This window comes from Aplidium turbinatum, chromosome 16 (assembly GCF_918807975.1).
Source record: "Aplidium turbinatum chromosome 16, kaAplTurb1.1, whole genome shotgun sequence".
Classification (NCBI taxonomy): Eukaryota; Metazoa; Chordata; class Ascidiacea; order Aplousobranchia; family Polyclinidae; genus Aplidium; species Aplidium turbinatum.
In genome coordinates, this window is record NC_137487.1 from 4,767,512 (window position 1) to 4,911,690 (window position 144,179).

A 144,179-nucleotide genomic window follows, 5' to 3' on the forward strand; every position below is an offset into this window, starting at 1 on the left:
TCTTAGTTTTCTTTTTTTCGAAATAAATGGACATAAGATGTTATGAAAGCAACACTCAATTAACAGGTAAGGAAGAAAAAAATATTGAAAACTTTTTTTGAACATGTCTTCAAATACATCCCAGCAAGGCCACGGCTTGATTAAAATCTTTTAACTTTGATGCGTGTCATATTTTAATGCGGAAAGACTTAACCATGGCCTACTAGAACACGGCCAAATATGTTGCTATTTGAGGAAATTTCTAAGAGTCTGAATTGTTACAATCATAGCTATGACAAACCTATCATCTTCCCATTTCCAAAAGTAAGTAAAATGAGCAATATTTGCATCTAGACATATTTTTGGCTTGTTTTTCCGGAGATTAGATATGTATGTTAAGCACAACTTATGCAATAATAATGTAAAATATGTAAAAATTTTCCAGCTACATTCTGGAGGTAGTCTCATCATACAGTCGTTAGGTTTTTTGTCTTGCAGGATTTTTTGCCAATAGCCACATTTTACTTGCAAAATTAAACTTGGTGGAAAACAAAACGAACTAAAATTTAAATTAGCACATCAAATGAAGCGCTTACAACATAGAATTCACAAAAAATCCTTGATATTTTAAATGGAACAAGCAATTTCACTATAAGCGACACACCAAACGATACTACCTCCAGGTTGCAGTTGGAAAATCTTACATAATTTACATTGTTATTGCATAAGTTGTGCTTAACATACATACCTAATCTCCGGTTAAACAAGCCAAACATATGTCTAGGTACAAATATTGCTTATTTTACTTACTTCTGGAAATGGTAAGATGACAGGTTTGTCATAACTATAATTGTAACAATTCAGACTCTTAGAAATTTCCTCAAATAGCAACATATTTGGCCGTGTTCTAGTAGGCCGTGACTTAACAATGAATTAACATTATCATCGACCGTGCATCGACATACAATCTCATCATCAATTTCTTAATCAAATAAATATTTGAATTTGTTTAACAATGGTCAATGTGGGCGCCGGCACAAGCAAATCAATTGTTAAAGTTTATTGTGGTTTTCGTGATTTGACATCAATCGAGTCTCCAACGCTGTTAATCGTCGCTAATTTGATGAATATTTTTCTCTATTTTATTGGTAGTGACTTGAGAAGCAACAAATTTGAGAGAAACTCTTCCTCACCATCGTTTCGTAAGATTTCAATGTTTCCTGAATGGACAAAGGTTTACCCTTTTCAGCAATCGATTTTAAATTTTCGTTGAGTTAACGAAGTTGTAGGCTATGAAGCCTGCCCTGCACCACTGCATTATTGTACCCTCACGCACAGTGGCGTAGCCAAGGGGGGGGTTTTGGGGGTTACAACCCCCCCCTTTGGCACGCATGTGACGTCACGATATTGAGAATGATGCTTTCAGTCTAAAAAAAAATTGCCTAATTTTAAACAAAACTGCATTAAAAGAGCGAGTTTTGCCAATACCGAACATTCAAACATCTCAGGCAGGAATTAGCAACAAGAAAACATAGAGACTTAGCTTTATTTCTGAAAAATGCCGAAGAAAACATGATCTTATCCTCTTGCTATGCCACCGTACAGCACCATTTTACAGGAATATTCATACCCACATTTTTGTTGAAAATGCTCTCAGAATGCACCAAATTCAAAGTAATTTTTCAAAATTTTCTGGGGGAGGCCCCCCAGACCCCCCGCCGCTGGGTCGTCAAACCCCCCCCCCTTTCAAAATTCCTGGCTACGCTACTGCTCACGCAAGGACCTTGCAGTGACCGTTACACACAGCACTGTGCTTAGTTCGTAGCTTCACAAACATCACAAACCTGGCCTGCGGTAGTCTACCTTAGCCTCTAGGCTCAATTTCAATGATAAATGACTTTACGTTTGAACTACAGTAACAAGGCGGAATGATGAAAACACGTTGATTGTCAACACGATCTATGAATATGTTGCATCACAATTAGCTCTTTTAGCCTTTTTTCGATTAAATAAATTGATTTTTGACTGGTATTAATGCAATTTCGGTCTTCAAAGATCGCTTTTTTCTGTCATGGGAACCTCATCAAAATTTTACCACAATGCTGTCAGAAAGCAACGTCGAGAGAATAAAACGATTGCTTGCATTCTGCATCAGCAATCATGCGCATCAACGTAGGTTGCCACTTAGACTCAACTGGAGCTGTGAGAATCAAGGTCAAGGTTTTATCATCGCTCAAATTCGCTCTTTTTTCGTGATTCACTTCTGCCAACTCGCGCTAGCTCTGTCGTTAGCTAATTTGACAATTCTCTCAAGCTTAAAAATAGATCTTTTTTCAAATGAAACAGATTGTTCAAATTTCGGCAAGTAGACTTATGTAGTGGTAATGGAAACAGGGGCGCAGGAACGATTTTTTACTGGGGGCAGGATTATGAAAAAAAGCACTTTTATTGCTTAAAAGCCAGTTTTTTTCAAGTTTTAAGATATAGCGATATCGCTATCTATATCTATCAGCTGTATATCTATCGATATCTATCAGCTCATTATCGAGTAATGATACAAGTGTCCATTGTCCAGTGTACAAAGTACAATGGCACGGAAGGCAGCATGGAGGAACCATGGCGTAGCAGCCACTTGGCGGTTCTGGCTCTGCGCCAGGGGCGGCAGGCTGCAAGGGGGCGGAAAAATGAGGCTGCACAGTGCACACAGCACGAGAAATGAAGTAATGCAAAAATACATAAAAAGTAAAACAAGAAAATTATTTACAAAGAGACAGCTAGCACACCTCAAAATGATAAAGTTGTATTTACGTTCTACCATGAATGATGATCGGCTATCAGCTCTATCGATTCTTTCTATAGAAAGAGACTACGTTCAAAAAATTGATTTTGAAGATATTATCGCTGATTTTGCTTCGGCGAAAGCTCGAAAAGTTCAATTTTGAGGCGGCTATTGATTTTTTATTTGCCTTATACATTTGTTGTCCATTTTTTGTCTTTTATTTTTGGCCTTAACCTGAAACAGTGAGGCTTCTTTGTTTTGTTTGTTTGTTTTTTCATATCTTTATCCTGCATTGCGGGAAAGCGGACTTGAGCGCTATGCATCGGTGTACGCCTTCCGACGTACACCTGACCCACGCTGCAGCCGACGGCAATGTCTGTTTCCGGTTGTCTACTCAACTTATGACTTAAATTTGGTACTACCCATTACTCGAAATCGATCACTGGGTAGAGGCAATTATCGTAAAGTTTCTTGCCCAGAGAAACAACAGCAAGTGCAGGTGGAATTATTTTTATTGAAAAGATTGCTTGAACATGAAACTATTTCAAAATTTGCTGCAGTCTACTTAGGGCGGCATTTTCAACGAAAGCCAGGGGTGGTAGCATATGCTCCTACGCCACTGGGAGGAACCACGTCGGCCTAGGCTCACCTACTTTATTTTCTGTGTGGGCCTGGCCCACTCACTTTTGAAGGCCAAATTTCTTTGAAAAGGTAGCGAAAACGGCAAATCAGAGAGAGAGTTTCAAAAAAAGGTCTTCATTTATTTGATACACACTAGTTTGATTATCTGTGATAGCTCAATGACGAAATCCAATCTTCAAACTTTTCTGTGGAGCCCACAATTGATGGGCAGCACGCATTAGCATATTTAGGGAGGAGGATAAAGGGCGATAGCCTTACCCTAATGATCTAATTTTACCCAAGTATAAAAAATTTGAACCAATTAACAGCCATTTTCACTAAATTTGAGCTTTCTGTGTACTACCGTTGAGACTACCCCGTGTGTATCCTACTATCCCCAGACCCCCATTGGCCTCCAGCCGCAGAGTCAGCCGCTACACGGCTGACTGACACAATGTCTTGTCCCCCCCCTAACAAACTTTCTAAATACGCCACTGCAGGGGCTCTATCCACTTTTAGAATTTGGGGGGGTGGGGGTGATTTTTGGACAGTGGGCTAAAAACGCAATAGTCAATTCAACTTCTGGGGGACTACACCCCCCAGACCCCTCATCGTAGCATCAGCGTCATTGATCATCCACGTGCATAGGGTTTCCAATTCGTTTCAGAAAGTATGTTTTGGAAGGCAGTGGTGCCGAAGTTGGAGGGAGGGGGATATACCCCCCAATGTTTTGGCAGCATCCCCTCCCAATAATTCATAAAAAATTATTTGCTATGAAGTTGTAGGCTAGCCTACTTGATACTTCGATCTAGTTGTTTGCAAGCATCTCGAATTGCTGTTGTTTTTCTTTTATTGATGTTTGATCACAGTTCTAAATTGTCTTAGATTTGACGCTAGACAATGAAGGACCTTCGTTGAAGGTATTAGGCTAAGGACGAGTTGGACCAGGCCACTGGCCACGGCACTGCAGTAATGACTAATGAAGAAACTGCACAAACATATTTGGAACTTGTGCTGATTTTGAAGCCTTTGGCACTTGTACAGCAATTTAGTATCACGTTGCAAGAAAAGCTTGACATTGACTCTTGTGAAGAGCTGTTTCAAACCCTGAAAATCACTCGAGAGAAATATCGTGATTTGGAGTTTGAGAACAATAACAAAAATGCAGTTTCACTTCCGGAAAAATTTGCTGCTTATTTTATCACGCCTTTGCAAGCACCACGGCAAAGAAGAGTCCCAGAAAGATTGGGTGGAGGCTCGGTGGCAACTACTGCAGACACTCAAATGCATTATAAAATACTTTACAATCAGTTCATGGACAGAGGTATCTCTGAACTGACCGAACGGTTTGAACGTAGCCTGAATTCCGATTCGGAAAAGTATAAAGAACTTGCACAAATTTTTATGAACGGCCTAGTTCCTGAAATGGTCAAAAATTATCCAGAGCTGAATAGACAATCGATGAGATATCAAATTGATTCATTCAGTAAGGCTACAGGAGCAAAATCTCTGTACGATGCTAAAAGAGCTTACCAGGCATTGCCCGAGTTGGAAAAATTTCTCTATAGCCTACTCAACTACTCCAGCTGATTAAGATCTTCTTAGTTTGCCTGTAAGCTCTGCTGCTTGTGAGAGGTCGTTTTCTAATCTTCATAGATTGGAAACCTGGCTGAGAAATACTTTGGGACAGGAAAGGTTGAATGCTAGCATTGTTTGCAACATTCACCAAAATATTCTTTGACATCAGCATAAATGACAGTGCTAATGAGTTTTCAATGCTTACTACCGAAAGACGCAATATGTTCGGTTGTAACAAGTTCTTGTGATGTGTTGGAAAGTTATTATTTTTGTCATAAATTTGCAGATGTTCTTCTGTAGCTTCGATTGTTTTCAGTCTCTTGACTATAGTGACTTTGTCCTATAGTGCACTAGAGAGAGAGAAACTTTTCATTTTGTCTGCGGCGAAAAATATTATACGGTACAAATATATTCAACAACAGACAGGAAGTAGCGAAAGACTATATTAGTCATCGAGTCAGCTGCTTCACTAAGTGTAGTGATTCTAGTGTTGTTTTCTAGTAGTGATTCTAGTTTTTTCACAAAAAAAAGTATAACTTCTGTTTTTTTGGAAAAACTAAGTATTCATTGGAAGGCCATAGGTTCGAATCCCGCTGGAGGTAACAATTTTTCTTTGCTTGTTTTTTAATCTTGCAGCAGTCATTCACAAGGGCACTGGTAGCGCTTTTATCTCTATGATTTCTTGTCTGTATATTATGCTGTTAGCAGCTAATTTACCGAGGTCCAGTGATTGTTTAATAAATTTAATAGTAAATACTAGTAGTCTACCACCAAAATTGTGTATAAAAGTATGCATCCCCCCCAATGTTCAAAATCGTCTAAAATTTGATAAAATTGTGATTTATCCCCTCCCCCCCCAATTCTCAACTAACTTCGGCATCACTGTCGAAGAGCATTTTTGGGTAAGCAAACTAAGTTAAAACTCCACAGTGTAAACCCCTGGCTCGTTGTTCAGGGTTGTCAAATCAAAAATTCAAAAAAGTGGTAACAGCCGAAATATTTTTTTCAAAATTCGATCAATAAAATATCACAATCCTTTTCAAAGCCAAATGAGTAACAACAGCCGAATAGTAACAGCCAAAATATATATTTTTTAAATTCGATTATTAAAATATCACACAACCTTTTTAAAGTCAAATGAGTGTGGGGGGGGGGGGGTGATTTTGCATTGCTCACCCCCAGTGGCGTATATTCAGGGTGTTCAAGGTGTGCACTGCACACCCTAAGAAATCCAGAAAAAAAGAAAATTTCCATCGGTTGTCGATGTTCTTTACTTTCATGATATTTTAACATCTTGCTGCATGCTGATTGCTTTCTTTTCAATTGCAAAACTCGTCCCCTTCTAATTTTAATACTCCAACGTTTGAGGTCATTGCCTTTAATTTTTTTCGGTCATTACCTTTAAGCTGGGTGTGCACTGACAGCTTGGCGAGTGCTATTTAAACTAGACAATTAGGAAAAATGACGTCACAAGGCAGCGATAACAGTAATGGTTTTAGGTCAGCCTGGCTGTGCACTCGCTGATCTGCACACCTTGGCGCGTCATTGGGGAATCCCAGGCAATAGCAAGTTTTAGCTTGTTGGATTAGAGTTTGAGGTGATCAGCGCTGGAAACAACTTTTGCTAGAACTGAAGCAAAAGCAAGCTTTCTACGACGATGTAATTCAAAAATTTATTGCACAAACAAGAATCGAATTATGCTATAGATCAGGGGTCGGCAAACTTTCTGTACTACTGGGCCAAATCTACAAACTTCCGGTAACGCGCGGGCCGCATAAATTTCAACCTATAAACAATCGCCACATTATCCTTAAAATCATGGCGCACCTGCAACTCCTATTCCTGTGTCTATTGCACAATGAGACGTGTTTGTTGCCGTTTCATATTTATTGTCAAACACGTATTAAAACGCAATGCATTGTTTTTATTTAGTTATCATTTATCAATGTGAAGGATGATGTTGTTTCTGTGTCATGGCCAAGGTGTTTAAATCAACTGGCAATGATATTTGCAATGCAATATTTGTTGATGATATTTGCAATACGTAATTCAAATGACGATCTGACAGGCGAGTGCGAAGTTTATTCTTTGCGTAATTCATTTTTGAAAAAAGCTGCTCACAGCAATATGTGCTTCCAAACATGCACATTACAGGTTTTGTATTGTCATACAGATGAGGATAGGTGGATTTCTGGACATATTCTTTAAAAAAGTTGGCAATTGGAACTGAATCGTATTTGGCCTTCAATATGTTGGATGATTGAAGTTCAATGTTCAACCAAAGACTGGCTGCTCTCTAGTAGCCTTCCACTGTAGTCCGGGAACATCGTGAATCTGGGGTGGTAAAAAGATAGACCCTTGGCCCCAGAGGCTCACACGACGACGAAGACGATTGAAGTTCAATTATTTCCATTTGCATCTCATGTGGCATAGTATTGACATCCATTGAAAATGGAAGGCAAATAAATCGAATCTGTTTTTTTGATTTTTTAAATCGCAAAATCGAGATTCAAAGTTAGTTTTAGTGGAAACGATAAGTGATATGTAGGCTACTTATCAGGGTTGGAAGGTTTACAAAGGCCAAAATTGGGAAAATAAGCAAAGTTGGAATTGATTAATTGAGTTTCCCAAAGACGTAGCTTGTTTACGAAGGCATTAATATGATCATACATCTGATTAATAAATTGCTCCTTTCCTTGTAGTTGTAAATTTAGCTTGTTCATATGAGAAGTGAAATCAGTGAGAAAGGCTAAATCTGTTAACCAATCAGGATCACTCAGTTCATCAATGCCCAAACCTGCATTCTTTTGTTTCAAGAAAGTCCCTATTTCGTTTCGCAAATCATAAAACCGTTGTAACATAGCACTGCGACTTAGCCATCTAACCTCGCAAAATACACCAGATCTTGATGCACAGCATTCATCACTCCAAGTAAACTTTTGAATTGGCTGTGGTTAAGGCCTCTTGCCAAAACAAAGTTGATTATTTTAACAACAGTAGACATTGTTATGATATAAAATGACTTCATGCGTACATAATGATGAAACTTTAGTGTATGCACTAAAAGTAAGATCGTTCGAGAGCCGCAAAAAGTTTGTCCGCGGGCCGCAGTTTGCCGACCCCTGCTATAGATGAATTTTCCTTCTGTAGTCGAGGTGTTAAACATTTTCGTTTTTACTAAGTAGTAGGCCACGGCGGATAAAAGTACAGCCGACCAACATAGCAATCGACTTTCTTTTCTTGTTTATTATCGAGTTGCTTTGCTATTGTTTTAACTTTCACCTGTTTGTTTTTAATTCTCTTGTACATTTCTCAAGGTGTTGCGACCGTGTCTTATCCTTGCATGAAGTAAATCATTTCCATCTCGAGCACGCTTTAACTTTTGCGTTTTTTCAGACTCCTGCTGTGTTATGGCAAGTAATATTGTTCGTTTTGATGGTCGGAAATAAAAAGTGAACTGAAGTATGTGACTTTAAAAATGCAACTTAATGTTTGATATTATTAAGTCTTTCATTCAATGCGCTGTCAAATAAATATCTATTTTGTATTCTTCTCCATTCCGACAACATTATTTTTGTCAGTTCTGTTCATGTTCAGAATTTGTGCTGAAAATGCTCTCTGAACGCACCAAATTCAATGTTAATTTTAAAAATTTTCTGGGGGAGGCCCCCCGCTGTTGCTTTGCCGTCACTGAACACCCTGTCAAAGTGGTCACGGTACGCCACTGCTCACCCTCCCTTGGATAGAGCCCATGCGCCACTGGCAGCACGTGTGGGTGTGGTTGCGTGTGATTGGTGGAGCAATCTATCAATCAATATAATTATTCTCAATGGTTAAAACAGTGATATCATTACATATGCACGTACCTGTATAATGCTGCAGATTATTACTGTCAGGTGGTATTATAACTGTGTGTGTATTGTTGCCTTTTTATTTGTGTGGACATCGCCACATTTTGTACGGCGCTATAAAACAATTTAACAGTTTTGTAATTTTTTTGGCCAAATCAGTCCAAAAATGGAACATCTGCGCTTGTTGGCACGAAAAGAAATTATAAAAACACGATATACAAGCGATTTGAAGTATTAGGAATGCACCAATGTTATGGGGGGGGGGGGTCAGGATTGACTTTAACTACTGCGCCCACCTACTTTTCAAATGGTTCTTCTGTGCCTGGGCATCATGCTATGTTATAATGATGTAGGCCTAACCTACTGAGATGCAGAATTTTGTGTTGTAAATATTATTGTGAGGCAAAAATAAAAGATTATAATTAGGCTAAAAGCGATTAGCAAAAATTGTTATATTGCAAAATGTGCAGCAGCTTACATGACCTTAAAATGGCACCATTGCCCTCATCCACAGAAAAATTGAGGGCAAGCCCCCCTGCTCCTGAAAAACGACACAAAGAGCTTTACATTGTTAAGTTTTTGTTTTCGTAGTAGGTCTATGGGCATACGCGACTACCGGCCGGCCTAATGTGATTGGCCAGAAAGCATTCTGAACAATAACGCTTGGTTTTACCTAAATCTTTTAGTTTAGGACTAGGTGAACGAGAATAACTCGAAAATTGGAGGCGGATGGTTCAAGCGTGTTTTATAGCCGTTTAAGAGATCGTCTTGGGGTTAAGGAAGTTGTCATTGCGATAACGATAAAGCTATTGCCCATTGCCACGAGATCATCCAACCGGCGGAAACAGATTTTTTTTTTTTTATTTATTTTATTTTTTTTTTCTTACACAACAATAACAACACAGATAACAAACACAAAAATATTGTACTCATCAGCACATCAGCAAGATGCATGCAAGTTGTAGTTCACAATCTATCTATGTCATGTGGTTCCATTTCAATTGGTGTTTTTTCAAATTCTTAGACTTTACGGCGATCACTCGCTCTGATTGCTGAGTTTCTTTCACCGTTTGAATAAACTGGGAAATTGTCGGGTAAGCTTCGGCATATTTGCATCGATAAACAACATAACGTGCGCATAAAAGTAAACAATTCAACAAATTAGAATTCACAGTTCCAAACAGAATCAACTGGTCATTAGCTATGACAGGGTATCTCAGTTTTGCTGATATCCAAGAAAAAACATCTTCCCAATAATTCTTTACAACATGACATTCGCAAAACAAATGAAAGGTATTCTCCGTAGCAATTTTGCAAAATGTACAGAGGTTGCTCTCCTTCAGACCAAACGCAAACAACGCGTCATTGGTCACAATTGCTCTGAGGTTCAACTTTATTTGGAATGCTCGTAGTTTGCTCTCTAGCGTGCAGTAGTGTACAGATTTGTAAATGTTTTCCCACCGCGTCAGGTTCCAATTCATTCCAGCAATGTGCTGCCATCTGTTTTGTTGCTTTGTAGGAATTAATTTGACTTTGTCAAGGTAAAAGTGATATGCAGTTTTTGTTGACTCGCATATTGTGTTTAGGTTGGATGTGAGTGTGGTAATGTTGGTGGTGTAGTTTGGGCGATTTAAATTGCCGTTGTCTCCATCCCAGGAAGGAGGTAATGATGAGATGAGTTCGATAAATTTAATAAATGTTTCGTTGCTGGGTGTCAAGTTGTAAGCTGAGCAATAGGGTGATGACTAAAAAAAAAATTTTTTGCCTGCTATGGGAATCGATGAACTTTTTTATGTGTACCAAGAATGTGAAATTTTTTTTTGAAAATTTTTCAAAAACCTCCCCCACCAATTGATATTTCTGACGTCACCTAGGTACATTTTTCTCCTTTTTTATTCCTCATACATTGTTTAAACCTGTCACAGACTCCTTACCACACTAAAAAGGCGGCCCACAGTATGGTGAAGATTTTGAAAAAAAAATTGTCGAAATAAGTCAAGGTTCGCAACAGCGCCTCTAGCGGAAAATTTTTATTTAGTGCAACTTCAAGAATTCTTAAGAGATTTCGGTAAATTTTTTTGTCAATAAGCTCATTTTGAATGCTGAGGAGGTTTATTGTTACTTTATTTTGATATCTTTTTGTCACTAGAGGGCACTAGTGCTTTATATCTGAACTGATACCCTATAAAGCTAGACCAGACAAGAGTTTTTAATAGCATTGAAAGTTGCTAATAATTTAAAAGAATAATTGAAATCATTTGATCTATTAATTATTAGCAGCTTGTTGTACTGTACATAAAATTTTGAAAGTGTAACCTAGTCTATTTAATGGGCCTATATCATGCAATTTATCGTGCAATTGAATTCAAGTTCGCCTAGTTATGGGTTTAGTTTTTTAGTTACCGAGTTGGGGGGTGCTTAACTGGTTGTTTTGGATTGCATATCATGAGTCCAGCAAAGGTGGCGATTCCAAAAGTGACAGGGCCTCTAGTTATTTCGAGAGCACAATATCAGAAGAAGAAGATAGGTTTGAAAAGAAGATGAGATTTCTGCCACTTCTTTTTCATTTGTGCGGTAGCTCATTCTTTATGTACTTTGATGGTAATAAACATGGTGAACCAATGTTTCGTTAATCCTTGTCCATGCAACTGTTACGAAATTGAATAATGGGCCTATAGATTGTTAATTAGCTGTAAATGTGGTCCAGAGCAGTTAATATCGTAATTATATGGCATAAAGATTATCATTTTTAGTTTTGTTAGGAATTACCTGTCTGTAACCTATACCATACTTTTAAAAATATTTTTGAAATCGAATACTGCTGTATCCAAGAACAAAGGAATTTGGGCTGCAAATCTACCTTCCTCCAGCTACACCAAACGACGAGACCTGCCAAGAATGGAGAATTTGAATATCTGTGTTCGGCTGCCATCAAATCACCAGGTTTTAGGTCGATATCATGTGCTGCTGGAAGCTGAAAAGCTAAAAAAAGTAAGAATGGCAACAATGCAAGAAGAACTGACCCAGTTGAGGCAAACATTTAGTTTTCCAGTTCTCAGGAAACACGCAATCATTGCTCGTTTAGACAAGTTGGTTTCACAATACCAAAAATCTAAACAAAGGCCAAACGAAAAATTTAAAGAAGACTTATCTGTCATTTTTGATATTACTAAGAGTGATGGAAAGTGGCTGTCTAACGGAGATAAAGAGCTTTACAGAAAGCAAATTGAGTCACGTGGAAGAGTTGGCTACACCACTCTGAAACCTTCCCCACTCTCTGCAATACACCCTTCAAAAAGGCTAAAGTTACAAATTCTTCCTGCTTCAACAATAGCTGAATTGTCCAGCAAAGATGGCGATTCTGAAAGTGACAGGGCCTCCAGTTATTCCGAGAGTACAATATCAGAAGAAGAAGATGGGTTTGAAAAGAAAATGAGATCGTCAACATTGTCAGCAACAAAAATGGTGGTTCGCCATTCTTTGTCCACGCACAAAGCATCGGGTGTGTGCTCCACTCTGAATGAAGAAGGGGTTACTCTCCCTACTCCATTGCAGTGTGGCGTAGTGTTATAAGAGCTGGAAACAACGAAAAGGTTGTTGTTGCTGTCATTGATGAGTCTTCTAACTGCCGAAACCGTACAGGGTTCGTCCTTGGCGCTTCAGCGCGTAAACGACATCGAGGGCGGTGACGGTCTTTCGTTTTGCGTGCTCGGTGTAGGTGACGGCGTCGCAGATCATGTTCTCAAGGAAGACCTTCAACACGCCTCGGGTTTCTTCGTAAATTAAGCCGGAAATGCGCTTGACACCGCCTCGACGAGCGAGTCGCCTGATAGCAGGCTTGGTGATTCCATGGATATTGTCACGCAAGACTTTTCTGTGGCGCTTAGCGCCTCCCTTTCACAAACCTTTTCCTCCTTTTTCGTAAAATGGATGACATTTTCGTAAGATGGATGCAAATAGCCTACAACAAGTTCAACACAAAATGAAATTAACTTGCAAGTGTTGTTTTACTGATTATATTGAAACATTGCAAAAGAACATGGAAATATACGATAAATTTGGGTCTCATGCAGTCGATTTGAGGATTTTGCAAGTTTTACACTAAAAAAAACAAATTACTGCCATCTAGTGGTAAAAATGTAACAACTAACAAACTACCAAGTCACCCAGTATCAAAAATAAACCATCTGACAAAAAAATTGGTCGAAATCGCTTAAGAATTCTTGAAGTTACACTAATTAAAAATTTTCCGCTAGAGGCGCTGTTGCAAAAAATAATGACAAAAAGAGTAAAATCTCAGAACCCCCTTGATTTTTTTCGACAATTTTTTTTTTTGAAAATCTGCACCATACTGTGGGCCACCTTTTTAGTATGGTAAGGAGTCTGTAACAAGTTGAAACAATGTATGAGGAGTAAAAAAGGAGAAAAATGTACCCAAGTGACGTCAGAAATATCAATTGGTGGGGGAGGTTTTTGAAAAATTTTCAAAAAAAAATTTCACATTCTTGGTACACATAAAAAAGTTCATCGTTTCCCATAGCAGGCGTTTTCGATTTCCTCAAAAAAAATTTAGTCATCACCCTACTGAGCATATGTCATCGTAAGACTGGTACTGTCCGTTATGGTCTAGCAATTGGCCAAAAAAGAGAATTTGCGCCTCAGCTAATTCTTTATTATACAGAGATTTCCCATTGAGTTTTATTGACTTATTTAACCATAGGGGCTGATGCAAAGTCTCGGCGTGTGATGCGTTGTGGTGACAGTATAATATTTGCAGAGACTTCATGCAAGCAGAGGTTGACTGGAAAGGTATAATATTTTTGATTTTTTTGTTTATTGAAGTAAAGGTGCTGGTTGCTAGACACATGACCATGGTTGGGGATACCAAAGCTTGTTCAACAATTTTCCAAGGAGCAGAATAATCTTCATCGAGCAGTTTGCTTATCCATCGAGATTGGAACGCATAGATGTAAGACTGCATGTCTGGCATTCCTATGCCTCCTTCATGTATATCACAGCAAAGAGTCATGCGACTTACTCGTTCCCAAGACGAACCCCACAGAAATTGGAAAAGTTTTCTGTTGATGTTAGACAAAAGTTTTTTAGGCATCGAAACAGGAAGAGCGTTAAGTTTATACATCAACGTGGACGTCAACAAACTTTTAATGATTGTTTTTTTCCCCAATAATGTTAAGCCTCGCGAAGACCATATGTTTATCAAAGTTGAAATTTTCTGTAGACAAGGGTCAAAATTTAGAGTGCCAATAGTTGTCGGTGATGCCTGTCTGACTGGGACAATAATGCCAAGGTAAGTAAAATTGTTTTCTGCCCAAATTAGGTTCGGGCAAGCTAAAGGCTTGCTATTTCCAAAGTTTGTACCAATGTGAAAACCTGTAGATTTTGTTTGGTTTATTTTACACCCAGAAAGTGAGCCTAACTTGTCAAACAATGTTAACGCATTACTTATCGTTTCTTCGTTACCATCAGTGTACAATAAAGTGTCATCAGCCAGTAAAGAGATTTTTATCTCATTGTCTAGCACTTTAATCCCCTTTATATCGTCATTGGATCGCACCGCTATTGCAAGCATCTCTATGCATAGGGCAAAAATTGTCGGCGATAAAGGATCGCCTTGTCTCACGCCTCGCTGAACATCAAACTTTTCTGAGAAAAAACCATTGTTGGTAATTACGCATGTAGGATTTTTATAAAAGATTTTGACCCACTCTATAACTTCGTTTTCAAATCCAAACGCTTTCAAGCATTCGAATATGAAATCCCATTCTAAGGTATCAAATGCCTTATAAAAATCTATTGAGAGTATTGTTCCGGGTATGCGTTTGTGTTCAGCGTAATCCATTATGTTAAACAATAAACGAATATTGTCTCCAATATATCGACCAGGAATGAAGCCTGATTGGTCACGAGCGACAAGCGCATTTAGATGCCGTTTTACTCTGTTATTGATTACTTTGCTAAGAATTTTGTAATCAGCATTCAAGAGGGTAATAGGTCTGTAACTATCTGGCAATAGTGGGTCTTTGTTTGGTTTGAGCAAAAGTGTTATAACTCCTTCGGACTGGGTAGGCGTTAATTGAGAATGCTGTTTTGTGAAACAGACAGATTTCATAAACACTTGCTTTATTTCAGGCCAAAACACCTTGTAGAACTCGATAGAAAAACCGTCTAAACCAGGAGATTTATTCTTTGCCATTTTTTTAATAGCACAAAAGCATTCATCTTCTGTGATTTCATTAAACAACAATTCAATCTGTCGATCTTTGCAACCGGGCATGCGTCAGCGGTTCAAAGCCTTTACAAATATGCGAAACTGCCAGGATTAAGCTCTAAAATAAACTTTCACAGTCAGAGGATAAAGTTCCAATTGCTTAAGTTGGTCGATAAAAACTCCAAATAAAATCAAAATGTACTTTCACATTTCAAGCAAAACTGGTGAAGGTGCCAGCAAGTTATCCCTTTCCTGCTATAAAATAACCCGTTCTCTTTACATTGATTCAATGTGAAAAAGACAGGTTTTGCGAGCTGGGTTCAAGCTTTATCAAATCTACCTTTTGTGATACCACCTTGCAAAAATGAAGATCATGTAAACGTATGCTTTGTATTACGGTATATAGGTTGTAAGTTCACAGAATGCCCGGTTTTGGAAGAATGTCTGATAATAATTTGTGAGGTGTATAAAAACTCAATTTATATAATTATAAGACAAAACTACCCTTTCAAGAATGGGTTACCATTTGGAGTAAAATTGTGCACAGAATATTGTGCAAAACTGAAAACTTTTTACATCGATTCAACGTCTGTAGACGACGAATTAACAATAAAGGGTTGCTGTGATAAAAACAAGGCATAAAAACGAAGCAACCACATTCAATCGTCATTACTACAATTCAACGACTAAAGACGTTGTTTCTCAGTTAAAAGCAACAATTTTGCAATCAGAGTTGACCACAGTATTTGCCTTGACAGCAAATTAACCGTTTTTTACATAGATTCAACGTTTGCAGACGTTGAATCAAAGTAAAAAACGGTTGATTTGCTGTCTGGGTGGTCATTGCAATATTTCGGAAAGTTTTTTCAACGTTGAAACTATTTGTACAAACCTCTGGTTGCAAAATCATCAGTTAAAAGTTAATTAAATGTAATTTCATTGTACTGAGAGAACACATGCTACCCATGTAATAAAACATGTTGTTTTTTGCAATGATTTAACGTCTATAAACGTTGAATCAATGCAAAAACGGCGGGTTTTGTCACGTGGGTCATCATGGTCAATTTGTCCAACAAGACAACATTGAACCAACGTTGTACAACGCTAAAATACGAACACAATAAAGAAACATACTTAAAACGGGAGATGTGGGCTGCTGAACAATTCACTCTTCAATCTTTTGCACACACAGGTTGCACACAGCAGACAAGTTGTTGCGAATTGCAGCTCACTTTGTTGATTCGTTTCACCAGGCGACCAATACATGTCCACATTGTCCAGTCAGCAAATCAGTTCTTTTTACATTGATTTAACGTCTGCAGACGTTGTTTCAATGTAAAAAATAACTGATTTGACGGATGGCTTGGCGTGTGCCTCTGTAGTTACCATTGCTTGGTTTTGTAACCGAACATAAGGGCCAGAACATACAAAGCTAATGACAAAGCACATTTGACAGGTAAAGTACGAAAACTGGAATTTAGTTTCAACAATCTCCAAAAACTAAATGTGTGCAGATGGATGTCAATGCTGATGACGCGGATATGGAAAGGGTTTACAAAAATTACTAACCATCCAACGACCATTTTTTACAACAATTTGATGCAAACAATAAGTAAACGCTGCATTGTGTTTATCGGACAGGTTGGACAAAACAGAGCAGAGTTGCATGTTATTGTAAACTTTGTAATTTAAATCTAACATACCCATTTCATCAGTGAGCCACTTTCAAAGTCATTTTCGCCATTTTGTCCAATCTCATTAAAGTTAAACTTTGTCACGTCAGAACGACGTCATTCATTGACAAAATCATCCGACAAACCTCCACGGAGGCTGAATCATCGTTTTCAGGTTGTAGAAAAAGTCGTCATATTTAAACCAATTTTTAAAAGAAATGTTTTGCTTTTACTGTTCGCTGAGTCTAGAATAGAGAACGTTCAACATGCGCGCACAGCAGTAGTGGTCCAACAAATCAAAATTAAGAGCGTAAAACCACGAGCAACCGAGCAAGCTTGCAGGGCACTGACAGAAGTTTACTGTACAAGTTGACAAGGTATCAGAATTGTTGTTTCGAATGTCAAACATAAATTTGTTTCGAACAAAACTGCAAATGTATTCAGTCTACCCAAACAAAACGTCTAATGATGTTAACAAAGCATAGAATGAAATTGTCTTTCAAAATTGGGACTGATCGATACCAGATAGTGACCAAATACATTGCGGATCAATACACTGAACAACGTATAAAAATTCGGCATTTTTCTGTAGATTAAAAATCAACAGACGTTTTGCAGCAATGTCAAGACGACTGGTCTGCCTAAGAGAGTGTCGATTTTCTTTATTCGATAGTACAGTGCTTTATTAGGTCGTACGTTAAACAAAAATTCTGGAAAAAAAAAATAACGTAATAGCGACATCCATTCGTGGTTTTGCGATCAAAGAACGTAACGCAACGTAAAAAAACTGAGACATCGTTGCTTCTGATCAAAAGCGGCATACATACAAAAAAAACAAGACAAATTTCCTAAGTCATGCATTTATCTAATCATGCAGATGTGTAAACTACGTCCATGTGACATTGTTTTATCATAATCTTCTATAGACGTGAGGCATACTTGGATAGTCAGTTCAAAATTTTGGAAATGCAGGCTTCGCCAAGAAATATGGATTACATTCTAGTCAGCAAACCAGTCCTTTTTCCAAAAAAGACTGCTTTTATGGTTAAACTTTCAGCTTACTGAGGCATTCAGGATAATCAATTGAAGCGTCTCTTCAGTGTTGTCCCACATACTTGTAAAATCAATTAAAAAAAATTGCGGTATACTTTAGCTACGTAGATACGAATAAACATATAAGTTAAATGCCAAGGTATATTGGTAAGTCTATAACTTTGCTACAAAATGGGTTCTTCTCCAAACAGCATCAACCATCAACTTCGCAATATAGTTCGCACATGTTCAAAATATTGCGTCAGTTAGAAAACATGTCGTTTGTGTGCATTGGTTTTCAACGTCCATTGGGTTCATGTTTGGAGTACATGAGGTTGCACACAGCAGACACTGAAGCGGTGCATCTGATATGGCAAAACAAACAAAAATGGAGATATTTGTCTGAACGAAAGCCTCAACAGCAAATTGAACTTCCAACACGTTTAAGAAAAATTCTGCAACTGCGACATTAAAATAACATTGGATTAAAATAAGTTGATCGTTTCCGAAGAGCCGTATTTCATGATCAATCTTTGTGAAAAATGTGTCATCTCACAAAGTCTCGGCGTCAATAGACAAAGTTCCTACCCAGACAGCAAAATTCGTTACTTTTACATTGATTCAACGTCTGCAGACGTTGAACCAGAGTTTTGCTGTCTGGGTACGTAAAACATCGAAAACTCGCTTTAAAAGCGACGAGAGTGCTGCTTTCGGGATCCCCCCATGGTGCGTATGACATGTGACAGAGTTTCCCTATTTTTTTCTGGACATTCCACCGCGGGCCACGTCATCCTGTATGGTGGAGGGATTCACTCCGGTCTGCCCGTGAGTGCTGCTCTGTAAATATAAGGATTTTAATTATACAACGAAAGCTTTTAAATACAGTTGCAAGTTTGCAACACTTAAATATATTCATCATCATGAAATTAAATTATGTGATTAAAGTGGAAATGAGTAAAAACAGTGGTATAATCACTCCGTGATCGGCATTGCCAACCCATTTGACACAAGTTGCGGAAGCCTTTTTTTCTTTTAACAGCAAAATAAACTTAAGATTCTGTAGATTTCAAAATAAAATACAATTCAGCTTCTAAGGGCACCGCGTGATAAAACTTGGCTGAGTGTAATCAATAGGCCTACAACAAATGACGCAATTATGTTGGGCCCGATAACAATGCATCATGACCCGTAGCTATGGGCACTCCTTTAAGCTTCATCTCAAACGAGGCACCCGCCCTTCTAAACACCAAATAATGTGGAAATAATTGGTTGTCTCTGCATTAATCACGTCAATTAAGTGTTTGTTGACATCGGCTATCGCGTCGCGCAAACGAAGCTATGAACTATAAAAACAAACCAATTATTGCAACTAATTTAACGTCACAACGGCAGACGACACATGAGCCACGTGACTTCATATGGAACATGATAGCCGTGTTTGGTTATTCTACCAGCCGCACTACCTGTCCCGCTCTAGATGGCAAGAAGTCCTGCTGTGGGTTGGCGGCCGATCCGCGGTGCAATCTCGCACTCACACGTCGTTCCCTCTCAGCGCGGGAGAGAGGCCGGGAAGCATCTGGAAGAAAATGAATTGTATCGTGATAGTTGGAAAATGCTCTGAGACTTTAGATGCACTGGGTCTCTGTCAAGGCTGGACCGGTTGGTATGATCAGATGAAATGATATAATTCATGTGAGATAAATTGATCGAGTTATTGAAACTCAACAACTGTTGTGTTGTATTGTTGTGGATACGTGCTGTGTAAGTAGACTTGGATTACCACTAAGTCCAAAGCAATATGTGAATCTACTTCTTACATATTTTCCTATAAAACAAAATCTTCAAGGAAGTTTAAGAATGAAAACAGACTATGGTGGGTTTGTGGAGAAAAAAAAACGTACAAAGTAGCACAGTGTTTTTGTTTCTGAAAATAACAAAACTTTTGAATCATTGAAACCAAACATAATCTTGTCAACCACTCACGTTGTGCGTTCTGTGTGCTGCTCTGACGCACTCCAGCACCAGCCACAGCATGTGATGAGCGGTGTTCCTTCTGTGCGTATTCATCCGCGTTGTTCCGACTGCCCTGTAATGGCAACACATGATATGAGCATTAAGCAGGTTTTAAAGTTTTGAAAAAAATTGTTCTTTCTGGAACTAAAACCGCAGAATGAAATCCAAATAGTCTTCCCAAGGTCGCAGGTTCGACAACCACAAGAAGTAAAATCTTTTTAAAGCATTTCCAAGGAAACTACAGCGTGAAGAAGCACATTGAATGAGCAACACCACTTGACTTTGAAACGGGCCATTTCCTCGTATTTTCTTAACACTCTATCCCCTTCTACGGGATAACCAAATGTGATAACTACACGCGAAGCGGTAATGGTTATGCCAGATAGGCCACAATTTAAGTCCCGTACAATTGTGACTGTGTAAATCAAAATGGCAATGTATTTATATTACCACAGCGGTCAGCAATAGGTATCTAAACGTATGCCTGCAGTAGATTACTTGAAATGGAGTGTACACTAGGGTGATGACTAAATTTTTTTTTGAGGAAATCGAAAACGCCTGCTATTGGAAACGATGAACTTTTTTATGTGTACCAAGAATGTGAAATTTTTTTTTTTAAATTTTTCAAAAACCTCCCCCACCAATTGATATTTCTGACGTCACCTAGGTACATTTTTCTCCTTTTTTACTCCTCATACATTGTTTCAACTTGTTACAGACTCCTTACCATACTAAAAAGGTGGCCCACAGTATGGTGCAGATTTTCAAAAAAAAAAATTGTCGAAAAAAATCAAGGGGGTTCTGAGATTTTACTCTTTTTGTCATTATTTTTTGCAACAGCGCCTCTAGCGGAAAAATTTTAATTAGTGTAACTTCAAGAATTCTTAAGCGATTTCGACCAATTTTTTTGTCAGATGGTTTATTTTTGATACTGGGTGACTTGGTAGTTTGTTAGTTGTTACATTTTTACCACTAGATGGCAGTAATTTGTTTTTTTTAGTGTAAAACTTGCAAAATCCTCAAATCGACTGCATGATTTTCAAATTTATCGTATATTTCCATGTTCTTTTGCAATGTTTCAATATAATCAGTAAAAATTACTCTACTTATTTTCCTAGTGTACTACACATGAGTCACAATCAGTTACTTAGTAATATGAATGGCAAATTGTATTATTGTGACAAAATCATTTAGATGCAGTACAGGTGCACAAAGTATTAATACACACAATACTTTGTCCTTGACAGCTTCACAATTTGTTGCATGCAACAAATTTCACACTCAAATATTTTTCTTTGGTGCACTTCTTATGGAGTTCTTCCATCAGCTTAACAGCTCTTTCAGCAAGCATATTCGAGCGAGGGATGTCGAGAACAGAGCAATCCTGGTTCCAATGTGTTTCAAGCATTTCAGTGCACCGTCACACTTAACATAAAACATATTTGTTAAAGCCTAATTTACTGTTGGTATTGGTAGTCCGGTATAACCTTGAACTATTTCATAAACATTGTTTTGGCTATTCAAGAGTACAAATTTGATGAGGATGATGCTTTCATGATATAAATAGCACCGGTACCATAAAGTTACTTCAAAATATCACGGTTCACTATGGTTAAACACTAGTTTTACTTACTTTGATTCCTTCAACAGCCAATCACAATTTTGGGTATGCCTCCTCTGAGTATCTTTGGTCAGAAAACCATTGCTCTTGCCATCCATTAGCAATAAAGTGACATGGGATTTCTAATTTTCCTTTCCATTGCGGGATTAAGAAGTATGCGATTAAAGTATAAATTGCTCGTGAATTCCATCTAGCATTGTGCAAAGAAGGTAGTTTTCTCCATTTTATTTGAAGAAAAACATGATGCAACTGTAAAATTATGAATTTTAAATTGATTTATTAAAAGATGTACCTTTAGTAACCTTACAGCACAGCATGTTCAAATTTTAGCTCACCTTATAAAATTGAAAAGAACGACACAGCTCATATAAGAATTTGAAGTCATCTCTCCAACCAGGATTTTCATTGATGTTGACACAAACTTCTCCACTGTAATATCTCTGCAATTCTTCATATCTTTCGGAGATATCATCAATAAACTTGTAACTCAGAGTTGGTTTGGTGGAATGTTTGCTGACAAAGAAATCCAAGACATGCTTCAGAATTCTGTCCAGTATATGGTGTTGACAACCAATACATTGTGGTCGATCCAGTCCCACCTCAACCATTTTTGTTTGTAATTTCACCACTATACCATTTAGTCGACCAGTATTCACAGCGGTTGTGTCACAAATAATCATTTTGATACTGGACCAGGCTTCATATTCATTCAAAATTCGTTCCAATTCATTATGAATATCTTGAGCAGATCCACTTTTGCACTTTAGTATTCCAAGTTTAACCTCATTTGTTTCTCTTTGGAGGCAAACCACCTGAAACTCCTCCCCTGACAACCTTTTTCCATCAAAATGGAGACAGTAATATTTTCCTTCTTTCAACAGCAACTTTATTGTATGCTTTTCGTTGTTTCCAGCTCTTATAACACTACGCCACACGCCAGACTGTGATGGAGTAGGGAGAGTAACCCCTTCTTCATTCAGAGTGGAGCACACACCCGATGCTTTGTACGTGGACAAAGAATGGCGAACCACCATTTTTGTTGCTGACAATGTTGACGATCTCATCTTCTTTTCAAACCCATCTTCTTCTGATATTGTGCTCTCGGAATAACTGGAGGCCCTGTCACTTTCAGAATCGCCATCTTTGCTGGACTCATGATATGCAATCCAAAACAACAAGTTAAGCACCCCCAACTCCAAAACCCAATACCGGTAACTAAAAAACTAACCCGATAACTAGGCTAACTTGAATTCAATTGCATGATAAATTGCATGATATAGGCCCATTAAATAGACTAGGCTACACTTTCAAGATTTTATGTACAGTACAACAAGCTGCTAATAATTAATAGATAAAATGATTTCAATTATTCTTTTAAATTATTAGCAACTTCCAATGCTATTAAAAACTCTTGTCTGGTCTAGCTTTATAGACTATCAGTTCAGATATAAAGCACTAGTGCCCTCTAGTGACAAAAATATATCAAAATAAAGTAACAATAAACCTCCTCAACATTCAAAATAAGCTTATTGACAAAAAAATTTACCGAAATCGCTTAAGAATTCTTGAAGTTGCACTAATTAAAAATTTTCCGCTAGAGGCGCTGTTGCGAAAAATAATGACAAAAAGGGTAAAATCTCAGAACCCCCTTGACTTTTTTCGACAATTTTTTTTTGAAAATCTGCACCATACTGTGGGCCACCTTTTTAGTATGGTAAGGAGTCTGTAACAAGTTTAAACAATGTATGAGGAGTAAAAAAGGAGAAAAATGTACTTAGGTGACGTCAGAAATATCAATTGGTGGGGGAGGTTTTTGAAAAATTTTCAAAAAAAAATTTCACATTCTTGGTACACATAAAAAAGTTCATCGTTTCCCATAGCAGGCAAAAAAAATTTTTTTTAGTCATCACCCTAGTGTACACTGTACAGTGTTCCATCTAGTCGAGACACACACAATTGAACAACACTTGCTGGTGGATGTAGTTGATGTAGTTCAAGTAAGAAAAAATCGTTGTTCCACTTTAATGAAAAATTTAATGAGAATAAACTGACGAAACGTTGTTAAGACTAATTAGACCACAGAAAATCTACCTTTAAACATAAACAACTACATTTTTTCGAAGCACGACAAACTTTGAACATCAAAGGTTCAGAGCAATCATCGACAATGAGGTGGCACTTACAAACTTCAACATATTCCAGTCAAAGACGTAGTCATACGTGAATCCTTGCCGGTGGAAAAGGTTGCGAAAGAGTTGGCGAAGGTAGGAATAGTCTGGCTTGTCGTCGAATCTCAGAGAGCGACAGTAATTCAAATAAGTTGCAAATTCAGCTGGAAAAAAAAGACTTGTGAGAAAAGACTCATAATGACTACGATTGTGCTTTTATGTCGAATCTACGTTTCGTGATGCAAAGTCAGTTAACACCATGCAGTGAGTCATTTCTTTTCCAAGAGAAAAAAAAAATTCGGACTAGCCTATGAACCCGCTATTTGAACGTGTAAAGTAATACATTAAGTTAAAAGACGACTTTATCCCTAGTTGGAACAATTAAATTTGAAAGTGTATGCGTCATGTATTGCCAGCCAGAAAACCAATCCCTTTTTAGATGGATTCAATATTTGCAGAAGTTAAAATTATACGTTTTGTGCACGCAAAGGCACATAAGCGCTTTGATCAGCTGTGTTTGATGACATGTATTATACTGGAGCAAACTCAAAACGTGAGTGCTCCTCCGACGTGAAGCCACACAAACATGAAACTTTATTACATAAGTTAAACTGGCAGTTTACCGGATAAAGTCTGGTTTGTAAAATTTGAACAATACACAAGTAGTCTATTTTACGTGATGGCACCACCAGTCCACCACGCATGCACTAATCGAAACAATATTGCACTAGCAAAACTGCACAAATAAAACTATTCCCTTCCCCATTCCAGCAAGTCCATCTTTGATTTCGATAAAGTCATTTCTGGTTAACCGTCGGATCGATAAACTACTGGGTCATGAGGCAAGTGGTTCGCCATTTCAAAGGGGCTATGAAAAAGCGAAAAGTTCAAAAAACCTTGACTTAGCTTCAGTAGGCAAGTTTCAGTTAAGTAGTTCCACAGGGTCTATCTCAAATCTACAATGAAAAGAATAAGCAAAAAGCAACGCGAAGTTCCGGTGGTAGAAAATCTGCACTGATTTCCGGAGGACAAAAAACAAAAGATAACCATGACGCAGGCAGCTGGTCGCACACACAGCAATGATGCCTTTGGTGGTTTCTTAACACAACGTTAAATAGATGTGGTTGGTCGTGCAATGAAACTATTTTTTGGTGAGAGTCGTTTCAGAGTTTCCTTATCTTCTTGTTGCTAATTCCGCCATAACATTTGCCAGTTTATCATCTAGAACTGAATTTCACGACTACAACACATCTTCTTGTATGTCAAAGTTGCCGTTTTTACACCTTGTGTCTACTGGGTCAGTCGCATGCCCACGAGCCATGTTATATCAACCGAAGGTGAATGAATCATGGTTGCTACACAAAGGTCATTTTTCTACAGCTTATTAAACCAGTTTAAGAATATCTCCAGTAGACCTGTCCACCACAGATCGTACAAGAAACATTAGGAATTAGGATTGCATGTACTGTAATAGTCATAAATCTTAAACAAAGTCAATGTACTTTGTGCGACAATGTACAAGACTAATACAAATCGAAAAACATGCACTTGAAGGAAGTAATGATAGGTGTGTGCTCAACTGCACACTGGACATAGCACCTTTCACATAGTTCACAGTATATACACACTGGAGTACTGGACAGTGGACATGTTTAGAAACAAAAAATGTCCAATTGTTTTAAATTTATCCAAACCAATGGAAACTCAATTAATCAATTTAAAAATGGTTGAGTTGGCGCAAATGCTAAGATAATATTTTAACAGAGACAGTTTATCGCAAAAGCATACAAACATGATACGATTTTCCAATCAGGCCAATAGTTGTGTAGTCAGAAACAAGAGAGACGGTTGCTCAATAAACAAAAGCTAAACAAAATAGATAATAAAAAACATTTATTCAGTGCTCTGTACCTCTTACAAGAAACCATGAAATGGACACTTTTTTAAATTCTACCAACAGATGTGGACGATGTTTGAGACTAAACTACAAAGTATGCGGACAGCACAATTAACACAAGGATCAAAGCAAGAAATTCAGTCGTTTAATTGCATTAACTCAATGTTTGAACACGTTAAATTAATGTAAAATAGCAAATGATTTGCTGGATGGGATGAGGAGAGTTCCTCATCAATAATAAAAAGGAATCACAAAGAACAGAATTGCCGTCAAAGCAGAACTTACAAGGGTGCCCTTTGCAAAGGACTTCAATCTGGGTGGACATCTTCTTCTCGCTGATGCGTTCATATTTTTGCCGCTTGGTGGCAGCCTTGAGTCCTTGCCAGGGCAACGTGCCCAGGTTAAAGTACATGAGGATATATCCAAGTGATTCCAGGTCGTCGCGTCGGCTTTGTTCTGAAAGGCGAGAATATGAATTTTTTCACTTCAAAAGCACTACTGTACAAGCTCATACTTAAAGATACTGCTCTATGACAGTACGCTTATTTATTTCAACGCTAATCTAACGATACCTCATGTCAATTGCAAGCAAAAAAACCCTGTGGGTTAGAAATCGGGACACGGGTTTCTTGTAACCACAAGCCACCCAGCAGGCATAGAAAGAATATAACCTGTCACCACCCAGCGTGTCGACGTTTGTCCCAGACCACATTGGGAGGCAACCAGGGAACAGCCAATCTTTGGTCTCAACAACCAGGAAGCGCAGACTTTCTAAATCTAGATTCTAGAGCATAAGAAATGCGTTTTAGTGAAAAAACATACCAATTCCTAAATGCGTATTGACAGATGCATATCTTGCTGTTCCCGTTAGATTTTTATTTTCTCTGTATGGGATGTGCTGGTGGGTTCTTGCATCCCGGTATTTCTTTGCCAGTCCAAAGTCTATGATGTACACAAGGTTTCCTTTCTTCCCCAGTCCCATCAAGAAGTTGTCGGGCTTGATATCACGATGAATAAAGTTTTTACTGTGGATGTACTCGATGCGACTAATCTGTAACAACAACAAAAATGGTGATTTGTTGGATTGGTCATGTCATGATGCAGCACTAGAACAGTTGCGTGTATAACTGTATATGCGGCACCAAGCCTCAAACAGCGGACCATCTTCTTGTGTGCCCCCAGCTTACCACCCAGTGCAGTAAGTGGAACCTTTCAGTATACAACTCCATCGCAAAAGAATGTGTCAATCTGTGATGTTATCAATTAAAGTCAGAAGACTCGATAGAAGAAATAATTGCAAATAGAATCCATATTTTGAGGGCACCAAGTTAGAGGTGACAAAAAGTACGGTAACTATTTTAAATCGTAAACACATAACTAAGCAACAACACTACATTTAACATTATAAAAACAAAAAACAACAAGCGAACGTTTTCGGCTAGTCATATAGCCCTTTTCAAGCCTATAAGAAAAATACATTATTGAAAGAAATGCTAAAGAATCATATAGTATCACAGCAAAAATATGGTCAAATCTAAACATTTGAGAAACTGCCTCGCTCACACAAAATGATAACTGAAAATTACACAGCGCAACGGGTCAAGTATTTCAGAGGTAAAAATAATTGATTGTTCAGACAAGGACTCAGGCAGATTACGCAAGAAAGACAGAAGCACAAGAGATAGTGGCACAAAACAAAGTAATGCGAAAAGCACAAGACGTGATAATTTAATCAAAAAACTGTTAAAAGGTAAGAAGCTCCGCAAGCAAATAATTGCCTGTTGAGCCCTGGGTTTAAAGATTTGATGATCAATGCCTCATGAATTTTGGTTTCGAATTCGGACAAACACTTACGTACAATTTTGAAAGACTGCAATGACGGTTTATTATTTGAGCACGATTGGCAGTTTCTAATATGGTCTTTAATTGCACTGTTTTTATTAAAATTAGCCAAATGACTAGCCGAAAACGTTCGCTTGTTGTTTTTTGTTTTTATAATGTTAAATGTAGTGTTGTTGCTTAGTTATGTCTGTTTATGGTTTAAAAGAGTTACCTCTCTACCCAAATTGTAATATTTTAGATCGAATTTACTACTTCAGAAAAAAATGAACACTGCCGAGATAAGGCATCATGCAAGAAACCAACAACATGTCCTAACAGAGGAGCCACTTGGCCAGGAAACTGTATAGCAGCAAACGTAAAAGTAATAAGAAACATTTTTTTTAGCATCAAAGAACTTTTATTATACATATGTAATTAAACGGTTCTGGCAGCAAAGTCCGTCATTTTTACATTGATTTAACGTATGCAGACGTTGAATCAATCTAAAAATGACGGATTTTGCTGTCAGGAAAGAGATATCTTCAAATATTGTTTCTATCAGGGCAACAGTTTTTCTCTTTAAAATTGATTGTCTCACGTGAAAATGTCAGTTAGCACAAAAACTGTGCGCATGTGACAAAAGCACAGAAAAAGCACAAATAAGGTTGGGCGATATAGCCTACTCATGGTAGCCATACGAAGCATTGGATGAGGAATAATTGGCTATGAGTTCAAAGCTTTATGGGGTCATTTTATTGTTTATTTACATGAACTTACACTGAAAATGCACATCACAAACAAAACAACACAATAAGTTGCTTCAGCAATGCAGAACGTCTTAAGAGCCGAAAAAAGGTTCTGATCTGTTCAAACCAAAATGAATAAAGTTGCGGCTTTTCGTTTGATGTACATTGTACAAGTACAGCCAGTGGCGCCGGCAGGGGGGGGGCAGGCGGGGCAGCTGCCCCCCCAATGTTTTGGGCAACATTTTTTTTTTATTTTTTTTTTATTAATACATATTAATTTTTTTTTAATATTTGGATCCCAACCTAAGTAAGTAAGTAAGTCAACTCAAGTTGCAAGGGGGGGGGGGGGGGGGGGGGGGGAGAGGTAAAAGCTCTCTTTTTAAAAAAAAGTATGGAAAACCTTGATGACTAAATTGTACAGTAGATAAAAAGATTTTCTACAGAAGCAAAGATATAGACTTTTTAAAGTTTTAACTAACGTCACATTGATGTAGAAAAATAACAACCTGTTAAAATTTTGACACCTCACACTCCCATGACTTCTTTCGCGCGCATTTTGGCATTGGTTGCTTGCAGTGATTCTTTCACTTAAATAAAACGTTTTGTTTCAGCAGTTTTGAGTTGTTCGATTCTTAAGTTGTAAAGGAGACTCAATTTCTCCAATATTTATCATTTATGTTTCTTCTTTAATCTCAGCAGAGTATAAAACTTGTAAAAGTTTTTCATCCATACGACGTCATGAATGAAATTATATCTCAAATCAGCCTAATGACGTGACATCATCTAAACATTTTACCGAATAATAAATTAACAAATTCGATCGTCAAAAGTGGTTTGGTGGTGGTAAATATTACGTAATGAAAAAAATGTGATAAGGTTGAAAGACATTACGTCATGTATTTTCAATACAAATATGAAGTTTAAAATTTATTCTTTTGTTCATAGTCGTAATCCACCTTCAAAGCGGTACTACAAAGAACAATTTTCGATAAGGGGGGCATCAAGAATATGTCGACATGACTTTTAAGGTTTACGTCAGCTCCGGAGATCAGTAAAATATAAGGTTCTCATTATCGTGATTGTAAGCCGCGGGAAATTTTTTCTCTAAAAAACAGATTCCCGGGAAGCTAAACATTTTTTCCAGCCCTGGTAGAAAACAAGAGAAATTAAATAATATACCACTGTCTTGCATGCCTTGCACCAGTGGCGTAGCCAAGGGAGGGGGTTCGGGGGTTTCAACCTTTCAAATTGAATTTACGGATGTTAATACATTGTTTACAAGAAAAGTTGTAGCCTATGATGTAGTTTCTCGTCAAACTGTGCAAGGATGCAAGCCATCTGCAACTGCTGAGATCGCTTGTTCGATCTAGATTAACATCTAAACAGCTATTCGTTATACAAAACTTGAATATATCAGAAATAGCATAAAGTAACTTCATTGTCTCAAAGCTTTTTGTTTGACACTCATCAAGATGTATGACCTCTATGACGTTACATTTTCTAAACTTTGGGTTGACTTCAGAGCATAAAAGTTAGTGACTTACCGGAATAAGATCGTTTTTTGAATCAACCAAGAAGAAAATTGATAAATAATAAAACTGTAATAATCTCGCAAAAAAAAGCAATCAACCTATGTCTCTAAAACAAAGTTTGCCTAATTTTAAACGAAACTGCATTAAAAGAGCGAGTTTTGCCAATACCAAACATTCAAATATCTCAGTCTGGAATTAGCAGCAAGAAAACATAGAGACTTAGCTTTATTTTCGAAAAATGCCGAAGAAAACATGATCTTATCCTTTTGCTATGCCACCAGACAGCACCATTTTACAGAAATATTCATACCCACAATTTTGTTGAAAATGCTCTCAGAATGCACCAAACTGAAAGTAATTTTTCAAAATTTTCTGGGGGAGGACCCCCAGACCCCCCGCCGCTAGGTGTCGCCTTCGGCGAACACGCCATCGGGCTTCGCCCGCCGGCTGTCAACACCACCCCTATTCAAAATTTTTGACTATGCTACTGTCTTGCACTGTCAATATTTTGCCCCCCCAATGTTGAAGGTCTGGCGGCGCCACTGAGTACAGCTATCAGCGACAACAAGAAACCGTAAGAAACGCCATCATCGAAAATTTGCATAGCACCAAGCTCCCGGAGGCAAACATCAACAAGAGGCTAAATTAAAATTTTGACTATGCTCATATGCAAATGAAAGTGATATTTAAATCATAAAAAACACACTTGCTTCGTAAAGACAACTCAACCTTTACTAATGATGACATAAACTGGTAAAGAAAATCAAGAAATTGTACGTAGGGCCGGCAGACTGTGACATTACACAAACGTCCGGTAATAATCAAAATAAAGCACAACCATTCTTGTGGCTGCACGATTTCAATAAACTGCCAATGCAACCAACCACGTAATCATACAACGATTTAGTAATTGATGACACTTTACTCATCAGGGTAGTAACGTTGCTCTGACGATGTTGTTACGATGGAGCTTCTTACAATAAAGTCAACAATGACGATTGACGAACCTAACCCTTGATTGATATTCTGCACAATGAAACAAACCTTAGTTGTCGAGACAACTATCCAGCTAGCAAAATCTGCCCCCTTTACATTGACTCAACGCTTACAGACGTTGAATCAATGCAAAAAGAACATATACTGCTGGCTGTGATAGATTCTTTATATTTTGAATTTTGATGGCATGGTCTACCCAAGTGGGAAAAGTGAAAACCCATCTGGTCAACAAACTTGCAGTACGTGGAAAGTCGGCTTGTCAAAATTTTCCAGATCTTCAAAAGTTTACGTCATAAATTATGCAGTGCGTGACCGAAACTATTTTTTCATAAGAGGTAGCTGTGGAAATTTCAATAAAAATCAATAACAGAGCAGCTTCCGCTTCAAATAAGCAACTCTCTACCACAACAAATGCCACACAATCATGCCATTGAAAAAACAAGCCGTTAACCAATGGTCAATTATTTGTATTGTATGGTCATTGGACATGGTAGCTTGTATGTGAATTCTTTTGATGTTTCGAAAAGAGTTTCTGGTACATAGGATACCTCATATCTATTTGAAGTCGATTTGTTGGCAATGATTTAAAAAATTAAAACCCAGTAATTTCTAACCTTACGCTTGGTGTGTAGTTGCTGGAAGTCTTTCTACATAAAATATACCTGTTGTGGCGCGTTTTTACCTCTTTGAAGACATGTTTAATGAAAAACGTGAAGATACATCCAGACAGAAAATTAGTCCATTTTTCATTGATTCAATGTCTGCAGACGTTTAATCAATGTAAAGGGGGCTGAATTGTAAGCTGGGGCGTAGTGGGTTCGTTCGTGCACAATATGTGATGTGATGGTGACATTCAAGCTATCACTGCAGGGAATATGCAGCTACCACATCATACCATTCCATGTACCGTATAATATATTTTATACCGTAGTTTGAAAGTAATTTTATATCCGAGCTTCATACAATGACAAGGCGTCTGTACAAGAGCGTCGAGTTTCGTAATGAATTGTTACAAGACAGACGATACGCAAATCGGAGTCTTCACATGGTGATGAACACAGTCTGGGCTTATGACTGAGAACAAAAGAACAAAGAGAAGCCTTTGGGTCTACTAAGACTAATAAAATCCTGGCTGTTTGTGACGGAAAATAGAGTATTAGGAAGTATGATCGGCTCAAACAGACGTTCTTAATCTTATAAAGGAAATGAAAGTGACTTCCTTTAAATGCGTGAACTTCAAATAAATTGCACTTTTTAAAAAATCGTATTTTGACCGAATGGAGTAGCATGTTGACATAATTTGCTTGTGTGTTTGTTTGTTTTTTTTTTTGGGAAAAAAATATAAAATTATCGAATGGCCAGCATAAAAGTTAGCTGATCTGTTCAAAAAATCCATCAAGCACTTTTGTTGCAAGCTTGTCTACAACTCTACGTACCTATATTTCATTTATGCCACATGTATTAAACATATGTAGGCGTGTCTCATAAGTGGATAATTGTACGTAACTCTATACAGCTTATCCTCTACGTAATCGTGACAATGTAATACCATCGACTGGGCACATCGCATCCTAATCAAATCAACCAATCAACCAAAAAACAACCACAACAACACTGCAAAACACCCCAAAGATCAATATCAGTCCACCTGGCTGAAAGCGTAGCTTCCCTGTAATAACAGCTGGTACGTTCACTAGGCTAAGCCAAGATTTTCACTGAAGGTGTTGAAAACATTGGATTAAAACTTAAAGCAAGCTAGCCTAGAGTGGTGTGTACATTTATGTAACTACGCGTTATTTTATCACAGTATTGGGTGCGAGTAAACACCATGGTTGTGAAGAGCAAATGACAAACTTAATTGGCATCTGATACAAAATAAGATACATAAGGGAAACCAAAGATGTCTGGTTCAGAACAGAATTACAAGTCGATGTTTCAAAACGAGCAATTAAAAAGAAACTGCTGCTTTTTTCAACAATCACACAAGACCGGTTTCATGCAGTCATTTTAAACCTTCTCAGAAGTGTTGAATAACTTTCTAGAGAATCAAAAGATTGATTTCTTCACTGCAGAACATCAGCCCATTTACTAATATCCAAAAATTGAAACATTTCTCAAAGCACACACCTACAATCTAACGAGTAACACTTTCTGAATATTGACTATGAATCAGCAAACTAAACAACACTTACCCTGGCAGCATAATCCGTCATTTTTACATTGATTCAACGTCTGCAGACTCTGCAGGTTGATTCAGCGTCTTACAGTTTACGTCTTACGTTCATTGATTCAACGTCTGCAGACGTTGAATCAATGTAAAAATGACGGATTGTGCTGCCTGAGTTAGCGTTGGACTTTGGTTCATTAAGATTGTTTAATAATCGTTCCAACAATGTTAAACTACAAACAAAATCATGCAAAAAAGATTTGCTCAATGAAAGCCACAACTACAAAGCAATAGATACGGTACTTTGTAAAATCACCCCTGCTGTACACATAACTAAGCGTACGATGAGATTAACAAATTCAGTCATGTGGTATTGTAGTAAGTGCTTGATTTTGCAACAGAGTAAAAGGTCTGATGTTCGTCACGCACTGTTGCGCATGCTTTCATGGAAAAATTTGAATAAGATTTTTAACAATTTTGAGAAAACTTTCTATGCGAGGAAAGGTGGTGTATTTTGGTAATTTTCGACGTCGTGTTGCAGTATGGTGCTGTGTTTAAATCATAATTTGTAACATTACCTTAAAGTGCCAGCCACTGTCTTCCTCAAGCTATTCAGTGGAACATTTAATCAACTTTCTATGCAAAATCAGGAAAGGGTACGTTGCATTACGCAAACCGGGACACCAGTTCATCTCAGAGGCCCCAGGTTGCAAGCAAAATGCTGCTGTTCCAGGCAAATGGTAACTTAATTTTGAGTCTTAAGAGTCTTTGCAAAAGCAATGTGACAAAAAGCTGACTCTATCTAGCCAAAAACTGTGCCAGAGTTTATAACCTGTGTTTGTGCAACATAAAACCTAAATAATTAGCATGTGTTACATGCACAAAGCAACAAGGAGGGCTTAATTATGACGTACTAGCTGGTCGGCAAGTAGAAGAACCGTCTTCAAGCTGAACTTTCTTGAACAAAAATTAAATAAATCCTCGAGGCTTGGTCCAAGCAGCTCCATGACAAGAACATTATAATCTCCTTCAGCACCGCACCACTTGACGGAAGGAATGCCGACTGGGAGGAAATATAAAGAAAATTATATAATCATTTCGTTTCAACATCATACGGTACAAATAAGAAAACACAATCATTCACTGAAAATCACTATGAGAAAAAAACAGAAAGTTTCTACTGCAGAAGTTTTATGAGTCCAATTGTAACTTAGAAACATTTACTAATATCTTCGTAAACAATCAAATATAGTCATCCATATTTTAAAAGTGGTGCTTGATAGTTTATATCAAAAAGTTTTACACCATGTCGTCATATCAGCATTCAGCAAGCGTTCAGACGTTAGTACAAGGTACAGGTTGACCAAAATAATTAGCGTTACAATAGAGCAGCTGACAAAGAAGCAAATATTGCCTTCTAAATTTAACAACAAAAATGTTTTCAACAATATCTACTTTACATTATTAACGTGGGAATAAAAACGTAAGATTAGTCGCCGCAAGGCCCCTTGTAGAAAGATGAGTCTAACATTTTTTTTTATTTTGTTGGATATGAAATGCTACTACATAATATGCTGAAATTTAACCAACTTTTTGGATACTTCTTGTTACAACAAACAACAACCAACATATGTGAACAGGCCTTTGAAAAATGAGGTAAGCTATTAATTGCCTTGGCTTAAGACAACGAAGAAACTGGTAACCAAACATAGTCAGCGTTGAGATTAAATCTCAGACTGCTGTGACAGGTGACATATATGGCAAATGACATGTCCCTAATTAACTGTTTTAAAAATTCTTCATTGAACAAATACAACGCCAGCGTTGTTCAAACATTAGATCAGTTCAACAAATACAAGAGGCTGTACAATGCAATGCATCATTTGTCTTGTAAAACTTATATATGTGTGGAAATGTAAAAGATTGTTTGTTTTACGTTGGGCTGTGGGATAGCAAAATATTTAGTGCATATTATACATTGGTTCAATACAAATCATAAAACCAGTAAATGATATTATAACTTAAGTTTAACAAGGTAATTATCAGTAAAATATTAAATAATTTGATAAGCATTTCCCACGAGTAACTCGGTTGATAACTGATATTCAAAGTTACCAAATTACTGTATGTTGAGTATGAAACAAATTTTTCAATTAATTGCAATGAAAATTTATCTATACACATTACACAGTATATAATTTAAGACAATACAATTCCTAAACCTGAAAAGATAGACAAACTTTCAGTGGAAAGCAAGAAAACGCAAAATAACTCATCAATACGTGGCTACTGGCTATTGCCAAAAGGCATCATAAAACTATTAAAAAAGCCTGACAAAAGTCTTTAACAGACACAAAACATATTTCTTTACTTTCAGTTCCTGTAGACCATATCACATAATCACTGTACAGTGTAGGCTACAGCTTGTTTTGGCAGCACCCACCTCCACCCTGCATCATCTTGTAAAACTTGCTCTCGATATGAAGTTGGGGGTGCTTGGTTTTCACACATTCAAGCTTAATAGCAACTTCTTCACCAGTTGATATATTTGTTCCTGGCAATAACAAATAGTTTAATCACTTACTTGGAGTTGGAAAAAATGACTGACAATTTTAATAAAAAGGTGTTGTTCGAAATTAAAACGTAACAGTGTAAAAAGTTTAGCAACCACAAAAACGAGATGCATTGCAAATGTATCACAAGGCAACAAAGGTGATTTCAAGTTTGTTTAAATTTATACGATTACAAGATCGTGCTTTTCAAATATTTTCACTCCAGCCAGTTTATTAATATTTTCCTGGCAATCGGCTTTGATACACAAGATCAATTTCAGTCCAGCTAAAAGCAAATATGATAATTACAATATAAAACAGAATGGAGGAACATAGATGTTGACATGGTAAATCAGTGATTTATTGAAGAAATATACATGAACACTGATTGAACAGTCTATATTATATCACTCTCTGTCATAAGTAATGAGAACAAAAAGCAATTAAAGGCTTATTAAAATATTTTACAATCTTAAGGCTTATATTATATATATACCAGGTATTACCAACAAGAAAGATTATATAATTAATATTCGAGTAATTCATCATCATCAACTTTCAGTTTTGTGACAAATAAAAGTTAGCCGTTTTATTTTCCTGCAGTGATTGTTTTACTCCTTTTCAAAATTTTATTTTGCCATTGCATCTTCCTCTTTCAGTCCAACTTTGGCTACCGGTACCGGTACCTCATCCTTCAACTGTTCTTCCCATGTTTTTCTTGGATGTCCATATTTCTTGTTCTGTTCACCTTCAAACCAAACAACTTTCTCAAAAAATTTACTTCTTTACCACATTTCCATTCCATCTTACTACTACCAGTACTTGCATTTGCCTTCCCATGTTGGATTGGTCATTTTGGTCAATATACTAATATCCCTCACCTCTGGCATATCCACCAATTTATTCATGTTTTTCTCCCTCCTTGTTTTTACACCATTACTCTCACCATTGCCTTTTCTGTTCTTTTCAGGATTATTAATTTGTTTTCACTTGTATCCATGTCTCGCTACTGCAAAATACCGCAGGATACACACAACTCTGAAAAGACCTTTTTCGATATTTGATGATCTTTATCCAGTCAAATTTTGTGGGAAAAGTACATTCGAATATAGGTAATTGAATAATACCATGCAACAAAATATTAGTTGTGCTGACTTTTTGGTGTTTTTTGAAAGATATTGCTCTTCTAGGAATTTTTTTTTCACCACTGTTGTTTAAAAAATATTTATTTAAGTTTTTCTTTAACTTTCAGCACCCTTAGACAGATAAAACCAAGCAACCACACGGCATTTAACATAATACATTAAAGTGAACATAAACTATAAACTACAAATGTTTTCGGCCATATACAATTACTAGGGTGCATCAAGCCCCCCTCATGAAAAAATTTTCTCATGGCAGTATATTAAAGTTGTGCTACCTCTAGAAAAAATCAATTGTGTAAAATATTACCAAATTTGGATGAACTCTACCAGGTCCACATCGAGCTTGAAAAAACGAGAAATAGGGTCATTTCACATGAAAACAGGCAATATAAAGATATCTCAAATATGATACCTCTCAGATTTGGTAAAAAGTTGTCATAATATGCCTTAGACTATCAAATGAAAGAATCCCAAGTTTTAGATCAATATCTCAAAGAGTTTGTCCATGGCAGTCATTTAAATTCCGAGAACCACCCTCGTTTTTGACTTGTGGGGGTAGCGTATAGCAAATTTTGCTGTTTTCAGTGCACCACAACTTCTATTGCAAAACGTAATTTGGAAAACTAATGATGCTATGCTAGGTCATTATAGACTATAGGCTACTATACAATTCAACAATAAAAAACAACATTTCTGAATGCATGGGTAGGCCTATTAGGTGGGTCACTAAAATCCTAATATTTTGCCCCGTAAAGGTGTTTTTTTCAATTTTTGAATGCTTCTGACATCCTAACCAATCAGAATATTTTTATAAAACATGATTATTTGTAATACTTGGAAACTTTGTTTCTGTCAAATCAAGTTTGAGGGTTGTGGTGCCATTAACAGAGATCTTTTGAGGATCTGAAAACCCTATCAGGCAGAAATGGCCCTTTTTAGAGCTCTAAATAACCATGTGGGCATTTTATAGTCATATGGTCGTCCAACTGCCTGTTGTAGAGTAACACAAAACTAAAGTATTTTATTCACTGCTGGACGATCATGGACACTTTCATCCTTGCCACCCAACATTACAAGGAGCACATCTACATGATGAGCAAGATATGCATTTCTTTGAAGATCCTTAACCTAATAGCAACCTCCCGAACATTATTTCTTGAAAACCACTTCACTCGTTCAACACAGGGCTGCGATTTTTGCCTTTTTCGGTGGCGAGGTCACTCGACACGCGCCATCACTATTCGACAAACGCCGTGCCTTACGGAAAAAAAAAAAAAACGAAAATAAAAAGGAAAAAAAAAACTGAGAGGACTAAACGTCGTCAGGTAGAGGAACAATCGGGGGGGGGGGGGGGCATCACGTGATGCAATCATAAAAGTGCTGACTTACGTAAACTTTCTTGCGCCAGGTACTTCAAAGCAAGGTCTAAAAGCGACGCTTCACACGAGAAACTCCCAAGGCGTCAGCGCCGCCATTTTGAACACTGCGGAAGAATGCTTTGATCGAAGTTCCAACGCCTGGCATCAAACATTTCGCAACACACGTTTCGTGCTATTCGACACAACGGGTTTCTTTTATAGATAAAATAACCGAACTAGGCTACTTTTAGTTGTCAACGTGTTTGCAACTTTGTATTTATGTCTGACTTATGCACTTGTTGTTCCAAGATTGCAGAAATGTTTTGCAATGTGAATAAAGAATAGCAGACAGATAAACACGGTTGCAACTCGACTTCCTTCCACTAAAAGAGTTTCTGTGATTACGTAATGAGCGATTTTGGTACATTCACAAAAGCACACAACCCAGCTAGCAAAACCCGTCGTTTTTACATTGATTCAACGTCTGCAGACGTTGAATCACAATGCATGACATGTATAAACAAGTTTGCTGGCTGGGAAGTCTGGACATCTGCAGGAAATTTGTCTCGCACCAGGCGAAAAGCCAACCTTTGAAAGATTTAACAATGATGAATTTATGTAGCCAGTGCATGATGACAAAAACAAATTTAGGATTTCCTTTCCGTTATATAACTTAAAGCAGGTGATTGATACAGGAGAAAATAATCGCAGAAGCACACAATAAAAGAACACAATAAAGCCTACTTATTACGCAAGTTTTTTTACATCAAGAAAATAGCCTAGTTTCCGACCAGATGTTCAGAATCAGAAACACAGATAAGAAAGGTCGCTATATATAAGAGTTCGCTTCTAGAAGAATAGTAGGTAGTCACTGGGAGTGGACAAGGCAAGGTAATAGGCAAGTTGTAAGAACAGCATAGCTTTGCCCAACTACAGATAGGATAGTGTTCAGTTAGTCAGTATCCTATAATGACTAAAAAACAAAAGAATCCTCCGACAACACGGATGGCAAAAGCTTCGGTCGGTCTTAGCGAGAAGCGGTTAAAGTTCAGCAAACAGCGAGTGAAGTGCGGGATCTGTTCGAAGGAGTTATCGAGAGAAGCATTGCCACGTCACTTTGGAACTTATCATCGAGGTAAACTTCCGGCTAATAGCGTTTAGTAGCCTAACGTCGCAAAGCATTCTCAATTTTCAACATGTTTAATTTAATAGTGGTAAGCAAAAGCATGCGTAATAAAATGCGCCTACTACGTTTTCACTTTTCAACAATAAAATTTTATAGATAAGCCCGTTCAAGTGCATAAGAAACAACGCATCGATACATTCGTTTCTCGGCGAGACAGTGATAACGTTTCTGAGTTTGCCGACGCACAACCAACAAGCAGTTCAAGTTCGGTCGGTGAGCTTCCATCTGCAAATATAAGGTCAGGCCCTGGCGATAGCACGGCTTCACTAGATGTTCAAGCTCATCAGGAATCAGAAACCACCATATTGCAACACGGCCTTCGGTGGACAGGACATGTCATGCAAATGGACCCAACGAGGCTTCCTCGAATAATGCTTTATGGTGAACAAGAACAAGAGACAGGAAAAAGACCCTCTGGAAGACCAAAAATGAGATGCAAAGATCAGCTGAAAGTCTCCCTCAGCCATGCAAACATTGATCTGGATTCATGGGAACAACTTGCTAGTGACAGATTACTCCGGAGAAAAATAACTAGGGAAGGCACGGAAATTTTCGAAAAAAACAAGATACAAAAAGCCCAAGAAAAATGAAACACTACAAAAGAAAAGCTAAAACTACCACGTCCCCCACCCTCTATACAATATGACTTTTGCCCACGTCTTTTCCATCATAGACTGGGCTTCCAAAGCCACATACCATCCGAAGCCAAATTCGATTTGAAGACGAAACCAATGCTCGGACACGAGCTGGAGCCGACGACGATAGCCAAAGGGCTTTTTTCTTTAACGATCCTCAGTTTTGCGTTTACAACAGTTCTCTTCCCGGAGCAAAACAATAATATACACGTCCGGTAGGTACACAACTTAGCGCTTGATACTCCTTTGCAATCACTCAATCAGCGTGCGATTAAAAACTTAAGTAAGTGACTCTGACATACATCCACACAACTTGTGCGGTAATTCGCGGCAAACGCTTCATCTGACTCTTGTGACGTTATATTACTATTCGACAAACAAACGCAGAATTTTTGGTCGTTCGACAAGAAAGAAAAAATCGCAGCCCTGGTTCAACAATATTAAAAAGTTCGTTGAATCATCAATAGACCTAATCTTGTTTGATTTGAAACCAGCTGGAAAACAAACTTTATTCCATATTGTGCTAGTGAGTAGTGTAGGCAACTCAAAGCAAATGTTTCTTGTGACGTATAAAAACAGATTAGCCTATTTGGCACCCAAGCGTCAACCACTGTAAATGGTTTAATCCGCCCCGATAGCTCAGTTGGTTAGCGCGTAACTTCGTGAACGAAGAAGCTTCAAGATCAAGCGGTGCTGGTTCGACTTTCGAGGTGTGCGCTTGAGCAACACATTCTAATAACTGCTCTCCATTCAGCGGCACCAGTACCGGAATTATTTCTCGGCAACAACACTTCAATAATCGGAAACTTCACTTTGTCAATCTCGGTAACCGGCTCTGCGTCAAAAGCCTCTACAAGTATGTGAAACTACCAGGAATAACCTATCAGGGCTTTGTTAGTTCGAGGATAAAGATTCAAAACCAACCACCAACCTAGCCTTGGGCTACTTTGTTTTTATACGTCACAAAAAAGCCCATCATTTGCTTTGAATTGCTTACGTTAGCAGAATATGCAAAACCGCCGCCCTCCAGCACATAAAGCCAGGTAAAGCCCCGGGCCCTGACCACCTATGCCCGGAGTTGTTACTCCATGCTGCTGCCTCCTTAAAGTCCTGGTTAAAAGACTTCCTTTCCTGCTGTTTGCGCCACCTGAGAATTCCCAGAATCTGGAGAAGAGCCATTGTGGTTGCAGTCCCTAAGCCGAAGAAGCCCCCAGGGGACCCGAAGAGTTACCGTCCAATCTCACTGCTCTGCATCCCCTTCAAGATCCTCGAGAGATTCATCTACGCCCGTGTCGAACCAATAATAGATCCGCAGCTCTCCCGTGAACAAGCTGGTTTCCGACACGGACGATCAACTGTAGATCAGGTCACACTTATGACCCAAGACATTGAGGACAGCTTCTCGGCTGAGAAGAAGGCTGGCGCCGTGTTTGTTGATCTCACGGCTGCCTATGACACCGTATGGCATAGCGGCCTTACCTGCAAGTTACTCCGTCTGCTCCCTGACAGACACATGGTCCATATGATGATGGAACTTGTGCAAAACCGCAGTTTTACCCTCACAACCGGTAGCGGTCGTCGAAGCAGACTACGCCGACTTAAAAACGGCGTCCCACAGGGCTCAGTCTTGGCTCCTCTCCTGTTCAACATATACACCTACGACTTGCCCCCCACCACCTCCAGGAAGTATGCTTACGCAGACGACCTGGCACTCCTGCACTCAGCAGGAAACTGGCAGTCAGTGGAGAGGAACCTCAGCCAAGACATGCAAACACTATCAGCATACCTCCAGAAATGGAAGCTACAGCTCAGCAAGCCAAAGACAGTGTCGGCGGCCTTCCACCTTAACAACCGGGAGGCACAGCGTGAGATAAACATCAAGATTGATGGGGAACGCCTGCCCTACTGTGCCGAACCTACATACCTCGGCATAACCCTGGACAGGTCACTCACGTACCGCCGGCACTTGAAGTCACTGCGCAAAAAACAATCTACACGCGTCGCACTTTTGAGGCGATTGGCGGGTTCCGGCTGGGGAGCTGGTGCTAAAACTCTTCGTACAGCTACCCTAGCCCTTGTTCATTCCACCGCTGAGTACTGCGCGCCGGTCTGGTGTCGTAGTTCTCACACCCACCAGATTGATACCGCCATTAACGACGCACTGCGTACTGTGACTGGATGCCTGCGTCACACTCCAACGGACTGCCTACCCATCCTAGCAGGCATCCAACCCGCTGAGCTACGCCGTAAAGGAGCCACGATTTCTCTCGCTCGCCGCGCTTTGGACCCCGACCATCTCCTCCATGCAACACTCAAGAGACCACCACCTATAAAGCAGCGCTTGAAATCAAGACGCCCCTTTGTGCCTGCCGCACAACAACTCCTTAAGAACGCAGAAGAACTTAGTTTAAGTGCGGCACACTGGACGAACCACATGTAAAACACGGAGTGGCAAAATCACACCTCCACGCTCCGTGACTTCATACCCAACGCCGATCCCCGTCCACCAGGGATGTCCCTCGCAAGGCTTGCGTGGGTCAGGCTTAACCGCCTGCGAACTGGCGTCGGCCGCTTTCGTTCGGACATGCACAAATGGGGCCTGGCTCCTTCATCAGAATGCGAGTGTGGTGCCACGAAACAGACCGCAGACCATGTCATCCACCACTGCCTAACCCACCGGCCTCCACACGGTGCGCATGGTCTGAGAATCCTGGACGACGAGACTGCCGAGTGGCTGAAGATTTCCTGCCCTCCAATCTAGCCTGGAAAGATCGCTGATACGCCATCATCATCATCATGTTTTATAAAAATATTCTGATTGGTTTGGATGTCAGAAGCATTCAAAAATTGAAAAAAAACACCTTTACGGGCCAAAATATTAGGATTTTAGTGACCCACCTAATAGGCCTACCCATGCATTCAGAAATGTTGTTTTTTATTGTTGAATTGTATGGGTCTGCTACTATTCGGTGAGTCCGATTCGTCGAGTCCGATTCGTCGAGTCCGATTCGGTGAGTCTGATTCGGTGAGTTCCTAACCTCTAACCCTAACCCCTAACCCTAAAACGGCAATGATAATTAGGCTACGATACCCAATAATTTAAAAAAAAAATTGAAAAAATCCCCCGTTAAGGGATCGGACTCACCGAATCGGACTCACCGAATCGGACTCACCGAAACGGGCCATTCCGGAATAGTATAGTAGCCTATAGTCTATATGACCTAGCATAGCATTATTAGTTTTCCAAATTACGTTTTGCAGTAGAAGTTGTGATGCACTGAAAATAGCAAAATTTGCTATACGCTACCCCCACAAGTCAAAAATGAGGGTGGTTCTCGAAATTTAAATGACCGCCATGGACAAACCCTTTGAGATATTGATCTAAAACTTGGGATTCTTTCATTTGGTAGTCTAAGGCATATTATGACAACTTTTCACCAAATCTGAGAGGTATCATATTTGAGATATCTTTAAATCGCCTGTTTTCATGTGAAATGACCCTATTTCTCGTTTTTTCAGGTTCGATGTGGACCCGGTAGAGTTCATCCAAATTTGGTAATATTTTACACAATTGATTTTTTCCAGAGGTAGCACAACTTTAATATACTGCCATGAGGAAATTTTTTCATGAGGGGGGCTTGATGCACTCTAACAATTACACATATTAGCCCTTTTTAGGTAATAAAAAATAACTGATTTACATTTTACGATTATTGATTTACGATTACATCTACATTGAAAATAAATAACTGATCTACACAATGAACTGAAATACGAAATGCATAGGCCTAATTAGTTATTTTCATTACCGATACTTGAAAAGGGCTAACATGTGTATGGCCGAAAACGTTCGTAGTTTATGTTCAGTTCAATGTATTATGCATACGCGCCGACTTCCGGGGGGCCGCGCCCCCCGTAAATTTATGGTTGAGGGGCAACAAAAATGGCTATTGCAGGTGTTGTTTCAAAGATAAAATACTTTGCGAAAAAGATTTAGATCATTTAAATGGACTTCAAGAATGCCGAAAGCGAAAAACAGCCTACGTTGCTCTTGCCCGTAAAACAGCAGCTGATCGCATGGCTTTCCCTGGAACGTGAATTACTACTGAGATGCGCACGGCACGCTCACAGTCACACACTGTTTATCTTCCCACGCGTGAGGAGCAGCTTTAAAGTCAAAACGCGTGGTAGCGAAAAAGCGAATGCGAGGTTGAATGTTTATTCTCGTTTCAGGAGCTATCCAAACGTCCGTTAGATTTTTTGTGACTTCAAACACGAAATCGATTTTAGCAAACTTTATCGAGTTGAAACTACGACACAACGAACAATTACGTGAAAACAGCATAAAAATGGATTTTTCAAAACTGTCATCCGTGTTTTGCTTCAATAAGCACTGTATTGATGTATATATTGTGAAATTATATACATCTCTCATACACTCATCAATATACACTCCTGCACGACGGTATTTGATAAAAGACTATAAAGACTTTCGATAAAAAACAGAAGAGAAAACACTTCGCCGTTGTTAACGCTTTGAAGAGTAAGTAATTAGCAAAACGAGGTTAACAAAACTGAGTGATAGCGGGTTTCCACTCTGCCTGAGATCATGATTTTTTGCGCTTTTATTTCGGTAACTTCACTGTCTTGAATTGATCGTTGTTATTCACTCGCAAGAAGAAGGAAATGAATCGGCTTGTTTTCCAACTGTTCCAATTATGAGCTAACAATATCGAAATTTATACGACTGCATGCGTAAAACTAATCGTTTCAAGCAGCGGTTCTAATAAATTCGGTTTGCGACCTAGGTGTCAATGCAAACAAGACAGTAAGCTTAATCAAAGACTTAATTGAGTAAAATAACGTTATGGTTATGACGTCAGCACCTTTCTCGCCCCCCAAGGTTTTTTGAAAAGTTGGCGCCTATGGTATTATGTTAAATGCCGTGTGCTTTAGAGTGGTTCAAAAAACACAAATTTCTCAGAATCTTCCTCCACAACGCTTAAAATGTGCCATTTGCCCATAAAAGTGCCCTTGCAAAAAATTAGACTGATTGGAGGTCGTTTGAAGGTCAATCAGATTTTCACTTTTTTACCACATGATGCATTAAACACCTTATTTTTCAATATTTTTCTGTTCAAAGATATTCAAAGGCAAAACTTGTAATGCACAGTGCAAGGTTGATGGCAAAGGCCACCTCCCTAAAGATAATTTTGTTCCGGGACCAGTTCAAACTTACCATTAAAGAGATCACTGGTTTATCCCAGTTTTGTCTCTTTGTGGCTCTTGTTAATGCAAGGTACTGGCACGAGGCTCCATTAGCTACAAGAGCTCCCAACAACGACTTGAAAGTTCTCGACCTCTTTCACCACTACCCAATAATATGTCATATCAAAAAACAGCTCTGAAGGCCTTCCATCGTCACTTGTGGTATTTTTCTGAGCATCTTGCGCTGTTTGATGATTGTGTTGATGATAACCAAAACAGCAATGGTGACAAACTTGGCACAACCACCACATCCAAAAATTCTGAAGCGGTTGGATGGGACAGGATTCGACCATCAATCTCCAATAGAGTCATTTATAACAACTCGGTGACTAAAGCTTTTTGATCTGCTGTGCACAAATGGTAACAAAGAAGCAGGAGCATTGCCAATTCCCCCATGCTCATACCTCTGGGCATCAGGCCAGCATACCATAAATTTAAAGCCGGTGTCAGTCTCCTGAAAGTGGTTAATGACACAGCCGAGCGAGGAATTGCACTAATTCAGTCCTACAATTCAGCTCTAACCAAAGATGAGACTCTGAACAGTACCTACTGCAATTGGTAGGCTAAGCACCCACAGAAAAAGGTTTCTGATGCCAACCAAAGCAACCCTCAATCTCAACAAAGCCTGAAATGAGACTGTGATGAAAACAATGGCCGAATGTCATATCTGATTTAACATCACAGTCCTTGATGCTAACATTGTATTTTAATTCATTTATCGTGATATTGATGGATGTCTCTTTGTGATAAGTAAAAAAATTGTATTATGTTTAAACTTATTTAACCTATGAAAATAATTGGTGATGATTGATGAGACTACTGCCGGTTTCGAGTGAACATTTTTCAATAATAATGGTAGTTGCCGATAGTATGGTATGGAAATAAGACTTTTGCTTGGTTGGGTGTTAAGTTAATAAATGCTGTTTATATACATACTAAGTTTAATTCTGCATCATATTTAAGTCTAGCTCATTCTCTGCTCTGGTTTTCGAGATAATAGGAGGCATTCCTCCTTCTGTAAGTCTTGCACACAATGTCGGCCTGTGTGTGATAGGGTTTAACATAGGCAGAATGTGGTAAAAAAGTGAAAATCTGATTGACCTTCAAATGATCTCCAATCTAATTTTTTGCAAGGGCACTTCTGTTGGGAAATGGCACATTTTAAGCCTTGTGGAGGAAGATTCCGAGAAACTTGTATTTTTTTTTGAACCACTCTAGACTGTGGTTACTTGGTTTTATCTGTCTATGGTTGAAGTCACCTCTTTACCAAAACTGCATTTCAGCACCCTGTTTCTCAACCTCTTATTCTAAAAAGGTCGATAAAGTGTGAAGTCATAGTAGCTATCACTTCAGCATCATAATTGTAGTTTGTGTCATAACAATGATCTTTGTTCTATCATAGCCTCAAAGTAGAGCAAGTACAGAAATTTCAAATATTTTTTAACTCAAATCATTCCAACCATTCATTATTTTTTGCTGTGTTCTGTAAAAAACTCTAGCCTAAGTTGCAGATAAGTTGGAGAATGAATCATCACGAGAATGCAAACTTTCTGCTGATTGGTTTGAAAGTTTTTACTATGTCTGTGGTCTACATATCAGATTAAAACAAGTAAAATGTACACTTGTGCAGTGAAAAAAAGTTAGAAGCAAAGCTTTTATACTTATGACATGTATTTTGGCATGAAAGTTAAAAGCTGTGTACCTCATGTTATCTGCAGAACAGGTCAATCCAATTAAATGGCTGACTAAAGGGGAAAAAACATTTGATATTATTTGCTAAATTCCAAGAGTTTGGTGAGAACCCGAAACCATAGAGCACATATCATTATTTCTGAATGGTTGACAGTTAAAGGTTTAAAAAAACAAGCAACTGTCATGACATTGCATATTTTATCATATCATGTTCTACTGCACCTGTTTCACATAGCACTCAGCAGTGAGCTGCTTAAACCATTGAGCAAAAAAGTCGCAAAAGACTCAGTAGTGACTCAAGATTTAGAAAAAGTCTCTGATGATGAATTCAACATACTACCGTAATACAGACATAAATTCAGCATTTTAGTAATAGGCTAAATGAAGCAATAATTATCAACTTTTGGAACCAATGTGATGAAAGAATATGAAAAATGGTGTGTTACATGCACTGGCGTAGAGTAAGGGGGTGCAGGGGTGCGGCGCACCCCCTGCTCTTATCGGTATTGACATACGTTGAGGAAATTTCAAACTAGAGCGTAGAGTAACTTAATCCAAACGCGCTATTTTCAACGAGGTCTTCCCGCTGTGAAATCAAGTATGATTTAACAGAACGCATTGTTTTGTTATCAGAGGCACAAGAATCGAAATCCTCTCATTAAAGGGCGGGGAAACCCAAATTAATTTTGCGAGTTTTTTGTTTCAGCGTGATGTCATTGTGTACAACATGCGTTTTAGCAATAAAAAATCCAAATTTTGTTGCCCTCGTCTCGCTAAGGCCGCTTTTGTTTGATACCCGTTTGCGAGGTCTCGTTGCGCATCAAGCTGTGATGCTGTTCGCTGTGACGTCACAAGGTATATATAGTTGTGGCCAAATGTTTAAGACCAGACTTGATTTATGACGATTTTTGCATTACTTCAAAATACTGCATCAGATATAAGATGATGCATAAAGATGATGCAACTGAAACAATATATGATGCAGTATTTTGAAGTAATGCAAAAATGGTCATAAATCAAGTCTGGTCTTAAACTTTTGGCCACAACTATATGTACCTTGTGACGTCACAGCGAACAGCATCACAGCTTGATGCGCGCGAGACCTCGCAAACGGGTATCAAACAAAAGCGGCCTTAGCGAGACAAGGGCAACAAAATTTGGATTTTTTTTTTGCTAAAACGCATGTTGTACACAATGACATCACGCTGAAACAAAAAACTCGCAAGAAGTTAATTTGGGTTTCCCCGCCCTTTAACACATGAACATTCAACACTGGCAGATCAGTGAATCAATGTAAAAATGAGCTAATGTCCGCTAGTGCCAGCAATTATTTGTCTCGGGCGAAAAAGATTCACTAGTCAAACTAGTGCAAAGGAAAAACTGTTACTTCTGACTTGAGTGGTTGCCCAGACAGCAAAATCCACCAATTTTACATTGATTCAACGTCTGCAGACGGATTTTGTTGTCAGGGTGAACTCAAACAAAACTAGGCCAGCAAAATGTGCTATTATGACTCCCCACGATGTTCTTGAAGCAAAGATAGTTTGCAATGTGTGAGAATTAAATCGAAAACCGATAAAAGAAAAGGTGTTTAATGGTCTTGGTCGCAGATATTGCTTGCATTAACGACGTCTCTTACCGCCATTATCACCTACCACCTAGCCAACCTAACGCCATTGTTTTATGCAGCCGCTAAGGTTTGACATCAACTTCAATCATTCAATGATCATGGAATGTTACGTAATAAGAACGATTATATCCTGCACGCAAAGATAAAAAATTGATCGGTTAACAAGTGTATAAAGTGTAACAGGTGTATAAAATTTACAATTGACAAGAAATCATTAAGTTTGAATCACTGCAAATAAACGTATTCAAAACTTTTACTTCGGCCGACGCCATTTCACAATCCGTAATTTACGTCGGCAAGCATTTTGCCGCAGCAAAAATGCCTTAATTTTGAAAGCTGCCGAGCCGGAGACAACAGCTTGTCTCGTGTATAAGTCAAACCTGTTTTTTTAAGGTGAAAATCACTTGCGAAAATCTCGACCTATATTCGAGTATATACCATAGCTTTGGTAGAGAGGTACTTTTTAAAAACCATAGACAGACAATCGATAACAACTTAATAACATTGAATTGCATAATTCTGTATTAATTTTGAATTATGCAATTCAATGTTATTAAGTTGTTATCGATTGTCTGTCTACGAGTATATACCGCATTTGATGTTTATGCATGTGATATTCTGACATAACTGCACCCCCGGTAGTTTCTAAAACTCTACGCCTATGGTTACATGTCCATGAAAATGCATTTCCTGCACTCCCATCTTGATTGTATTAATCCTCGTATGGGTGATGAGTGAAAGCGAAGAACATGACAATTGGCAAAAGGTTTCATCAGGACATTTCTTATATATGATATACGGAAAGAAAATACCAAGGGTGGTGGGCTTGCAACATGAAGGAGGAGTGAAGACACATGATGGTCAGTAAGACAAGAAGATTTCTCAGTTTATAGGTACGCAAGTCACACAAATGTAACAACTTTTGAAAATTAAAGTATTTTCATCTTTGCATGATGCATATATGGATTATATATATATATTTCTATATTATTCCTTTGCGTTTGCATGCTTACATGTTTAATACAAAACTATGCTGGATAACACAAAAAAATTTTGATTAAAACCAACTATCAGAAAAAGTGACATTTTATCAAAAGTAGGGACGCTTCAAAGATTTTTTTGCTATTTTGGTGATTAGTTTGAAGTAGCAAAACATATATAATTCATAAAAATTTTCATGTACGAAAACATTTGTAAAAATTTGTTACATGGTGTAATGAAACTAAACCATAAAGCAGGGGTCGGCAACCTACGGCCCGTGGGCTGGATTCGGCCCGCAGCCACTTTAAAAATTATAGTATTATATAGCCCACCCTATGATATATTATTTTATAATCAAACCCTTAAATTTTAGTCAATGTGATTGCAACATAGGCTATGCCTCATTTTCTCCGCTTCTTAGGTGACTTTTATACCGTTCATGATGTGAATCGTCACAACATCCAACAAACCTTTGAACATAAACGTGCATTCTTTGCTAAGAATGGATGGGAGTACCTACTTCTACACTAATCAGCGCAATTTAGTTTAAGTCTTATGTCACAATGTCTGGCTTTGATCTCCGAGTAATATTGATAAGGCAAGATTGGTTACAAAATTAGATTATACAAGTAGGTTAAGTTTTGGTATTACAGTAAGAAAAGGCTCAGGGAAAACTCTATAAGTGAGAATGAATACGATGAACCTACTTGCTCTTCATCACTTTCGCTCACATGACACGCAAAAACAAATCTAAGGAAAAAAGCCTAGTGAAACGTTTGACTCTTCGAGCAAAGGACGTTGGTCTGATGAAAGCCTGTCAGAGTGACTTTGTTGAAATTTAAAAAGTCTTCTAAACCATAGATATAGTTCAAGATAAAGCAATTAAGCATGACGATCGACGTTAAAACTGATGTGTCCACCAAGATAGCTGCTCAGACCAGACACGTTTGTCCGTTGTCAACAAAATCGAATTTCGAGGCCTGCAACCTATTTCGTCCCCTGAAAAGATCAAAAATTGTTTTTAAATGTTTGCAGCAACTCCGATCAGCAACTTTGGCTCTGTTGTATTTTTTTCTTGATCTTTTCAGGGTACGAAATGGAGGTACAAAGTGTTCAGAGGACGAAATAGGTTGCACCCAATCAATGTTGTACTATCAATAAATGTATATAATATGCTGTGCTTCTGTTAACAAAATCAGGACTTAATCTGATTAAATTCTAAGGCTATATTTGAAAGTTATAACATTATAAAAAAAAACAAATTTGTTAATCGAAAATCTGTGGGCTACGCCCGCCAAAACTTTGCAAATTTTGCTTTTGGCTTGCGGTTAGAAAAGGTTGCCGACCCCTGCCATAAAGCATCTGTCCATGCAAAAGCAATATTGAAATAAATCTCAATTTAGCAGAGAACTCATCATAGAAACCAGACAACTGTGTACCAAAAGTAGCATCTGAAATAGTATTAATTAAATAGTATACCGTAGTATAAAATAATAGTATTAAATAGTATTAACTTCTCATGTATAGCATTTGAAAATATAAATGACCGAAACAATGTCAAAAATGCTGTTCTGCCTTCAACATACACCACAACCTCACTCAAAAAATATGCAGCACATGTCAATGAAGCAATTAAAATAGAAAATCCAAAGTCCAAACCATCTGTTTATCAATAAATAAATAAAATATCAGTACCGCAACCTCTCAAGTACATGTAGCTGCACACAAAATCAAATGATTGAATATATTTTGAGAAACCTTACCCAAGTAGATATCACCAAAAGATCCACTTCCAATCTTCCTCCCTAACCTGTACTTGTTGCCTACTCTCAACTCCATGATCGCAATTGATCAGGATTTCCACCACAGAATAAACCGCAATCACCACTAATGTATGCGATTAATGTGAACAAGTTAGTTGGCCAAATCTAAAAGTAATTAAAGTTTAAAATTATGGCAATCATTGGCTCACCATAAACGTCCCGCTTTAGGCTAGCAATCAGGATCATGACTCATGAGCCAGGGTTGCCAGATCCAAAATAGCTTTGCCTGCCAAATGTTTTGTAAAAACCGCCAAAAAACTGCCAAACTTTTCAGGGTTTCAAAAAAACTGCCAAAAAAAAACTGCCAAACTGTTAGTGCGGCTTGTCCTGTTAACCAGCAAGGCCATACACCATTATATATGGTGCAAAATGTAGCTCTGATGGTATATTGTCTTAATTTAACTTGATAGACCACTTAGTATGAATAATGAAACACAAACTGCATGTATCAAGCTAAATTAAAACAAACTTTCAAAGGTTGTAGGAGGCAGCCACATAGTTGGAGCTATCAAGTATCAACGAAGCGCAATTAGAAGAAGGTGATAAAGACCAATTGGCCTGGGGGGAATCTATGGGGGAGGGCTGCTTTTCTAGCAGGTTTTACAAGTTTAGCCTGCATGCAATAGCATTCCTCATTATCAGAATCACTGGTACCGGTAGTGGTATGTTAGTTCAAGTTTGTTTTCCTTGCTTGGCGACACAAACATTCTGTCCCACAATCTACTTTTTACAGTAGGCCATTCATTTAATGCATGCTTTATAACCAATCTAGCCAAAGTCTGAAAAACAAAAAACTCAGTGTTAAACTTCAACATGTGAAAAGAGGACAATGCCAAGAAACACCATTGGTAAATATCACAAACACTTTTAAGGTTTAAGGATTTTCACAATGTTAATGGCATGAAGGAAATACACCTACACCTGATAACTTTACATGTCAAGAGGCTACAGTTATTAGCACAAATACATGGCATCTGCATTGACGCCCTCAACTTCTTGGACGATTGGTGTAGAAAACACAAAATACAGATAATTTTTGCGACCCATTACAAACGTGTTTTATATCTGGCATCAGGTCTTGATTGTCACTTACTAACTAAGGAACTTCCGGTACCAATTCAGGTTCCGGTTCAAATTTCTACAAGGTCTCTGGCCTACGCTATGCTTTCAACTCAAACGGTGTGACATCGCATCATTAACCATAACGTGTTAACACTTACTAGTCCATTGGCAAGAAAATAAATGTCAAAACGCATCCCTCCAACTGTCCAGTCCAACTCCAACTTTGGTTGGTGACTGGCCAGCCGCCAGTGGCCTCTGGAGCTTACATTTGATTAAATTAGGAATTCAGAGTTTCCAGACCATAAATTAAACTTTTTTGATGGACTTTCATTGATAAAAGTATTTGAAAAACTTTAGTGGTGAGTTGTACAGGTAATAATTACAAAAAAACGCCAAAAGATGCCAAAAAAACACTAAAGTAAAAACTGCCAAAAAAATGCCAAACTGCCAAACGTAATTTTCTCCTGCCAAACGCTTTCAAAAAACGCCAAATTTGTGGAATTTGGCAGGAAAAACGCCAATATGGCAACCCTGTCATGAGCTAGGACAATTTAGTTTTTTAAGGCTTTGTCCCAGTGAGCCTTAGTGTTGCCAGATGTGAAATTTTTTCTCACTGTTAAGCCGTTTTAGATCCAAAATTTTAAATTTGGAAAATAGGCAACTATACGGAATGCTAGACTAATCGTATAATTCGAATCCAAAAATGGAATTTAGTTTATATATCTTATTGAATTTTAACTTATTTTTTTCATGTCATTTTCACGTTATTTATCACTGATGCGCACAAGCAGCGCAACAAACATGTGAAACAAGCACACACGATTGGCATCGCAGTTGCCAGTTTTGGAGTTTTCTACGCAACACCATGATTAGCTTGTTTAGAAGCTGCAAGTATTTAGAATTTTAGATGATTTTGACGTCACATGACCTAGTTTTGAATGCAGTGGTGCCGAAGTAGGGGGGGATATATCCCCCCAATATTTTGGTAGCATCCCCCCCAATAAATTAAAAAAAAATATTTGCTATGAAATTGTACTTGGATTTAGATGTTTGCAAGCATCTCGAATTGCTGTTGTTTTTTCTTTTATTGATGTTTGATCACAGTTCTAAATTCAGTAAATTGTCTTGGATTTGACCATTTGACGCTAGACTAATGTCTCTATAGAAATCACACGAGAAAAATATCATGATTTGGAGTCTGAGAACAATTACAGAAATGCAGTTCACCTCTGGCAAAATTTGCTGCTAATTTCATCACGCCTTTGCAAGCACCAAGGCAAAGAAGACTCCCTGAAAGATTGGGTGGATGCTCGATGGCAGCTACTGCAGACACTCAAATGCATAATGAAATACTTTACAATCAGTTCATGGACAGAGGTATCTCTGAACTGACCGAACGGTTTGAAAGTAGCCTGAATTCCGATTCAGCAAAGTATAAAGAACTTGTACGAATTTTCAAGACCGGCTTAGTTCTTGAAATGGTCAAAAATTATCCACAGCTGAATAGACAATCGATGAGTTATCAAATTGATTCATTCAGAAAGGCAACAGGAACAAAATCTCTGTACGATGCTAAAAGTGCTTACCACCAGGCATTGTCCGAGTTGGAAAAACCTCTCTATTCTCAAAACTACAGATGAATAAGATCCCTCTTGTGAGAGATCGTTTTCAAATCTTCGTACATTGAAAACCTGGCTGAGAAATACTTTGGGGCAGGAAAGATTGAATGCTAGCATTGTTTGCAACAATCAGCAAAATATTCTTAATGACATCAGCAGGCCCGCAACCAGCAAATATTTTCGGGGGGGCATTTAATTTTTATCAAAGAACAAACATTAAAATGATGCATTGTGACATTTTTATGTTAATGTCCACGCCCATTGATAGAGTGTGTGGCACTACCATGCTACGGTTCAGTGGTCATAACTTATGTCAATCACGTTTTTGTTTAGTACAGCATTAAAGGAAACTAGCCTTTGTAACCTTTTCTCATTTAGCTATGACTACCCAAGGAAGAAAATTACGATATCACAGTAATGTGTTCAGTCGGTTACAAATAAAATACAACATCTGTAGGCTACGAACTGCATTGGCACGACTGGAGTCATAAATTAATCAATAACATATATTTACATCAACATAAACAAACAGATACATATGAATAAACTCAACACGGTAATTACAAATTACAATCCTGAAACATTTTGTTGGCTCAACAAGTTTTTATGTTTGTAGGCCCAAAGAAGTGGACTTTGCAAATGCAAAATGACATTTTAATTTAGAGCATAATGTCTAACTTTCTACTTGATTTGGCAAGTTCGTTTAACACCAATTCCGCGCTTGGAATTTGAGTACGATGGATTTGCATGAGAGCTAGTCCAGAAAGCCTGTCCTGCCCCATAGTGCTTTCAAGGTAACTTTTCAAGCGTCGTAAACAGCTAAATGTTCTTTTTGCAGAAGCAATTGTGACTGGAAGTGTAGCCAAAATTATCAAGAGTTTGTAAATATTTGGATAAAACTCTTTTTGGGATTCTATTGCTGACACCGCATCAATCGCACTTGCTGGCCTTTCACTTTCAAGAATTCATTAAAAATCAGATTTACAAACGCCTAAGCCCAACTGAGTAGCTTATTCACCACGCTATCGCAGCTGCTTTTGATCTCGAATTATTTAGTTGTTTTTAAACGCTTTTTATGGTGATGATGGATGCTGACATTATGTATACGCTAACGAAACAGATAATGAGGATGCCAGCCTAATTTATCGATCAAAATTGTTAGCATAGCTTCCAACCAGCGTAGCCTACTTTCGGTTTCGATAGTCTACACTCTACAGCACGTGCACGGACATTTTGCCGAAAGGACATCTTGCCGAAAGACATTTTGCCGAAAGACATTTTGCCGAAAGGACATTTTGCCGAAACTCATTTTGCCGACAGGACTAATTACCGAATTCTATAATTTCGCCAATTTGTCTAATTGGCATTTAGTCCTTTCGGCAATTAGTCTTTCGGCAAAATGAGTTTCGAAAAAATGTCTATTCGGCAAAATGTCGTTCGGCAAAATGTCCTTTCGACAAAATGTCAGGGTACCCTACAGTATGGCTGTACGTGTACGACGTATAGTAGGGCCTACATTTCATACTGCATAAAACGCTTAAAAAATTTTCAAAAAATTTCGGGGGGCAAATGCCCCCAATGCCCCCCCCTGGTTGCGGGCTTGGCTCACATCAGCATAAATGACATTGCTAATGAGTTTTCAATGCGCACTGCCGTAACACGCGATATGTTCGTTTGCAGATGTTGTTCTGTAGCTTCGATTGTTTTCAGTCTCCTGACTAGTGACTTTGTCCTATAGTGCACTAAGTGTAGTGATTCTAGTGAAGGAGTAGCCTATAACTTCTGTTTTTCTGGAAAAACTAAGTATTCATTGGAAAGTCATAGGTTCGAATACCGCTGGAGGTACCAATTTTTTTGTGGTTGTTTCTTAATCTTGCAGCAGTCATTTACAAAAGCACTGGTAGCACTTTTATCTCCATGATTTTTTATCTGTAGCCTATATTATGCTGTTAGCAGCTAATTTACCGAGGTCCGGTGATTGTTTAATAAACTTAATACGTCCAGTAGGCCTAACACTAAAATTGTGTATAAAAATATGCATCCCCCCAATGTTCAAAATCGTCTAAAATTTGATAAAATGTGGATTTATCCCCCCCAATCCTCAACTAACTTCGGCACCACTGTTTGAATGCCGAATCCCCAACTAATAATTAATAAATTTCTCTAGAACCCAAAATAAAACATATACAAATAGAATGTCAGCGCTTTTTGTGTTCAAAAATTATTATCTGCGCTCTAAGCAAACAACATAACAACAACAAGTTGTTGCGACTTTAAAACCAAGTTGGCATTTTACATCTAAATTGGATGCTGTTTGGAAGTAGTTGAAATGAGCTTTAAGGGAAAACTATGTTTACTTTTAAAAGCGTTGAAGCAGAACTTTTGCGAGAACGATAAGAAAGACAAATAACTTTAGCCAATGCTTTGCCACGTAAAATTCACGACGGGAGAATGTCGCTTTTCTGGCACCAGTCGCATCAAACTAAATTGATTAGAGTTATTCAGAATAAGTAGGCTGCTTTTCAATTTCCCAAATATGAGTTTATACTTTTGACCAAACAATAAATACGGTACATTTAACTTGTTTAATTTTTGTAGGCAATCATTCCTTGCCTAGACAGAAAGCCTAAGCCCTAAACCAGTGGTTCCCAACTTTTTTGTTGTCACGGACCCCTTTAAACAAATTATTAATTCTGCAAACCCAGGGATATCTAGAGAAGGGGATATGAAGGCTTTTATTACGTCTGACAATAGAAGGGCTTCTATTTATCTTAAATAATCTCTGTTTATGGTAAAATGACAATTGACACTTATAGTAATTTAATAAACTTTGTTATGACAACCTGCATTGCACTATTACGACCAGGTATGGATATTCAATGAATGGTTATAATCACTTGTTAATTCAACTACCCATATACTTGCTTTAGGCTACACAATACACATATCCAAATGTAAAGGTTTTGTCAAAAAACAGCTAACTTGTAACCTTTCAACTGTCTTTTCAAACAAGTATTCTTTAAATATGTTCTACATAACACTTGCTAACTGTCTTGTGTAGCTGAGTGTACCAGCTGCACTACAAAACTTTCTGCAATTTTAAAAAGAAGCGCATGTTTAACGTGATACCAACTACCGCCCTTTTAGTGTCATGAGAATCAGCAATCGCTCTGAGCATTCGTATCTCCTTCTTTAGATATCCCTGTGCGGACCCCTACCTAAATTTTGCCTGAAACTCAATTAACGTACTATTGACTATTGCAAAGAAATTTATGTTCACACGAGTCAATTCAATCACAGTAGCCCTACTATTGATTATTTGTAATAATTATGCTACTCTACTGCTGTAGGCTACGGTGTCATATTGCATTGCTGCTGTGACTTCTGCGGCAAATATCAGGTTAAACAGTTGCTCAAATAAGAAAATGAATGGATTGTTCAAGAGATGTCAGCAGTATTTGAATATTAAGGTGACCCAAAGTGCCATGCCGAAACTTTTTCAACGTAAGCAAATTTAATGAGATGGTAGTTTGTTGCCTTTCCTGAAATAAACGACTGAACTGCGGTTGAGTTTTTGACAATGCAACACGCATGTCATCTTCAACGTCCACTGTCCAGGCGATTTCGATGTTGTTTTTATTGTAACAAGAGCTGAGAATCCTGTCTCGCAAAGGTTAAGTGGTTATGAATGGTAACAAAACAAAAATCGCTTGCGTTGCCAAGAATGGGTAGGTCTGCAGTTGTGAGCAACAAAATTCTTCCACAGTTTTTGAATGAAACTCAATGCTTTGATCTCAAATCAATTAGGTCACCTTTACTGAGATCGTCATCGCTAATGTTGTTCAAGTCAAAAGGAAAATGTTGTTATAGAGATAAAAAGAGTCCATTCTCTTTGAGTTTCTAGTGTCTCAGTTGACTTCTTCCAATGATCACTTCGTGATTGTTTTGTTTGAGGTAGCCTACACTTCTTCTTCCGTCTCAGCTAGAGGTAGCGATTTACTGTGGTTCCTAACCTCTTCTGTTTCTTTAGCAGAGGACATTTTTACGAACTTCAAAATGGCTCCTTCATTCTTTTTTAGTTCCTCTTCTCTAGCTTTCTTTTTCTTTCTAAAAAAAGCTCCACCTTATTTTACTTTTTTCATGCAAAAATTACTTTAAAAAAATTTGCTACCGTAGGCTACTTAAATTTTGTTCTGGAATCTGCAGCACAATAGTTAAAAAAACAATTCTTGCTGAGTTAAGCTAAGTGATCTATTTCAAACCTGAAACTTTAAATCTTTCACAAACCTAACTCATCTTCACACATGAAGAATGATAATGATGATGGCGTATGAGCGATCTTTCCAGGCTAGATTGGAGGGCAGGAAATCTTCAGCCACTCAGCAGTCTCGTCGTCCAGGATCCTCAGACCATGCGCACCGTGAGGAAGCCGGTGGGTTAGGCAGTGGTGGATGACATGGTCTGCGGTCTGTTCCGTGGCACCACACTCGCATTCTGATGAAGGAGCCAGGCCCCACTTGTGCATGTCCGAACGAAAGCGGCCGACGCCAGACACACATGAAGATAGAGGAATCCCATCTAACCACAAACAGATGATAAAATGGTAAATCCAAACTTAATTACCAAAGCTAAATTGACTTAACAATGCTAATAGCTTACAAGTTACAACCGACATTTTATCATGACTTCAACAGCATGAGTGTCATTATACCGCCACAAATACCACATAGTCAGTCACAATCCAAAAAAGTTATCAATTAGTTTACTGTAGAGGCATAACTTGAGTAATTTTTTTTGGCTTCATTTTGATCAGTGTTAACTTAGGTCGTTTAAGTCTGAGTCAGTTTGAGAGTAAACTAATGTGACTGTCTTTGTTCGTTTAAAACGTTATCATATTTTGCCGCCCTCCAGCAACGTGCCGCCCCTGGATTTATCCACAAGATCCAATGGGTAGTTACGCCACTGGTCTGGGGGGCGAAGCCCCCCAGAATTTGGATTGACTTTGACTGCTGCGCCTCTGGGCCCACCTACTTTTAAAATGGTTCCTCCATCCCTGCGCTGATGTTGTTATCGTCCGTAAGGTCCTGCAAGAATATGAAACCTATGGTCAAGCAGGCTAACTGTGATGGCTGATTAGCCTACGGTGGCGTAGTCAAGGGGGGGGATTAGGGGTTTCAACCCCCTTTGGCACACGTGTGACGTCACGATATTGAGAATGATGCTTTCAGTTTCTTTATGTCTCTAAAACAAAGTTTGCCTAATTTCAAACGAAACTGCATTAAAAGAGCGAGTTTTGCCATTAGGCTACCAAACATTCAAATATCTCAGCCAGGAATTAGCAACAAGAAAACATAGAGACTTGGCTTTATTTCCGAAAAATCATGATCTTATCCTATGCTACCGCTACCAGACAGCATCATTTTATAAGAATATTTATACCCACATTTTTGTTGAAATTGCTCTCAGAATGCACCAAAATCAAAGTAAATTTTCTGGGGGAGGCACCCCCAGACCCCCGTCATTGGGTGTCGTCTTAAGTGAATACGCCGTCGGGCTTCGCCTGCAGGCTGTCAAAACCCTCCCCCCCTTTCAAAATTCCTGGCTACGCCACTGCCTGACGATCAGTGTTGTAAGTTGTAACCTAAAGTCACCCCAGTATCGGGGTGACTTGTTACACAGATGGGGTGAAATGTTACAATTTTAAATAGGCTGTTCTATTAGCCTAACTAATTTTTCTTATTAAAATACTTAAAACTGATGGAATACGTTGACACAGCATTTTTGAATTTATTGAACATCCAAATTTAATAGAAAAAGTCATGAACAAACAAATAACATCATTATTGACAATGCCTTAATTGTCACCAGGATTGCAAACACATGATCTCCATTCAACCATTTATGGTATTTGGCCTCAATATTATGCCCCTTTATTAGTTTTTGGCATGTTTAGGTACAGATACAGCAACAACAGATATTAGTAGAACCTAAAAATGTAATCAACTATTCTAAATAATACAAAATTTGTTATTTGAGTACCAAATTAAGTACTTTTTCCAGTTGGGATGAGCAAGCATTACACTGTGTAACAACTCACCCCGATAGTAGTTGGCTGAATAAGATCAACATATGTCAAACATGTGACACTCGATCAGCTTTAAAATATTAAAAATGAATCAAAGGTATTGCACTTCAAGTCTGATTTAACTTTGAAGCCAGTTAAATATCACTCATAGTTTTGTAGCAATAACATTTTCTTTGAAAAAGCAAAAATTTACTTTTCATACCCTAAAACAGTTTTTCATCAATAATTATCTACTGCAGCCTTCAAAAGGGCTGAAGCTTTGTTTGCACATGGAAACTAAAAACCTGAAAAAACAACTTAATTCCAGCGGTTGATGTGAACTAATTTAAAGTTAAAAGGACTGTAACAACCCTCCCTTGTAACAAATCTCCCCGGTCTCCCCTAACAACTGTTGCGTGATTAGCTGATTGCTCGTCTTTTATTACGTAGACTGTACAGTCGCACGCTTTGCTGCTCAGGCCCATTCTGGTTTTGAAAGCTCTGACAAAGGTACGCGCGGAATGCTGATCAGACCGCAATGGGGCAAAATTTTATTGAAAATCGTTTTATGGTAGCAAGTTGAACACAAACAACGTGGAAAATCGCCAAGTCAGGTTTTTCCTTTAGTATCCCTTTAATGTACGATAAATTAGTATTGTCTTTAGCAATGTTGAGTGAGACTAAAAGTTCAGATTTTAGGCTGGGAGCAAAAAAATTATCGGTCACGTGGTGCGTGACCTGTGAACCTCCCTGTTGGAGCGACCTGCAAGCCACCTTGCTCTGGGTCAACAACACAATCCAAAGAAATTAATTGATACCTGTTGACTTCTCTGTGTACAATTTTGAATAAACAAGTTTGTGGTGATGAAGTGCAGTCATGTTTGTCCAATTTGGGAACTGCGAATTAAACTTGGTGCACGGACTATTTTGTGCTGATAGTAAGATCATCTGTGAGACCAGGGAGATCAATCAGAGAGATTTTCCGATGAGCGCATACATTCAATGTTTCCCATTTGACATTTCTTGTAGCAGCATGACAACAGCACAATATAAAACTGTTAAATAAATGGAAAATACTGCATGTTTTTTTCAAGCGGCTTAGAGGACCCTCCATATATGGTCGTAGGACCCTCACTTGTGGGTCCTATGAACCACTTTGGAGGACGCTACATTTTTCGCTCTAGGGACTTCCGCTTCCACCGGAACATGCTTAAAATCCATGAAAGTATGGGGACTGTAGGTAAGAAGATATACGTAAACTTTGAGACAAATCTTAGACACAGAACAAAAAATATATGAGATTTTGTAAAAATCGGCTCGTAGGTCCCGCCCTTTCCCTACGGCCCGCGGTACCCATTTAGCCTACGTGGCCCGCACATTCTTCATAAAGTAGCCCATTATTTTTAAATACTTTTCACTAAAAGTAATTTGCGTTCTTCTGGTGACTATTTACTAGGTTACCTCCTGATGTTAAAGATGATAACTAGCTTTTGTATTTCCGACGTTTCGTCAGTCAGCACGACTGACTTTATCAAGGTGGCTAAAACAGGTTAACACAACCTGTTCAGCAACGATGGCACAACACAAAAACATACTGAGGTAGGTAACCTAGTAAATAGTCACCAGAAGAACGCAAATTACTTTTATTATCAAATGCCTGGTGAACAGTCTCTCTCTGTTTTTAATACTTTTCACTGTTAGATCGGAGGATGTTGTTATTTGTAACGTCATCATTAGCATTATTGACTTTTAGCATTATTGTTGCGTCATCAGTAAGCGTTGTAGAAAACCGCCTTGTTCTTCTGGCAATGATTCAGTAACATAAATCTTACGTTATGGGTGCAGTGTGGTGAATATATTAATATTTATTCTACAAAAAGCTTAGCATAGTAAAAATGTCTACAAGTAAGAAAAGGAAGGATGTTGTTTGCCTGATTTGTCAAAACACTATAGCAGGAATGAAAGAGTACATTATCAAGCGACACTAGGCTACTGTGCAAAACACTCTGCTAATTATGATAGCATTGTGGGTCAATTACGGGTTGACAAAATGCAGCAGTTGAAAAGGTCTTTGAGCAAACAGCAAGAGGTATTTCACGGTTACAAGAAAGACATTGAGCTTGTTACAAAACTGAGCTTCAAGATATCTGAAACTCAATGTGTAACTTGATTGTGTGTACTTTTCCATTAAATAAATTGTTCATATAAATTCATGTGTTATTCGATAGACTGGCCCTCAGCATCAATATAATTGTACGTTGTGGCCCATTGCGATAAACATAAATCTTTTAACGAGGTCCGCTGCAACAAAATCGCTTTTTTCAGGGGCATAGAGCTCTTGAAATAAAATATCTTCAACCTTAGCGATGATATTCATTGATTTTTCGCTTTCTCTCTTTGATCCCTCGTTCGCGATAGGCTACTGCTCACGATATGAGTGATCACTATTTGGCGAACTTTTTCCGCTTGCATTCCAGGTAGCCATTCCAACCAACGTGAAAGCCGGTAATTGGGTTGAGTCGCGCTGGCCAAAATAGGCCTACATTGTGAAACTCTCATTGCGAAACGAGATAAAAAAAAATGACGCATGGCGCTTGACGCTTAAAATCGGCAAAATAGTTGACAGCGTTATCACTTCCGTCAATTAAAAAAAATGACGGCGCTAGCCTCAGCGTCAACAATTGACGCCGTCACCGTACAACACTGCTGACGATACTGATATAGGTAGCCTACTCATCCCTGCTTTATCACGCACCACGCGGAAACAGCATTTATATGAAAACGTCTACCGCGAAAAGTTCCATTCGTCGAGTTCAGCCTGCTCTCGGAGAAAATATGTGCCGATTCTTGCTATTTTGCCACGCGTTCTCTGGATGCGACACAACATCCTGCTTTTACCAAATGGGAAAAGTAAAAGTTTTTAAAATCTTGAAAGGTCTGGACAAAGCGCAACGTACATGTGCCGCCTTGGGAAACAAGGAAGCTTTAAAAGAAAAGGCATTTCCAGAATTGGAGAAGAATTCGCTCAAATTCTGTACAAGCAAGTGTTTTCCATGAATACTTTGAATTTATTGCGCTACCATTACGCGCTAAACGTTTCTGCCAGGGGTGTGCAACGTGCGGCCCGCGGGCCAAATGTGGCCCGCGAAGATGTGCCAATTTTGAATTGTGTGCGGCCCGCGAAACATGTTTATACGGTAATTTAGTTTAGTCTGGTACGTTTGAACAATTCATTGTGGAGTGGAATATTGTAGATTTCGCACCTTCTGTTAACCATTTTAGAAGTCTCCCACCGGCCACCGCCAATCCATTGTATTTAATTTTCTATTCTGATGTCTCTGGATTTATTAATATTCAATTGAACACTGAGATTATGTCCTTATAATGTTTGTAATGTATTGTATTGAGTTTAAAGTTAACCGTTGTTATTGCGTTCATAAACGTAGTTGCACTGATGAGAATTTAATATTCGTAAACGCGTTCTGCAACACTCTTTTTTGCACTCTGTAATGCCAGATGCAGATTTATCTGTAGCTTTCCATCACGCATTGAAGCGGTGATCTGATCATGAAATTTTCTACGGTTCGAGAAAAAGTTTTCTCTGCCTATAAAACGTTGAATGGTAGTTTAATCAATTATTTCTAAAAATGTATGGTCACATAAAAGGCATTATGAACAAAGTACGACTTTGGAGAGCTCACATACAGACAGGACATCTTTTCCACTTTCCAACTTTGAGAGACTATGGAATGCATCCGGAGAAGAAAACTAAATTTGAAAAATTGTTGTATGAATTTTTGGCTCGTTTCAAGGACTTCAAATCTCATGAACATTTGTTTGATATATTCTCTTCGCCATTCAACACGGACATTGACAAAGCACCAGCTGATATCCAACTTGAACTGATTGATCTTCAAGAGAAAAAGGATTTGAAAGCAAAGTATTTAAAAATGAATCTTGGCGATTTTTATCGAAAACATTTCAACTAAGATGACTTTCCACATTTCAAAAATCCATGGCTTCAAAAATGGCACTTTTTGTCTCAACGTATTTGTGCGAACATTTTTTTCTAAAACGGGCGTCATGAAATCTCCCTATTGATCGGTTCTGACCATGGTTCTGACAGACCAACACTTGGAAAATGGACTTCGAATTGCGATCACTTCCATTAAAGTAAATTTGGAAAAAGCCGTCAGGAAAAGAAGCCAGCTGCAAACTTCTCACTGAGCTCGTTTAAAGACAGTGTGACAATAAATTTGAATAGCAGTTTTCTTCAGAAATTTATGCGTCCTAACTTATTATTTCTGGAAGGAGATAACCCCTAATATAAGAATAACATGAATAACAAGAAAAACTACTCTTTTGTGCCTGCAACTACTAGAAATCATGTTAAATAAACGTGCGGCCCGCGGTTTCACCCAATTATTTATATCTGGCCCTCCTGTAACAAAGGTTGCACACCCCTGGTTTATGCACAGTGCACATGTGCAATTGTTGCACATCTTGTGGTTGCTCCAAGAAAGGCTTAAATTCAGTAGCCTATTCACTGTGCTTGTGAAGCTCAATGTGAAAATTCATCATTTTTAGGGTGTTAAATACCCAAGAGCTGTGAGCATAAAAGTATAGTCACTTTAATAAAAATAGTTGCATTCCTAGAACGGGACCTAAATTGTTAGGCTGCTGTGGTAGTTTTTGCAAGTAAAATATTTTTTGTAATGAATGATTTGTAAATGAAAGTGAACGCATATATTAAATATACGCTGCCTTTTCTGTTGAAGCAAAGCGATTGTACTGAATAAACGACATTAAATTGTCTCCAGATAAACACTAATCGCTCAAATACTGATGTTTATCTTTCCATTATAGGCCTACGTTAATTCTACATCTGCCAACGTTGTACCACCATTCATTTCAGTTGCTAATGTTGTTGAAGTGTCATATAGCCTTACATTGAATTACACTTTAACGAAGGCAATTATAATTGCGAGAAAATAATTAAACTGTAATAAATAACCAAATACGTCACAAACATGGGCGTCGGCAGAAAAAATGCAGGTTGGGGGAGAAGCGGGAGTTGGGAAGGCACAATTTTTGGAGCCAAATTCATCTTGTAAGCTGCAACATAAGTAAGAAAAGTTCTAAATTTAAAGTAACATTTGAGTGGTGAGGTGCGAAAATTGTGAAAAAAAATTACTATTAAACGTCTGATGTACGTGGATTTTGCGCCTACGGCGCGAAAATATTTAGAGAAATCAAAAAGCTGAAATAGAGTTGGTTGAACAATTAGAAGGGAAAATGAATGGAAACCGAAATAGAGCCAGACCACCAAGGATTGGACTTAATGATATTAAAGACTGGTGAGGACTTGACTACAAAACTGCAACAGAAGAATCTCACAACAGGGCGCTTCATTGCCTCCAACCCTCGACAAGAGGAAGGAACTTAATGATGAATTGATGATGATCATACCGGTGCACAAATTTGCTGAAAAAAGCACAACAACTAAACAGGAAAACAGCAATAAGGAAATGATGGCTATAACTCGTCTCCGAGGATGATGGTCTTCGCAATAGAAATATCTTGCGAAGACGCCAGTGCGTGGGTTGCGTGGTTAACAACTAAACAGCACTAAGGAAATGAACATCGCTGAAATTTGGATTATCTGCTTCAATTTCCCACACATTTCGTTTGGGATCATAAACGTCAATGACAGATGACCCTCCACCAGCAACGTATATCTTTCCATTCAATACACAAGCTCCATGACCAGATCTTTCAAAGTGCATGTTGGGTACATCAATCCAAGTTCGATTCCGTGGATCAAACAGCTCAACAGACTTAAGATTTACATTGTCTTTACCTCCAATGGCATATATTTTGTCATTTAGAACAACAGCCGCCAAACCTTGCCTTGCAGTCCTCATTGGAGGAAATATTTTCCAACATCCTTAACGAGGATCATAAAATTCAACTGTATTCGAACTAGTAAGTCCATTAGAACCCCCGATGGCATATATTCCATCATTAGTACAAACTAAAGCAAAATACCAGTGGTTTGCATTGATGCCACACATCGCATTCCATATTTTGTTTTTTATGCAGTAATATTGCCCAGGTGGCTGTGCACCATATGGATCAAAATAAGGATTGTTCAATGCATCATAGTTTATGCCGCCACAATTATAAATACAGTCATCAAAAACAACTGAAGCACCACCATCTCTCTTCACATTAGCACTGGCCAACTGAGTCCAACCTGAATCAACATCATCCAAATCTAAACTCTCCATTTTGGGGCCATAACGACCACCAATTACGTAAACTTTCCTTTTATAATGGACTGCTGAGCCAGAAGTATGATCAAATGTTGTGTGTGGAAGATTACTTGTCTTTGTGCTTATGACATCATACTTCCACATACAGTTGCCTTGAAATGCAAGGAAACACCTTTCCACTTTCTGTTGCTCAGCAATAGCTTGGTTATGTTGTTGAACCCGAAGTTGAGAAGCCATTGATTGAAAACACATCAATAAGCAGTCCTTGTTATTTTTCACTAATTCTTCCTGACCAACAACATCTTGTAAAAAATCTGCAGATAATTTATCAAGTTCCAACAAACCAAACAGTTCATTTAAGTGTTGTTTGCGTGTTTCTACATCATGCTTAATCCACTGAATCATTCCATCATAAACAACTGTTTCAGATGTCACCTTTTTATCTTCCAATGCAAGTAGTTCTTTCAAGTCTTTGAATTCTAACTCATTGAATTCCTTCGTGTTCATCAAATTTTCAAAATGGTTGGCTATTATAGTATTTGCTTTATTCACAAGTTTATTAAGATTGTACAATTTTGAATATGCTCGAATCTGAAGACAATTGGTTTCATCAACTTCATCAAACAAAAATTCCATACAAAACTCTTTTAAATGAGGAACCTCCATATAATTAGAAGCTTCTATCAAATTGTAGACATTCTCACTTGTGATTGTGATGTCACAAGTGTAAATGAAGTTTAAAACAGCTTCAAGTGTCTCTTCAGTCACCCCTTGGATGTTTCCTTTTCCTTCATACTTTTCTTTCATCTCTATTGAAAACATTTTAGAGAAAAATGCTGAAAACACGCCAAGGATACATTTGTGTCCAGAAAAAGCATTAGACTCAGCATTTAATGTGACATCACAATACTGCTTCATCTTCTTCCTGTCATTATTTAACTTTGCCAGTATTTCCAGAGCATGGTCACTTGTAAATGTCTTTGATTTCAATGTATGCTTATTGCTTATAAATGCTAATTAATTAATTAAAACATTAATGTTTTCCTGTGAAATGTAGATTTTATGATAACACATAAAATACAAAACCACAATGTTGAAAACAATATTAGTTCTTGAACGTTGATCCAATGTAAAGATTAAACATATTTCATTTCAGACATATATGTTGATAAGGTTGGGAATTGGAGTAGGTTCCAAATATTATCACAGCAGCTTTGTTGAAGACACTCTGTTCAATGCCGGGCATCAGCCAAAAACAAAGTAGTGCATTATGACACCGTTAAACAAACTAATACCTAATAATATCTGGTAAAACGTATGATTGTTTACAAAAACATGGGTTATTGGGTTTTGGAAGAGACTATAGTGAAAACAGTACAGACGAAATCGGTTAATCGAATCACCTATTTGCCAGACGTTTTGATACGATTGATTCGTTTAACCAATTTACTAAAAAAAAGCTTTATTGTGAATGGACTTAATTGTTGAGAAGATGTCTGTGCTGTCTAGGCTGCAACGCACATTACAACTGATGCTTCCTACAACTGTTTACAATTCTGGTTAAACTTTAAAGAGTTTACTAGTTCTGTGTTACCTAACCTAACACTATGCTGTAATTGCTGTATGTTCCAGCCAGCAAAACTGCTCCTTTTTATATTGATTTATCATCTGCAGATGTTGAAACAATGCAAAAAAAACCCAGCTTTGCTGACTGGGAGAGCATGTACAATCAAAGCATTTTTCTGCAAACTGCGGCAATCGGACTACTTTTAATCTCACCGATCTTTGTGACGTCACAACGCGAACTTTGAAGTTGAAGTTTTTGATTCCAGTGTGCTATTTTTAGCTCTGCACCAGCTGTGTAGTTTTGAGCATGGAACATGGCCTACGAAAGTAGTGGTATGGTAGAAAAATACGGCTTGAATTGCAAAGGTTTTTTTTTTCAAGTCTTTTGCGCTATTAGGTAAAATGATTAATTTGCAATGTTCTTCAACTGAACGAAACTGCACAAATGAAACTATGCACTGCATTTCACAACAGTAGGCTACTTTTTTTCAGAAATTTAAAAAAAATTCTCCAAAGTTTTCTCGTATTAACTTTTGGACATGCTTTCCAACACTTCCCTCTCAAGCCGAAATAATTTGTCCGCGTCCATTCCTTAGAAGGCCAGTCGCCGACGGATGACATCAAAAGCATTTAAACTTCTTTATTGGGAAGTGTGATTATTCCTTTTGTGTGCTCTTCTGTTTTAATGAAGCCCAGCTGTGCAAAAATTGGTTCTTTGTTGTGCGATGTCTAGCACATAAGATTATGGCCTGAGATTGCAGACACTTGTCTTTGTTTTTATCGCATGCGTCTGTCTCACCTTTGCTTCATTTCGCCTTTGAACATTGCAGACAATTATGCGAATCAAAAAAGAGACATTCTCTTTTCGCTAACGGGTACAATTATATACGATTAAATGAATGAAGTATGCAAACGACAAGCAAATCCTGATGCTTTTATCCGACTTATTCTTTTAAGCGGTATACGCTTAAGCGATGTTTTTACTTAACATTAGATTGGATTTGGTTTGGGATTTCAGGTTTTGATTCAAATAAACGATTGATACGTTTAAGCAGTATATTATTAACCGATTTCGTCTGTAATAGCAGTATTTAAAGTTGTCAAATGAATAATAAAACGTACCTGCATTAAATTTAAACTATTTATGTTTTAAACTAAAAATAAACTTACTAAAGATACACCAGCCTCAACCAATTATAGAAGGAATAACTTAATTATGGAAATACAACTGTGAAAATGTAATACAAAACTTTAAGTTAAAAGAATGCCTACTACAGATGATAATATCTGTAACAGCAAAAAAATATAGATACGAAAGTGAAAGAATACAAATTTGTTATTATTGTTATTGTTTGTTTATTGGCTGCTGCGAAAAAATATGTACAATAAATCAAAACACAATGTACAGTAAAACTGTTGAAAAGTTTACGATAAAAAAAACGAGTAAAAAATGATGGTAGCATCACAGCAGCGGGAGGCTACAAAGTGACCGTTCAAGGTCTTCAAGTCAAGCAGCCACCCTTAACTCATCAATGATAGTTATAATTGAATAATTGAGACAAAGAGATAATAATACATAAATAACGGTGAAGCTGTCCAAGATAAGAAATCAAAAAACTGATTAGTAGGTTAATTTAGCATTTGTTTAATATGAGTCAATAATTTTCTTTTTGTACATTCTTTTAAAAGTTGTGAATGAGGATTTGCGAATTTCATCTGATATATGATTCCAAATTTTTGCGCCAGAGTATTTTATTGAGCGTTGTAGTTTTGTGGTTGTGTATCGATAATAATAGTAATCTAGGTTGGTTGAGTTTCGAGTAGAAAAGTTGTGAATTTGGTTACATTTTTTAAAGTAGTTTTGAAAAGTGTCGGGTAATAAATTAAAACTAAACTGATACATAAACTTAGCAATTTCAAAGTTGTACAGATCTTTTAACTTTAGGATATTTAGTTGTTTATAAAAGGGTGTGACATGGTCAGCCCATTTGCCTTTCACAACAGCTTTGACTGCCTTATTTTGCAAAACACCAAGCTTTCCAATATGTGTTTTGTATGACGACCCCCAAATTGTCAGTCCATATATTAGGTAAGGATGCACAAGAGAATAGTAAAGCTGAAGCATAGCTTTGGTAGATAAACAATGTTTTAATTTAGAGAGTATGCCAACAGATTTGGAGAGTTTGGAAGATAGAGCATCAATATGAGGAAGAAAAGATAGATTTTTGTCAATTAAGATACCAAGGTATTTAGCGGTGTGAACATTTTTTAGTTGGGTATTGCCGTAAAATACTTCAACATTAGTTGATTTTTGGTTGGTCTTGGGTGCAATTATTAAAAAGTTAGACTTAGAAGCATTTATCGTAAGTGAATTGGCTGTGATCCAACGTTTGATTCCTTTCAGTTCAAGATTAATTTGTATTTTTTTTATATCAAAATATGAAGTTTCAAGCTGCACGATTGAATAAGTCAGTGGTTCTCAAACTTTTTCAAAAAATTTGTTGAACGGTCCCCTTGCGATTTTTTCAACGACTCACGGTCCACCAAAACTTAAGGCAAATTAGCGCAAGAACGGTATAATAAATAAGAATTTATTTGTTACATGCAATTAAACATGCACACGTCAATAAAATGGGTGCACCTGCTTGGGTGTTATCAGTTCTATGTTTGGTTCTGTTTGGTTCAATCTGATCTTGATATTATGCATTAGCCTACATCCAACATGTTTTGAGCTAGGTATCAATGTGACATTGACTTCTGTATCTTTGACACCACCTACGACAAAATGTTTTCCGATCGCTCAGATATTCTCCTACTCACAGTGTCGTTTGACAGAGACATTTGCTTCAGCTTTTAAGCTTCAGATTCTCTCAAAACGTTTGATACAATAACTTGGCAACAAGGCAAGATCAGTTGTCCTCCGATGGTGTGAGGCTTCTTAGCGATAGCTATTTTTCTTGCAACTTCGTAGGAGGCCCTTAACCATGCAGTATTTTCCTTCCATTGATCACTAGTGCTATTAAATTTTGACCTAACTAAACTATTAGCTTGCCGTTTAGAAAAATCTGCATCTTTGTTTTGATAATCTGAATGATGTGTTACCAAATGTCTCTTCAGCTTGCTAGGTTTTAGAGCAGAATTTGCTAAAACTTTACAGCATAGCGCGCACTGCGGCTCTTCTTTGCCAGAAGGTATCACAGTGAAACCAAATTGAACATAGGAATCATTGAATCTTTTTTTTTTCGAGGCTGAGCCATTTTCACTTTTTGTACTCAAATTTAAGTAAAAATTCAAGTAGTAAAGTTAAAAAGTTAATTTTACTAAGGCTAAAAAAGCTAAAAGTTTGGAAAGGTATTCATTTCAAAACTTAAATCAGTAAAAATAACCAGCCTTAATCAACTTCGCCTAACTTCTTTTTAGTCAAGTATATTTCGTAATTCTGTTCTTGATCAGGTAAACACGAGTGTTGTAGGAGTACGTCACCACTATGCACTCGTTGATGTCACAAAGGCGAAAGAAACAAAACAAAGGCTATCACAATGAAACGAAAGGCCAGACTTAAAAAACTGTGTGGAGGAATGCCAAGCCAGCTTACTAAAATATATCTTTTAACTTTGGTTTGGAAAATAAGTTGCCTGAAAATTTTTACTTCCCACAAAATTTTTTTCTTCGGGATTGTGTTAATTTTTTTGGTAGGTGCTTCGCGGTCCCAAAAAATTGTGTCACGGACCCCAAAAGGACCGCGGACCCCAGTTTGAGAACCACTGGGATGAGTGAACAAATAAAAACCACAACCTAAAACATTCATCAAACTAGGCTTAGAAATGTGCGCTGCATCGCACTGAACAAAATAATGTAGGATTGTTCATTGCACACCAAAAAGAAATGACACGTCAAGCATAGATAGCAAATGTAAGTTTTTCAGTAAGTTCGGCAGAAAATGTTACAAACCTGATAATCAGATAGAACATGGTTGTCAGCATAATAATTATGTAATGTCATGAGAATGTAAAAATTTAACATTAGGTTAACAAATCAGAATATCAACGTAACTAATCACAGCATAAATGTACTAAATTTTGATATTTCAAACAACACAACCAATCTGCAATTACAACGTATGAAAAACGTTTTATCTATGATATGATCCTATATTATATATACATTCAATAGTTTCAACAATAAACTGAAGCAAAATAAATAAAACCAGATATGCACTGGGATGTTGATCAAGTAATGATTTCAAGCAAAACATCTCAAGTAATGATTTCATACCAGTAATGATCAGTGTACAATTAAAAAACATATGGAAGTTTTAACAAACAACAGAACACTCTCTAAGGCAGGGGTCGGCAACCTACGGCCCGCGGGCCAGGTCCGGCCTGCCAAGCGCTTTGTTCCGGCCCGCGAGCAGTTCCAAGCAAAAGCACGCAATTCGGCCAGCGACGATAAATAATAGGGTGTTACATTTTTTTACAACTTAGGGCAAAATCTTTCAATATATCATTCATTTGATGGGTTTTTGCACAAAAACTAGTTAGCACAAAAAATAAATTAAAAATATTTATATTTTGAGGTTCCACGCTCTATGGGTAGCCTAATATTGGATAAAATCTAAAAAATTCAAAAAAATGCAGGATTTTTATGCCTGCTATTTCTTGGATTTATTCATGTGTATTAACTTTTTTTTCAGCAAATAGGCTCTAAAAACATTAGTTTATGAATTCAAGTTGTTGTGTACTTATCTGGCAACCTAGAATACGAAATGATATCTTCATGCGTCACTAGAAATCGGACTAAAATCTTGGATTGCGTTGGTTATCCAACTGAGTTACCGCAGCTTCAACTTCCTACTAATGGTGATGTAGCAAGAGCTTTCTTTTGGTTAAGAAATAAAATAATGCTTGATCAAAATACTGAAAAAATTCCTACATTTGTTGAAGTAAAGAAAAACACATTGTTAGTACAAAATATCATTCAGTTGTGGGGAAAAGCTGGTCTGCCACATGTTAACATTGATCGTGAAACTCAAATGACGAAAGAACTTTTTAAACTCCCGAGCATATTTAATGAAAGTAGCTGCATTTCAGAGTAAACTTGAGAACTTATTTGATGTGAGTTCCTGTAAGTGCAAAATAGCAGTTGAGCAGCAATGGCATAAGAAAACAGTATGCAAATGTGATTTTCAAAGGCGCATTCCAGTGCTAGAAGCAGGGTTTTTAATTGACCAGAGAAATAGGAGAATACAAGTGATTGGTGGTTTAGATATTCAGGAAACTGAAGCTAATATGAGAAGAATTAGCAAATACAGGAACAGTTGTAGAAACAATAGACCAGAACCATGTAGAATTCTTTATGGACAATCAATACAGGCAAGCAGTTCAGCAATTGATGAAACCGAGTCAAATAGTGATGACAATTATGAAATGGAAAGTGCAGAAATCCAAATTGAAGAAGATGAGGCTCGGCCATCTAAGCGTACAAAAAGGTTAAGTGTTGTTAGCACAGATAACTGTATTATGGCGGATAAAAAACTGGCTTCAAACCGTTTATCATTATCACTATTGAACGCAGCTGCTGAAATATTTGGACATACAGAAGCAAAACGATCCCATGTTACAGTTTATCGGTATAAGTTGGCACTGAGGAACACGTTGCTTGGTGAAGTAGAAGAAAAAAATGATTAATGCTGTATACTATCAGCTATGCTTTGATGGAAAGCGAATATTCAACAGAGAAAGACTAGAATGTTTGGCCAATTTCACTGATGAAGAAATCTTCATAGCTCTTAAAACTTTTAGAAGAAATGAGAGCGTTACCGGGGAAGCTTGCTTTTTGGCAATAAAGGAGTTGATCCAACCCAGCTTTTTCAAGAAGATTCTATGTGTTATGACAGATACAACATCTCTTAACACAGGACACAGGCGTGGAATTTGTGCAAGAATTTCACAGCATGTTAATACAGAGTATGAGCATGATGTGCTGTTACTGGAATGCTTATTTCACATAGTCGAATTGTTTTTGGGAGATGTTATTAAAGCTCTTGATGGCGATACAACATCACCGAAGATATTGCAGCATGGATCGGTTTTTAACTTTATTTCGAAGATTTTAAAACATCATCTTCTAGCTAATAATTTGACCAACCCTAATTTAAAACCAACTACAAAAAGTCAACAGATTTTATCTGACTTTTTGGATGCTGAGTCCACTAAACCTGCTTGCAAGAAATCAATTCGAGATGATCAAGCAGTTTTACTAGCATTGGCTTGCAATACATTCAGACAAGTTCCAAGTTCTTTCCAAAAATATTTATTTTACAAGCAGGAGACAGTGGGACATGCAAGATGGCCAACAACTGCAAATGGGTATTTGCGCATTTTATCATTTTGTCCATTTCAGTTGAATTCCTCGCAACATGTTGTTCTGAACCAAATTTCCCAATTTATTGTTGATGTCTACACTCCAATGTTTTGTTCCATTTTTAAAAGACCCAGTGCGGTTGAAGGACCAGCCTTAATGCTTCTGGCAAGAGATTTAATGCGAGCATCGAATGCTGATATTGTTAAATATGCAAAATCTTGCTTCATTTGCCATTCGGTTCTTTGGCTTTCTCTTAAAAATGTTGCCCTCTCTTGCCATTCAACAAAACCACCACTCACTTTAAATCAAATTAAAGACATATCAGTGCCAGCTGTTGATACAAGAAAACTTGTATGGTCAGCTAGGCCCCTCAAAGATTTCTTTGATATCACCAGTAAATGTTCTCCTTGTATTTCATTGGGTGACGAAGGAATATGATATAGAGCAAAGTTTCAAAAATAACCAAATGCCAAATGAAAGATTGATTGGGAATGTTAAGAAATGCTTGGAGGAAAAGAAAATCAAAGATAGCAATGATGACATGAGTGACGAAAAACTGAAAAAGATTGATACAGCGATCAGAGGATATGTTACTTGCATGACCACCAGTCTCAAATATTCCAATAGGAAATGCCTCAAATTTTCCACTTAGCCATGACCAGAGGTGTAAAGTAACGAAAGTAATTCTACTTATGTAGCTTACTCAAGTGGCGCCCCCCTAAAAATGTCAAAATTACAAAAAAAAATTACAAAAACGCCCCCCCCCCCCCTAAAAAAAATTATGCCGACGCCCTTGCATGTATTAGCCCATGTCTATGTCTCTTACCAGGACAGATTCAATAACATTACTCATACTGTTGGTGTGTTGTTCATATGATAAAATCGCCAATATCGGGTGAATCGTTAATGCAAGTGTGGAACCTTAAAATATTGTTTTAAGTGAAAAATCTTTTAGCATAGTTAGTTTGAGTGCATTTCCCACCAAACAAACACTATATTGTAGTTGGTTTGAAAAAGTGTAACACCCTAATAAATAAGTTGCTTTCGCATGCTAAACTCATAATGCAACAAATCCTGAATGTAAGCTGTGACTTTGGGAACACCAACTTGGTAATTCTAATTTTGCACATTTTTCCAATCTTGATAACAACAGTCCGTCAACTACGTTGAAATATGTGGATGTTATTGTTGACATCAAACAGCAGTTTGCTTCCCGGTTCCAGGACATGCGAAGGCACAAACACGAATTCGTGTTACTGGCAACACCTTTTGATGTGGATCCAGCCGATGCGGATGTCCAATAATGTGCAGATGGAACTGATTGAACTTCAGAATAATACAACGTTAAAGTCGAAGTTTCACGTTACTTCTCCGGAAGGGTTTTACAAAGAACATGTATCTGCAACCCTATTTCCGAAATTACAAGATAATGCGAAAAAAATTGCATCCATGTTTGGGAACACTTATCTTTGTGAACAATTATTTTCCAAGATGAACTTTGCAAAAAATAAACTTCGATCACGTTTATCTGATGAACATATTAAAGATGTTTTACAAATTTCTTGTTCCAATATCAAAACAGACTTTGGCAATTTGGCAAAAAAATGCAAACAACATCAACATTCACATTAAATTGTTACACACATTTGTTCTTTTAATAATCGGTTTCAAAGTAATAAATTCCTTTTATCATTTCAATAAACATATTATATAAGCATGAATAGGAGTGTAAAACGCCGTGCAATTTAAGGGTAAGATATTCGCGTTTCAGAAAGCTGTCCCGGCAGTTACGGCCCGCCAGTGTATTTTATTTTATCCAATTGGCTCGTGGCTCAAAAAGGTTGCCGACCCCTGCTCTAAGGAAATTTGTTTAAGTGAATGCTTTTATAAAATGCAGCCTATTTATATAAAACGATTTAGCATAGGGTAGCCTATTCTGATGTAACATTGTTGTAAGAAACTAAAAAGTTTCAGATGAAACTGAAGCAGGAAAGAATCTTGGCGTACACAAATACGCAATTGTATATTAGTACATTAGTACAATGCACATTGCACAGTAAAGCAACCAAGTTTGTCTGAACCATACGACCAAAATAGTTGGTAATAATAATGAATCAGTAATTTTATTGCTACTAAAGACATGAAGGCTTGAAAACAAAATCAAAAAAGATGATATGGCATGAAAATACAAAATCAAGGTAAGCATATATTATGTAAACACTAAATGGCAACAATACATTGTATATTTGAAAATTCTGGTACATTAGCTTCAGTGATCCATAGGTTCCTATCTGGGTCATAAACTTCTACAGCCGATGACCTTCCACCAGCAACGTATATCTTTCCATTCAAAACACAAGCTCCATGAAAGCACCTTGCAAAATTCATGTCTGGAACACTGTCCCAAGTTTGATTGCGTGGATCAAACCGTTCAACAGATTTAAGAGCACCATCGCAAAGACCTCCAATGGCATATATTTTGTCATTTAAAACAACAGCAGCTACACCTTGCCTTGCATAGTTCATTGGGGTAATCAATTTCCAACCACCTTGACGAGAATCGTGAAATTCAACTGTATTAGAATCAGCAGCTCCATTATTACCTCCGATAGCATATATTCCATCATTGGTAGAAACTAGAGCAAAGTATGCATGTTGTTCATTCATATCCTCCATTCTACTCCATCGGTCGTTCTCAATGTTGTAACATTGGCCAGGTGGCGACAAAGGGTCATTCAATGCATCACAATCCATACCTCCACAATTATAAATACAGTTATCAAAAACAACTGAAGCACCACCAATTCTCTTCACATTGGTGCTGCCCAACTGGGTCCAACCTGAATCAACATCATCCAAATCTAAACTCTCCAATACTGGGTCATAAAAAGCACCAATGACGTAAACTTTCCTTTTATAATGGACTGCTGAGCCATAAGTATGATCAACTGTTGTGTGTGGAAGATTAGTTGTTCTATTGCTTAGAACATCATACTTCAACACACAGTTGCTTCCAAATGCCAGGAAATACCTTTCTGCTTTCTGTTGCTCAGTAATAGCTTGGTTATGTTGTTGAACCCGAAGTTGAGAAGCCATTGATTGAAAACACATCAATAAGCAGTCCTTGTTATTTTTCACTAATTCTTCCTGACCAATAACATCTTGTAAAAAATCTGCAGATAATTTATTAAGTTCCAACAAACCAAAAAGTTGATTTAAGTGTTGTTTGCGTGACTTTAGATCATGCTTAATCCACTGAATCATTCCATCATAAAAAACTTTTTCAGATGTCACTTTTTTGCCTTCCAATGCAAGTAGTTCTTTCAGGATTTGGAATTCTAACTCATTGAATTCCTTCATGTTCATCAAGTTTTCAAAATGGTTGGCTATTATAGCATTTGCTTTATCCACAAGTTTATTAAGATTATACAATTTTGAAAATGCTCGAATCTGGAGACAATTGGTTTCATCAATTTCATCAAACAAAAATTCCATACAAAACTCTTTCAAATGAGGAACCTCCATATAATTAGCAGCTTCTATCAAATTGTACACGTTCTCACTTGTGATTGTGATGTCACAAGTGTAAATGAAGTTTAAAACAGCTTCAAGTGTCTCTTCAGTCACTCCATGGATATTTTCTTTTCCTTCATACTTTTCTTTCATCTCTATTGAAAACATTTTAAAGAAAAATGTTGAAAACACGCTAAGGATACATTTGTGTCCAGAAAAAGCATTAGAGTCAGCATTTAATGTGACATCACAATACTGCTTCATCTTCTTCCTGTCATAGTTCAACTTTGTTAGGATTTCCAGAGCATGGTCACTTGTAAATGTCTTTGATTTCATTGTATGCTTATACTAATTCATTAATGTTTTCCTGTAAAATGTAGATTTTATGACAACACATAAAATACAAAACCGGAATGTTGAAAACAATATTAGTTCTTGAACGTTGATCCAATGTAAAGATTTAAACATATTTCATTTCAAACATATATGTTGATAAGGTTGGGAATTGGAATAGGTTCCAAATATTATCACAGCAGCTCTGTTGAAGACACTCTGTTTAATGCCGAGCATCAGCCAAAAACAAGGTAGTGCATTATGACATCGTTAAACAAATTAATAGCTAATAATATCTGGTAAAACGTATGTCTGTTTACAGAAACATGGGTTATTGGGTTTTGGAAGAGACTATAGTGAAAATAGTAATAGCTAGAGATGTACCGATACCAATATTTTGGCCGATACCGATATCACTTTTTTAGGCCGATACCGATACTGATACCGATATTTTGGCCGATACTTTGGTGTTACAAAAAGAAGCAATTTTGGTACTTGCAAGGAATTATATCAAATGCTAAGTTTTACCTTAATTGCATAAAACTATTAAAAAAAGCTTTCAATTGGCATAATTTATTAAAGATTCAAGAATCCAATCTCAACCGCATTGTTGTGTCATAATAGTAGGTTTTAGTAATGAAAGGCCACTGTAATTGAGGACTACCCAGGTAGCAAAAATGCACAATTCTGCATCGCTCCCACCCCGCCAAACGCTCAAAAAACCCGTGCAAATCGGCTGCCCCCAGCAAGCCGGCTCCACCAGTCGGCGATTCAACTTCCACCCTTAGCTGCAACAAACTCACCAAGCCCAAACAAGGTCACGGCAGAATAAGTAGGCCCAAAAAGAAAGCAATGGGACCACGAATCCTCACTAAACGAATCAAAATGGTCCTGTTGCGCCCAAGATGACAATCTCATTGCGAAGAAAGGAGGGTCCCCCCGCCACCAGCACAAGGCTGAGCACTCATCAGCACAGCGAGCTGCCGCGACCAGCCAACCACAACGGTGCAGCTTCCACACAAGCCATTTCAATTCTTGTCGATGTCAATTCTTGCTACAAAACGGCTGCCGAGAAACATAATAGTTGATTGGATGGTCTAAATGGCTAGCGTGGAAGCCACACCGTTATGGCCAGCGAATCGCAACAGCCCGCCGCACCAGTGAGCACCCAGCCCAATGCCGACACGGAATGGCCCGTTTCGGTGAGTCCGATTTGGTGAGTCCGATTCGGTGAGAGCCCTATTTGGTGATTTTTTTTTAAATTATTGAGTACGGTAGCCTAATTATCATTGCCGTTAAAGGGTTGGGGGTTAAAGGTTAGAGGTTAGGGTTTAAGAGTTAGGGGTTAAGGGTTAGGAGTTAGGGTTTAAGGGGTTTAGGGGTTAGGTTTAGGGGTTAGGTTTAGGGGTTAGGTTTAAGGGTTAGGGGTTTAGGGTTAGGGGTTTAGGGTTAGGGTTAGGGGTTTAGGGTTAGGGATTATGGGTTAGGGTTTATGGGTTAGGGATGATGGATTATGGGTTAGGGGTTAAGGGTAAGGGGTAGGGGTTAAGGGTTAGGGGTTAAGGGTTGAAGGTTACGGATTAGGGGTTAGGGTCTTATTTCAACGTTTAGCGACGTTAAAACGATGTAAAAGCGGCAATGATAATTAGGCTATGGTACCCGATAATTTTCAAAAAAAATTTAAAAAAATCATCGAATAGGGCTCTCACCGAAAAAGGCTCTCACCGAAAAGGCTCTCACCGAATCGGACTCACCGAATAGTAGCAGACCCATGCCGACAGCAGGGAAGGACACTCCCCCCTTACAATGAGGCCCCATCCCAGGCGCAACAAGACCACTTGTTGATTAGTTCAGTGAGGATTCGCAGTCCCACCGAGCCCACCCACTCCGCCACGACATTGTTCAAGCCTGGTGAGTCCACGCCAACCAAAGTAGGAAACCAAATCACAAACTGACAGAACCAGCCCACCAAAAACAACCAAGCCACACGAGTCCCTCAAACGTCCAGCAACGCAAAAACGATGCAAAACTGCACATTCCCGCCACCTGGGTAGTGGGTAGTCTTGGCCTGGTTTTATCCTCTGCTGAGAGTAACAAAGAAACACAAATGATAAATATTGGAGAAATTGAGTCTCCTTCACAACTTAAGAATCAAACAATGCAAAACTGCTGAAACAAAACGTTTTGTTTGAGTGAAAGAATCACTGTAAGCAACCAATGTTAAAAGGTGCAAGCAAGAAGTCATGGGAGTGTGACTTATCAAAAATTTGAACAGGTTGTTATTTTTCTACTTCAATGTGACGTTAGCTACTACTTTAAAAAATCTATAATTATCTTTGCTTCTGCAGAAAATCCGCAGCAAACGCCTTTTATTTTACATGTTTAGTATCGGTCAACGTATCGGCCAAATTTTGCCGATACCGATACTCAAAAAATGGCCGATATCACCGATACCGATGCCGATACCGATATATCGGTACATCTCTAGTAATAGCAGTATTTAAAATTGTTAAATGAATAATAAAATGTACCAACAATAAATTTAAACTATTTATGTTTTAAACTAAAAATAAACTTACTAAACATACACAAGCCTTAACCAATTATAGAAGGAATAACTTAACTATGGAAATACAACTGTGAAAATGTAATACAAAACTTATTAGACAAACTGTGACGATTTCAATTGAATGGAAAATTATATACAAATTAAAAGAATGCCTTCTACAGATGATAATATCTGTAACAACACAAACATAATAGATACAAAAGTGAAGGATTACAAATTTGTATTTTTTTTTATATCAGAATATGAAGCTTTAACTTTCAAGGTACAAATGGTGCATGGTTGGATAAGTGAACAAATAAAAACTACAACCTAACACATTCATTAAACTAGGCTTAGAAATGTACGCTGCATCGCATTGAACAAAATAATGTAGGATTGTTCAATGCACACCAAAAAGAAATGACATGTCAAGCATAGATAGCAAATGTAAGTTTTTCAGTAAATTCGGCAGAAAATGTTACAAACCTGATAAGCAGATAGAACATGGTTGTCTGCACAATAATTATATGTAATGTCATGAGAATGTAAAAATTTAATATTAGGCTAACAAATCAGAATATCAACGTAACTAATCACAGCATTAATGTAATAAATTTTGATATTTCAACCAACACAACCAATCTGCAACTGTAATGCATGAAAAAGGTTTTATCTATGATACGGTCCTATATTATACATTCAATAGTTTCTACAATAAACTGAAGCAAAGTAAATGCAACCAGACATGCACTGGAATGTTGATAACACATCTCAAGTAATGATTTCATAATGAATGCAGCCTATTTGCAGCCTATTTATATAAAACGATTTAGCATAAGGTAGCCTACCGTATTTACTTGATTGTAAGCCGCGGCTTATAAAGTTTTTTTTTTCCATCATGTTTGCGGCTTAAATTCAAGGGCGGCTTACAATCAAAGGCAGCTTACATTTTTTCTTTTTGCTTTTTTCCTTGTCGACTTTGCCATAGATGTTTTGCCGTACTGCGTTGTCTGATGCCGACAATTGTGAAGTTGTGAAGTGCATTTTAAATTGTCACATGCATTTATGACGTGCATTCGAAAGAAAAACAGGAGTTGTCAGTTTTATTTATGGTACTTAATGAACATACCGGTAAATTTGGAGAGTACTGCAGTTTCAGCTTTGCGTGTAAACAGTATTTGCGGCTTACATTCAAGGGCGGCTTACATTAAATTTTTAACACTATCACATGCGCTTCCAATCAAGGGCGGCTTACAATCAAGTGCGGCTTACAATCAAGTGCGGCTTACAATCAAGTAAATACGGTATTCTGATATAACATTGTTGTAAGAAACTAAAAAGTTTCTGATGAAACTGAAGCAGGAAAAAACCTAGGCGTACACAAATACACAATTGTATATTAGTACAGTCCACATTGCACAGTAAAGCAACCAGATTTGTCTGAACCATACGACCAAAGTAATTGGTAATAGTAATGAATCAGTAATTTTATTGCTACTGAAGACATGAAGGCTTGAAAACAAAATTAAAAAAGATGATATGGCATAAAAATACAAAATCAAGTAAGCACATGTAAACACTAAACAGCAACAATAAACTGTACATTTAAAAATTCTGGTACATTAGCTTCAGTGATCCATAGGTTCCTATCTGGGTCATAAACTTCTACAGCCGATGACCTTCCACCAGCAACGTATACCTTTCCATTCAAAACACAAGCTCCATGGTAGCACCTTGCAAAATTCATATCTGGAACATTGTCCCAAGTTTGATTGCGTGGATCAAACCGTTCAACAGATTTAAGAGCACCACCGTTATGACCTCCAATGGCATATATTTTGTCATTTAGAACAACAGCAGCCAAACCTTGCCTTGCATAGTTCATTGGGGTAATGACTTTCCAACCAACTTGACGAGGGTCATGAAATTCAACTGTATTAGTATCAGCAGCTCCATTATGACCTTCGATGGCATATATTCCTTCATTGGTAGAAACTAGAGAAAAATATGCATGTTTTTCGTTCATATCATCCATTCTACTCCATCGGTCGTTTTCAATGTTGTAACATTGGCCAGGTGGCGACAAAGGGCTATCATAATTCCTACCTCCACAATTATAAATACAGTTATCAAAAACAACTGAAGCACCACCATGTCTCTTCACATTAGCACTGGCCAACTGAGTCCAACCTGAATCAACATCATCCAAGTCTACACTTTCCATTTCTGGGCTATAACAACCACCAATGACGTAAACTTTCCTTTTATAATGGACTGCTGAGCCATAAGTATGATCAACTGTTGTTTGTAGAAGATCATTACTTGTCTTTGTGCTTATGACATCATACTTCCATACGCAGTTGCCTCCAAATGCAAGGAAATGCCTTTCTGCTTTCTGTTGCTCAGTAATAGCTTGGTTATGCTGTTGAACCCGAAGTTGAGAAGCCATTGATTGAAAACACATCAATAAGCAATCTTTGTTATTTTTACCTAACTCTTCCTGACCAACAACATCTTGTAAAAAATCTGCAGATAATTTATCAAGTTCCAACAAACCAAAAAGTTCATTTAAGTGTTGTTTGCGTGACTTTACATCATGCTTAATCCACTGACTCATTCCATCATAAACAACTGTTTCAGATGTCACTTTTTTACCTTCCAATGCAAGTAGTTCTTTCAGGTCTTGGAATTCTAAATCATTGAATTCCTTCGTGTTCATCAAGTTTTCAAAATGGTTGGTTATTATAGCATTTGCTTTATTCACAAGTCTATTAAGATTATACAGTTTTGAATATGCTCGAATCGGAAGACAATTGGTTTCATCAACTTCATCAAACAAAAATTCCATATTATACAAAACTCTTTTAAATGAGGAACCTCCATATAATTAGCAGCTTCCATCAAATTGTAGACATTCTCACTTGTGATTGTGATGTCACAAGTGTAAATGAAGTTTAAAACAGCTTCAAGTGTCTCTTCAGTCACTCCTTGGATGTTTCCTTTTCCTTCATACTTTTCTTTCATCTCTATTGAAAACATTTTAGAGAAAAATGTTGAAAACACACTAAGGATACATTTGTGTCCAGAAAAAGTGATAGACTCAGCATTTAACGTGACATCACAATACTGCTTCATCTTCTTCCTGTCATTGTTTAACTTTGTCAGTATTTCCATAGCATGGTCACTTGTAAATGTTTTTGATTTCATTGTATGCTTAATGCTTGTACTAATTCATTAATGTTTACCTGTCAAATGTAGATTTTATGACAACACATAAAATACAAAACCAGAATGTTGAAAACAACATTAGTTCTTGAACGTTGATCCAATGTAATGATTTAAACATATTTCATTTCAGACATATCATGTTGATAAGGTTGGGAATTGGAATAGGTTCCAAATATTATCACAGCAGCTTTGTTGAAGACACTCTGTTTAATGCTGGGCATCAGCTAAAAACACAGTAGTGCATTATGACATTGGTGAACAAATTAATAGCTAATAATATCTGGTAAAACGTATGTCTGTTTACAGAAACATGGGTTATTGGGTTTTGGAAGAGACTATAGTAAAAATAGTGATAGCAGTATTTAAAGTTGTCAAATGAATAATAAAACGTACCTACAATAAATTTAAACTATTTATGTTTTAAACTAAAAATAAACTTACTAAACATATACAAGCCTCAACCAATTAAAGAAGGAATAACTTAACTATGGAAATACAACTGTGAAAATGTAATACAAAACTAATTAGACAAACTGTGACGATTTCAATTGAATGGAAAATTACAAATTAAAAGAATGCCTTCTACAGATGATAATATCTGTTACAGCACAAAAATATAGATACAAAAGTGAAGGATTGCAAATTTGGATTTTTTTATATCAGAATATGAAGCTTCAAGGTACATGGTTGGATAAGTGAACAAATAAAAACCACAACCTAAAACATTCATCAAACTAGGCTTAGAAACGTGCGCTGCATCGCACTGATCAAATGTAGGATTGTTCAATGCACACCATAAAGAAATGAGACGTCAAGCATAGATAGCCAATGTAAGTTTTTCAGTGAGTTTGGCAAAAAATGTTACAAATCTGATAATCAGATAGGTCATGGTTGTCTGCATGATAATTATGCAATGTCATGAAAATGTAAAAATTTAACATATGGCGAACAAAAAAGAATATCAACATAATTAATCACAGCATAAATGTACTAAGTTTTGACATTTCAACCAACACAACCAACCTGCAACTACAATGCATGAAAAAGGTTTTATATAGCTATGATACGATCCTATATTATATATTTTATACCGTACATTCAATAGTTTCCACAATTAACTGAAACAAAGTACAATAAACTGCTTTTATCAAATGCAGCCTATTTATATAAAACATTTTAGCATACGGTAGCCTATTCTGATATAACATTGTTGTAAGAAACTAAAAAGTTTCTGATGAAACTGAAGTAGGAAAGAACCTAGGGTCCTAGGCTTATACAATTGTATATTTAGTTAAATGCACAGTAAAGCAACCAAGTTCGTATGATCCATACTACCAAAATAGTTGGTAATAGTAATAATCATTAATTTTATTGCTACTAAAGAGATGAAGCCTTGAAAAAAAAATTAAAAAAGATGACATAGCAAAAAAATACAAATTCAAGATAAGCACATGTAAACACTAAATAGCAACAATAAATTGTACACTCGAAAATTCTGGTACATTAGCTTCAGTGAACCATAGGTTCCTATCTGGGTAATAAACTTCTACAGCAGATGACGGGTCTGCTACTATTCGGTGAGTCCGATTCGGTGAGTCTGATTCGGTGAGTTCCTAACTTCTAACCCCTAACCTTAACTCCTAACCCCTAACCCTAAAACGGCAATGATAATTAGGCTACGGTACCCAATCATTAAAAAAAAAAATTGAAAAAATCCCCCGTTAAGGGATCGGACTCACCGAATCGGACTAACCGAATCGGACTAACCGAATCGGACTAACCGAATCGGACTCACCGAATCGGACTCACCGAAATGGGCCATTCCGGCCGATGACGATCCTCCAGCAACGTATATCTTTCCATTCAAAACTCAAGCTCCATGGTAGCACCTTGCAAAATTCATGTCTGGAACATTGTCCCAAGTTTGATTGCGTGGATCGAACCGTTCAACAGATTGAAGAGCACCACCGTAATGACCTCCAATGGCATATATTTTGTTGTTTAGAACAACAGCAGCCATACCTTGCCTTGCATATTTCATTGGGGTAATGACTTTCCAACCACATTGACGATGGTCGTGAAATTCAACTGTATTAGAATCACCAACTCCACTATAACCTCCGATTGCATAAATTCCATCATTGGTAGAAACTAGAGCAAAATATGTATGTTTTTCTTTCATATTATCATCCATTCCACTCCATTGGTCGTTCTCAATGTTGTAACATTGGCCAGGTGGAGACAAAGGGTCATTTAATGCATCATAGTTACAGCCTCCACAATTGTAAATACAGTTATCAAAAACAACTGAAGCACCACCATCTCTCTTCACATTGGTACTGGTCAACTGAGTCCAACCTGAATCAACATCATCCAAATCTAAACTTTCCATTTCTGGGCCAAAACAACTACCAATTACGTAAACTTTCCTTTTATAATGGACTGCTGAGCCATAAGTATGATCAAATGTTGTTTTTGGAATATCAGTACTTGTCTTTGTACTTATGACATCATACTTCCACACACACTTGCCTTGAAATGCAAGGAAATGCTTTTCTGCTTTCTGTTGCTCAGCAATAGCTTGGTTATGTTGTTGAACTCGAAATCGAGAAGCCATTGATTGAAAACACATCAATAAGCAGTCCTTGTTATTTTTCAGTAACTCTTCCTGACCAACTATACCTTGTAAAAAATCTGCAGATAATTTATCAAGTTTCAACAAACTAAAAAGTTCATTTAAGTGTTGTTTGCGTGTTTCTATATCATGCTTAATCCACTGAATCATTCCATCATACACAACTTTTTCAGATGTCATTTTTTATCTTCCAATGCAAGTAGTTCTTTCAAGTCTTTGAATTCTAACTCATTGAATTCGTTCATGTTCATCAAGTTTTCAAAATGGTTGGTTATTATAGCATTTGCTTTATCCACAAGTTTATTAAGATTGTACAATTTTGAATATGCTCAAATCTGGAGACAATTGGTTTCATCAACTTCATCAAACAAAAATTCCACACAAAACTCTTTCAAATGAGGAACCTCCATATAATTAGCAGCTTCTATCAAATTGTACACGTTCTCACTTGTGATTGTGATGTCACAAGTGTAAATGAAGTTTAAAACAGCTTCAAGTGTCTCTTCAGTCACTCCATGGATATTTTCTTTTCCTTCATACTTTTCTTTCATCTCTATTGAAAACATTTTAGAGAAAAATGTTGAAAACACGCTAAGGATGCATTTGTGTCCAGAAAAAGCATTAGACTCAGCATTTAACGTGACATCACAATACTGCTTCATCCTCTTCCTGTCATTGTTTAACCTTGTCAGTACTTCCATAGCATGGTCAGTGGTCACTTGTAAATGTCTTTGATTTCATTGTATGCTTAATTGCTTATACTAATTCATTAGCCTAATGTTTACCTGTAAAATGTAGACTTTATGACAACACATAAAATACAAAACCAAAATGTTGAAAACAATATTAGTTCTTGAACGTTGATCCAATAGCCTATAAAGATTTAAACATATTTCATTTCAGACATAAATGTTGATAAGGTTGGGAATTGGAATAGGTTCCAAATATTACCACAGCAGCTCTGTTGAAGACACTCTGTTTATTGCCGGGCATCAGCCAAACATAAAGTAGTGCATTATGACATCGTTAAACAAGTTAATAGCTAATAATATCTGGTAAAACGTATGTCTGTTTACAGAAACATGAGTTATTGGGTTTTGGAAGAGACTATAGTGAAAATAGTAATAGCCTTATTTAAAGTTGTCAAATGAATAATAAAACGTACCCACAATAAATTTAAACTACTTACGTTTTAAACTAGAAATAAACTTACTAAAGTTAACATACACAAGCCTCAACCAATTATACAAGGAATAACTTAACTATGGAAATACAACTGTGAAAATGTAATACAAAATTTATTAGACAAACTGTGACGATTTCAATTGAATGGAAAATTATAAATTAAAAGAAAGCCTTCTACAGATGATAATATCTGTACTGTAACAGCAAAAAAATATAGATACAAAAGTGAAGGATTACAAATATGTATTTTTTGTTTTATATCAGAATATGAAGTTTCAAGGTACATGGTTGGATAAGTGAACAAATAAAAACCACAACCTAAAACATTCATCGAACTCCCTAGGCTTAGAAACGTGCTCTGCATCGCACTGATCAAAATAATGTAGGATTGTTCAATGCACACCAAAAAGAAATGACACGTCAAGCATAGATAGCAAATGTAAGTTTTTCAGTTAGTCCAGCAGAAAATGTTACAAACCGGATAAGCAGATAGAACATGGTTGTCAGGACAATAATTATGTAATGTCACGAGAATGTAAAAATTTAACATTAGGCTAACAAATCAGAATATCAAAATACGGTAACTAATCACAGCATAAATGTGGAAAATTTTGACACTTCAACCAACACAACCAATCTGCAACTACAACGCATGAAAAAGGTTTTATATCATTATGATACGGTCCTATATTATATATACAATATACATTTAATAGTTTCTATAATAAACTGAAGCAAAGTAAATGAAACCAGACATGCACTGGGATGTTGATCAAGTAATGACTTCAAGCAACACATCTCAAGCAATGATTTCATAATAAGTGCACAAATAAAAAAACATATGGAAATTTCAACAAACAACAGAACACTCTCAAAGGAAACTAACATGTTTAAGTAACTGCTTTCATAAAATGCAGCCTATTGATAAAACATTTTACCATACAGTAGCCTATTCTGATATAACATTGTTGTAAGAAACTAAAAAGTTTCAGATGAAACTGAAGCAGGAAGAACCGAGGCTTATACAATTGTATATTTAGTACAATGCACAGTAGGGTGGAGTGAAAATAACTTTTTCGCGAAATTCAAAAACATAGCCCCCTAAAAAGTTGCTTTTGTTTATGAAAAACGCATTTGTGAAAAAAAATTTTTTTTTAAATAATATCTTGGTGAATCTCAATCCACAAATCAAAGTAGACCGCCAACTTTGCTTGAAAATACAGTAAATTCACCATAACTTTGCCAATACTTGCCGAATTTTTACCACATTTCAACAAGGTTTCCTCGTTCATGTCATCAAACACTAGAAATACATATGATGACAGTGTGAGCAAATTATGACGTCACCAAATCCAATATGGCCGCCAAATTCAGTTTTTCACATTTCCTATCCAAGTTACACACTTCTTTTTCGATTTGCTCCAATTCCAGAATACATTATTATTGCAACATAATGTGATATTATGACGTCACGAAGTTTTTTTTTCCAGAATATGCTTTACTAATTCAAGTGCACCTTATTCTGTTTAAGATTGAGCTGCTTACGGTTTAGGTTTAGTCAGTTAATATGGCAGTATTAAGGAAAAATGCATTCTGTGTTATCCTTGGTGCATCAGCTGAGGTGCCAGAGAATATGCTTCCGACGTATCGAGATATAATAAAATTCTACAGTTTCGCTCAGCAGAGAATGAAGAATGAATTGAGGACGAATCGCCCACATAAAGAAATATCAGGAGTAGTACTAAACAAGGTAGCAGACTTGTGGCACAAGGCATCAATCCCTATTGTGGCGTATCTTAGGATGGAACAAATGATGGACTCAATCTAAAAGGAATACAGGCTTATTCTGAAGAACTATAAGCGAGATAAAGACAAAGATAGTTACAAAGAAAGACTTTGCAAGTTCAAGGAGAAAGCTGACCATCTATTTGACGTTTCGCCTTGCAAGTGTGCTAACTTGTATAACTGCAAGTGTGAGAAAGAGTGTAAATTGCCTAATGTCGAAAAGGAATTTCTGATAGATCAACGAAATGCCAGGCAAATGATTATTGGTAGTGTTGATAAAGCAGAAACACAAAAGCTAGAACGAAGAAACAAAAGGAGAACAATAATGTTAAAGCATTGTGAAATGACTCCAAGAAGTTGTGCAACTCAGTTGTCTGCATCATCTCAGGTTTATCATAGTGACAGTAGCAGTGACACAGAATGTCCTAACAATAGTGGTACATATATAGATGCTTCCTGTCCAAAGAAGAGAAAGGTCTTCCTCAAATCTTTGCAAACAATGGCAACCATTTGTGACAGATATGGAGTCTCAGATAGGGCAGCGGCAGCCATAGCGAGTTCTGTTCTTGCTGATGTTCAAGGCGGCAACTCCTTGGTGATCGACAGAAGCAAAGTTCGCAGGGAAAGGATGAAGAAACGCACAGCTTTGTCAGGTGAAGCCAGCACAAAGATTACAGGTTTATATTTTGATGGCCGAAAAGATAAGACAATGTTTAATGCAAAAGAGATTGATGGCAAATTTCACCGTAAAATAATATCAGAGGAACACATAACAATTATAGCAGAACCAGGATCATCTTATTTCGGGCATGTTTGTGCAAGTAACGGGACAGGGGCTGAGATAGCTTCAAAGTTGTTAGATTATTTAGAAAAAAGGGGGGTAGATACAAATGAACTCAATGTAATTGGTACTGATGGAACAGTCGTCAATACTGGTGTAAAGAAGGGAGTCATTCGATTAATTGAAGAGTCACTAGGTAGACCATTACAATGGTGTATCTGCCTGTTGCATGCAAATGAGATTCCTCTCAGGTATCTTTTTCAGAAGATAGATGGTCCAACTATGGGCCCCCATGGATTTGCAGGGCCAATCGGCAAAGCCGTTCATACCTGTGACCGTCAACCACTGGTAAATTTTGACAAAATACCTTGTGATTTAGAACACATACTGCAGCCCAAAGACTTAAGCACCGATCAGAAGTATCTGTTTGAAATCTGTCTGGCTATTAGCAAAGGTTGTTGCTCCTTGGACCTTTCACTCAAATGCCCTGGTACAATTAATCAAGCAAGATGGCTGACTTTAGCAAATTGCATATTGCGGTTGTATATTTCAACAGAAGCACCGTCCTTAGAATTGAAGACTGTTGTCACCTTTATTTTGAAAGTGTATGCACCGATGTGGTTCTCCATTAAAAGGAATCTTTGTGTACAGATGGAGCAAAACATGTCTACAACATGGTAGACAAGGCCAGGTATCTTGAGGATGAGCTTAAGGAAGTTGTTATGAATGCTATCCAGAGAAATGCCTTTTTTGCGCATCCTGAAAACGTTCTGCTGGCAATGTTGGCAGACGACAACATCAATATCAGAGAACTGGCTCTCAGGCGAATACTGAAGTCCAGAGAACGCAAGAGCAGCAGTACAGTGCGAGTTTTTAGAGTGCCAACCTTGAACCTTCATGCTAGGAATTATATAGAAATAATTGACTGGCAGACCGAAGATATCACTGAACCTTCCCACACCAAGAACCTTAGCAATGAAGATTTGATTAATATGATCAAAACAAATCCATTCACGATGAGTCCTCTCACAGTTGAAAGTTTCCCCTGTCATAACCAGGCTGTGGAACGTCATGTTAAGCTTGTGACAGAGGCTTCAGGCTCCGTTTGTGGAAAAGATAACAGAGATGGTTTCATCAGGGCTCGATTAGAGAGCAGGCGCAAAATGCCAAAGTTTGACAGCAAGGCTGATTTCAAAGTTTAGAATTTCAGTGAAGGTTACATTAAACAGGTCATTCTGGGGTGAAATTCATATCCCTTGAACTTCCCAGAATGCCCTTGGGCGACAAACGTATTCCATCCCCGGTTTGTCCCCTAAAAGGTTCACATGTAGGACTGCCTCCACGTGGCGTGAACTGGAAACGTTAGTTTTACGGGCTTAACGGCTAAACGTCCTATCCTACTCTGTTGCAATTGTTGAAGGTATTTTTAATTTCTAGATGAATACTATACTAAATAAAGCTTCCATCTGTATTTACTATTATCAAGAGGAACAATCGTACCCAAGACAGAAGACAGGATAACACCATATAACTATCAAACGTTGGAGCAAATCGAAAAAGAAGTGTGTAACTTGGATAGGAAATGTGAAAAACTGAATTTGGCGGCCATATTGGATTTGGTGACGTCATAATTTGCTCACGCTGTCATCATATGTATTTCTAGTGTTTTAAAACATAAACGAGGAAACCTTGTTGAAATATGATAAAAATTGGGCAAGTATTGGCAAATGCGTTTTTCATGAACAAAAGCAACTTTTTAGGGGGCTATGTTTTTGAATTTCGCGAAAAAGTTATTTTCACTCCACCCTAATGCACAGTAAAGCAACCAATTTTGTATTACCCATACTACCAAAATAGTTGGTAATAGTAATAATCAGTAATTTTATTGCTGCGAAGACATGAAGCCTTAAAAACAAAACTTAAAAAAATGACATGACATAAAAATACAAAATCAAGATAAGCACATGTAAACACTAAATGGCTACAAGAAATTGTACACTTGAAAATTCTGTTACATTAGCTTCAGTGATCCACAGGTTCCTATCTGGGTCATAAACTTCTACAGCCGATGACCCTCCACCAGCAATGTATACCTTTCCATTCAAAACACAAGCTCCATAAAAGTGCCTTGCAAAATTCATGTCTGGAACATTGTCCCAAGTTTGATTGCGTGGGTCAAACCATTCAACAGATTTAAGAGCATCACCGTAACGACCTCCTCCAATGGCATATATTTTGTCATTTAGAACAACAGCAACCACACCTTGCCTTACATGGTTCATTGGGGTAATGATTTTCCAACCACCTTGACGAGGGTCGTGAAATTCAACTGTATTAGTATCAGCAGCTCCATTATGACCTCCGATAGCATATATTCCATCATTGGTAGAAACTAAGGCAAAATATGCATGTTTCTCATTCATATCATCCATTCTACTCCATCGGTCGTTCTCAATGTTGTAACGTTCTGCAGATGACAACATGCCATTCAATGTATCACAGCCTCCACAATTGTAAATACAGTTATCAAAAACAACTGAAGCAGAACCACCTCTCATCACATTGGTACTGGCCAACTGGGTCCAACCTGAGTCAACATCATCCAAATCTAAACTTTCCATTTCTGGGCCATAACAACTACCAATTACGTAAACTTTCTTTTTATAATGGACTGCTGAGCCATAAGTATGATCAATTAATGTGTGTGGAAGATCAGTATTTGTCTTTGTGCTTTTGACATCATACTTCCACATACACTTGCCTTGAAATGCAAGGAAATACCTTTCTACTTTCTGCTGCTCAGTAATAGCTTGGTTATGCTGTTGAACTCGAAATCGAGAAGCCATTGATTGAAAACACATCAATAAGCAGTCCTTGTTATTTTTCACTAACTCTTCCTGACCAACAACATCTTGTAAAAAATCTGCAGATAATTGATCAAGTTTCAACAAACCAAACAGTTCATTTAAGTGTTGCTTGTGTGTTTCTATATCATGCTTAATCCACTGAATCATTCCATCATACACAACTTTTTCAGATGTCACTTTTTTATCTTCCAATGCAAGTAGTTCTTTCAGGTCTTTGAATTCTAAATCATTGAATTCCTTCATGTTCATCAAGTTTTCAAAATGGTTGGCTATTATAGCATTTGCTTTATCCAGAAGTCTATTAAGATTGTACAGTTTTGAATATGCTCGAATCTGGAGACAATTGATTTCATCAATTTCATCAAACAAAAATTCCACGCAAAACTCTTTTAAATGAGGAACCTCCATATAATTAGCAGCTTCTATCAAATGGTAGACATTCTCACTTGTGATTGTGATGTCACAAGTGTAAATGAAGTTTAAAACAGCTTCAAGTGTCTCTTCAGTCACTCCTTGGATATTTCCTTTTCCTTCATACTTTTCTTTCATCTCTATTGAAAACATTTTAAAGAAAAATGTTGAAAACACGCCAAGGATACATTTGTGCCCAGAAAAAGCATTAGACTCAGCATTTAATGTGACATCACAATACTGCTTCATCTTCTTCCTGTCATTGTTTAACCTTGTCAGTATTTCCATAGCATGGTCACTTGTAAATGTTTTTGATTTCATTGTATGTTTAATGCTTGTACTAATTCATTAATGTTTACCTGTCAAATGTAGACTTTATGACAACACATAAAATACAAAACCAGAATGTTGAAAACAACATTAGTTCTTGAACGCTGATCCAATGTAATGATTTAAACATAATTCATTTCAGACATATTATGTTGATAAGGTTGGGAATTGGAATAGGTTCCAAATATTATCACAGCAGCTTTGTTGAAGACACTCTGTTTAATGCTGGGTATCAGCTAAAAACAAAGCAGTGCATTATGACATTGTTAAACAAATTATTAGCTAATAATATCTGGTAAAACGTATGTCTGTTTACAGAAACATGAGTTATTGGGTTTTGGAAGAGACTATAGTGAAAATAGCGATAGCAGTATTTAAAGTTGTCAAATGAATAATAAAACGTACGGTACCTACTACCTAAAATTATTTTAAACTATTTATGTTTTAAACTAAAAATAAACTTACTAAACATACACAAGCCTCAACCAATTAAAGAAGAAATAATTTAACTATGGAAATACAACTGTGAAAATGTAATACAAAACTTATTAGACAAACTGTGACGATTCCAATTGAATGGAAAATTACAAATTTGTATTTTTTTTATATCAGAATATGAAGTTTCAAGGTACATGGTTGGATAAGTGAACAAATAAAAACCACAACCAAAAACATTCATCAAACTAGGCTTAGAAACGTGCGGTGCATCGCACTGATCAAATGTAGGGTTGTTCAATGCACATGCACACCATAAAGAAATGAGACGTCAAGCATAGATAGCAAATGTAAGTTTTTCAGTGAGTTCGGCAGAAAATGTTACAAATTTGATAATCAGATAGGTCATGGTTGTCTGCATGATAATTATGTAATGTCATGAAAATGTAAAAATTTAACATATGGCAAACAAAAAAGAATATCAACATAATTAATCACAGCATAAATGTACTAAATTTTAACATTTCAACAAACACAACCAACCTGCAACTACAATGCATGAAAAAGGTTTTATCTATGATACGGTCCTATATTATATATTATATACCGTACATTCAATAGTTTCCACAATCAACTGAAGCAAAGTACAATAAACCGCTTTTATCAAATGCAGCCTATTTATATAAAACATTTTAGCATATGGTAGCCTGTTCTGATATAACATTGTTGTAAGAAACTAAAAATTTTCTGATGAAACTGAAGTAGGAAAGAACCTAGGCTTATACAATTGTATATTTAGTAACATGCACAGTAAAGCAACCAAGTTTGTATGAACCATATACGACCAAAATAGTAATAGTAATGAATCCGTAATTTTATTGCTACTAAAGAGATGTAGCCTTGAAAACAAAATTAAAAAAGATGACATGGCATAAAAATACAAATTCAAGGTAAGCACATGTAAACACTAAATAGCAACAATAAATTGTACATTTGAAAAGTCTGGTACATTAGCTTCAGTCATCCATAGGTTCCTATCTGGATCATAAACTTCTACAGCCGATGACGATCCACCAGCAACGTATATCTTTCCATTCAAAACACAAGCTCCATGGTAGTACCTTGCAAAATTCATGTCTGGAACATTGTCCCAAGTTTGATTGCGTGGATCAAATCGTTCAACAGATTTCAGAGCACCACAGTAATGACCTCCAATGGCATATATTTTGTCGTTTAGAACAACAGCAGCCATACCTTGCCTTGCATATTTCATTGGGGTAATGACTTTCCAACCACCTTGACGATGGTCGTGAAATTCCACTGTATTAGTATCAGCAGCTCCATTATGACCTCCGATGGCATATATTCCATCATTGGTAGAAACTAGAGCAAAATATGTATGTTTTTTGTTCATAATATCATCCATTCTACTCCATTGGTCGTTCTCAATGTTGTAACATTGGCCAGGTGGAGACAAAGCCTGGTCATTTAATGCATCATAGTTACTGCCTCCACAATTGTAAATACAGTTATCAAAAACAACTGAAGCACCACCTTCTCTCTTCACATTAGCACTGGCCAACTGAGTCCAACCTGAATCAACATCATCCAAATCTAAACTCTCCATTTCTGGGCTACAACAACCACCAATGACGTATACTTTCCTTTTATAATGGACTGCTGAGCCATAAGTATGATCAAATGTTGTTTGTAGAAGATTAGTTGTTGTCTTCAGGCTTATGACATCATACTTCCACACACAGTTGCCTTGAAATGCAAGGAAATACCTTTCTGCTTTCTGTTGCTCAGTAATAGCTTGGTTATGTTGTTGAACTCGAAATCGAGAAGCCATTGATTGAAAACACATCAACAAGCAGTCCTTATTATTTTTAACTAACTCTTCCTGACCAACAACATCTTGTAAAAAATCTGCAGATAATTGATCAAGTTCCAACAAACCAAACAGTTCATTTAAGTGTTGTTTGCGTGTTTCTATATCATGCCTAATCCACTGAATCATTCCATTATAAACAACTTTTTCAGATGTCACTTTTTTATCTTCCAATGCAAGTAGTTCTTTCACGTCTTTGAATTCTAACACATTAAATTCCTGCATGTTCACCAAGTTTTCAAAATGGTTGGCTATTATAGCATTTGCTTTATCCACAAGTTTATTAAGATTGTACAGTTTTGAATATGCTCGAATCTGGAGACAACTGGTTTCATCAACTTCATCAAACAAAAATTCCATACAAAACTCTTTCAAATGAGGAACCTCCATATAATTAGCAGCTTCTATCAAATTGTACACGTTCTCACTTGTGATTGTGATGTCACAAGTGTAAATGAAGTTTAAAACAGCTTCAAGTGTTTCTTCAGTCACTCCTTGGATATTTCCTTTTCCTTCATACTTTTCTTTCATCTCTATTGAAAACATTTTAAAGAAAAATGTTGAAAACACGCTAAGGATACATTTGTGTCCAGAAAAAGCATTAGACTCAGCATTTAATGTGACATCACAATACTGCTTCATCTTCTTCCTGTCATTGTTTAACCTTGTCAAGATTTCCAGAGCATGGTTGCTTGTAAATTTCTTTGATTTCATTGTATGCTTATAGCCTACTAATTCATTAATTTTTACCTGTAAAATGTAGATTTTATGACAACACATAAAATACAAAACCAGAATGTTGAAAACAATATTAGTTCTTGAACATTGATCCAATGTAAAGATTTATGGAATGGCCCGTTTCGGTGAGTTCCCTATTCGGTGAGAGCCTTTTTCGATGAGAGCCCTATTCGGTAATTTTTTTTTAAATTAACGTGTACCATAGCCTAATTGAATACATGAATTCAATAAGGGCCCAATTACCAGAAATGTGATTTTGAGATAAACGCGTTTTATTTTTTACTGCCATTTATCTTAGTGCTGGAACTTCAATATTGGTTATATGTTTAGATATACTGGTAAGTAGTAATAAGCAGGGCTGGAAAAAATGCTTGGCTTCCCGGGAATCTGTTTTTTTGTGAAAAAATTTCCCGTGGTTTACAATCACGATAATGACGTCATAATTACACATTTACACGTTTTCTGGCGAAAAACCTCACGCAAAAATATATTATAGATGGCCATCTGTAGCTTCATAGTTCCAATAAACAATCTTGGTATCGTATTTTATTCGTAAGCAGGCATGACGCACTGTTTGTGCCTGATATGCCCACGTTGATCGGAATAAATTGGAACAACAATAGGTATAATAAATTAGACGCCGCATGCTTATAAATTAGATCCACTGACTCACTGACCACCGTGTGAATGTCATGAAACAATACGCCATCACGAGCCGCTTGTTACGTACTTGACAACCGTAATGCGAATCAAATTTTCTTGGTGCGCATCTGCAGCTATGTGTCTTGCTATGGATTTTTTTTAGTAAAACCAACTGGCTGGTTATTGTCGGCAAAGTCAATTCCAAGTGAAAAGTCGTAATAAAATACTCCAGCACCACATCGAACTCTAACACTGATGTCGGTAGAACAAGAATCACATATTAAAATGTTGTTGTCTACATCCACAGTAAGTTTCGCAATTTCGCTTACTCTTTGAATAGATTTACTACTTTGAAGTAATATTTTTACAGCAGAAACTTCGTCGTATATTCCAGATTTTATTGCAGCAATTGGGCGAGATTGCGTTGACTTGTCTGCTAACAATTTCATTTCTGTGAGTTTATCGAGTATCTTGTCTAGCTTTTCGTTCATTTCAGAATTATTTTGCGATTCAGCTCCAATTGTAAGATGACGTGTTTCAGGCTGGTTGTCCGTTGTTACGATTTCCGTGGGTTGCGCTTCCAATAACTCGACGTCACTGTCTTCGACTTCTTTACTACTAGCAATAACACCTGTTTCGTTTGTTGTTTTTGTTGTTGTCCTTGATTGTTCTCCTTGTCTTGGGGATGTGGTCTTTTCCGAGTTGATGAAGAAAACATTTCCGTTTTGTTTGACCATATCCGAAAACATTTCCGTCTTATTTGACCATATTCTTTAATAGGAAAACCTCGATGTTGCTGACGGGTATGTTCGCTAAGTCTGTCCCTTCGCATAGACACCCAGCAATAGCCACACCTAATCGGAAGCTTTGATGTAAACGTTGGCGTAGCTGCCATTAGTTTATCACCAAGAATTATTGAAAATACACGCTGAACTGAAGTGAATATAGGGCTAACTTGAGTTATGCAAATAGTAATAATAACGCCAACACGAGCAGTCGAATAGCCGCATAGCATCGGCAACGCGGGCGCGTTTTGCTTGCGTCACCGGGCAAGCGTCTATACACGCAAATTTTTGTTGCTTAACTTTGGAACAATGTTTACGGTCGTATACAGCTTGTATCGCCTCGGTGAATTCCCTAAAGCTTCTGTTATCAGAAATAGTTTGGGTTCAATAAATCATCGTTATGGTTTTGCTTCGTATGGAAAAAGCTGGTGTGTTTACACGCAGGTTTGAGAAATTCAGTTCAAACTGGCTATTCAATGAGTCTTTCCACGTTGATTCAAGGCCTGGACACGTTGAATTCATATTACAGTCGAAATGCCAACAAAAAAATTTGCAAAAAAACAAAACGCCGTTGGCATGGCACCATGACGTAAGGGAAAACGCCGACCCTAAGTGGATAGAAAGGAAAAACTTCCCGCTGAGAAATTAAATTAACACTTTCACTGCGAAGGCTAATCTGCTAAAAGCATCTATTGACTGCTAAATTTTTTCCCGTTGTGCAAACGCCAGCATTTGATGAATGCAAAATAGCAGTAGGCCTAGTGGCCTACCATTGGTATACTGGAATTTACAATTATGACATCACAATACCAAACTTTATTTCGTAAATAACGTTTCTTGTAAATACGCATTTGCGACGCTCGTATGAAGACGTTAGTAACGTGATTCTTACGGTAAAAATTTCCCGCGAACCGGCAAATTTCCCGGGAACGTCATTCCCGGATTCCACATTTTTTCCAGGCCTGGTAATAAGCATGAAAATTTCATCAGGGGGAGGTTCTGCTACGAAACTGTGGGGAAGTTAATTCACCAAAATTGGGCCCTTTTACAAATCAACAAGATTGTATGTGCTACCAACTCTTTTTTGACTATTTTATTAATAAGAAAATGGGCACAGAATATAATAAGATTGATTCAACTACACAGAGAAAGGCAAAACTATCATGCAGCAATGTTTACAACATTTCAAAGTCATGGTCACTCTTCATAATCGGACTTTTCTTCAGGTTCACCGTGAGGCATGTGCGTATTCAAGGTCTTCATGTATTCTCTTCCCTCTTCTCCCAGATATCGTGCCAGTGACTGCACATCTTTTACTTTCTTAGGATTAACTGAACATGGACCACTGTGTAGGGGTTCAGTGGGGTATTCCACCCGGGTGAATGCTGGCTTTAAAAGGCGAAACTTTTGTTCGATTGTTTCATTCATATCTGTAGAGGTTACGATTTGTAGCTTGTTAGGAGCATCATAGTTAAAAACTTTGTACTGTGTTATTTTCCAGTCCTTCACGTTGGTTTTGTAGCATTAACCAAGTGCAGCTTTGAAATCTTTCATTTGATTTCCTTTCATGACGGTTAGCTGGAAACGCTCGCGTATCATTTCGTTCCATCCGGAGTACAACTCCACATGGTCTCGTCTTCTCTGCATCCTCTCGATAATGCCAAACTGTCGGTCACATGGTTGGTAACTGTGACCGCGCATGGGCAGACGGTGTGTAACAGAGTCAAATCTGCCATTCAATACTAAAGTATGCAGGTATTGCACCATGGTATTGTTGTGGTTTTGGCCGCGACACCCATCGGTAAATACATGCAATTTGCGTGCATTTGCATCAAGGTAATTAGTGATGTAGTCATGAAGGCAGCTCAAGACCTCATTTGCACCCCTTCTAGCCTCTGTTTCAGGCCAGGTATATATTCGACTTTTACCAGTTTTTGCCAAATGTATACCAAAAACAAATAACGACAGCTGCCGGCTATAAAACACATCTCCTGTTGCAATGTGTGGATATGGCATATTTTGCTTAAAATCAAAACACAGACACTCTGTGTCCTCTTGGTCTTTCACCAGTGCAGTTTTTCTTTCAGTGGCGTAAAGAATTCTTTGGCTTTTCGCTTGTGTACCGGTATATCAAGTTTGACTTTCAGTGCTCTCTGAGCGGCAGCGTTTGATTCAAGCTTTATGTTTGCTTCATGCTCAGCACACACTGTGCATACATCTGTCTTTGGTCTCCCAAAGCCATAGTTGAAATTTAGTTTGTAGTACTCATAATAGTACTGATACTTCACTTCACAGTCTAGCTTTTGTGGGTCTTTACCATCTTTGTACTCAGCATAATGTTGTGGATAATGTGTCTCGAGAAACAAAGTATACATCTTAAGGACATTGAGGTCAGACCCAAGATAGCGCCTTTTGTTCCCGTGACCACCATAGTGAGACACCCGGTAGGGGAAGCTGCAAATATGAGTATCGATTTTCAGCTTGATATCATCACTTTTAGTAATCTGTTTGCCATTCTTCCCTCTTTTGTTCTTTGGTGTGGTTCCTTGGTATCCAACATTTTGTGGCATCAGTTAGCCCAATAATGCATCTTTATTTGCATCTAATAAAAGAATAACAAACACTTTAGCCTATCAGTGCCAACAAATAGTAGCCTACTGTAGTGACAGTTAAAGATACCGGTACTTAATAGCTGCATGAAAGGCTATACCATGATACATAAGCACAACTAGAATAAAAAAATATTGCTGAAACTGATTACCAGTACCGAAAGGAAAGACCAAATTAAACACATAGGCATGGACTTCTAAATAGTAGCATCTGGACTGGAAACTTACAGTTGGCCAACAGGGTTAGTTACTTGGCTGTCGGCCCATTGTTGGCCAACTGTTGTACCAACTGTTTGGCCTACTGTTGCCCACTAAGTTTTCAGTCCAGATGCTACTATTTAGAAGTCCATGACATAGGCCTACGTAAGTTACTGTAATGTTAAGTAAGCTATAGGCTAGGCCTAGCGTAAAACTAAAAACTCAACCATAAAAAATAAGTTGTTCTTTGCTACAGAAATTAAGTTATTATACCTGCAGTTGTTTCCAGTTTTTCTAGCATCGATCTTCTTTCCTTTGCTATTGGTGTAACTTTTCCCTTCAGCCCTCATTTTTTTAGCAGCATTCCGACCCCATTCTTTTTCTTCCTCTTACTTCACTAGCTTCTTCACAAGTTGCATCAGTAACTGTTGGTTCAGACATCTTCATAGGAATTACCTTTTTTATTCAGAGATAAACTGAAGGCTACCGTAGGCTACTGTATAACGACAAGGCTGATGCTGTGGGCTACTCTACCAGTACCACAGACCAGTAGACTGCATGACAAACTAAACTAGTGCTGCCAATTCTAATATTACTAATCTTTATTCAAAGGAAAGTAATCTAAAAATGCAAAAATAATGTTTAATACATAAATAGTAAGCTGTTGCTATATTTAGCTACAGCTGTAAAAGTCCCACGAGCAAAGTCCGGCAGACTACACAAAGCCAACATTGTTTTCGCTTTAGCTGACTGAATGCAACAAGGGCCCAATTCCTCCAGTTGGGCCCTTGTTGCATTCAGTAGAAATATTGACCGAGCATTTTTCACGTTTTGGTTATAGTAAATCGGCTGTTTTTGCACGCATCATGTAGAGGACACCAAGAAGAGGAGAAAAACACAAAAAAGTGAAAATTGGCAAAATGTGGAATTGGGCCCTTTTTGAATTCACGTATTCAATTATCATTGCCGTTTTAGGGTTAGGGGTTAAGGTTAGGGTTATGGGTAAGGATTAAGGGTTAGGGTTAAGGTGATGGGTTAGGGGTTACGGGTCTTATTTCAACGTTTAGCGACGTTAAAACGATGTAAAAACGGCAATGATAATTAGGCTACGGTAACCAATAAATTTCAAAAAAGTTTTTAAAAAATCACCGAATAGGGAACTCTCCGAAAAAGGTTCTCACCTAAAAGGCTCTCACCGAATCGGACTCACCGAACAGTAGCAGACCCAAAGATTTAAATATATTTCATTTCAGACATATGTGTTGATTGTTGATAAGGTTGGGAATTGGAATAGGTTCCAAATATTATCACAGCAGATCTGTTAAAGACACTCCGTTTATTGCCGGGCATCAGCCAAAAACAAAGTACCGTAGTGCATTATGACATCGTTGAACAGTTTAATAGCTAATAATATCTGGGGAAACGTATGTTTGTTTACAGAAACATGGGTTATTGGGTTTTGGAAGAGACTATAGTGAAAATAGTAATAGCAGTATTTAAAGTTGTCAAATAAATAATAAAACGTACCAACAATAAATTTAAACTATTTATCTTTTAAACTAAAAATAAACTTTCTAAGCATACACAAGCTGCCTCAACCAATTATAGAAGGAATAACTTAGCCTAACTACGGAAATACAACTGTGAAAATGTAATACAAAACTTATTAGACCAACTGTGACGATTTCAATTGAATGGAAAATTACAAATTAAAAGAATGCCTTCTACAGATGATAACATCTGTATTTTGTAACCACACAAAAATATACATACAAAAGTGAAGGATTACAAATTTGCATATTTTTAAATCAGAATATGAAGTTTCAATGTACATGGTTGGATAATGGATAAGTGAACAAATAAAAACCACAACCTAAAACATTCATCAAACTAGGCTTAGAAATGTGCACTACATCGCACTGATCAAAATAATGTAGGATTGTTCAAAGCACACCAAAAAGAAATGACAGGTCAAGCATAGATAGCAAATGTGAGTTTTTCAGTAAGTTGGGCAGAAACTGTTACAAATCTGATAATCAGATAGAACATGGTTGTCTGCATAATAATTATGTAATGTCATGAGAATGTAAACATTTAACATTAGGCTAACAAATCAGAATATCAACGTAACTAATCACAGCATAAATGTAATAAATTTTGACATTTCAACCAACACAACCAATCTGCAACTACAATGCATGAAAAAGATTTTATCTATGATAAGGTCCTATATCAGGGCTTCCCAAACTGGGGGTCGTGACCCCTTAAGGGGTCGTTTAATGAACTTCAGGGTCCGCAGAACTGCATATTAACACTTCTATGCGAGTGCTGTGACAGTTATTAACTTTACTAAGAGTCGCGAGGTGAAATGGAATCTAAGTTAAAAGCTCTTTTACTGCATCGTGAAGTGAGGTGGTTTTCAAAAGTCATAGCTAATGGCTAGCCAATTAACGTTTAAAGCTAAAATTGTGATTTTTCCAACAGAATAAAATTTAGTCTTGGTCCACATCTAGCTTTTGAAATTATATCAAATGTCAGATTTGCTTGAAAAACTAAACAAATTTAATTTGTCCCTCCTAGAAGAAAACATCAAGATTTTGCATTGAAATCTAAAATTGATCATACATGGAGAAGCATTACATGGAGAAGCATTACGACTCAGGAGATTGAATGAAACACAACACGACTACACTGCAGCACTTGAACATCTTAAAAACAAGGCTTTGAAATCAAATTTTCCCCAAAAACTTATCAAAGAAAAAATTCAACTTGCTGAAAAAATGGACAGAACGGATACCTAAACCCACAGAAAAAAATGCAACCAAAGCCCACAGAGTAATCTGGCCTACATCTTTTCCTAATTTACTCAAGACCACCAACGCAGAGAAAAAACTACAGCCCAATCAAATGATGACATATAAAAAGCCAAGCACGCTGGGAAATTTACTCACAAAATACAAAAAAATTGCCCTGAATGCAGTAACACCAACCAATGGCTACTCCAAACCATGCGGCAAATGTGCACTGTGTGGTAACCATGGAGCGCATAAGCCTATGGTAAAAGAATGCACCTCTATTAAATGTAAACTCAACAAAACATACAATCTCAAACAAAAATTAACTTGCCAAAATTACGGGATATACATTGCAACGTGCACCATATGTCACGAACACTATGTAGGACAAACCATGACAAAATTTTCCACACGTTGGGCCACACATAGATCTATTTGGAACAGTTTTAATTACTTTGATAAATCCGGTGACAAAGCAGCATTATTGAAACATTATGCGAAACTCCACAATATTGAACTCAAAAAGAAACCAGCTCTGGCAGACTGCTTTGTCGTTACTTTCGCTGAACAACCCAGCAAACATTATTTAAACATCGCTGAAGATAAATGGTTACATACAATCAAAGCCACCATAAACATACAGAAACTGATTCGACCAACCACTTAAATCCCATGTCATCAGCAACCTCCGACCCCTGTGGTATAGATTCTTCAACTATGCCCATTTAAACGTATTCTTTTTTGACGCTTTGTCTATGTAAGCTTATGGCAATGGACTGAAATTAAATTGCGTTTTTCTTTGTATTCGTCTTGTTGAACTGTCGTAATTTACTAGATGGATGCCCATTTACACTTATTCTTTATTGACGCTTTATCGATATAAACTTACGGCAATGGACTGAAACTAAATTGCGTTTTTTCTTTGTATTCGCCTTCTTAAACTGTTGTAATTTACTAGACGGATGATCAGGTTAATGTATTTCTTGAATTTTGTACCAGAATATTGTTGGAAATCGTGGGAGAACATTAGTTAAGATTTAGGCTTGCAGGTTTTGATTTTAATATTATGTAACCATCTATTTAAAATATAATTTTTATGCGTGTTGATAACATCGGAGTTTGCTTTATTTGTTCGTTTTACGTATTTTTCAAATTTTCTTCTTTTTTTACATGTGCTAGCTGAAGATGCTATTACTATAGCGAAATCGATTCTTAACTTAATAAATTACACTAAGAGGTTAGATTGTTGTGCAAATGCCAGCATTTGATGAATGCAAATTAGCAGTAAAATTGATGCGTTCATCAAAAAATTGAACATCTGGAAATTATACTTTGAAAATGATTTATCTGAAACGTTCTCACTTCGCCTACCGTTCTAACCTAAGCAACATTGAAACCGTCTTGAGACCAGCTTTAACTAACATTGAGCCACGGGTGGACTTGCATTGTAGCAGAAGGCAGTCACATCCATCACACTGAATAAATGTGTTTGCTTTTTTGTTTTGGTTGGTTTTGAATCTTTATCCTTGGACTGACAAAGCCTTGATAGGTTATTCCTGGCAGTTTCGCATACTTGTAGAGACTCTTGACGCAGGGCCGGTTACCGAGATTGACAGAGTAAAGTTTTCCGATTGTTGAAGTATTGTTGCTAGGGAATTATTCCATTCACTAGGTGCCGCTGAATAGAGAGCAGTCCTGAAATGCGTTGCTCAAGCGCACACCCTGAGAGCCGAACCAGCGCCGCGTGATCTTGAGCCGGGCCAGTAGGCTAGTTATAGGCTGCGTTGTGATGGTCAGAAATTAACAAAAATAAAAACAAACTGAACCGAGTGCCGGTAAATTGTTTTTGGTTTTCGTTAGTTTTAAGCTTTTCAATAAATATCACAAATGTATGATATATTTCGCACTGCTTGTCGTTTTAATCGTAAGGGGCCGCGAAACATTTTAGGAAATTAAAAGGGGTCGAGAGCAAAAAAGTTTGGGAAGCCCTGTCCTGTATTATACATTCAATAGTTTCTACAATAAACTGAAGCAAAGTAAATGAAACCAGACATGCACTGGGATGTTGATAACCAGGGTTGAGAAAAACCCGAGTTTTTTAAAAAAGCCCAACCCGCATGGTTTTTTTTAGGGGTTTTATTTAAAAAAGATGCAAAAAAGGTAGATTCATGCTTATTTCACCTCAAATACTACTTTTTACCAATGAAGTGCCTCTCACTTCCAGTACATGCTGGCATAACTCAATAAAATAATGCACTTGGGCTGTTTAACTATGAGGCCTTCTTGCATAAATGAGTTTTAGTGTAGTACAAAGTGGCATTAATGATTTTTGTGTACAGAAATATCCACTGTGTTTTCAATTTATCCTTGGAAATTTCCTTCACAATCACATCCTTAAGTCCTAATTTGAAGTTTGTTTTAAGTACCTTGTAGTACTTTGGTTCATTTTTTCAATTTTCTGATAAAAATTGCACAAATATGATGCTTTGGGTTTTTTATGGGTTTTTTTTAAGTGAGATTTTTTTCAAAAATCCACCCGGGTTTTTTTGGGTTGGGTAAAATACCGACAACCCTGTTGATAACACATCTCAAGTAATGATTTCATAATGATCAGTGCACATTAAAATTCATATGGAAATTTCAACAAACAACAGAACACTCTCCAAGGAAACACGTTTAAGTAACTGCTTTAATATAACGCCTATTTATATGAAACATATTAGCATACGGTAGCCTATTCTGATATAACATTGTTGTGAGAAACTAAAAAGTTTCTGATAAAAATAAAGCAGGAAAGAACATATAGGCCTAATACAATTGTATATTTAGTACAATGCACAGTAAAGCAACCAATTTTGTATGAACCATACTACCAAAATAGTTGGTAATAGTAACAAATCTGTAATTTTATTGCTAATAAAGAGATGAAGCTTTGAAAACAAAATTTAAAAAGATGACAAGGCATAAAAATACAAAATTAAGGTAAGCACATGTAAACATTAAATGGCAACAATAAATTGTATATTTGAAAATTCTGGTACATTAGCTTCAGTGATCCACAGGTTCCTATCTGGGTCACAAACTTCTACAGCCGATAACCCTCCACCAGCAACGTATATCTTTTCATTCAAAACACAAGCTCCATGAAAATACCTTGCAACATTCATGTCTGGAACATTGTCCCAAGTTTGATTGCGTGGATCAAATCGTTCAACAGATTTAAGAGCACCACCGCAATGACCTTCAATAGCATATATTTTGTCATTTAGAACAACAGCAGCCACACCTTGCCTTGCATAGTTCATTGGGGTAATCACTTTCCAACTACCTTGACGAGGGTCGTGAAATTCCACTGTATTAGAATCAGCAGCTCCATTATAACCTCCGATGGCATATATTCCATCATTGGTAGAAACTAGAGAAAAATATGCATGTTTTTCGTTCATATCATCCATTCTACTCCATCGGTCGTTCTCAATGTTGTAACATTGGCCAGGTGGCGACAAAAGGCCCTTCAATGCATCAAAATTATTACCTCCACAATTGTAAATACAGTTATCAAAAACAACTGAAGCACCACCATCTCTCTTCACATTAGTACTGGCCAACTGAGTCCAACCAGAATCAACATCATCCAAATCTAAACTCTCCATTTCTGGGCCATCACGACCACCAATTACGTAAACTCTCCTTTTATAATGAACTGCTGAGCCATAAGTATGATCAATTGTTGTTTGTAGAAGATTAGTATTTGTCTTTGTGCTTCTGACATCATACTTCCACATGCAGTTGCCTGGAAATGCAAGGAAACACCTTTCTGCTTTCTGTTGCTCAGTAATAGCTTGGTTATGTTGTTGAACCCGAAGTTGAGAAGCCATTGATTGAAAACACGTCAATAAGCAGTCCTTGTTATTTTTTACTAAATCTTCCTGACCAACAACATCTTGCAAAAAATCTGCAGATAATTTATCAAGTTTCAAGAAACAAAAAAGTTCATTTAAGTGTTGTTTGCGTGACTTTACATCATGTTTTATCCACTGAATCATTCCATCATAAACAACTTTTTCAGATGTCACTTTTTTATCTTCCAATGCAAGTAGATCTTTCACATCCTTGAACTCTAACTCATTGAATTCGTTCATGTTCATCAAGTTTTCAAAATGGTTGACTATTATGGCATTTGCTATATCCACAAGTTTATTAAGATTGCACAATTTTGAATATGCTCGAATCTCAAGACAATTGGTTTCATCAACTTCATCAAGCAAAAATTCCATACAAAACTCTTTTAAATGAGGAACCTCCATATAATTAGCAGCTTCTATCAAATTGTAGACATTCTCACTTGTGATTGTGATGTCACAAGTGTAAATGAAGTTTAAAACAGCTTCAAGTGTCTCTTCAGTCACTCCTTGGATGTTTCCTTTTCCTTCATACTTTTCTTTCATCTCTATTGAAAACATTTTAGAGAAAAAAGTTGAAAACACGCTAAGGATACATTTGTGTCCAGAAAAAGTGATAGACTCAGCATTTAACGTGACATCACAATACTGCTTCATCTTCTTCCTGTCATTGTTTAACTTTGTCAGTATTTCCATAGCATGGTCACTTGTAAATGTTTTTGATTTCATAGTATGCTTAATGCTTATACTAATTCATTAATGTTTACCTGTAAAATGTAGATTGTAGACTTTATGACAACACATAAAATACAAAACCAGAATGTTGAAAACAACATTAGGTCTTGAACGTTGATCCAATGTAAAGATTTAACCATATTTCATTTCAGACATATTATGTTGATAAGGTTGGGAATTGGAATAGGTTCCAAATATTATCACATCAGCTTTGTTGAAGACACTCTGTTTAATGCTGGGCATCAGCTAAAAACAAAGTAGTGCATTATGATATTGTTAAACAAATTAATAGCTAATAATATCTGGTAAAACGTATGTCTGTTTACAGAAACATGAGTTATTGGGTTTTGGAAGAAACTATAGTGAAAATAGTGATAGCAGTATTTAAAGTTGTCAAATGAATAATAAAACGTACCTACAATAAATTTAAACTATTTATGTTTTAAACTAAAAATAAACTTACTAAACATACACAAGCCTCAACCAATTATATACAAGGAATAACTTAACTATGGAAATACAACTGTGAAAATGTAATACAAAACTTATTAGACAAACTGTGACGATTTCAATTGAATGGAAAATTACAAATTAAAAGAATGCCTTCTACAGATGATAATATGTTACAGCACAAAAATATAGATACAAAAGTGAAGGATTACAAATATGCATAGGCGTCGAAATAGGGTGGGCAGGGTGGGCGACGCCCACCCTGCCGTGAAACGAGGGTGGGCAAAATATGTTTCGCCCACCCTGTTTTCATGCCACTTATGAAGTGTTCGTTACAATTATTTGTAAAAAACTAATTTTCTTAGACTACACCAGACTAGAATGTTGATTCAATCTTACTATTGCTGGATGTTTTATTTGGGTTACTTCCTACTTCGCCGGCGCTTAGACACGTGCCCAGCTGGGAGAATCTTTTATAAAAATATCACCCTATAATTCAGGCCTCGAAACTGAACGCGGCCATCGCCGCGATTAACCTACAAAAACCGACATTTTGTCCGCCGGGTCTCGCCCTTCCGTCGGCCGCATTGTCCGTCATGAAGTTCCGAGAAAATTTTACACAAGCGGCCTTGTAAATAAAGTAGTAGTACTTTGCCACTTATAATCACAAAGGACTAGAAAAGAGTTAAATCACTCGATAAATCACAATACACCCTGTATATGCTTGAATTGTTAACATTATTGAGTGATCAAGCAGCTGATGTCTGACGATAAGCTGGATGCAAGTGACATCACAATACACTTTATTGATGCGATATATTCAGTCTTCGAAATTAGCGTCGGCAAATGGCGCATTAGCGTCGGCAATGAAAATGCCGAGGCCACACGAGCGCTTGTAATGTTAGGGTTAAACATTCCTCCCAGTCGTTATGGCACAGCATAGATTTATTCCCTAGTCAACACCCTGAAGGATCTTTATGAAAAAGAAAGAAGCGTGCGGATTGGTATCAAAGCCCGAAAGCCGCAAAACGTGGACGCTTCATTGCGAACGGCAAAGACGGTATAGATTTACAGCCAAGCTATGAGCCTCTTGATGTGTCTGATTCCAGTGATGACGCGACAACCTCGTGTTCCGATACAGCATCTGATGATTCCGATTCTGACAGCTAGTTCTTTATCAACAGACTTTGTGTTGTTCGCAGTATCCCAATTGTGCCGAAATTATGTTAGTGTATACGTAAATCGAGGCAATCTTCTCGCAGGGAGCTATTAATTTGTTACCTGTATCTGGTTGAGCAATTGACGTTATTTTATGATAATTCAACGTTGCTAGATGTCGAATTAATGTAAAACAAACGTAACTTTCTTATTGGGCATTGTTGTTACGCAATATAACCGAGCAGAAAAATTAAATCGATTTGTGCTGACTCGAACGTTGAATCAACCCAAAATTAACTTACTTTTCCCCGTGAGTTATTTAACATGAATTCCTGCAACAGCGTGCCACGTGCGTATCTTGTAGCTCGTCTTATAGCTACTTTTGGCATTATTACATCACAACAAATCAAACAGTGCGGTCGTGATAGACTACTCTAGTATATTTTTCGCTTCTGCCGAAGTAAAAATGTGCTAATTGTCGAAGTTCCGATGGGCGCCATGTGCTTGTGATTGGCGCCGAACAGCTTGCTTCAGTCGAACACATTTGGCCGCGCCGGAAAAAAAAGTTGTTTCAAGGCCTGCTATTTGCATTGATTTAACTCCAGTAGACGTCAAATTATTGTAAGCATCTACTCCTTGTTGCGCCTCGCTTTCCGTTATCTCGTCCAGCTGATACAGCATCTGATGATACCGATTCTGACTAGTTCATCAAACAGACTTTGTGTTGCTCGCAGTGTCCCAATTGTGCCGACATTATGTTGGCTTATAAGCTTACACAAATCGAGGCGATCTTCTCGCAGGGAGCTATTAATATGTTACCTGTACCTGGTTGAGTAATTCACGTTATTTTATGATAATTCAACATCGCTAGATGTCGAATTAATGTAAAACAAACGTAAATTTCTTATTGGGCATTGTTGTTACGCAATATAACCCGCCGGAAAAATTAAATCGATTTGTGCTGACTCGAACGTTAAATCAACCCAAAATTAACTTACTTTCCCCTCCTCGTGAGTTTTTTAATGTGAATTGCCGTAACAGCGTGCGCATCTTGTTGCTCGCTTTATCGCTACTTTTGGTATTATTACATCACAACAAATCAAACAATGCGTTCGTAATAGACTACTCTAGTATATTTTTCGCTTCTCATTTTACATGTTTTAGTACCTACAATCTTTTCCCACTAAATATTCACAGTAATTGCCGAGGCAATTTCAAATTTTGCCGTTTGGCCTCGGCAACGTTTTTGCCGAAGTAAAAATATGCTCATTTCGAAGAATGAACCATTGCGAATTCGCAAACATACACATTCAATGAAATCTGTTTGAAAACTCTCGCCCACCCAGAATTCCTCTCTTCTAAGAAAAAATCGACGCCTATGCAAATATGTATTTTTTTTTATCAAAATATGAAGTTTCAAGGTACATGGTTGGATAATGGATAAGTGAACAAATAAAAACCACAACCTAAAACATTCATCAAACTAGGCTGAGAAACGTGCGCTGCATCGCACTGATCAAATGTAGGATTGTTCAATGCACACCATAAAGAAATGAGACGTCAAGCATGGATAGCAAATGTAAGTTTTTCAGTAAGTTCGGCATAAAATGTTACAATTATCTGATAATCAGATAGGTCATGGTTGTCTGCACAATAATTATGTAATGTCATGAGAATGTAAAAATTAATATTAGGCTAACAAATCAAAATATCAACCTAACTAATCACAGGATAAATGTACCAAACTTTGACATTTCAACCATCTTGCAACTACAACGCATGAAAAAGGTTTTTTCTATGATACGGTCCTATATAATTCATTCAATAGTTTCTACACTAAACTAAAGCAAAGTAAATGAAACCAGACATGCACTGGAATGTTGATCAACAAGAAATGATTTCAATTTCATAACGATGTGCACAATTGAAAAACATATGGAACAACAGAACATACTCCAAGGAAACACGTTTAAGTAACTGCTTTCATAAAATGCAGCCTATTTATATAAAACATTTTAGCATACGGTAGCCTATTCTGATATAACATTGTTGTAAGAAACTAAAAGTTTCTGTTGAAACTGAAGCAGAAAAGAACCTAGGCTTACACAAACACACAATTGTATATTTAGTACAATGCACAATTGCAAATTGCACAGTAAAGCAACCAATTTTGTATGAATTATACGACAAAAATAGTTGGTAATAGTAACAAATCTGTAATTTTATTGCTACTAAAGAGATGAGGCTTTGAAAACAAAATCAAAATAGATCACATGGCATAAAAATACAAAATCAAGGTAAGCATACATTATGTAAACACTAAATAGCAACAATACCTTGTAGATTTGAAAAGTCTGGCACACTAACTTCAGTGATCCATAGGTTCTTATCTGGGTCATAAACTTCTACAGCCGATGACCCTCCACCAGCAATGTATATCTTTTCATTCAAAACACAAGCTCCATGAAAATACCTTGCAAAATTCATGTCTGGAACATTGTCCCAAGTTTGATTGCGTGGATCAAACCGTTCAACAGATTTAAGAGCACCACCGTAATGACCTCCAATGGCATATATTTTGTCATTTAGAATAACAGCAGCCACACCTTGCCTTGCATAGTTCATTGGGGTAATCACTTTCCAACCACCTTGACGAGGATTGTGAAATTCAACTGTATTCAAAGAACCAACTCCGTAAGATCCCCCGATGGCATACATTCCTTCATTGGTAGAAACTAGAGCAAAGTATGCATGTTTTTCGTTCATATAATCCATTCTACTCCATAGGTCTGTCTCAATGTTATAACATTGGCCAGGTGGCGACCAAAGGTCATTCGATCCATCATACTTATAACCTGCCACAATTATAAATACAGTTATCAAAAACAACTGAAGCACCACCATCTCTCTTCACATTAGCACTGGCCAACTGGGTCCAACCTGAATCAACATCATCCTAATCTAAACTCTCCATTTCTGGGCTATAACAACCACCAATTACGTAAAGTTTCCTTTTATAATGGACTGCTGACGCTGAGCCATAAGTATGATCAAACGTTGTGTGTGGAAAATTAGTTGTTCTTTTGCTTAGAATATCATACTTCCACATGCAGTTGCATTGAACTGCAAGTAAATACCTTTCCTCTTTCTGCTGCTCAGCAATAGCTTGGTTATGTTGTTGAACCCGAAGTTGAGAAGCCATTGATTGAAAACACATAAAAAAGTAGTCCTTGTTATTTTTAACTAACTCTTCCTGACCAACAACATCTTGTAAAAAATCTGCAGATAATTTATCAAGTTCCACCAAACCAAACAGCTCATTTAAGTGTTGTTTGCGTGACTTTACATCATGTTTTATCCACTGAATCATTCCATCATAAACAACTTTTTCAGATGTCACTTTTTTACCTTCCAATGCAAGCAGTTCTTTCACGTCTTTGAATTCTAACTCATTGAATTCCTTCATGTTCATCAAGTTTTCAAAATGGTTGGCATTATAGCATTTGCTTTATCCACAAGTTTATCAAGATTGTACAGTTTTGAATAAACTCGAATCTCAAAACAATTGTTTCATCAATATCATCAAGCAAAAATTCCATACAGAACCCTTTCAAATGAGGAACCTCCATATAATTAGAAGCTTCTATCAAATTGTACACATTCTCACTTGTGATTGTGATGTCACAAGTGTAAATGAAGTTTAAAACAGCTTCAAGTGTCTCTTCAGTCACTCCTTGGATGTTTCCTTTTCCTTCATACTTTTCTTTCATCTCTATTGAAAACATTTTAGAGAAAAATGTTGAAAACACGCCAAGGATACATTTGTGTCCTGAAAAGGCAATAGACTGAGCATTTAATGTGACATCACAATACTGCTTCATCTTCTTCCTGTCATTGTTTAACCTTGTCAAGATTTCCAGAGCATGGTCACTTGTAAATGTCTTTGATTTCATTGTATGCTTAATATTGCTTATACTAATTCATTGATGTTTTCCTGCAAAGTGTAGATTTTATGACAACACATACAATACAAAACCAGAATGTTGAAAACAACATTAGTTCTAGAACGTTGATCCAATGTAAAGATTTAAACATATTTCATTTCAGACATATATGTTGATAAGGTTGGGAATTGGAATAGGTTCCAAATATTATCACAGCAGCTCTGTTAAAGACACTCTGTTTATTGCTGGACATAAGCCAAAAACAAAGTAATGCATTATGACATGTTAAACAAATTAATAGCTAATAATATGTGGTAAAACATAATAATGTCTGTTTACAGAAACATGGGTTTTTGGGTTTTGGAAGAGACTATAGTGAAAATAGTAATAACAGTATTTAAATTTGTCTTGAAAATGAATATTAAAACGTACCCACAATAAATTTAAACTATTTATGCATTAAACTAAAAATAAACTTACTAAACATACACAAGCCTCAACCAATTATAGAAGGAATAACTTAACTATGGAAATACAACTGTAAAAATATAATACAAATGTTATTAGACAAACTGTGACGATTTCAATTGAATGGGAAATTAAAAGAATGCCTTCTACAGATGATAATATCTGTAACAACACAAAAATATAGATGCAAAAGTGAAGGATTACAAATATGTAATTTTTTTTATATCAGAATATGAAGTTTCAAGGTACATGGTTGGATAAGTGAACAAATAAAAACCACAACCTAAAACATTCATCAAGCTAGGCTTAGAAATGTGCACTGCATCGCACTGATCAAAATAATGTAGAATTGTTCAAAGCACACCAAGAAGAAATGACAGGTCAAACATAGATAGCAAATGTAAGTTTTTCAGTAAGTTGGGCAGAAAATGTTACAAGCCTGATAAGCAGATAGAACATGGATGTCTGCATAATAATTATGTAATGTGATGAGAATGTAAAAATTTAACATTAGGCTAACAAATCAGAATATCAACGTAACTAATCACAGCATAAATGTAGTAATTGATATTTCAACCAACACAACCAATCTGCAACCACAACGCAAGAAAAAGGATTTATCTATGATACGGTCCTATATTATGTTATACATTCAATAGTTTCTACAATAAACTGAAGCAAAATAGATGAAACCAGACATGCACTGGGATGTTGATCAAGTAATGATTTCAAGCAACACATCTCAAGTAATGATCAGTGTACAATTAAAAAACATATGCAGGCCTCGAAATTCACGGCGGACATGTCCGCCGTCACAGCATGTGATGTCCACGGGAAGTACCCTCTAGATCGGTCTATTTGTCCGCCGAGAAATAACGCAGGAACTAGCGATGCAAATCGTCATTCATAGCACGAGCAACTGTTGCAAGAATATAAGTTGCGAAATTATCGCATTCTCAGCGCGCATCTAGAAAAAGTTAATACTGTGTCCCTTAGCTTCCATTCAAGCAGAAAAACTTTTGATTTTTATGTTGCTTCTACGATTGATGACATTGAATCAGCGTAACAAAGGTGAATTCTTTGCTAGGAATCGATGGGAGTACCGACCGCTACTTCTACACTAATCACGCCCAACTTAGTTCAAGTCTTATGTAGGGATGGGCAAAATAGAATACCGAATATAGAATAACCGGTTGTGAAGCCTAACCGGTTTCAAAATGCATATGAAATCAGATAATTAAAACCGCTTTAACGATCGACTTCGTACCACTCGGTCTGGTCGCAACAAATTTGCTACAGCGGAAGTAGAATTGTTTATTGATTTGGTGCAATCTGGCGTAGGAAAAACGTACGAGTTTCGATGTTCACTTCAAAGAGATCATTCTTGTCAAGCGCTTGGTAGTCCTCCAAGTCTTGCGGAAGTCCGTACGGGTAGTTGGCTTTGTCTTAGCTTTTACTTTGCCAGTACAGTGACATAGACGACTTGCTGAGCTGTGGGATTGAAGATGCTACATGCAGTAGTGAAGATGAATCAGCAAATTTGGCTTCCCCACCTTCAGTAGCCGACCTATCTCACGTTGTTGAAAGCATTCACTACATCTTTTGAAAACGTCCTTGTTTGGTGGAAAGCAAATGAAAACCAATTTTCTTTTTTATATCAATTAGTTTCAAAATGTTTTTGTGTACCTGCCACATCTGCTTCTTTAGAGAGATGTTTTTCAAGTGCATGTTTACCTGCCACCAAGTTGAAATCCCGTTTGACCGGTGAATATTTAGAAAGCCTAAATTTGTTACACTGCAATAAGCAATTTTTGTGATGTTCATTGTTTTTGTATAACTCATAAAAATTATTAAAATGTGTCGATAGAAAAACGGTCAATTATTCTAGAATAGATATGTGTATTCTATATTCGGTTTCAGTATTCTAGAATAGCTAATTATTCTATTTTGCCCATCCCTAGTCTTATGTCACAATGTCTGGCTTTGATCTCCGAGTAATATTGATAAAGCGGAATGGCCCGTTTCGGCTAGTCCGATTCGGCTGATCCGATTCGGCTAGTCCGATTCGGCTATTACCCTTTTCGGCTACAGCCCGATTCGGCTAGTCCGATTTGGCTGATCCGATTCGGCTAGTTCCCTATTGGGCTACAGTCTTTAGCGGTTAGTTCCCTATTCGGCAATTTTTTGAAAATCCAACGATAATCCTTCTGTAATCCAACAAAATCCAACATCGTTTCTTTTGCATTCCGACAAATTTAGCGAAAAATGTTTGAATAATTAAATTTCTTTTACAGTTGAAATTATCGAAGCTTTAGATGAGTGGAGTTTTGACCTAACCATTGAGATCTTAAAACTAAAAAGCGAATTAAATTTATTTTTGAACTATTACTGTTTGCTCAGATGAAATTGACATGTATCATGCGTCGCCGTCTGCATGCAAACTTAGAATATATTAGAATCCTCAACTATTACAAAATTCTAAATCCAACGACGCTTTCTGTTTATTTACTGTAGAGAATTTTGTATTTTGATCTCGAAGCTTTAGATGAGTGGAGTTTAGACCTAACCACTGAGATCATAAATCATATTTATGACACCGGTTACATCCAGGGTTGCCAGATCCAAAATAGCTTTGCCTGCCAAATGTTTTGTAAAAACCGCCAAAAAACTGCCAAACTTTTCAGGGTTTCAAAAAAACTGCCAAAAAAAAACTGCCAAACTGTTAGTGCGGCTTGTCCTGTTAACCAGCAAGGCCATACACCATTATATATGGTGCAAAATGTAGCTCTGATGGTATATTGTCTTAATTTAACTTGATAGACCACTTAGTATGAATAATGAAACACAAACTGCATGTATCAAGCTAAATTAAAACAAACTTTCAAAGGTTGTAGGAGGCAGCCACATAGTTGGAGCTATCAAGTATCAACGAAGCGCAATTAGAAGAAGGTGATAAAGACCAATTGGCCTGGGGGGAATCTATGGGGGAGGGCTGCTTTTCTAGCAGGTTTTACAAGTTTAGCCTGCATGCAATAGCATTCCTCATTATCAGAATCACTGGTACCGGTAGTGGTATGTTAGTTCAAGTTTGTTTTCCTTGCTTGGCGACACAAACATTCTGTCCCACAATCTACTTTTTACAGTAGGCCATTCATTTAATGCATGCTTTATAACCAATCTAGCCAAAGTCTGAAAAACAAAAAACTCAGTGTTAAACTTCAACATGTGAAAAGAGGACAATGCCAAGAAACACCATTGGTAAATATCACAAACACTTTTAAGGTTTAAGGATTTTCACAATGTTAATGGCATGAAGGAAATACACCTACACCTGATAACTTTACATGTCAAGAGGCTACAGTTATTAGCACAAATACATGGCATCTGCATTGACGCCCTCAACTTCTTGGACGATTGGTGTAGAAAACACAAAATACAGATAATTTTTGCGACCCATTACAAACGTGTTTTATATCTGGCATCAGGTCTTGATTGTCACTTACTAACTAAGGAACTTCCGGTACCAATTCAGGTTCCGGTTCAAATTTCTACAAGGTCTCTGGCCTACGCTATGCTTTCAACTCAAACGGTGTGACATCGCATCATTAACCATAACCTGTTAACACTTACTAGTCCATTGGCAAGAAAATAAATGTCAAAACGCATCCCTCCAACTGTCCAGTCCAACTCCAACTTTGGTTGGTGACTGGCCAGCGCCGCCAGCCGCCAGTGGCCTCTGGAGCTTACATTTGATTAAATTAGGAATTCAGAGTTTCCAGACCATAAATTAAACTTTTTTGATGGACTTTCATTGATAAAAGTATTTGAAAAACTTTAGTGGTGAGTTGTACAGGTAATAATTACAAAAAAACGCCAAAAGATGCCAAAAAAACACTAAAGTAAAAACTGCCAAAAAAATGCCAAACTGCCAAACGTAATTTTCTCCTGCCAAACGCTTTCAAAAAACGCCAAATTTGTGGAATTTGGCAGGAAAAACGCCAATATGGCAACCCTGGTTACATCCCTAGTGATATGGTACGTTCCATATTCATAACTTTACCAAAGAAAACCGGAGCAACAGAATGGTCACTCCACAGAACAATTAGCCTTGTGAATTACGTAACAAACAGCTTACTCCAAATTATGTTGATGCGATTGAGACCAAAACTGCAATCGGAAATTTCAACAGCACAATTTTTATTTGTTCCAGACAAAGGGACCACAAAAGGAATTTTTACATTAAAAATGATAACAGAGAGATGTGTCCGATCTCCAGATCTTATCAACGCTTACAGTGAGATGATTTTGAGAGACATCGAACATATGAATGGAGTAAAGGTTGGGGTACAAAATGTAACAAGCTTGAGAATTGAGATACGCTGATGAATGATGATACAGTCCTGATAGCAGAATCTGCAAACGATCTACAGGCAGTGTTGCCAGATTTTTTTGAAAAAAAAGAGCCCAAAAATGAGCCAAAGCGATTTAAAAGTAGCCCAATTTGTCGTTGCGACTTCGACGATCGAGCGACGAAGGCGCAAGCTTTCTAGGGGGGTTTTGGGGCATGCCCCCAAGAGTCATGGACAAAGCAACATCTTTGTCCATCATGCTGATTGTGTAGATACAAAATGCATACACTGTTACAACATATAAGAAGTAGAATGTTCAATATTGAATCAAGCATTGTTCAATAGAAAAAAACTTAGACGGGACAATGCTATATATACAGACTTCCTACAAATTCCTATTTTCAAATTCAAGATACAAATGGTTCCATAGTAGATGCTAACGCATAGCATAAGCCCTTCAACTCAGATAAACTACTAAGAACCAAGACCCGACAACATTCTATCATCAACTGCTGAAGCTTCATTTTCATAAATAGAGCTGTCATACTTCAGCTCTGATGACCGAGGATCAAACGGCATTTTTCCAATTGTTGCAGCAGAGTTCTGATCCTCAAAATCGCTGACAAAAGTTGAAGTCCCATACGATTTCGCAGTTTGGTTTTGATTGCAGAAACTCTCGAAAAGGCTCGCTCAACCAATGCATTGCTGATTGGTAGCCTATACATTGTCAGTGCCAATTGAGTGACTTCTCTAAATTTATACTCCCCTGCACTGCAGCATTTCTAAACTCGTACACCTTGGTACAAAAAGTAGCCTACAACAATTTATCATTGTTTTTTCATCATACAAGGAAGACGAGTTTACATACAGTAAATTTCTCCACTGACATTCAATTTTTCCAACTTTAATTTATAGCTTAGACACCAATAAAAGCTTCAAACATTATGGCACTAAACCAAGATCATAACTATAATTTCCGATATTCGATACAAGTGCAATTTCGCTTTCGCCACTCGCCAGTCAGTCCTTCCATTTTCCCGGATGAAAATGAATACAGCATTAATGTAACAACAGTCAAAGCTGCTCATGGTCAGCGGTAAAATCAATCCTCATGCCAAATCATAAAAATAACGTCATTTTTTTCGTAATAAACCGAAACTTTACCAACATTTTCAAAGGCTCGTCGGATTCTACCAATTATTCAATTCTGCCAACTCAAAATTCATTGCCAAACAACTTAAAATTCTGCCAAATTTAAGCGCCGTATCGCGCCAAATAAGAGACTGAATGTAGCCCAAAAAAGCGCAAGTCGCAAACCAACATTTTTTGGCGCCAAGCCCAACTAAAAGTAGCCCAATTGCAGGTAAATCGCCCAATCTGACAACACTGTCTACAGGACTTATTAAATTGTGCTGTCAATAACAGTACACGAATGGGTAAGAGTTAAATTCAAACACAGAATGTATGACCGTATCAAAAATGAAAACTTATCCAAATTGCAACCATACATTCAATGGTGTGTTGCACTCAATGGTGTGAAACAAGTTGATAAATTGAAATATCTTGGGTACACTATAACTTGCGATGGCAAAGTGACACTGAAATTAAAAAGAGAATCGCTATAGCAAAGGATACTTTCAGTAAAATGAGCGTAGTCTTCAGGAATCGCAACATGACAACAAAGACCAAAATTAAACTTTTGAAAGCATATGTAATATCAATTCTAACCTACGGATGTGAATGCTAGACAATAAGTAACGATATGATAATAAGAACAGTTAGAAGGCGCCAGATGCAATTTGTAGGTCATATTTACCGGCAGGGAGATTTGGGATGGGAAAAAGAAGCAGTGGCCGTCAAAGATTAACTTATTTAAACAGATTGAATCAATGGGCCACAAACACAACAGTTAAAACGAACGATTTTATACGAATGGCAAATGACAGAAAAGATTGGAAGACCATGATCGCCAACGTCTGTATCAGATGAGACACATAATCATCATCAATCGTTTCTTTTGCATTCCGACAAAGAAAAATAAATTGAATTGAAATTTAGCGAAACATAAAAAGCGAATTGAATTTATTTTTGGACTATTAAATTAAAATGTTGCTCACATAAACTTGACATGTATCCTGCGTCACCGTCTGTATGCAAACTTAGAATATATTCGAATCCTCAACTATTACAAAATTCCAATCCCTAGTTTAACAAGTCAATACAATCAATACGGTACATAACAAGTAGGGTGGGGCGAAACGGACTTTTTCTCCGATTTCATTGCTACAAACTTTCTTTCTTGCGAATAATCATAAAACGACATTCCTGAAAGTTTGAGCTTGATCGAACATCGTCTTCATTTCTAAAAATGCTGATTCTTGCCAGTGTTCACTACCTGTGAAATAAGTAGGGCCAGTAAAAGTCATTAAAGTCATATTTTTTTGGTAATGCAGAAAGTTGTCAAACCGATAACAGTGAAACAACGACGTTTCTACGGTGTCTATTTAAGCATAGTTAATAAATATACCTAGTTCGCAAGCTGCCGTTGTTTTAAACTCGGCACGTACGCCCTCTGTCGGTGGTTAACACGTTTTGCTGACTCAGCAAAACCACTATGGGAAAACCTGTAGAAAAATTGGCGAATTGATGGTTGCAGTGTTTGTTAGGTGAGTTTGGGCTGCTGAATAAGGGGGAATAACGCTAGAAAGAAGAAAATGTGCTACAGAAGTGCTAAACCTTCCTTTTAGGCCTTCACAGTGTAATTTTAATTAATTCTCTTAGGCCTAGGTTAGCATGAATATAAGTCATAAAATTGTGGTTTGAGTTTTCAATCTACTAAGCAATTGATAAGTTTAAAGTAGTGGTCTTTAAAGTTAATAAGTTGCAATGTACCAAGTACAGTGACCTACTAATTGAAAGGTTTAATTAATAAATATTTGTGGAAGCTTGAACTTTAAGCTGAATTAGGCTTGGAATTACCGTAGTAATTGATAGATGCTTCTTAGCCAGCATCATTTACAAAAAGTATTGATTGATCAACTAATTCAGTTGACAGTTATTTTAAAAAGGTGTTTAAAGTTGTTTTATTTAGTGATACAATAAAAACAGTCATGGGATTCAATCTGTGACACTCAAAACAGCCACTCCCAAAATAATTTATAAACAAAAAGAGCATTAAGATAAATTTGAGTACCGGTAAGTATACTGTATAGGTTCATTAATTTAAAGCACCAATGTCATAACTAAGGTTAAAAGTCCTGAGATTTAACTCAAAACTAGTTAGACTGAATGAAGCACAGCAGAATCAGATAACTTGTTCCATTTTGGGGAACCCGCTTTGCGACATAGCATCTAAATTGGTTATGTACCGTAGACAAAGGTTATGTTTTGTCTATTTCCTTTGTGTTGTAATTTTCTATTAATTAGCAATTATATAAATATCTTTTATTGTTCAAAGTCTTTGCACATTACAGTTCATAATCAAATGCTGAACGCTATTTAGGATCTTGTGAATTATCTTAGTTACGATTATTTAGTTTGATAATGGCACAAGTTAAGCGTAAATGTGATGAACTAAACTGTTGTTTACCACAATGTAACAACACCACAAATATGGGATTTTGTTCCAAAGTGGTGAAAAGAAAAGGTTTGCTGTTTCAACAGCACAGTGGGCAGAACAGTTTCATCAGGTAAGATCAACACAATAAAATAGTGTAATTTTATGTTGTACCGTATGCCATAATGGTTGATGTTGGTAAATATTAAGAGCTTATGCCTAGTGAATCACGTAATGTGTCACACACGTCATGTTTATTTTTTGTAATTTAAGCAATAAGCATATGGTACATATGGTGCTTACTGCTAATGTACTCGTACCTATATAGAGAAGATTCACTGATCTATCATTCCTGTGTGTGTATAGTTAATGTAATTAGTGATGAACACGTGTGCTAATTGTAACATACATTGTTAAATGTTATTTATGATATAGGTCATTGATTTTCAGATTTAGTCGGAGATGTCAATAGAGAGAAGATGCTACTAATTGAAGCTTCTCTAATCGTCCCTGTCCTTACCAGCGATAAGTTGAGAAACGTTTGCTGCTCGCAGATTTTATGTACTTGCAAGAATAAAGCAGGATCCTCTTGGAAACTACTTTTCAAAGAGTTGCATGTGATACCATGCCTACAGTTCGAATGTTTAGCAGTACCTCCAAAACTTTAGATATTGTAAAGCAATCTGCAGTGAAGGGATCTAATGTCGTGAGTGAACATTAGACTAACCACCCCGGCATACTGCACTTTACTCGAGACTGCATAAAACAGTGATTGAAATTGGCACTTTGAGAATCCGTACCTACATTGAAGGAACTTCGTATCCACAATGCATACTGTTATGCTAACTTCCGGTGCAGTCAACCTCACATATTACGTACGGTATGGGTTATGGACGAGAATTTTAATCCTGATGGTTTCTTATACTTTTTAGTTCATTCGGATGAATGGGAGTTATAAGAGTGGTTTACTGTACTTTCACTGCAACTACATCATTGCCGCATTGGCACCTTCTGTGTACTTTTTACAGTATATATTTAAGTTATGGTGTTAATAGAAAGCCTATTTCATTCTTTAAAGTAATGTGTTGTGAAATCAGCTTGAAAAGCATATGTACAATAAAAGTATGCTACGATTTTATTGTACAAAATAAAATACAACAGGAATCCTCCTTCAATGTTTGCTTTTAGAATTGTTTATACTTTTCAGAGTGCTACATAGTGCACTGTTTGGCTTATACGACTGTTTTGCTGTTTTGTTTCTACCATGTAAGAAGTCTTATAGCACTGGCAAAAAATATGACTCCTCGTACGCATGACATATCTCTCCAGCACTTTTTTTTTATAAGTTCAGTTTTTTTATTTCTGACCATCACAGCAAAAACAATACACGTCAACATAGCAAGGGTCCAGAAAAGTTCTTCAAAAGCGCATTCGTAGAGGGTTTCCAGTTAATAGATTGCCGTATACCTTGCACAGTCCAAGTCCGGCAATAAGCTTCCTTCACAATAGTCATGACATGCAATTATGCAGATTAAGGTTGTTGATTTCATTGCGCAACATGGTGTAATACCACACTTTTCGAAGAGAATTTCCACCTTCCAAATCTTCATTCAACTGTAAAATACAAATAAATTCAGTAATGCACCATCTTCATCAGGTGCCATTAATCTGTCCCAACTTAGGTGACCATGTGATGCCATTGTTCTTTAGCATATGGTACCAGTAAAGTAATGCATATGCGTAAAATAAGTCACGTTCAATTGCTATATGTATATAGTATACAAAAAATGGCATCCAAAGAAGAACGTTTATTACCTCAAAATGTAAATATAGCTACGGAATTATTGAATTAATGCACTTCTAAAGTAGCACCATCATAATGGATTAAAAAATATTATTTTTTGTTGTAACATTGACTGATTATGTCTATCCAAAACTAATATGTAACGACAACAGAGGAGCAGTGCCAACATGAGTCAAGTAAGTTTGTATGCAAATAATTTGTTGTCTCATAGCAATGTTTTGTGGCATTATGATTAATGCTAAGAACAAGCTTATTTAACCCTTTCCTTCCCACCGTTGCCGAACGGCAACATCAACTTTTGTGATGCTTTTCTCCCTTATCTGCTGTCATTCGGCAACATTGGGAAGATTAGATCACAAACTGAACTTAATTAAACTGCTTTGAGACTTTTGTTTCGCTTGACTGGTCTTTCGTATTTATGTTTTGCTTCATCAAACACACGTGTTCACTGTGGTGGTTGAAACTACTGAAAGTGCAATACTGTATGTGATAATTTGTGAATGATAAACAGGCTCTATTTGGCAATTTTGTTTGAGAACGTGTTGATTAGTGCTGGTACAATACATAATCGGAAGAGCACACTTCCGTTTCATGTGCTGCGCTTTCTAGAATTATTTCTTTTTCGATGTTGCCGATCGGCAACAATGGGAAGTTAGGCAAGTGAATGTAAGTGTTTGGCTGAAACTAAGGATTGATGTTAGCTCTGTTTATTGCAGCTTATCTGTCAAAAATTACTGTTTAGTTACTAGTGCTACCTGTATAAAATGGCGAAGAGATTTGGAGTTGATAATGCGACTAATTACTGTTGTGTGCGACGCGAACACAACAGGTGCGGTAGTTAATTGCGCCGGTGACGTCACGATTTTCCTAATCCACCCGGCAGGACTGAGCACTGTTAAAGCACGCCAACTTGAAGAAATCACTCGGTTTCCAATGACTGCTTCGCAGCAATGAAGTTTATACGGTTTTTCTGTCAAGAAATAACACAACATAAGACACTAGTCACAATTCAGCAAGCATAACAGTCGAACTGATAAACGTACCAAATTTGTTGACAAACAGTTCTCAATCCACTGTACGGTACACAAGTTCCACAGGTTGGCCAATGACGCACTGAATAAATAAATTCGCGATGTTACCTTACACAATTAGTACGTAGGCTACCCTACCGTACAACCATAACGCTAGGTCAATAATCATTAAAAAACAAAGAAACGTGGCAATTCACTTGGCCTAGTTAAGATCGGTTTACGAGAATTAATTTCCATTAGGCTGACAAATTATTGGTCAATAATTCAGTAGTAAACATAAATCCACAATTCACGACACAAATCAATCAATCATACAATTCAGAATAATGAACGTACCGGTAGTATGACCGGATCAGTAATGCCAAATGATGCACTTGTACGCGAAGGATTCTATAGTGATTGACTCTGCAATATTTAAGTTTGAAGTATTAGCCTAACAACAATTTACGCACATCAGAGATACGTTACGTTTGTTTACGGTAGACAGTCAACATTCAGCTACAAAAAACATTATTACATCACAAGTACGCTCACCAGTAAGTTGAACTTTGAGATAGCAAGCTGCAAATATGGAATTCAGCCTACACGCAAATAAGTATTACCATAGCAGTTGTCAAACTTAAGTCCTGTAGAAGTACATAACAGAGAAGCAGCTAACAAAGCATAAACATCAATCAATCAACTTTCAGTCACAAACTACAGTGACTAACAAGTTCGGCTAGCTGGCAAACTAGCAGCAAAAACGAAAACGTCTCGAAAGTTCCATAGACAATCTCGTGGTGAGTGTTGCCATTTGCAAAGAGCGATAACATAACAATGAAGGGGAAACGACGCTAGGTGGCGAATACACAAATTAACGGGAGTAATGCGGTAAAACGAAAGGCAGGCCTTTCAAAGACCTGTTGAAAATCTAACACTCCCGGGCCAAAGAAGGGCCAAACTGGGTCATTCTTTTCATGAATAAAAGTTTTTCAACAGTCTATTGTCATGTAACAGTTCAGTCCTTTGACTCTTCCTCATCGCTCTGATCTTCCAGCAAAATCTGAACGGTGTCTATTGGTGTCTCATCTTCATCTGGATCATCTTCTTCCCTTTGAACAATTACACAAAGTTTGGATATTGGTCTCTTCAGAGATCCGGTTGCAGTCTTCACTTCTACGGAACGAACAACGCCGTGACGATCAGGAAATGTTTCAATTACTCTGCCTAGTGGCCATCGTTGTCTGGGAGCAGAGTCATCAATCAAAAGGACGATATCTCCTCTTCGGATATTCTCCTTTCTGTGAAGCCACTTTGCTCTTGACATCACAGATCGTGGGTATTCCTTAACCCACTGCTTCCAAAAGGTGTCTGCCAGAAACTGCACATGGCGGTATCGATCACTTGGTCGGTAGCCATCTCTGTCGCAGCTTAACATTGGCGGTAAATTCGATGAAGAATTCAACTTCAACAAGTGGTTAGGTGTAAGAGGTAAGTCGCCATCAACTTCCAGTTTCACATCGGTGAGTGGTCTTGAATTGACGATGTCTTCTACTTCAAGAAGTAATGTGTGCAATGTGTCATCATCGAGTGGTTGTTTTGGTAAGATGTTCATAAGAATTTGACGTACTGTGCGAATCATTCTCTCCCAGGCTCCACCCATATGGCTGGCTGTTGGGGGGTTGAATGACCATTCTATTCCTTGTTGTCGAAGGCTCTGGTGGATCTGGTTCTGATTCCACTCATCGAGGGCTTGCTTCAAGATTCTTTCACAACCCACAAAGTTGGTTCCATTGTCAGAGAAGATTTTCTTGATGGGGCCTCTGCGAGCTATGAAACGCCGTAGGGCATTTATGAATGCGCCAGTTGTCAGGTCTGGTGCCACTTCCAAGTGAATGGCTCTAGTTGTGAGACATGTGAAAAGGCAGCCGTATCTCTTAATGTCACTTCGTCTGTTTCGGACATTTAGCGGCCCAAAAAAGTCAACGCCAGTCTGTGAGAATGGTGGCTGTGACATTTGTAACCTTGCTTCTGGCAGTTCTGCCATGAGCTGTTGTCTAGGTTTTGCGGTCCTTCGTCGGCAAGGCAGGCATCTTGCAAGTACCCTTTTAACCGCAACTTTGGCATTAACTATCCAGTATTTTCGGTTAATATTGTTCAGTGTATGGCTTTCACCCATGTGCTTCGATTCGTTAGTATGACAATGTTCAATTATCAAGTCCGTTAAGTGGCGCTCTGGAGCTATGATAGCAGGATGTCGCGTTTCGAACGGTAAGTCGGATCTGTCGATTCTTCCGCCAACACGTAGAACATCTTTCATTAGGACAGGGCTGAGTTTTTCGAGTGGGATCCTCTTGGCTTTGGGCATGTTTGGATGTTTTCCTTTGGATAGAGATTTGATCCAGGCTGGAAAACTCTGACGCTGCTCGTATTTGATTAACTCAATTTCTGCCTCATCAAGTTCTGGCACACTGATTGGTCCTTTCAGTGTAATCTGGGTTTCGTTCTTCATGCGCATCAGTAAGTACGATTTGAATCTCAGGAACCAGGCTACTGATAGTTTCAGTCGGCGCAGAGATGAGAAGTAGGAGATTAGCCTGTTTGTTCCTTGGCTTTCAGTTGTAGAAATGGTAAAGGTTTCGATTTTCCTCTTTGGTTTGTAAGCAGCAAAGATATCTTCAAATTGTGGTTGCTGAGCGGTTTGATTGGGCCATTCTTCTGGGGGTTTTCTCAGTAAATCTGGGCCATTGAGCCACATCCCAGAATTCAACAAGGCTTTGGCCGTCATGCCCCTTGAAGCTTGGTCAGCAAGGTTCTGCTTCGTGTCACGGACAAGAAAATTTGAAATGTCAGATTCAGCACCGAAATTGCCTAAGCCTTTCTCCTTCGGACGAGTACCTCTAAGCAACCAGCCTAAGGGTGTCCTGACTGCATCAGGTCCTTGCTTCGGGTTAGGTGCAAAGCGGCTTTCAATGCATCGGTGGGCGACAGCATGATCATTTCCGATCAACAGTGTAACTGTACCATGGTCCAGTTGCTTCAAGTCAATGCCTTGGAGGTGCTTGTGCGTTTGCAGATACTCCGGAGAAGGCGCTGGAGTTGGCTTGGTAGGTATCTTGTCAACGACGATCACATCTGTCAGTTCTTGCACTTCGCCGCCAACTACTGGTAGAACTTTCAACGCTACAGTTGAAGAACTGAAGGAATATGGTCCACTCGAAGACAGTGTTTGCACCTGGAAGTCACCAGATGGCTCAGGTTTCAGTTCAAGCATCTCTACAAGTTTTTGTTCACAAAAGGTGCGGTTTGAACCAGAATCTAGGAGAGCATAAGTATGTATTACCTTTCCTTCTCCTGTCACACGTACGGGAACGATGTCCAAGTAAGTTGCCGAGTTGCTTGTTCTGGAATGGAAGGTTTCTACAACTTCATTTGTGTTCCTTTCTGATGGTCTTCTTACGGGATCATCTGGCTGGCTATCATTTCTTTTATTAGCAATGGGATTAGGGTTTCGTCTCTGGATTTGTTCTCCAGTTGTGACCAGATACCGATGTAAAAGAGAATGATGTGATGAGCTTCCGCATTCAGTGCATTTACCTCGGCTTCTGCAGTCGGCACGTATGTGATCTGGTCCAAGACAGTTTAAGCACAATTTGTTGTTCCTTACAAATTGCTCACGTTCAGTGACGGATTTGGCTTTGAACTCTTTGCAGTGTTGCAAATAATGTGTATTATCGCACAGGATACATTGTATGAGTTGCTTGTTGCCAATTTGGAGCTGTCCGGATCGTTCAGTAGGTTTTGTCACTACGTTAAACAGTGAAGCCTTTTGTTTCCCTTTGGTGTCAGGCTTGTTAAGTTTGTCGACATTTGATGAAAAGAGTTTCACGCCATAGATTGAATTGGCAATCTTAGATTCGTTCGTTATGAAGTCAGCAAAATGTTGGAATCCAGCCACTTTTCCAGTGTCATCATTGATTTTCAGAGCTTCAATTACCCACTTTTCTTTCAGAGACGCTGGCAGCTTATTTGCAAGGCAGGTGATAAACTGCACGGTATCCAAGTTCGAAGCTTCGGTGTTTGAGCTCAATGATGAACAACATCTTTTCAACAGGACGGACAACTTCTCCAATTGTTCGGGTTCGTGGTGAGAAATTCTGGTAACAGCTCTCAAGCGTTCCTCGCAAGCATGCGCAATAACGTGTGGTTGGCCATACCTCCGTTTCAATTCTTCCCACGCTTCATCATAGCAGTTGTGACCTTCGCTGCTATCGGCAAGGTGCCTTATTTGTTCACAGACTGCATCACAGCAGTGCTGCATGAGGTAAGACATCTTCCTGTCGGGTGTCAACCAATCAGAAATATGGGACTTAAAACGGTGCCAGAAAGCCCAGAAATCGAGTGGGTCACCAAAGAATTTCTTAACATCTGGTTTAGGTAGAAGTCGTTCTGAAAGATCAGGTTGTCGGCTAGTATAATAACAAGGGTAATTTACCTTTTGGTCTGGCATTCCTGCAGATGTTGCAGTTGGTTCTTGTTTGTGCCGCTCATCACCGTGACGCAGAGGTTCCAGGTGTGTGTCTTTGTGAGTGAAGGTTTGCTGTGGCAATCGTACGGGTGTCATTGATCCAATATTGATAACCGAAGAAGAATCATCTTGCCAGAGTGCGGCTTCAGTTTCAGCAGCTTTAATTTGACGCAGGTCTTCAGCTTCGGCTCTCTCACGTTCAAAGCGAGCTTTATCCTGCTCCAACCGAGCTTTCTCTTGTTCCATGCGAACTAGTTCTTCTTCCTCTCGTCGCCTGGCATCATTCTGTTCTTTTGTCAAACGAGCTAGTTCCAATTTGGCATGTGCTTCACGTTGACGCAAACTATACATTGTACTCGATGACCGAATGCTTCCGGATTTGGAGCGATGGGAATGAGTACGCAAGGACGAGTGATGTGAGCGTAGTGGAGGAGTTTTAGTGTCTGTCCTCTCGCATTCCGAGAACCACTGTTTGACTCTATCAGCAAATTCTTCTTTACCTTGAATGTAATCTCGTTTAGTTGAAAGGCCTCCTGGAATTTGTTCATTCTCAGGGACATCGACACAAAGCGCCATTAAAGAGGCATAATTTTTGTCAATTTCTAACAGGATAGTCTGCACTTCTGTGAGGTTTTCACGTTTGCTCATCAGTTGTTCACCACGCTTGTAGCTGTCTCTCAAAGTATCAGCTGCTTGTTGAATAGCTTCGGCTTTGGAATCCATAGCTGTGTATGCAAATCCGCTTCGTAACAGCATAAGCTAACTTCAGCAAATGAGAGATGTCACGTAACACTGATGGGAACTAGGTAAGTAAACGCAAATTTGATCGTCAGGTTGGTGAAGATCAGCAGTTCGGTTCAATTGACGAAATCAGCTTCAGTTCAAAGATGGTCAAGCTTTAATGTCAAATTTGAAAAACGCTGTTGTGTGCGACGCGAACACAACAGGTGCGGTAGTTAATTGCGCCGGTGACGTCACGATTTTCCTAATCCACCCGGCAGGACTGAGCACTGTTAAAGCACGCCAACTTGAAGAAATCACTCGGTTTCCAATGACTGCTTCGCAGCAATGAAGTTTATACGGTTTTTCTGTCAAGAAATAACACAACATAAGACACTAGTCACAATTCAGCAAGCATAACAGTCGAACTGATAAACGTACCAAATTTGTTGACAAACAGTTCTCAATCCACTGTACGGTACACAAGTTCCACAGGTTGGCCAATGACGCACTGAATAAATAAATTCGCGATGTTACCTTACACAATTAGTACGTAGGCTACCCTACCGTACAACCATAACGCTAGGTCAATAATCATTAAAAAACAAAGAAACGTGGCAATTCACTTGGCCTAGTTAAGATCGGTTTACGAGAATTAATTTCCATTAGGCTGACAAATTATTGGTCAATAATTCAGTAGTAAACATAAATCCACAATTCACGACACAAATCAATCAATCATACAATTCAGAATAATGAACGTACCGGTAGTATGACCGGATCAGTAATGCCAAATGATGCACTTGTACGCGAAGGATTCTATAGTGATTGACTCTGCAATATTTAAGTTTGAAGTATTAGCCTAACAACAATTTACGCACATCAGAGATACGTTACGTTTGTTTACGGTAGACAGTCAACATTCAGCTACAAAAAACATTATTACATCACAAGTACGCTCACCAGTAAGTTGAACTTTGAGATAGCAAGCTGCAAATATGGAATTCAGCCTACACGCAAATAAGTATTACCATAGCAGTTGTCAAACTTAAGTCCTGTAGAAGTACATAACAGAGAAGCAGCTAACAAAGCATAAACATCAATCAATCAACTTTCAGTCACAAACTACAGTGACTAACAAGTTCGGCTAGCTGGCAAACTAGCAGCAAAAACGAAAACGTCTCGAAAGTTCCATAGACAATCTCGTGGTGAGTGTTGCCATTTGCAAAGAGCGATAACATAACAATGAAGGGGAAACGACGCTAGGTGGCGAATACACAAATTAACGGGAGTAATGCGGTAAAACGAAAGGCAGGCCTTTCAAAGACCTGTTGAAAATCTAACAATTACATTTTGCTCCCTGATGGGATCGAGTCAGATGTGGAAGATGGGGATGGAGAAATGTATCGTGATGATGATGTTGTCGACCCGGATTATAATCCAGATCCAGATATAACTGCAGGGCCATTAGAAGATATAACTATAGGGACTCTGCTTGAATGGAAGAAACAACTGCTTTTTGGCCTTTCACACCAAGTGATTTTAGTCAGCGGGACGCCCTTTGATGAAAGACATTAGGCCTACTGGTACCGAATTCGTTTTAATTGCTGTGCACACTGCGGTTATATGTGTTTATGTTTAATTTCTCAACATGCAGTACACGGAAACATTGAAATTTCTTCCAGAAATTATAAAGTGTTTTCTTGAAATATTACCGATATCCATACCACTTTTTACCAATGTTGCCAAACGGCAACATTTCGCTGTTGCTATAGCAACCAACATATCTTAAATTTTTTTTTTAATTTTATATTTGGAAGTTAAAAGTAAAATATGGCCTAAATTTCAAATTTTTTGAAATACGGGAAAATAATTCGGGAAGGAAAGGGTTAAAACATATATATTCATTCAACTTACCTGATAGGAATTGTCTCATGCTCTTGGTAATAGTCTTGCGTAATAGTCCATTTACAACAGGTGGATTTAGCAGCATTCCTTTTGTTCCAAAAATGCAAAAACATCACACAGTTCAAAACACTCAACATGGGAAAGAAGACTGTGCACAGAGTCAGCATCATCTCCATGCAGCTTAAAGGAGCAGGCCTTAAAACTCGTGTTTTTTTCCGGCAGCCATCGTGGCCTACCGAGAGCTCCTTCTCGGCGGCCAAATCTGCGTGCTTGGAGGCCAAAATACAATAACGATAGCACAAGTAAATAGCATTAAACTTGCAACAATGTTAAAATGATCACTTAGCGTTGTTGAAGTCTGGGCGACGTCCTGCAATAGAATCGTTGTACCACGCATTAAATGCTTTATCGGGATTGTAATCCGGTATTGCGGGACCATCTAACGACCCTAAATTGTTTTAACTGCTCGCAGCTCAGTAAATTGTTTCAACTGCATACCGCCTTTCATAAAACCTGACCATTTATTCCGTTATGATGTCACCTTTGAGGGTGTGAAGTCACTAACCCACAGCGTTCTCAACTATTAAGACATGTGTTTTTCCAACGGATGTCAACTAACCTAGTTCTCCTTTTTAACAATGATTCAATGTTGTCGGACATAAAAACGACAATATTGCCAGCCGATGTAAATTAGCACTTCGGATTAACAATTCGTTAAAATAAACATCGGGAATTACAAACATAACTTACAGCGCTGGTGATCGCAGCTGGGGAACGTTCAAATATTACGTAACGCTTCTTTTCCGAATTTTTGACCCCCCCTCCCCCATGTAACGCCAACGTAACGCTTTTTTCAATCCCCCCTCCCCCATGTAACGCTTTTTCACTACGAATTCAGCACAAAAAACTACCATTCCGTACTCGAAAGCGTTACGTAACGTTTTGCTTAAACCCCCTCCCCCCCCGATGTGACGCTAACGTAACGCTTTGCATAAACCCCCCCTCCCCCTCGAAGGCGTTACGTAATATTTGAACGTTCCCCTGGATATATTCAATACAACAGTAGTGACTATGATGCGCTGACCTAATTCTGCGTCACTCTTTGATGCTACATATATTCGACATTTAATCCACAATCATTCTATTGCGAAATTAAATAATTGGCTAGAAGAAACCGGCGGCCAAACTTGGCCGACGGAGGAGGTAGCACCGGCGGTCATTCAAACACTACTTAGCGGCCATGGCCGCCGGCTGCTTTAAGGCTTGAAGGAGTATCATATATACTGTGATTTTCCGGCAAACAACAGCTTTTGATTGTGGAAGTAAATTTCAAATCACTTTTGATAGAAATGCTGTATTGTGGCACACCTTTACATAATTGCATTTGCATATATCATTAGCTTCCCAGTACCAGTAGGTAAAATGTAGCCATTCAGATGCAATGCTATTGCTTGAACCAGCAGAGGTTGAGGTAGTATATATGTATTCTCCATTTGTAGCCAGTACATATAGTTTTTAGTGATATAAAGCTCAACTCAATATCAGATAAACTGGAATATAATTTTTTCTTGTGGGATACTGGTGATACTTCATTGTGAAGCACAATTCTACGCCTCTCTGGAACTATTTTGCATGGTATCAATTTCTCAGGGACATTCAAACTTGGCAGTGCACCAAACTTTAACCAACTTCTTTGTGAAGTTTTACAAATATCACCTTCATTGAAATGCATATTACAAACGAAAGCTTTACCATCATCAATTCGTTGCTTGAAGGAAAGGTTTGTAGGTGGCCTGTATTTGAACAAAACTTGCAAAAACTTGTTTTTACATCTGCAGCCCTTCCATAGCGACCATGATTTTTTTCCGTTGGGAACAACAAAGAGTGAAATTTCAGGGTATGAAGAAAAATTGGTACATCCTGGCATACAACAATATTTTCCAAGACAAGCCATAGTACATATATACAGCTTAGCTAGAGAAAAATTAAGAGAAACTTTAATAGCTGTTTTTACCTAAGAATACACATCGATCAAAATCGCTCACAAAAATGCACTAAAAGTATCCAAATGCTGATATGCTTTAAAACTAATTTTTAATATTTACATTGCAAGTCACTCTTCGTCAGGTAGGAATCTACTGTAAGTATGCAACACTGCTAGCAGCTGAGATGGGCTATACTAAAATGTGTAAGACTGCATGGTGCAGGTTTTCGTGTGGTTTACCAGTAATATTGGCCATTTAAGTTCTTGGCCATAAAACTGTACTAAGTCGGCTATTCTGAAAACCACACTAGCCTTAGCCCAAAATTTAATAAATTGTGTATAGCTGTTAGCTATGTTGCTGGTAACCTAGCATCCTGCTGAAATAGTAGCTGTGGAAAGCTACCAGTGCCTTTCTGCCTATATGACTCAACTTGGTGCTGCAAGCATTCTGAGGAAAACGTGCTCATGGACTGTTATATTTTAATTAAAATTGCACTGTGAAGGCCTAAAAGGAACGTTTAGCACTTCTGTAACACACTTTCTTCTTTCTAGCGTTATTCTCCCTCATTCAGCAGTCCAAACTCACCTAACAAACACTGCAACCATTTAATTTGCCAGTTTTCTACAGGTTTTCCCATAGTGGTTTTGCTGAGTCAGCAAAACGTGTTAACCACCGACAGAGGGCGTACGTGCCGAGTTTAAACGGCAAAATTCGTATTCAGTTGGCGAACTAGGTATATTTATTAACTATGATTTAAGAAGTTATAAAGTCATAAAAAGTTATATTTTCTGTTTTAGATCATAAAATATGACTTCATTTTTACTTCAAAATACAAAGATTGAGCCGGAGTAACTTTGTAAATGCAGTTCAAACAGCTCCTGTAGACATTGAACTTTGATAATAATTTGTGGAAGGGAGGCAATGAGAGTTCTCACGCTGAGTCTCACTTAGCATTGGAAGCAGCATTTTTATTACTTTCTGTAGCCTAGTAATAGCGCTTGCTGTTTGATGTTAATTTGCATTGTGACATCATCTTGACACATTATTTTGCAACACACAATCCAGTCTCTGAACATTATAAACACTTGCAGTAGGCCACTACGTCGCTAATAAGCTGAACCGTCGTAACTCCAAAAATGCAGTTTTGAGAAAATTGAATTTTAAAGTTCACGCTGTGTTTGCTGTACATTGTTTGATCTTTCTAAAAGTTCTCTAACGGAAAAACATGAAAACTATATATACATTGTCTTTCATGGAGCTTTGTTGTTGAAAAAAAGATAATTCTTTTTTGCAAAAATTGAACGTTAGAAAAATGAGTATGGACATACGATAGTTTAACAATAAAAAATTGTCGAAATGTAGTTACAATAAAACAGCAAAATTGTTATGCGAAATAGAAAGAAATATAAGTAAGCCTTGAATATCAACATGCAAAAAACGATTGAAAGAAAAATTACCTAAAAGAAAAGGGAGTGTTAACGTGAAACGTGTAAAATTACTTTCAGAGCAGAGTATCGTAAGTCCCATTTTATTATTTTGCAAAACTATCGTAACTCCAATTTGCGATAGTTCATCATTCTGTATCATCAAAACTAAAGCAGATGGACTTACGATGCTTTAACAAAATAAACTGTAGTTTATAAAGATATCAAATCAACCAAAAACGCAATTTTGAAAAATTTGGACTTACGATAGTTCAGCTTAACGGCGACTAAGTCAACCAGTGCTGAGACCTCAAGAGTCAAGGGTACTTTTCGAGTACAGAGCTTTGACTCGTACTACTAAGTAGCTGGTTTGGTAGGTAGGCCTACACATAGGCGCCGACTTTTATTTTTGCACGGGGTGGCAGATAGCACAATATGGCAACCTATAAACTTTCAAACTGCATGTTTTTGTTTGATTTTTACTAAGCATTCAAAAATTGCATTTTTTTAATTTGAAAATAGATATTCATTTAGGGGGTGGAGCTAATTTTATTTCCGAGTATTTTATAGCTGTCATAATTTATAGCGATATTAAGCAGTTTAAAATTTTTCAAAAAAGATTTTTGGGAGAGGCAATGGAAAGATCGTATTTTATTGATTAATAAATCCCATTGTAAACCTAACAAATGTAACAATGACTTATGAAAAGTAACAAATAAAACGATCCCAACAACAAGGAAACAAATCGTAGCCACGTGTTGCGTAATCTTCACGTAGCTTGCTTGATGTTACGCAAGTATCATGCTTGTGACAAAAACAATCATTTTCTTCGCAATACTGTATTGGTTCACCTCTTGCTTTACGTTGACTTGAAGCGAAAACCAATAATCAAAAAAAGATTTAAACGTCCGTTCAAATTACATTTATTTGCAGTAAGTAATGTAACCTAAACGGGGTGGCTGCCATCATGCCATAGAGGTTATGGGGTGGCGTGGCTGGCCACCCCGCAAGTCGGCGCCAGTGGATGCATTAGACATTTGAATTTTTGTAGTGATTTTCAAGTGAAATAGAAGTGTTTTGTTAGTTGTTCGAGTGTGTTATTGTTCAAAATACATGTAAACACTTACATACGAGTTATTAATTAGAGATTAGCATAAATTTGATGCTTAAAACAAAGTCATATATTATCATATATTTCAAAAAATAAAGTCATATTTTTCAATTTTTTAGGTAAAAAAATGGCCCTAGTAGGCTAATAAGTAATAGCACAACGTCACTATCAAAGCAGTTGTTATTATTAGGGTAGGGCAGTCCGTGGTGCATTCCCAGGTCCAACGTCAATGCAGGTGAACAACGGTTGCAATTATTACAATTCAAGTACTTGACATTTCTTGGCACATTTTCTCAAATGATCAAAATATAGTCATCATAACACACATTATTACCTGATTTGTTGCCACACAAGTGTTGATGCGAGCCTTGCATTTCTTATCACGTCGGGAACAACGCCAGTATTTCTTAAGCCCGTCTGGACTATATTGAGCTAGTTGAAACATGTAGCCATCATGTAGAAAAACCTCACCTTTGCGCTGCGTACTAATCGATTCCTCTGCCATGATCAAGTAACATCAACTGAGAGTCTAACGAAGGAACTAACCAAAGGAATTTCAGGTCATGTAACGCCGAAACCCAGGTTTACTCTAAACTGCCACTTAGGTTTTAACTTCATCTTTTATTGCAAACGCTATTTGGCAACTGTCTTTTTTTCGTTGACACGTTTTCGCTGAGACTTTATCTCATTAACCCCTATTGGTAATCATGAAAACTGTTGTTTTCATGTAAAACACATATTTTGAACGAACCCAGACATCAAAACTCGTCATTTTTACATTGATTCAACGTCTGCAGACGTTGAATGAATGTAAAAATGACAGATTTTGCCGTCTGGGAAGGCACTCAAAGGTAAACACTGGATAAAATGCAAGAATGCAAAAGATACCATATTGTCGAATTAAAATACAAAATTCTCTAAATAAACAGAAGAACCGGACATACATTTCTCTGTTATCATTTTTAATGTAAAAAATTCCTTTTGTGGTCCCTTTGTCTGGAACAAATAAAAACTGTGCTGTTGAAATTTCCGATTGTAGTTTTGGTCTCAATCTCATCAACATGATTCGGAGTAAGCTGTTTGTTACGTAATTCACAAGGCTAATTGTTCTGTGGAGTGACCATTCTGTTGCTCCGGTTTTCTTTGGTAAAGTTATGAATATGGAACGTACCATATCACTAGGGATGTAACCGGTGTCATAAATATGATTTATGATCTCAGTGGTTAGGTCTAAACTCCACTCATCTAAAGCTTCGAGATCAAAATACAAAATTCTCTACAGTAAATAAACAGAAAGTGTCGTTGGATTTAGAATTTTGTAATAGTTGAGGATTCTAATATATTCTAAGTTTGCATGCAGACGGCGACGCATGATACATGTCAATTTTATCTGAGCAAACATTGATAGTTCAAAAATAAATTTAATTCGCTTTTTAGTTTTAAGATCTCAATGGTTAGGTCTAAACCCCACTCATCTAAAGCTTCGATGATTTCAACTATAAAAGAAGCGATATTACAACATTCTCTAAATAAACAGAAGACGTTGTCTATTTTATGTGAGCAAACAGTTCAATTTAATAGTTCAAACATTTTTCGCTAAATTTCATTTCAATTTGTTTTTCTTTGTCGGAATGCAAAAGAAACGATGTTGGATTACAGAAGGATTATCGTTGGATTTTCAAAAAATTGCCGAATAGGGAACTAACAGATAAAGACTGTAGCCCAGGCCAATAGGGAACTAGCCGAATCGGATCAGCCAAATCGGACTAGCCGAATCGGGCTGTAGCCGAAAAGGGTAATAGCCGAATCGGACTAGCCGAATCGGATCAGCCGAATCGGACTAGCCGAATAGTAGCAGACCCTGATAAAGCAAGGTTGGTTACAAAGTTAGATAATACGACTACGAGTAGGTTACTACAGCAAGATGCAGCAAAACTTAAGTTTTGGTATTACAGTAAGAAATAAAAGACCCAGGAAAAATTCTGAAAGTGAGAATGAGGGCGATGAACCTACTACTAGGAAATTTAGTGGTGATAGACGCATATATTAAAGGAACAACGAATGTAAGGATTAGCTCTGTCAAAGATCACAACACATCGTTACCTCATATGGCTGCAGCTTCAACATATCTGGCCGACAATACCCCAAGCCATCAATTTCCGATCACCAAGGCCCTCGACAATATGAGTGACAACGAAAATAATCAAAATTAAGAGGTTGTTTGAAATCGCATATTTTATTGCTAAACAAGAGCGCGCATTTACGCTTTTCCCTCAATTAGCCAGTCTGGAGAGAAGACACGGAGTAGATCTCGGTATTACCGTACGCATCTTAACGACAAGCAATGATCGCGTGGAGATTGGCGCACGTTTTTGAAGATCGATACTATTGAAGCTCCCATGCGCATATGCCTGGACGGCCCTGACTGCGCTGATTATAGCCCCGAGCCTGCCGTGATCTCGTGGAATACTGATACTATTTTGGAGAGGCAACCGCATCACGGAGAGAGCAAAAAATAATTGCGCTTTTTCTAATGTTTTATTCATTCTTCTCGTCATTTTCGCTCACATGACACGCAAAAATAAACTTAAAGAAAAAAGCCTAGTAAAGCTTCACACAGCAGAAAATAGCGTTAGTGTAAAAGTTTTCCGACTCGTGCCCAGAGCATTGTGACGCAAGAAGCCATACTACCTCGGAGGTGGAAGTTAATCAGTTATGCGGCGTATCATTTTTTTATTATTTATTTGCATCAGACACAAAGACTATAAAATTCAAAATTTTAACAATAATCATCATATTTAGCAGCTACACGACGCTTTGACTCTTCAAGCGCACCTCGTTGGTTTGACGAAAGCTTTTTAGAGTGACTTCGCGGAAATTTTAAAAAGCCTAAACCTTAAGTATGGTTCTCAAATGGCAAAGACTTATCAAGATAAAGTGATTAAGTATGACGATCGACGTTAAAACTGGTGTGTCCGCCGTGATACTTAATTTGTCCGCCGAGATAGCTGCTCAGACCGGACACGTTTGTCCGCCGTCAACAAAAACGAATTTCGAGGCCTGCATATAGAATTTTCAACAAACAACAGAACACTTTCTAAGGAAACATGTTTAAGTGAATGCTTTCATAAAATGCAGCCTATTCATACAAAACGATTTAGCATACGGTAGTCGGTAGCCTATTCTGATATAACATTGTTGTAAGAAACTAAAAAGTTTCTGATGAAACTAAAGCAGGAAAGAACCTAGGCGTACACAAATACACAATTGTATATTAGTACAATGCACATTGCACAGTGAAGCAACCAAGTTTGTCTGAATCATACGACAGAAAAAAATTGGTAATAGTAATGAATGTAATGAATGATGGTACTGCTATTTTGCATTCATCAAATGCTGGCATTTGCACAACAATCTAACCTCTTAGTGTTATTTATTAAGTAAGAATCGATTTCGCTATCTCCATCGATTGCAAAACATCGCAAAGGACAAAACAGAATGGAGATCCTATCAACCTTGTTGAAAGACTGATCGAAGCCAGCGGATGCCAAACGATTTGGCTACACTGGCGGCGGAGACAGTTACAATAATAATATAGTAATAGCATCTTCTCATGTACACATCAGGGTTGCATTCTTGGGGGGGCTCTGGGGGGCTCAGCCCCCCGAAATACGAAAAGGCTTGATGGAGGGGGGGCTCGTTCAAGTTTCCATTTTTCAGCTTTTCTCGCTGAACAACAACTTCTCGACTGAACAAGTAACACTTTAACAGCTTTCTCACAACAGAACTGCAAAAGAACACGAACCTAAGTTGATAGCAATTGCCGTTTTCCCTGATTAGATCTCATAAAAATGACCACCAAGGAATTCGTAGAAGATCTGGCGCTTTTAAAAGATTGTATTCGGCAATTATCACTTTTGTCAGAAACTCTCCAGACTGGGAATATCAAGTTTGTAGTAGCTAATCGTCATATCAAATGGACTGTTAATTCTCTACTTCAAATAAAAAAAGCTATTCAAGAAGGAAAGTATTCGTTTGATGAAGTTGTTAACTTGAAACCTGGAAATACAAAAAAACTACTCCTTTAAAGGCATAACATTGGACCAGTTCAAAGCTCGACGTAGAGATTACCCTTCTTTTGATCGTAATCGGTTTATTCAAGCTTTGGTTGACAACATTGGAAGCAGGATGGTGGACACCAACAATGAAAATTCTGTGAAGAGCTTGGAAATTATTGTACCCAGGGCCGGATTAAGGCGGGGGCTCAACAAAAAATAGGCCCACCAGATTCAAAGTAGACCCTTATTTGCCAAGCATAAGTGACCAAGTTATCTTGTGTATAAAATCCCGAATTGCAACACAGGCCTACGATCGTTTTCAAATAAGATCATTGGAATGTGTTTAATAAGGATATACTGTACTTCGGGTATAACTTTTGTTATTTCATTTTAATTGTGATTGGTACAATAAGGGGAATAAAATATAGGCCTCAGATTACCCTATAGCCCCAGGTCCATCAAAACCTTAATCCGGCCTTGATTGTACCAGAGTTATGGCCTGCTGCAGTCGAAGTTCCATGGCAAGAAGGGGAGCAGAGATTACGAAAAATAGAGGAGAGATTTCATGTCATCACTCCTATTTCCGATTGTATGTTGACAATCCTTGTCATATACCAGATACGATAAAGTTGCTCAAGAACGTAGTACTAAACATGATTGCTATAAGTTCTGCTGAAGCCGAACGTGGATTTTCACAAATGAACTTGGTCATCACACCGCTACGATCACGGCTGACCATACTCACTTGTTTCAGCATTGTTGTTCATCAGCATCAATGGACCACCTCCTCATTTATGGAATGGCACTGCGGCAACTCAGAAGTGGTTGCAGACTCATCGGTCGGCTGTGGATATTCAAGTTAAGCATTCTAAACTGCCCACATGGAATGAACTCAGATCTGTGCAAAAACTGTTTGCTAGCTAAAATCAAGGACTGTCGTGGTGCTTATAACTTAGCCCATAAAACCAAAGACCTGGCAGCAGGCTATTTGTTTTGTGTAATCTCGTTTGCACCAACTTGGAATATGCTTTTGCTGTAATTGGAGTTTTTTAAACTGTTCGTTAATAATTAAATGAGATTTTAGTGTAACTGTCACATTGGCAGCTTATTGGTTCTTACTAGCAAATCTGCAACCACAAGCGCTCATTTCAAGAATTGCATTTCCTTACTTTCCTTTTGCAGTCAATGTTTTTGCAAGTGTGCTTGGGATTGGCTCATACAAATAAGTTTACAATTGAGTTAAGAGATTGGAATTAGCTCATGCAAATCGAGTTTCAAGTGTTACGTAGGCCTACGCAGTAAAAAAAAAGCAAAGGAGACAGGGATGGAGGAACCATTTTAAAAGTAGGTGGGCCCAGAGGCGCAGCAGTCAAAGTCTATCCAACTTCTGGGGGCGAAGCCCCCCAGACCCCCATATTATTGATACATTCTTAATATTTGAAATCGTTTACATCAGGAGTCGGCAGCCTACGGCCCGCCTAGAAAAATCATCCGGCCCGCCGCTCCTTTACAAATTATAATATTATGTGGCCAGGCCAGTGGTTTATTACAGTATAAACGAATGGAAGAACAAGTACTTTTCATTAAATATTTTAGTGGGCCCACGTCTTTGATTTGCAGCGTTTCTGTTTGTATAAACAAAGAACTCAACATAAAGCGCCAATATGATACAAAATATATTATTTTTTCCAAGTTAATGGGTCAAACAAGGAACGGCAAAGTTAATCTACTCAAAAATAGCTTTAAAACAGCAAATTTCTCTGTTACAAAGGAAAGGAAAACCAATGAATCAGAAAATGCTTTTGCTAGCTAGCCTACAAGGTAGCACAATCAAAAGAAAAAGACAAGAAATCGTATAGTGATGAAGAATTTGGAAAAAGGTGTAAGATGGATGTCATTAAAAACATAGCCTATGTCCAGAGAAAAAAAACTACTTTTCAGATGTAGGCCTAATTAGTCTTTCAACAAGAACCGTAACTCGACGAAAAGAAGAGATATCGGAGAACGCAACATCTAGCAAAAAGTTGTTGTATATTTACAGTTCTTCGCAATGACAATAGATGAGAGCACAGACACGACAGATAACCCTACAGCTGAGATGGCAGTATTTGTGTGTGCAGTAAACAAAGATTTTAATGTTTAAGAATTTGTTCAGCTGATTCCCGTCAAGGATATTACTAGCCGATATTCTGAAAGCATTAGGCTACATCAACGCCTTGAAATCATGCCTCTGAATCTATCAAAACTGGTATTAATGGGCTACGGCCCGCCAAGACCATGTAAAGTTTGGCTTTGGTCCGCTGTTAGAAAAAGGTTGCCGACCCCTGGTTTGCACATTGCGTTTTCATAATAGCCTTTTGTGCCAACAGGCAAAATTTTCCATTTTTGGGCCGGATTTGGTCAAAAAAATTACAAAATTGTTGAATTGCTCTATAGCACTGTACAAAATGTGGCAATGTACACTCAAATAAAAAGGCAACAATACACACACAGTTATAATACCACCTGGGAGTAATAATATGCAGCATTACACAGTAACCTACGTGCATATGTAATGATATCACTGTTCTAACCATAGAGAGCATAGAGAATAATTATATTGATTGATAGATTGCTGCACCAGTCACACGCAACTAGGGATGGGCAACATAGAATTTCGAATAGTTGCAATCCGAATATCTAATTATTCGAATTGAAATGACATTTCGAATCGAATTTTCCAAACCGAAATTAATAAATCCCCTTTTCCAACTACCAAAATTTTTTATCGATTTTTCGCTGATCAATTACATTCGGTTCAGCGATAGCTCTTCGCTCTAGCGAAAACGGCTAGCCAGCTCTCTACCAGTGCGGTTTGTGGACGTCGGAAGACCCTTGTGCTGTGGATTTGCATTTATTTTTATCGTACGAAGCATGGAGCGCAATTCAACTCAGGATGAGGCTACCGCTACACCTAGTGTCGGAAGTTCCACAACAATGCAGCAATGAAATGGATGATAGCTCCTGTGTTGAAGCGACAAATACTTTAGCATCTAGTAACGACGACAATGAACAGCTTTCAGCTGCCGAAGAAATCCGATCGTACCTTAAGGCAAACGTGCCAAACAGCGATGCAAGACTGCAAGTGAATGGTGGAACAAAAATAAAGAAAAGTTCCTGCTGTGGTTTGATCTTGCCAGGAAGTATTTACTATTCAGCCACTCCTGCATCGCAACAAAGACTTGCTCTCCTAGGCAGTTACTGTTGTTTTTCGTTTCGTTGCCACTTTTCAATTATGCGTCTTCAATAAAACCACGATAAAAACAAAGCTTTTTGACATTTTCTGAAATTAAAAAAAATTATTCTAGAATAGGTATTCGAAATTCTAAATTCGAAAAATTATTCTAGAATAATTCTAGAATAGTTTATTCTTCTATTTTGCCCATCCCTACACGCAAC

General features: G+C 37.6%; 9 protein-coding genes across 9 annotated transcripts; all 9 read right to left on the reverse strand.

Annotated features, from left to right (window-relative positions):
• Positions 1–15,418: 15,418 nt before the first annotated feature.
• On the reverse strand, positions 15,419–51,072 carry LOC145785706 (casein kinase I-like). Its single transcript, XM_082597401.1, has 9 exons — positions 50,914–51,072; positions 35,147–35,257; positions 33,618–33,766; positions 26,264–26,492; positions 25,727–25,897; positions 23,560–23,708; positions 19,726–19,828; positions 19,206–19,318; positions 15,419–18,579 (listed from the first exon to the last, which is right to left on the reverse strand). Exons 1-9 carry the CDS (start codon positions 50,987–50,989, stop codon positions 18,496–18,498), a joined length of 1,185 nt encoding a protein of 394 aa, XP_082453527.1. The 5' UTR covers positions 50,990–51,072; the 3' UTR covers positions 15,419–18,495.
• An 11,712-nt stretch (positions 51,073–62,784) lies between these two features.
• Positions 62,785–79,525, reverse strand: LOC145785927 (uncharacterized). The gene is given in 2 exon segments (XM_082597621.1): positions 62,785–67,006; positions 76,160–79,525. Coding segments are annotated over 2 exon segments (3,282 nt in total). The 5' UTR covers positions 77,772–79,525; the 3' UTR covers positions 62,785–65,336.
• Positions 79,526–81,824: 2,299 nt separating this feature from the next.
• LOC145785929 (kelch-like protein 12) lies at positions 81,825–83,523 on the reverse strand. The gene is made up of 2 exons (XM_082597623.1): positions 83,194–83,523; positions 81,825–83,023 (listed from the first exon to the last, which is right to left on the reverse strand). Exons 1-2 carry the CDS (start codon positions 83,521–83,523, stop codon positions 81,896–81,898), a joined length of 1,458 nt encoding a protein of 485 aa, XP_082453749.1. The 3' UTR covers positions 81,825–81,895.
• Positions 83,524–85,414: 1,891 nt separating this feature from the next.
• On the reverse strand, positions 85,415–86,359 carry LOC145785930 (kelch-like protein 25). Its single transcript, XM_082597624.1, has one exon. It carries the CDS (start codon positions 86,357–86,359, stop codon positions 85,415–85,417), a length of 945 nt encoding a protein of 314 aa, XP_082453750.1.
• A 149-nt stretch (positions 86,360–86,508) lies between these two features.
• On the reverse strand, positions 86,509–86,880 carry LOC145785931 (kelch-like protein 12). Its single transcript, XM_082597625.1, has one exon. It carries the CDS (start codon positions 86,878–86,880, stop codon positions 86,509–86,511), a length of 372 nt encoding a protein of 123 aa, XP_082453751.1.
• Positions 86,881–91,903: 5,023 nt separating this feature from the next.
• LOC145785932 (kelch-like protein 25) lies at positions 91,904–93,361 on the reverse strand. Its single transcript, XM_082597626.1, has one exon. It carries the CDS (start codon positions 93,359–93,361, stop codon positions 91,904–91,906), a length of 1,458 nt encoding a protein of 485 aa, XP_082453752.1.
• Positions 93,362–94,685: 1,324 nt separating this feature from the next.
• Positions 94,686–96,372, reverse strand: LOC145785838 (kelch-like protein 7). Its single transcript, XM_082597544.1, has one exon. It carries the CDS (start codon positions 96,252–96,254, stop codon positions 94,941–94,943), a length of 1,314 nt encoding a protein of 437 aa, XP_082453670.1. The 5' UTR covers positions 96,255–96,372; the 3' UTR covers positions 94,686–94,940.
• Positions 96,373–106,630: 10,258 nt separating this feature from the next.
• Positions 106,631–108,262, reverse strand: LOC145785934 (kelch-like protein 12). The gene has a single exon (XM_082597628.1). It carries the CDS (start codon positions 108,260–108,262, stop codon positions 106,631–106,633), a length of 1,632 nt encoding a protein of 543 aa, XP_082453754.1.
• Positions 108,263–112,195: 3,933 nt separating this feature from the next.
• LOC145785935 (kelch-like protein 12) lies at positions 112,196–113,829 on the reverse strand. Its single transcript, XM_082597629.1, has 3 exons — positions 113,500–113,829; positions 112,994–113,336; positions 112,196–112,731 (listed from the first exon to the last, which is right to left on the reverse strand). The coding sequence occupies exons 1-3, from the start codon at positions 113,827–113,829 to the stop codon at positions 112,196–112,198; spliced, it is 1,209 nt and encodes a 402-aa protein (XP_082453755.1).
• Positions 113,830–144,179: the final 30,350 nt, after the last annotated feature.

What these genes read in the sequence shown, in the direction of transcription:
- LOC145785934 (XM_082597628.1), bottom strand. Translation starts at nt 108,262, where the DNA reads ATGAAATCAAAAACATTTACAAGTGACCATGCTATGGAAATACTGACA.
- LOC145785932 (XM_082597626.1), bottom strand. Translation starts at nt 93,361, where the DNA reads ATGTTTTCAATAGAGATGAAAGAAAAGTATGAAGGAAAAGGAAATATC.
- LOC145785931 (XM_082597625.1), bottom strand. Translation starts at nt 86,880, where the DNA reads ATGGAAGTACTGACAAGGTTAAACAATGACAGGAAGAGGATGAAGCAG.
- LOC145785838 (XM_082597544.1), bottom strand. Translation starts at nt 96,254, where the DNA reads ATGGAGGTTCCTCATTTGAAAGAGTTTTGTATGGAATTTTTGTTTGAT.
- LOC145785706 (XM_082597401.1), bottom strand. Translation starts at nt 50,989, where the DNA reads ATGGAGTTGAGAGTAGGCAACAAGTACAGGTTAGGGAGGAAGATTGGA. An exon ending in CAAGATGATGCAGGGTGGAG is followed by an intron (nt 33,767 to 35,146) that starts GTGGGTGCTGCC and finishes ATTTCCTCCCAG; the next exon opens with TCGGCATTCCTTCCGTCAAG. An exon ending in CAGCACACAGAACGCACAAC is followed by an intron (nt 19,319 to 19,725) that starts GTGAGTGGTTGA and finishes ATTTTCTTCCAG; the next exon opens with ATGCTTCCCGGCCTCTCTCC.
- LOC145785935 (XM_082597629.1), bottom strand. Translation starts at nt 113,829, where the DNA reads ATGAAATCAAAGACATTTACAAGTGACCATGCTCTGGAAATCTTGACA. An exon ending in AAGCTTCTAATTATATGGAG is followed by an intron (nt 113,337 to 113,499) that starts GTTCCTCATTTG and finishes ATGAACATGAAG; the next exon opens with GAATTCAATGAGTTAGAATT. An exon ending in GTATTTACTTGCAGTTCAAT is followed by an intron (nt 112,732 to 112,993) that starts GCAACTGCATGT and finishes TAATTGTGGCAG; the next exon opens with GTTATAAGTATGATGGATCG.
- LOC145785929 (XM_082597623.1), bottom strand. Translation starts at nt 83,523, where the DNA reads ATGAAATCAAAAACATTTACAAGTGACCATGCTATGGAAATACTGACA. An exon ending in AAGCTGCTAATTATATGGAG is followed by an intron (nt 83,024 to 83,193) that starts GTTCCTCATTTA and finishes ATGAACACGAAG; the next exon opens with GAATTCAATGATTTAGAATT.
- LOC145785930 (XM_082597624.1), bottom strand. Translation starts at nt 86,359, where the DNA reads ATGACATCTGAAAAAGTTGTGTATGATGGAATGATTCAGTGGATTAAG.